The sequence below is a fragment of the Varanus komodoensis genome, unplaced genomic scaffold (genome assembly GCF_004798865.1).
Source record: "Varanus komodoensis strain SLA01 unplaced genomic scaffold, ASM479886v1 scaffold107, whole genome shotgun sequence".
NCBI classification, from domain to species: Eukaryota; Metazoa; Chordata; class Lepidosauria; order Squamata; family Varanidae; genus Varanus; species Varanus komodoensis.
This window is the reverse complement of record NW_025335305.1, coordinates 594,309-732,650: the sequence shown is the minus strand read 5'-3', so window position 1 is coordinate 732,650 and position 138,342 is coordinate 594,309. Positions and strand designations below refer to the sequence as shown.

At 48.3% G+C, this 138,342-nt stretch overlaps 8 protein-coding genes and 1 non-coding gene across 18 annotated transcripts in view; 2 read left to right on the top strand and 7 right to left on the bottom strand.

Annotated features, from left to right (window-relative positions):
• Window positions 1-12,797, bottom strand: part of DDX39B (DExD-box helicase 39B) — a 12,886-nt gene extending 89 nt beyond the window's left edge. The window contains exons 1-12 of one of the 2 annotated variants that reach the window (XM_044419722.1): window positions 12,661-12,782; window positions 9,957-10,089; window positions 7,978-8,209; window positions 7,728-7,855; window positions 7,470-7,562; window positions 6,973-7,156; window positions 5,930-6,048; window positions 3,915-4,046; window positions 3,049-3,158; window positions 2,261-2,405; window positions 1,817-1,964; window positions 1-732 (exon numbers count right to left, since the gene is read on the bottom strand). The exon at window positions 1-732 is cut by the window's left edge and continues 89 nt beyond it. In XM_044419722.1, coding sequence (XP_044275657.1) covers window positions 716-732; window positions 1,817-1,964; window positions 2,261-2,405; window positions 3,049-3,158; window positions 3,915-4,046; window positions 5,930-6,048; window positions 6,973-7,156; window positions 7,470-7,562; window positions 7,728-7,855; window positions 7,978-8,188 — 1,287 coding nt within the window. In that variant the 5' untranslated portion in view covers window positions 8,189-8,209; window positions 9,957-10,089; window positions 12,661-12,782 and the 3' untranslated portion in view covers window positions 1-715. Of the gene's footprint in view, window positions 733-1,816; window positions 1,965-2,260; window positions 2,406-3,048; window positions 3,159-3,914; window positions 4,047-5,929; window positions 6,049-6,972; window positions 7,157-7,469; window positions 7,563-7,727; window positions 7,856-7,977; window positions 8,210-9,956; window positions 10,090-12,660 lie in introns of both variants that reach the window. The other variant, XM_044419721.1, reaches the window with a different exon arrangement.
• On the bottom strand, window positions 2,128-2,193 carry LOC123018025. Its single transcript, XR_006413709.1, has one exon. It is a non-coding gene; the product is annotated as a small nucleolar RNA SNORD52 (small nucleolar RNA).
• Window positions 12,798-18,667: 5,870 nt separating the features above from the next.
• Window positions 18,668-27,038, bottom strand: ATP6V1G2 (ATPase H+ transporting V1 subunit G2). The gene is made up of 4 exons (XM_044419720.1): window positions 26,967-27,038; window positions 22,581-22,667; window positions 21,722-21,822; window positions 18,668-19,586 (listed from the first exon to the last, which is right to left on the bottom strand). The coding sequence occupies exons 2-4, from the start codon at window positions 22,660-22,662 to the stop codon at window positions 19,413-19,415; spliced, it is 357 nt and encodes a 118-aa protein (XP_044275655.1). The 5' UTR covers window positions 22,663-22,667; window positions 26,967-27,038; the 3' UTR covers window positions 18,668-19,412.
• NEU1 (neuraminidase 1) lies at window positions 26,328-49,432 on the bottom strand. 2 transcript variants are annotated; one of them, XM_044419713.1, is made up of 6 exons: window positions 49,309-49,432; window positions 33,593-33,785; window positions 32,625-32,887; window positions 31,296-31,481; window positions 29,296-29,515; window positions 26,328-27,982 (listed from the first exon to the last, which is right to left on the bottom strand). In XM_044419713.1, the coding sequence occupies exons 1-6, from the start codon at window positions 49,414-49,416 to the stop codon at window positions 27,762-27,764; spliced, it is 1,191 nt and encodes a 396-aa protein (XP_044275648.1). In that variant the 5' UTR covers window positions 49,417-49,432; the 3' UTR covers window positions 26,328-27,761. The 2 variants fall into 2 exon arrangements, with proteins under 2 accessions (XP_044275648.1, XP_044275649.1); XM_044419714.1 differs by lacking the exon at window positions 49,309-49,432 and having other exon boundaries at window positions 33,162-33,663.
• A 1,325-nt stretch (window positions 49,433-50,757) lies between these two features.
• Window positions 50,758-59,302, bottom strand: STK19 (serine/threonine kinase 19). 5 transcript variants are annotated; one of them, XM_044419715.1, is made up of 9 exons: window positions 59,191-59,302; window positions 57,283-57,412; window positions 56,613-56,714; window positions 56,052-56,197; window positions 54,439-54,534; window positions 54,204-54,343; window positions 52,682-52,779; window positions 51,725-51,872; window positions 50,758-51,248 (listed from the first exon to the last, which is right to left on the bottom strand). In XM_044419715.1, the coding sequence occupies exons 3-9, from the start codon at window positions 56,695-56,697 to the stop codon at window positions 51,203-51,205; spliced, it is 759 nt and encodes a 252-aa protein (XP_044275650.1). In that variant the 5' UTR covers window positions 56,698-56,714; window positions 57,283-57,412; window positions 59,191-59,302; the 3' UTR covers window positions 50,758-51,202. The 5 variants fall into 5 exon arrangements, with proteins under 5 accessions (XP_044275650.1, XP_044275651.1, XP_044275653.1 ...); XM_044419716.1 differs by having other exon boundaries at window positions 56,613-56,701; XM_044419718.1 differs by having other exon boundaries at window positions 57,283-57,440; window positions 59,191-59,301.
• Window positions 59,303-65,473: 6,171 nt separating this feature from the next.
• Window positions 65,474-75,933, top strand: DXO (decapping exoribonuclease). Its single transcript, XM_044419710.1, has 7 exons — window positions 65,474-65,538; window positions 67,150-67,553; window positions 69,222-69,451; window positions 70,894-71,113; window positions 72,391-72,526; window positions 73,557-73,651; window positions 75,505-75,933. The coding sequence occupies exons 2-7, from the start codon at window positions 67,177-67,179 to the stop codon at window positions 75,644-75,646; spliced, it is 1,200 nt and encodes a 399-aa protein (XP_044275645.1). The 5' UTR covers window positions 65,474-65,538; window positions 67,150-67,176; the 3' UTR covers window positions 75,647-75,933.
• Window positions 75,934-76,525: 592 nt separating this feature from the next.
• SKIV2L (Ski2 like RNA helicase) lies at window positions 76,526-107,754 on the bottom strand. Of its 3 annotated transcripts, none has more exons than XM_044419707.1 (29): window positions 107,460-107,750; window positions 106,622-106,743; window positions 104,341-104,450; window positions 103,229-103,346; window positions 102,485-102,599; window positions 101,960-102,034; window positions 100,072-100,125; window positions 99,623-99,846; window positions 98,427-98,588; window positions 98,184-98,329; window positions 96,489-96,635; window positions 95,736-95,820; window positions 95,083-95,189; window positions 92,793-92,939; window positions 89,680-89,779; window positions 89,370-89,582; window positions 88,335-88,445; window positions 88,130-88,241; window positions 87,435-87,553; window positions 86,393-86,530; window positions 85,377-85,514; window positions 82,784-82,888; window positions 82,376-82,538; window positions 81,757-81,883; window positions 80,038-80,248; window positions 79,254-79,364; window positions 78,161-78,379; window positions 77,822-77,962; window positions 76,526-76,856 (listed from the first exon to the last, which is right to left on the bottom strand). In XM_044419707.1, exons 1-29 carry the CDS (start codon window positions 107,476-107,478, stop codon window positions 76,656-76,658), a joined length of 3,840 nt encoding a protein of 1,279 aa, XP_044275642.1. In that variant the 5' UTR covers window positions 107,479-107,750; the 3' UTR covers window positions 76,526-76,655. The 3 variants fall into 3 exon arrangements, with proteins under 3 accessions (XP_044275642.1, XP_044275643.1, XP_044275641.1); XM_044419708.1 differs by having other exon boundaries at window positions 76,769-77,022; window positions 107,460-107,752; XM_044419706.1 differs by having other exon boundaries at window positions 76,769-77,962; window positions 107,460-107,754.
• A 207-nt stretch (window positions 107,755-107,961) lies between these two features.
• NELFE (negative elongation factor complex member E) lies at window positions 107,962-120,122 on the top strand. Of its 2 annotated transcripts, XM_044419711.1 has the most exons (11): window positions 107,962-108,218; window positions 112,803-112,903; window positions 113,404-113,476; window positions 113,572-113,717; window positions 114,133-114,207; window positions 115,030-115,064; window positions 115,816-116,102; window positions 116,408-116,552; window positions 117,569-117,623; window positions 119,274-119,376; window positions 119,961-120,122. In XM_044419711.1, the coding sequence occupies exons 2-11, from the start codon at window positions 112,829-112,831 to the stop codon at window positions 120,029-120,031; spliced, it is 1,065 nt and encodes a 354-aa protein (XP_044275646.1). In that variant the 5' UTR covers window positions 107,962-108,218; window positions 112,803-112,828; the 3' UTR covers window positions 120,032-120,122. The 2 variants fall into 2 exon arrangements, with proteins under 2 accessions (XP_044275646.1, XP_044275647.1); XM_044419712.1 differs by lacking the exon at window positions 107,962-108,218 and having other exon boundaries at window positions 112,836-112,902; window positions 113,402-113,476.
• A 3,393-nt stretch (window positions 120,123-123,515) lies between these two features.
• LOC123018017 overlaps window positions 123,516-138,342 on the bottom strand; it is a 76,705-nt gene continuing 61,878 nt past the window's right edge. The window contains exons 25-36 of the mRNA XM_044419756.1: window positions 138,335-138,342; window positions 137,790-137,942; window positions 137,104-137,205; window positions 135,921-136,058; window positions 134,303-134,400; window positions 129,632-129,749; window positions 129,271-129,418; window positions 127,802-127,881; window positions 127,111-127,229; window positions 125,986-126,118; window positions 124,895-124,944; window positions 123,516-124,049 (exon numbers count right to left, since the gene is read on the bottom strand). The exon at window positions 138,335-138,342 is cut by the window's right edge and continues 131 nt beyond it. Of these exons, the coding sequence (XP_044275691.1) occupies window positions 123,867-124,049; window positions 124,895-124,944; window positions 125,986-126,118; window positions 127,111-127,229; window positions 127,802-127,881; window positions 129,271-129,418; window positions 129,632-129,749; window positions 134,303-134,400; window positions 135,921-136,058; window positions 137,104-137,205; window positions 137,790-137,942; window positions 138,335-138,342 (1,330 nt within the window). The 3' untranslated portion in view covers window positions 123,516-123,866. The remainder of the gene's footprint in view (window positions 124,050-124,894; window positions 124,945-125,985; window positions 126,119-127,110; window positions 127,230-127,801; window positions 127,882-129,270; window positions 129,419-129,631; window positions 129,750-134,302; window positions 134,401-135,920; window positions 136,059-137,103; window positions 137,206-137,789; window positions 137,943-138,334) is intronic.

Sequence of the window (138,342 nt, the reverse complement as noted above, 5' to 3'; positions counted from 1 at the left end):
GCCACAGCTAAAACATTATCCATCTTTCACTACTACTTTACCTGCCAAGAGATACCAGCTGGGACAAGGGATTAATTTTAACATGCAGACAAAATTAAAAATGGGAGGAACGCACACTAAGAAAAACAAATATCTTAAAAACAGCATGAATGGGCATATAAAAGAATGTTCATGTATTTAGCTTCCTTGCCTCTCCTCCAGAAGTTTTTCCTCCAACAAAATGTAATTTGAAATGCCAGAAATTCCGAGCGTGCCTTAATTCCTTCCCCCCCTTTTGTGCTTCCCTGTGTGGAGGCAGATCAAAGGGTAGTGCTGACACAAGGATGAACTAGAGCAATACAACAGGTGAAGTCCCAAAATGTTGCTGGCTGGCTGGCTGGCAGGCAGTGGAAATCCATCAGCAAGAGGTCTTGTGTACTGGCACCAGCAGTGGGGCCCTCTTAGCACCAGCTAAGCCATGGGACTTTTGCCCTGAGGGCTCTCTCAGGGCTCTGGGAAGCACAGGAAGTCTGCTGAGGTCAGGCACGCACGCTCCACTATGCACAGCCCAGTAGCAGAAGCTCTTCCATCCCTGCCACCGGAATGGGGTGTGTTGGTGTGTTCCAGACTGTCAGTCACCTCATTCTCCATCAGGTGAAATTAAACGTGAAGTTTCAGGGAAGTGAAGGAGGTCAAGAAGTAGAACCAAGGTCAATGTAGAGAGGCAAAGCCCCCTTTATCGGGTTTGTTCAACTGAAAGAGACAAAAAGTGTTAGGCAGAGCTGGCAGCGATGCTCCAGTCCAGATTTGATATTTCTAAACATCCTTAACCAGCACCATTCAGACTTCTGTCACTACGTTCTCTATTAGAAATTAATCCTCGCCTACCCAATTCATGGCAAATAACTCCCACAGGGCCAGCAAGCACTCTGCTTTCCCTGATCTCTTATACTACTTAGGCAAATTAATTACCACTTTGCCAAGAGGGCACAAAGCCAACTTAGTGCAAAATAAAATGTTAAAACAAACACTTTTAATCAGCATTTTTCTTCACTGAACTTTCCCCCACCTCAAACTGCAAAATCTAGGTTTTTCTCAGACTTGGCTAATAAATAATTTTAATGTAAGTTTCTTAACCCTAAGGCGGATCTCTTAACTTAATCACTACCATCTACCAGATACACAAATATCACATTTATACCATACCTGACAGACATAAACGTGTTCTTTTCACATCGTGAAAATAGAATGCTCCATTCTGCTCAATAACTATCGACCGTACTCCCACCCAACGGCTGCAGCCATTTTATTTTTGTCTGCCGATACGCCTTTTTTGCAAGGGAGGGACTGGACTAAGGCAGAAAGGAGCAACACCAGGAAGAAGAGAAGGCAAAATCCCAGTGCACAACTTTCTGTATTTCATACAGTTTCACAAGTTATCATGACTGCTATTCTTAACACAAGCCTTGGATGGAAATGTTTTAAAGATTCTCTCTACAAGTAGAAACAGGGAAATGTGCAAATGTGACCAAAGTGCATGGCTGAATTTTAAGAATGACACCACAGTGTAATCTATACACTTAGATTTGCACCTTTGTTTAGGAAGCATAGATAGTAATAAGAGGAAACCAGGTTTAAATCAGGTTCTTTCTTGCAGAGTTAAGTCAAGATTTCATCTTTTTTGATTTCCATCAATCCCCCCATCTTATGCCTCCTTCAGGTCCCAAGTCCTTGCTTGGCTTCCTAATCCAGCCAAGCACTTCCAATGGACACCAACTTTTCCCACTCCTTTTCTCCTTTCAGCTTTTCCCTGAAAGTGGCTTTCAGCTGTACTCACTGTAGGAAGAGATGTCAATCTCATCAGGAAGCTCACTGATGTTCACCTCGAAACGGTCCTGCACGTCATTCAGGATCTTAGCGTCATTTTCATCTGACACAAAGGTGATGGCTAGACCCTTTGTGCCAAAGCGTCCAGCACGAGCCACCTGCAGAGTTGACAAAGAAGATGAGACCCGGTGCCTATACTGTAGTTCCAACTAGAAGCCTCAGCACATGAAAAGGAGCCTTGCCACCTTCTAACATTTACAGGATGAGCAAAAGCAACAGGTACTGGCACATAATAACCAATCCCACCTGGGCCAAAGATGCTGCTCAGGGCTTGAAGAGACATCAGAACAGGTCAGAGACTCTAGTCTGAGCAAACTCATCAGTGCAACTCTACTCTGGCCTTTGACCCATCCCAGCATGGATCTCAAAGCCCCTTCTGGCTGGCCTCGCTCACCCGGTGCAAATAGGTGTCGGAATCCTCTGGCATGTCATAGTTAAAAGCTATGTTGACCCGTTCGATGTCCATGCCCCGGCCAAAGAGATTGGTGGCCACCAGGATGCGCCGCTGGAAGTCTTTGAATTGCTGGTACCGTGACAACCTGGGAGACGCAAAAATGTATGCTAACACCCATTGTGTCTGAAAAACCCTCCCTATTCAGTGAACACCCAGAGCCCCTGCTTCCACTCATTCCCTCTTCTAACTCAACAAGTATCACTGCCCTTACCATGTTCATATCCACCCATCGTTAAGCAGTTTGTCTGCAACCCACCCCCAAAACCAATGAAGATTTTGCCTCAGAATCCCCCCAGCCTGATACTGACGAAATGTTAATGACTATATGCAAACTAGAGGAAACTCTTGCTAAATCTAGGAGCCAAGATCTCCTACATCATATTCTCCAGCACAAAAATGCTTCTTGCTAGGTCTCAGACTCCATGACCATACCCAAGAGGAGAGCTGCATCACTTGTGCAGAGAGGACTCATATGAATGCTATTCTATTGCATGTGGGCCTTTTCTCAAACACTTTCTCCTACCAACAAACCACACTTGGTAAAAGGAATAACTCCTATTTATGTCTTGACAACAGAGTTTCTGTATGGGCCTTTGCTCAGGGCTACCAGAAGCATCACTGAAGGGGTCAGAGACTCTAGTCTGAGCAAATTCATCACAGCAAACAGGCCCCTCAGACAGCCGCCTGGACCCAGAGCCCACCTCTGCTCAGCCTCGGATGCTCCTCACCTCTCCTCCTGGGGCATGCCCCTGTGGATGGCGATTGCGGGGAAATTCTGCTCCACCAGTAGCTGGGCCAGTGCTATGCAGCGCTGCACGGACTTCACGAAGATGACCACCTGGATGGGGAAGGGCAGGGTCAACCACACCTGTTCACTGCTAGGGCTCTTCTTTCACTGCTACCAGCAATGGAGGCTCATAATCTGAGATGGGCATTAGTGTTGTGCTTTCTTTTTCATGGGGAAAAAATCCACTTCACGAATGGTTGCCAACTGCAGAGACAGCATTATGCAAGTCTGCGTATTTTGATATATTAACTAGTATTTTTTAGGTAATTCAGGATTTCAGTAAAAATATTCTACCTAGCAAAACGCATGAAGTGTATTTCCCTCTCAATTATTACAGGTTGTACACTGACACCCTCCACAGAATACTTAGTTTTGTTTGTTAAATACAAGTTGAACAAACAGGCTAAGCTGCTCTACGATGGGGTGAGCATCTTGTGCCCCTGCAGACATACTGGCCTATAACTCCAATCACCCTCAGCACGGGCTACGCCCTCCTGTCCAACCCATTTTCAAAGCTGCCCAAAGCAAGCACTGAGCCTTTACTGGCAGGAAGTAATACAGGTAGAATGGAACTCTTCCCCTCCTGGCCTAGCTACAGCACCAGCTATTCTGTGCTGTAATTAAGATGATTCTTTAAGCTTCATGTTCAGTCTTTGGCACTTGGATTGATAAAACCAGTGGCAGTAAAATATGGAGCACAGGCTTCAAAGTCAACCCTATCTTTAGCGGTGGCATGGACTAGGCAAGGCTGGACCCCTCCTTCGGGCACTCCCCATCCCTGAGGCAGGATCGGCTTCCAGAAGGCACCTGATTGAACTCCAGCACATCAAGCAGGTCAAAGAGCTTGCGGTTCTTCTCGTTGTCTTTCAGTTTGACATAGTACTGCTGCAGACCATGCAACGTCAGCTTGGTCTCGTCATCCACGAAGATCTCCATGGGCTGAGGAGCAAACCCAGGGCCGGTTAGACCAGGGCAAGGCTGACCTGGGCTTGGAGGAAGGGTTGGGGGCAAGAAGCACAAGAGTGCAGAGTAGCAGCTTTCCCTGTCACAAACACAAACCCCTGGTCCTACAGCCCCTTAAAAAAGCGCAGAACTGCAACAAGGTAATGGCTTGCTCCCACCCCACACCTGATTCCGGAGACCAAAAGCATCTTGGGGAACAACCTTCTCCCTACTCAGTCAAGAACGACCCCTGCAAATCCATCTGTGAAAACACTCTGCTCCATCTAAACTAAGAAAGTGCCCTCCTTTGCAAAGCACAACTATAATAAACCATGTGACAGCTTCATTGAGACATTTTTGGTGGGCACAGACTTAAGAGTCTCAAGTCTTCTTCCAAGGTTAGATTGCTACCCAATATTGTTTTTGCTCAACCTGGAGCAAAAAGAAGCCTCAAATGCACCTGGAAGCAAAGCAAAAGCAAACCTCCCACTGAACGACACAGCCTGGGCTTGTGGACATTCCCGGCAGCTTTCTTCCTACGCTTGGGGGCAGGAGAGCTTGCCCAAGGCCATGGATCACTTCCCTACAATACCCAACATGCAACCTACAGTGACCCCCTGCAGCAAAGCACCTGGGCAACAGCAGAAAATGGGCTGATGCTCCTGAGCTCTCTACAAGTTTAGAAAAAGCTACTGATGAACCCACCCCTTTCCAGGAAGCCATCTTTCCCCTTGACCCAAAAGTTGCACTGTTTGGCTCACAGGAAGCACTGACTTACTCCAATTAATTCCAGGATTTAGTATTCCCAAAGTCTCTGTCTAGAGCAGGGATAGATAACCCAGTTCTTCCTACAATCCCAATGTTGCAGACTACAAATCCCATTGGTCCCAATCAGCAAGTCTGGGATTCTGTGAATTGTAGTGCAAAACAGCAGGAAGGAACCTATCCTTGATCTAGCAGCAACTGACTTCCATGCCCTTTCCTGCCACCTGATTTGGTGCTCCTCCCAGGAAAAGGCAAGTCTGCTTCCCCCTGACAGTGAGGACCCTCAAATCCATCCCTTTTCCACGGAACACAAGGGGAGAGAAAAAGGGTAATCAAAAATAAAATGATGCGCTTTTGCCAGTTCAGAACAAAAAAGGATAAAACTTCTCCTCCAGGTCATCAGGCGTCTGCTCCACTGGCTGCTGCCGATCTCCTGGATCCCTCGGGGAGTCCTTCGCCGCAGGTCTCCTTAGTGCCAGCCAGAGTGAGTGGGCGGGGAGGGGCAGGGCAAGGAGGGCAGGAACGTGGACGTGCGTGCAGCAGTTGTGTGCGTGTGGGTACTCCTGAGCAAAGCATGGTGGTGAGAGAAAGAGCTACACTTGCCTGGGTGTGTGTGGGCCAAGATCTTCTGCACATGGGTGTGTGTGGGCCAGGATCTTCCGAACACGGTGCGGACAGGCAGGTGGATCCCACGCTGAGGGAGTGCAGGGAAACAGGAGAGCAGGGGGGCACGCTAGGAACTGTGCGCCACCCGCCAGATGTGACGGCAAAGAGGATCCTTCTGGGATGGATCCCCCTGGACCAAACTGTGGACGATCTCTAAGCCAAGTGTGCCAGTCGGGTGCGAATGCTCTCTAGCCCTATTGGGAGAGGCCTGTCGTTCGTGTGTGCAAATATGCTGGCTAGCGTGACCCGAATGATCTTCCGGAAGTTATGTGCCCTACAGCTGCCTTACGGGGGCTGGGGTAGGCGATGGGCAGCAGCGGTGCGGCCCAGTGTGCTGTAGACAGTGGCGGTATTCTAAGCTCCGGCCCCCTGCTCCTTCCCTGGGTGGGGAGGGAGGGAGGCTGACCGGCTGGCCAGGTGGATAAAGAAGGTAGAAGGGATGTAATTACGTCTTGCATGAATTTGCGGCACACAGGGCGGATTTCCTTGCTGAGAGTGGCACTGAACATCATGACCTGCTTTTCATGTGGGGTCATGCGGAAGATCTCCTGGACATCCCGGCGCATATCTGAAAGGAAGAAAGGACCACGTGGTTAGAGGGGGTGATCTGTCCCAGCCTGAGAATTCAACAGGTCCTTTCGCCTCCTCCACCTGACCACATCCTCATGCAAGTTTTTCCAATTTCACAAATAGTAAGTCCTGTGCTGGGCTCTTGGAGGAGCAAGATTCAAGGAGGGGACCAAAATATGGACTACTTCTTAAAGAGGAGCCACTGTTTGGGGTGTATTTGTCTTTATAATACTGTTATTTCTGTTTTTAAGATTTTTATTTGACTGTAAACTGCCCCAAGAGGTAAGGGATGGAGTATTTTTTTTTCCAACCCAACAAACTGTCATGGAGATATTACTTCCAGAGAGAGCCTGCTCCATGCCTTCCCAAGCATGTGTACCCAAATAGAAAACTTTACCTTTCCCTCAACTCCCCCTCCCCTAACTATCCTCCCACAAGTCATCCTAGTTACAATGGTTGCACTGCAGTTATTCGGCGAAAGTCACCCAACCTGGCATGATACAAATCCACAAAGCCTCCTGAGAATGCCATCTTTAACAGCGATCTCTATATTTTCTGCCAGTCAAGAGGCCACTATCTGTATTCTGCTCCTTGTTTGAAGCAGAGCAGAAATTACTCCCAAGGAGAAATTAAGCGGTTTCTTTCTTCAGCCCACAAGCAATCCAGAAGACTGCCTCTCCCAAAGGCTAGAAGCAGAAAAGTTCCAAAGGAGGGGCAGGTGGCCTGGCATGCAAGGAAGAGAAGAACCCCAGAATGCTTGCATGTTCTTTGTATTCAGCGGCTACGCTATTCTTTCCGTTCAAGAATCACAGCCTCCAGTAAGACTTTTGGCTTTCCAGACTATTTAGCTCGCTCCCAAGGAACTGACTGTCCGCCCCACTATACTCTCACCCCACCTGAAGCACATGCCACCTCTGCTCACCAAGCTGCTCAAGCATCTTGTCACACTCGTCCAGGATGAAGTGCTTGATGTGTTTCAGGTTGAGGCTCTTGCTGCGGGCCAAAGCCAGGATACGGCCCGGGGTTCCCACCACAATGTGCGGGCAGTTCTTCTTCAGCACCTCCTCGTCCTTCTTGATGGACAGGCCCCCAAAGAACACAGCCACCTATGGGGGGAGGGAGAAAGCAGACTCTCACACAAAGCCCAGCAACCAGGACACAAAAACACCGTGACGGTATGGAAACAGGTAAGCAAAACCCCAGCAGGGCAGAGACTGGATGCAAATTCTGCAGAACCCGTAATTACAACACAGGTTGCTAGTGCTGTCTTTCTAACTAGCTTCAGCCTCAATCCAAGACATCATCCAACCACTTTCCAGACTTCCCTAGCTCTATTTTCTACTTTTTACTCCCATGCTGGTAAGAGGGTTGTGTACATATTTGAAGAGGGAAAACAGGGACAGCCCCCTCAGCTCTCACCTTGACGCTCGGCATGTATTTGGAAAACCGCTCATACTCCTTGCTGATCTGGAAGGCCAGCTCACGGGTGTGACACATCACCAGCACGGACACCTGCCATGGGAGGGAGAAATCATTTTTTATATTCTTCATTGCCTGGAGAAAAGATCCATTTCATTGGATCCAAGTTCATGCAAGAAGCAGGGCTTCATGCTTCCTCTGCAACCAGCCACCAACCAGCCCCTTTGAGGGAAAATGGCCTTTGTGTCACACACGTACCTGTCCTGTGACTGGCTCCAACTGCTGAAGTGTTGCAAGAACAAAAACGGCAGTCTTGCCCATGCCAGATTTAGCCTGGCACAGGACATCCATGCCCAAGATTGCCTGTGGGATACATTCGTGTTGCACTGCGTGGAAAATGAAATTACAATTAACATTTCTCATTGCAGCAAAGAACCTAGAATCCCTGACTTTCAGCGTTTCTTCGCCAATTTCCCAAACTCTCCCCCAGGAAAGTCCCTGAGCTCACCTTCTGAGGGATGCTCAAAGCCACAATCGACAATAGCACGCAGCAGTTCTGGTTTTAACAGGAAATCACGGAAGCCAGAACTGTGGATGGACACATAGGATCCTTTGACATCTTTCTTAGAAGGGACATCCACTCCTTCTCCAGCTGCTTGGTTTTCCACCTCATCGTCCTCATAATCCAGCAGTTCATTGTCAACATCATTCTCAGTCATGGCGGTGCCTCTCTCTAAAATCTGAGAAGACGACTCAAGTGAAACAAGAAGCCAAGCATTCTGGACAAGGAAAACTCTGGTCACAGGAGCAGATAAACTAAGTTGGTGCAAATTTCAAACCGATTACTCTCTAGGCAGAGAGACTTCCGGAGTGGTACTGTGTGACCCAGCTGCAGCAAAACCAAGATGAACCTTCTGACACCTCAAAGACTAATATATGCATATGCATTATCATTAATAATGATTATGGCATAAGCTCTCATGGACTCAAGTCCACTATTTTATCTGCAGTTGGCAAGTAAACAGACTAGCTCAGGTATGGAAAAACAGGAATAATTCCATATACAACTTGCCTTTATATATAATAAGCACAATAAACATTCAGAACAGCAGTTCAAAGGTGGTAACACAACCATCCCAGCTTAGCTAATTAAGTGCACAAACCCCTAAGCTGGAGGTGTATGGGCACCTAACACAGAATGGGAGGAGCAATGGTAGCAGTCTTCATCACCCTACACTTTCTGCTAGATGGGCTTATTTCATTCACCAAGATGGAGGACTTTAGAGGGGGAGGCTACAGCAGCTGCAGGACACCTTATACCCTGCCTCTTTGGTCTTCTCTCCCTGCATAACACCCTATTTTCCCCCCTTCTCTGGGGTCAATGTTTCAGCCTCAGAGATGAACTGGGGCAGTTCTTTCCATGCTGGCTGCGGTGGGGATGGAGCTCCCATTCTGAGTTCCTACTAACCTGTGGGCCCTGAGACACAATCTGGGGACCACAGGACTATTCCATAACCCTTGTACTGGAATAGGAAGCCATCATCAATGTTCAGGCCTAAATGCATAACCAGACTGCTTGGCAGAACCAGTAAGTTCTCCTGAAGTTGGCCTTTCAAGTTATTTTGGTAAAGAACGGCCCTTTTCAGTTAGAGGCAGTGTCCTGGAAAGCTGTCCTCCCACTGCTATGTAGATCCTTCTGCTGTAGTCATAGGAAAAACTCATCAGTCTTTACACAAAGACAATGTAACATTAAAAATAGCATTATTGTTACACTGCATTTATATCTCACTTTTTTCCTCTTGCAAGGAACCCAAGGAGGATTGCATACTTCTCTTCCACTCCATTTTTATCCTTATAGCAACAACCCTGTGAGGTAGGTTAGGCAAAGAGGCAGTGCGTGACTCAAAGTCACCAGTGAACTTCATGATGAGAGGGGACTAGAACCTGGGTCTCCCAAGTCCCAGTCCAGCATTCCAACTACTACACTACACTGGCCTCTGCACATTAAAGCTACACTTGAATACTTGTAATTGTCCTTGTTAGAGCATTCCGGCTGTATTTTGTTGCTTTAGTATGATTTTATTTATTTTTTATTATTTGCTCACCACCCAGAGAACTTTGGTCCCTGGGCAGCCTAAATGCATAATAAATACAAATTATAGGATATAAAGAAAACATTTCCTTTTTAATTATTCTTGCTGTTCAGGAAAAATAAGAGAGTGAGTGAGTGAGTGAGTGAGTGAGTGTGTGTGTGTGTGTGTGTGTGTTTAAATGGCACTGTTCTGAACCCAGCAGAGGAACATTTCAGAGAGCAATCCTATGGTTCCTCAACACCATCATCAAGACAGTGCTTCAACCTTGGAGCTGAGTATCCACACTCTGACCCCCATCCTCTTGCAGCTGGTGCATAAAGAACCATGCCAGGAGAGGGAAGATGAGGAGAGGCCACATACTCAAGGCGTCCCACTCTCCCCACACACAAAGTACCTCATAAAATGGTTGTCTCAGTAAAATGCAGAATCAGAAGAGCGGGGAGATGGAGCTTTCCTTCGCTGTTGCTTCTGCTCTATCCTGGATGCTCATAAGCTTCAAGTTCAGGGACTTATGAGCTTCAAAGCAACTTAAGACAGTAAGAAAGCGTCAGATCCGATGAAGCAGGCTTGTCTCTTATGTTACAATAGATGTCTTAGTTTTTCAGATGCCACAAGACCCTTTGTGATCTAAACTGTCATGTGGAATATCAGAGCAGGACCATGCAAAAATGCTTCTCCCCGTTACACCTAGGATATACTGCCTTCTAAAGAAGTCAAACTCAGTGTTGAACACAGACACGCACATAATCTCTCGACACAGTCCTCCTTACCAGGAACATACTGCCTATTAGGAATGCAAGAGAATAAGTGCGGCTTCACTAGGTTCCCGTGAGGGTTAAGTGTGCAGAGCCTGGATGGGACTGTCCCACAGTGAGCTGACATTGTTAGAAGTTACTAACAAAACTTTCACAGCATAAACGTTCATAGACTGAACTGCATTATGCCAAAATCATGTGTTTAGTTTCTAAGAGCACAGTACTATGTATGCTTAGATAGAAAATATTCCTACAGTTCTCAGCATCCCTCCAGCCAGCAACTTTCCCTCATATAACAGGGCCCCAGCAATAATGTGGACTGGCATGCTGGAGAGGTTTGGGTGTTTTACTTAGACCAAGGAAACTCAGGTTCAAGTCCCTTTAGTCATAAAATGAATATAACACATTCTCAACTGTTTTCCAATACCAGTAACAGTGTTTCTTACAAGATGTACAGTTCTAGATCTGCATCTGAAAGCCACCTACACAAAGCAGCTCATTAATGAGAGAATGGGCCTGGGGAAGCAGAGATGACCCAATATTTATCAATTTTCCAAATCAATGTAGGAGTAAGACTGCTTTTCAAGCCACTGAGATACTGACATGTACATATCACCATGCCAGCAATAAGGAAAGGAATAAATTAACAGCATTATAAAATTCAATTTCACACTCATTATGATGAGCTTCTCATTCTCCTTCCCTGCTTGTAGCATATTTGGACATTGCTGGGGAAGAGGAGAAATTAAGAAACTGTTGTTAGTTGCAAAGTCGTGTTAGACCCATCGCAACTCCATGGACAACATTTCATTGCAGCCAGGGCGGATCTGGATTTTATTTGTATTATGTTTTATTTTATTCTTCTTATTTATGTAAACCATCCCGAGGCTATGCGAAAGGACCGCATACAAATACTCTAAATAAATAAATAAAATTCCTCCAGGCCTTCCTCTCCTCCACCATCTCCCTGGAGTTCACTTAAGCTCAGGCCGACTGCTTCAGTGACTCCATCTAGCTACCTCATCTTCTGCCGTCCTTCTTTTGCCTTCAATTGTTCCCAGCATTAGGGTCTTCTCTAGTAAGTCCTTCCTTCTCACTAGGCGGCCAAAGTATTTGAGTTTCATCTTCAGTATCTGGCCTTCTAAAGTGCAGTCAGGGTTGAATTAAGAAATAGTGATCCCAATTTCCTCCCATAAAGACTTCATCAGAAGACTAAAATTCCTTCTTAACACTTCATGTTTCACCCATGTAGCCATTTCTTCCTTCTCAGCAAGCAAGTTTCAGTGTCCTGAACTTAGCAGCGGGTTGGATCCTATGGCCTTCTTCCCCCTTCCAACTCTACTATGATTCTGTGACTTGGTGACTGAACATGGACTTCCTTAGTTCCATCTTATAAATGAGCCTATTTCGATACCAGAAATTTCTTAAGCAACATTCCCCAGTATAGTCATTTACACTTGCACGTCCACCTAACACTGGAGAATGTATTCCCTGTAGACATCACTGATAAAGATGTTACACCCCCTGGTCCTGGTCCTTACCATAAGAAAAGCAATAAACAGATGGTAATGAATACTACAATAGATACAAGAAATTAATCCCAAAACACAGCGTCCAAGCTAAGCGCTAACCTTGTAACACTGAGTTTTTAAAAAAGCCAGATACGTTTCATATTTCAGCCAACCATTCATTGTCCCATCAACTCAATTACCAAGCTCTCCAAAGCACGTAAATCATATTCCAAATTATGCCAAGTTACAGTATGCATTCGCCCAGGTAGGACAGGCACTCCTCTAAGATCTAAATCGCAAATCCAAACGGGGCGTGGGGCGAACAGTTCGAACTAACCTCCAATGACAACGCACTAATTGGCATCATGCGAAGCTGCACTCCTAAACCGCGTCACAGGAGACCCATCCATCCCAACTCGCCAAATTATGTCGCCCGTAGCCTACATTTTTTTTTCTTACGATAGATCAGCTAAGGCGCTGTTGAAAAAGGGGGTGGATGGAGATAGCAGTAATAAAACTTCTCTGATTCCACTTTCTTCTCTCCTTTCTGCTTCAAGAAGAGCACAAACACCTGTTCCATCCAAATGTCCAGGCCCAGAAGGCCCGGTGAAAAGCACACAGCCGATGTTTCCCGATTACGAATTGCTCGAGAAGGGCTAAACGGCGCGCAAATGAGGGCGCCATCTTGAATTCTATGGCTTAATATTACAATGGCAGGACGGAGGCACCCCCCGCCCTCCCTTCCAGCTCAGTTTTCGGCATCTCGGTGGGAATCGATCCCCCCGCAAAACGAACCGTTGGAAAGAGAATCGTCCAGACAAACAATATTTACCTGGATACGGGGTGGATGACCAAAAGGAACACCGGCAGAGGTGCGATGGTCGGGACGCGCCTAGCCTCTGCCACAGGAGAGCAGATGTACGATTACGCTCGGCGACAACCACCGCAAAGAGGAAGCCGCTGCCAACAAACGAGGAGCGCAGCGGAAGTTGCGGAGGGGGCCTGCCCTGAGGACCCCGCGGGATCCTAGAGGTTCGTCTAATGCGATGCCTGACTGCCGGGATGGAGAGAGCGATGCGAGGCAGTACGACAGCAAAGCAGCCAGACGTCTTACGTTAAATACGTAAGAAAGACAGATTTCACCATGTGTTTAGGACTCAGCGACTGATGAGGGCAGAAGCTGAAAGGTTTCGTTCCGGCTGCATTATTAAATTCTTCTGTTGTTAGCTTTATCTTTCTGCACTGGAGAGATTTATCACGGAATTCAGTTCTTACGAAATTATGTGCGACCACAGCTCGTACTCGTGGCGTTCGCGCCAAATAATCAGCTGCTGCAGATTTCTGGTCAGGCCTTTGCAGCGGACACCCGTCGAGGTATTCTGCGCAGGCGCGCGATGGGGCGCGAAGAAGCGCCAGCGCCCCTAGCACTGCCCGCCAGGGGGAAAGGGGTTGGGTTCTTTTGAATTCTGGCTGAACGTGAGCGAATAGCGCAAGCTATACTGCCACTCGTTTGGTTTCACCGAAGGGCTGTTTATTTATTAGATTTATACCCCGCTTTTTCCTTGCAACAAGCTCAAAGCGGCTTACATCATTCTCCTCCTCCTGCTCTCAGTCTTATCCTCACAACAACAGCCTTGTGAGGTAGGTCTGTTACTGGCCCAAAGTCATCCAGTGGGGTCCATGACTGAACAGGGACTTGAACCCATACCCCCTGAGTCTCAGTCCTGTATTCTTAACTAATGCACTACACTCGCTCTCTATGTGAAAGGCATAGATTTTGCACACTTGCATGTGAGGAATTCAGCAGAAGCACAAAGTGTATATTATGTTGGAGGACTTTCACTGGTCAAATTAAGTTGTTAAAAAGCCCGAGAAATTTGCCAGAAAAAAAGTGTCATTTAAGATCTTTTCTTCCTAAGAATTTTCCGCATAAATTCTTTCTTGCTTGCCATCTGATCAGCCTTTTACCCAGTAATATGGTGGCTCAGATTGCGATGTCTTCATTTGCATTATATAATGCTTTTATATCTCTAGCAGTCACCTAAACCTTAAGCTTTTCCTTGCAATGAAATAAAGAGAAGACAGTCTTAAGCCACTAAATATCTACAATGGACTGATTCTGAATGCATAAAAACATGACCTCTCAAAAATAATTCTCACAATTACTTTCTTCTTTTCATTCACATAGTGACTGATTCACACAACACAGTAAGCCCAAGCAAAGTGGTTTGTACATGGTTAAAAAAACCATGCCACTAGGTTCAGATAGCACAATAAGCTACCTAAGTTTCTAAGTCACCATGGCTTATTCTTTCGTGAAAACCTTTCGTTTTTGCATGCAGTAAGTTTCAGTATAATGCAAGACATGTGCCCACACCACTGATCTCAGGGGATCCATCTCTATTATTTCAGTGACTTCTGATACCAGAATAATGATATATGTACAGGATTGTTCCCAGAGGGACCTATGTAGTGTATGAGCATTGAACTGCAGTACTTTGAATGTCTGCTATGTGATTGTTTCCACCAACATGTGCCTGCCTCTAATCAGTTTCTCTCAATGGCTGCTTTGGATTTCTAGCCAAAAATACCTCCACCCTTGTTAAACAAGGCAATGGTTGACCTAGTAAAGTTCTACGGATAGTAGGTGTTGTTCTAATAGAAGTACTAGTAGTGAAAAGCCAGGGAGGGGAGGGCATCTGCACCTTGAATCGTTTGCAGAGGGACTTTCAAGCAGGTTCTATGTCAAACATTTTTGTCATGTACAGTCATCTCTGACTTACAGTGGCCCTGTGAATGAATGCCTGTCACAATCTGTGTTTCTCCCTCCAAGTAAATGAGCCTCACCAGTGTTTCTTTCCTTAATGATCTTTATTGCTACACAAGAGTCTCTGAGCATATACAAAGTGGAGTGTTGAACCCTTTCTACCATTCATTTCCCGAAGCATTCTTTACAAGCCCTTCTGTGCCTCAATTCCCAGGAAGGTGTACTAGGAGAACAGGGACACGTTTGCTCCTCTGGCATGCCCCTAATAGGGCTTCCCTCTGGTGCTCATGATGGGTCACCAGATCTACCTCCCAAAGGGGCAGGAGTTCTCCATTAGAGAGACTTCCCATGTCCCGCCTCCTCCTTCAGGTTGTAGCTCCTCAACTTTCCCACAGCCAGGTTGACTAATCTCGCTGCCTGCGCTTGGACTGATCTCTCCTCCGTTGAGTCTCAGGACCCTGAACCGCAGCTGGAGCCTGAGCCGTTTCAAAAACAGGCTCCTCCTCAACATCACAGTCTGAATCATCAGCATAACCTGTGCTGGGAGTCTCCCGCGAGTGCACCTGGAGCGTGACAGGATGCGCATGCACAGAAATGCCCTTCAGAGAGTCCTGTCTTTGGCAGCTTTGCTTAGTTATACCTGGTGAAATTCTTTCTGACAAAGGCACAGGATCTGCTCTTCTTTATCACCTGTTTACCTCACTGAGAATATATCAGCAGCTGATATTGCATATGCCTGCAAAACTATTTCCCAGTTTGTTTTTACTCACCGAAGGGCAGAGTAAAACTCGCATGAACAAGCACCAAGAATAGTTCTATTCAGTATGAGTTCACCAGCAATGATACAAAAGAGCATAGGGAAGCCTTGCAAGAGCTATTCATGCTCTGATAATCTCCCATTTAGATTATTGCAAGCCAATATGAGAACATAAGAAAAGCCCTGCCGGGTCAGATCCAAGGTCCATCCAGTCCAGCACTCCGCACATCTGCCCACAGGATCCCTCAAGCAGGATTATGCAGTATGTGAGCCTGCCTTTGGAAACAGTACCAAAACTATAGTCCAAGAGAAAAGGCAGATAAATGGAAGTCCTTCTTCACACAGCATGTAATATGGCACTGACTATGGAATTAGCTACCAGGGCCGGTGACATATGCATGATCTTGCAAAGGGCTGGTACTCTGGCAGGGAACCACTGGCAAGACCGCCCCACCCCGTCGCTCCTCTTTTTCACCACTGCAACCTGCTTGTTCACTTAGCTCTTGCTTCACCCCAGACAACAGTGGTGGCGAGAAAGAGCAGAAACAGCTCTTAATGCTTTCTTACTCACTGGCGCTTTGGTGGCCACATAAGCGAGTGGCAGCAACATGGAGGAGGAGGAGGAGCTGGTAAACTAACTGAGGGACGGGGCCCATGGAGTGTACGTTGTTTACTAGCCCAAGATGTAGTGATGGCCAACAACTTGGGTTGTTCTAAAAGCAGTTTGACAGATTCCGCTGGAATACTAGTTATCAGCCCTGGCCAACTCCATCGTTGAAGGCAGTTAGGGGGCACAACCAGGGATATGCAGTTACACTCATGTCTTACTTGGGGGTTTCCCACAGGCAGCTGGATAGCCAGTGTGTGAACAAAATGCTGGATGAAATGGACCCTTGGTGGGGCTCTTCTTATGATCGAATAAAAAGACTTCTTTTTCAAAAAAATCAGCTCAATCATAGGCTGAATATAGTTGCATTCATTTAAAAGAAACACACAAAAGGGCTGTTCTTCTGGTTAAAGATAAACTAGAGCAAATGTAATTGGCCTATAAAATATCATTGAATGTAACGATCCAAAATGAACTGTGTGTACTTTACAATGGAGAACACATCTGCCAGCTTTAGGGCAGAGCCCTCTACTCAGGATCTGCTGGTTAAGGACTTTGGGAAGTGGTGGAAGCTCCATGATAGCAGCTGATTTTCAGACATGCCGACAGCAGGACCCCCATGCTGGTAGAACTCCCCCAGTACGCTGGCAGAAAAGTCTCTCTGTGGAGTGGGAGGGAGAGCCATGGCCCATGGGGGAAAGAAACACCGGTTTTGAGTTTAGCACACAAAGGGAGGACAGAGCATGTAGCAGAGAGAATGCCCAGTCCTCCTGGGCCAAGAGTTCAAGATCTGTGCAGAGGAGAAAAGGTTCTTTTGCTGAGCAGCCAGAAGAAGGGCCAGACTCATGGACAGCAGATGGCTTGCTACATCAGGCAGTGATACAGAATGCAGGTTGCTGCTGGGTGCTTTCTATCCTGTGTGTCCAGGCGAGGTTCCCATAAAGGTCTTACCAAATAAGTGTTAACTACATGCTTACATTCCCATGGGTGTTCTGTGTAAAATGCCCTTTCCACCCTGCTTCTCCTTATCAGAATTCTTCCTTCTTTGCTCTGAGTGCAGCTTGTGTTGTCCTAAGGTTTTTATAAATGATTCGGACAATGAGAGCTTAGAGGGGATGCCTCCTTGATTTACTGGTGACCCAAAGCTGGGAGGAATAGCTAACAGCCAAGAAGACAGGATTAAGATTTAAAATGATCTTGCTAAGTTAGAATGGTGGGCTAAAACCTAGATGAAATTCAATGGAGATCAAGGCAAAGTCCTAAATTTAGCTACGTACTCTGGTTTCCCCTCAGGTCATGTAAACCTTTCATTAATCACCATCATTATCATCACAAGCTCATTTGGCAACTCTCCATGTGAAAATCATTTCCAGGCACAATCCTGTGCATTTTAGACAAGACTATGCTACAACTCCCAACATCCTTCCAGGCAGCTGTGGGACATTTTTCTGTGTCTCAGTGTCTCGGCACGCAGTGTCTCAGCTGATCACAAGCAAACCGTGAGCCAGCCATTCAGTGGGGTTGCTGGAACGGCTGCAAAAAGCCTTGATGGGCAGCATTAGAAACCATCTGCCTGGCAACACCCGAAGATGGTTAAACAGACACCAGGTGCACTTTTCAAACTGCTGAACCTCACCCCTTTCAAGAGAAATCTGTATAGCTGAACAAGGACCAACTTTTTTCTGCACTGTAACCACACATCACATTTTATTAACCATATTCAAAATCAATTGTCGAAATATCAAGTTGTAAATAAATATATTTGGGGATGGGGAGGCAGGAAGGCTGAGGCAGAGTATTGGGGTACAATGGCAGTGCAGCAAAGAGAACAAGCCACCATTTCAGCAAACACAGACACACCAGCAGGAAGCCAGGGGGCTCTCTTGGAACTCCCGGTTTCCTAGACAGGCCCCTTCATGCCATGGGGCAGAGCAGCACAGACAGGCAAATCCAGAATTGTGATGGAACAGGCCCATTTTGGAGGGATCAGTTCTGGTGACCTGACTGTTCACTCCTTTAAAAATGGGGCAGCTAAGGTTAGGGAGCAGAGGAAAAAAAATTAGAAAGGGTCCAGAGGAGGGCAACAAAAATGATCCAGGGTTTGGAAACATTGTCCTGTGAGGAGAGACTGAGGGAACTGGGGATGTTCAGCCTTGAGAAGACTGAGGGGGGACATGATCCCTCTAGAACAGGGGTCTCAAACTCACAGCCCGCGGGCCAATTGCCGGGACAGGCACGGCACAGGGGAGGGGCCCTGCGGCCTTCAAAGCGCCGCTCAGGCCAGCCTCCGGGAGCGACGCGGGATGAGCGGCCCACCGCCAGCGCAGGGGTGGAATACTTGATGCGGCCCAGCCTCACCCAGACTCTACTTCCAGCTGACCCCAGGTAAGTTGAGTTTGAGACCCCTGCTCTAGAAGTACCTCAAAGCCTGTCAGAGAGGAAGGTCAAGATCTCTTCTCACTGATGCCAGAGTGTAGGACATGGAAGAATCAATTCAATCTGCGACAACCCAGATTCCGGCTAGATATCAGGAAAAGATTCCTGGCTGTCAGAGCAGTACAATAGTGGAATGAGTTGCCTAGAGAAGTGGTGGGCTCTCCCACACTAAGACATTCAAGAAGAAACTGGACAGCCATCTGAGTGGGAGGGTGTGAATTTGTGACCCGCAACAGCAGAGGGTTGGACCCATGGGTCTTCATGGCCCCTTCCAACTTTACTATTCTTTGATTCTATGAAATGGGGCTGGATGAGAACTAGCCCACTGATGCAGATTTACAGGTGGGGCATCTCTTTCTAGGGAGGGTGCTCAGGGCATCTTTAATACCCTGTTTCCCCAATAATAAGACCTAACTGGAAAATAAGCCCTAGCATGATTTTTCAGGATGCTTGTAATATAAGCTCTTCCCCAGTTAAAATCGTCAGCTAGATGGATGCACTTAGTACGTTAGTTGCAACACAATTCGGGGTTTGGAGAGGTATGACAATGTTCCAGAAGTAGATGGCATGACTGTATTTGAATAAATGTAGATTTTTGTACATGAATAAATGTACATTTTTCTACATGAATAAATGTAGATGGTTGTTCATGAAAAAGAAGGCATCACCTGAAAATAAGCCCTAGTGTGTCTTTTGGAGCAAAAATTAATATAAGACCTGGTCATATTTTCAGAGAAAAATGGTAGCTGTGAAGACAATTTCCCCCTTGCTTGTAAGTTTTTGGGAGCAGAAGAAGTTGTTGTTATTATTATCAATTTATATACAACTTCCTATATGTAAAATATAACTTTAAGTGGTTCAGCTCTGTAGTAGATCTGTAGGATTCAGGGGATATTTAGGGAGAGATTGGGGGCATGTACAGGTAAATCTGTAGGGCTCAGGGATTCATGGAGGATATGAGTTGGTAAGGCCCGCTAGGTAATCAGGTAGCAAGTACAGCCTGGTTCTATGGATCCCCTAGACGGCCAGGCGGTAATTGGGGTGCATTTGGGGCCGGACATCCCAAACAAGGGTGAGAAGTTGACGCAGGACCCGATCCTTGCCCCGGCTCTGTCCTCCTTGCATAGCCTGCAGCTTCTTGCGGGTCTGGGCCTCCACTTCAGCAGACAAGTTCCCCTGTGAGCCCAGTGCCTGGGGAGGGAAAGAGCATGGTTATTCCAAAACTAAGATAGCCAAGGGATTCATACACGTAGCACCAGGTAGAAGATGCAAGCAGGAAAGGAAGACTCTCTTGAAATTACAGTAGGGTGTGAAATAATTTTCTGCTTTCTCACAATTTCCTTTTTGGAATAAAGGAAAGTTTACAATTTAAGAGATCTGTGTCACCCACAAATTAATATATTAACAACTTCGGCAAAAACACTTTTAGTTGTGGTGGCTGTTACAGAATTCATGTTTACAGCAACATGGCATTAGAAAGAAGTCACCAGGGGAAGAGACCCACTGCAGAAAAAGGACGCTGCCTTCTCTTGTTTGTGGATTTCCCAAAAGTATCCCATTGGCTATGTGGGGACGAGGATGCCGGACAACATGGACCATTGGTCTGCTTAAGGAGGGCTCAAGGGATACGCTGCATGAGACATGGGGACTTTTTTTCCCCTCTCAAGTACCCATTCTGGGGCTTTGATAACCATAGTCCAGTTGTGAATATTCCTTTTTTAGCTAAGGATCTTAGCAGTTGTAAATCCTCAGCTAATGTCTTCGGCAAGCCTTGAGTCCTTCCCATACCTCAAAGAACCATGCCAAAATTCCCCAAATTGACAATACTGGCTGGTGGTGCAGCAATACATTTTGGAGCAATGGCCCCTCTCATGGTAGCCCTCATAGGCAAATGTCCAAGAATAGTCCAAAAAATGCAGGCAGCTTAGCTGACCATCATGGAAAGAACTGGGCATGTTTTGCCCTGAGAAGACTGAGGGGAGATATGAGAGCCCTGTGCAAGTACTTGAAAGGCTGTCACTCTGAGGAAGGCCAGGATCTCTCCTCAATCATCTCAAAGTGCAGGACATGGAACAAGGGGCTTATGGTACAGGAAGCCAGGTTCCGGCTGGACATCAGTTAGGCAGCTAAGCCGCCCCGAGGCCTAGGCGAATGGGGCAGCATATAAGTCTACTAAATAAATAAATAAATAAATAACTTGGAGTCCTGCGTTGAGCAGGGGACTGGACTGATAGGCTCATGGGCCCCTTCCCCCTGTGATTCTATGAAATAGTTCTGATGGTTTTCTTCTGCACCAGGAGTAATTCTTTATAATAGCAATTGTCTTAAATGCCCTTTCATGACTAAGCTGCCACAAATAAACTGGGGAACAACATATAGCTGCTGTGAACATTAATTCATCTTCCACACTGTTCATAATCTGAGGCCCTCCTCCAAGTTCTTCCTCTGAGGGAGGCTTAAAAGATCACAATAAGAGACAGGGCCTTCTTGGTGGTGGACTCCAGTTCTGGAAGGCACTTTACAGCAAGGCCTACCTGGCACGACACTGTTATCTCTTTGACACCAGTTTAAGCCCTTGCTCTGTTCTCCTGCATTCTGATATAGAGAGTCCTGCTGGACTTTGGATTAAGCAGAGTATAAATTCACTTATAAATAAATAAATATGAGGATGTATTATTTTTTCTTTATTGTTCCTTGTTTAAAATGTTTAGATATTTATGTATCTGAGTGCTGGCATATGTGTAGATGATTTTTATACTGTGCATAATGTATTTTTAAAGGTTTTTTTAATCTTTGTAAATCGACCGACTGAAGAGCTTCTGTGATTGTGCGGAATGAAAATATAATCAACCAAATGAAATCTCTCACCCTGAAGCTACTGTAAGGATTGCCCCTAACCCCAGAGGGAGCAGAGAAGGGTGGGGGTGGGGTGGGGTGAGGGTGGGGGGCAGATGTCCCCCGCGTCCCCGCTAAGAAGCAAGTGTTGGTGCCACGTCGCTGAGGCACTTTTTTGCGCGGCTGACTCTCGCTGGAAATGACATTTGCAGTCCTGCACCACTGGAGGGCGCTAAGTCAGGGAAGACTATAGGGAAATTTCTAATGAAGAGTCACCCTATATCTCGTCTGCCTCTTGACTGCCCCTTTGACCACCGATATTACTGCTCCCTTCCAAATTCCTATCACTACCCCCCCCCCTTAAACACATCTTGAGAAAGCCTCCAAATCCCCGCCTCTTATGCTGCCGATCCTGAGGCTCGTCTTCCATTTGCCACACGCGCGCGGGCCATAATAGTCCCCCAAAACACAGCAGCCCACCGCCATCTCACCGCTTGCTGCTTCTGCTGGAACTCTCTCTCGCGCTCCAAGCGGTATTGCTCAATTTCGGCCTGGGCTTCTTCCTTGGCCTGCTTCAGCCGCCGGGCCTTCCCTGGCAGGGGGGAGGAGGAAGACTCTCAGAAGGACAAGATGGAGGGACCCCCTTTCCAGACCCCATGCAATGGGTGCGCGTGCTCCTGTGTGCGTGTGCATGGGAGGCGCATTCCAGGCTTCGGACAGTGTGCAGGATTACGTCAACACTGCAGAATCAAACACCGTGAGGAGAACTGAGGCCTCAAAAACACATTCAGAGCCTGGTCTCTCCAAGTCATGAAAAATCCTGCCTTTCCAATGTTTGCCCACCCATAGCCCCCAAGAATCCTACCGTATTTCCCCGAAAGTAAGACCGGGTCTTATATTAATTTTTGCTCCAAAAGAGTCACTGGGGCTTATTCTCAGGTGATGTATTATTTTTTCATGTACAACAGTCTACATTCATTCATGTAGAAAAATCTACATTTATTCAAATACAATCATGCCATCTTTCTCTGAAACATCGTCATAACACTTTAAACCCTGTATTGTGTTGCAACAGTCGTACTAAATGCGTCCATCAGGCTGACTACCTTAACTGGAGCTTATTTTGGGGGTAGGGCATATATTACAAGCATCCTGAAAAATCATGCTAGAGCTTATTTTCCGGTTAAGTCTTATTTTTGGGGAAACAGGGTAGTTCTAAGCCGTTCCCCTTTGCAATAACCGACGCCACCCCAGTGTTCCTCCAGAGAACTCAAGTATTTGTGTTTTCACCTTCCACCCTTCTCGGCTGTTTTCCACCACCTCCCCTGAGAAAAAGGAAGCCCAGCTCACGTTTTCGAGCCTCTGCCACCTTCTCGGCAGCCCTTTTCTCTGCCTGCAGCAGCTGCTGAATTCCCTGCGTCTGGCTGGCCATGGTTCCTAGAAATGATGCTCAAGTCAGCTAATCCTCCTGCATCCACTCAGCTGGGTACCACATCCTAGCAAGGCAGCCCGAGGTCCTAGTGCCCTCCGGCTTTCCGACGGTTCTGTCAATGCCCCACAGTGCTTAACTGCAGTGGGTGATCAAATGTAGTAGAGTTAGAACATAAGAACACAAGAAAAGCCCTGCTGGATCAGAGCAAGGGTCCGTCTAGTCCAGCAGTCTGTGCACACGGTGGCAAACCAGCTGCCCACAGGATCCCACAAGCAGGAGGGGTGCAAGACCTCTGTCTGCCCAAGCTCCTCAGCAACAGGTGTGTGCAGGTGTGTGCTGCCTCTGGTGTAGGAGGTAGCCCATAGCCAGCAAAACTGGTAAAAGGATGTGGAGCCTTTTTAATAGCTATATAGGAATATATTTTGACAGATATGGGAGGCACAGCCTGTCATGTCAGAGTTTCAGGCCTGCAAGAATGAGAAAATATCATCCTTGGCAAGGTTTGACTGCTTAGGACTGAGGAGAACCATTAGGTTATCGACATGCTGATAATGTATTCATTTCTATCCCGTTCCCTTCCTCTAGGGAGTTCAGGCTGATGTGCACCATTCCTCTTGATGTCTTTTGCCCTCCCAACAACCCTGTAGGGAAGGCCTGGCTTAAATATCATACGCTCCCTCAGTGAGTTTGACTGCAAATTGGACCTTTGGTCTCACAGGTCGTCATCCGCACACTGATTATGGCATGACAGCACCTTCTTTCAGCTGACCTTTCCAATTCCTTCCGTTAACAAATGGATTTTTCTTTTCAATCCTGGTCAGAATCTCTGACCAATTCTGTTCTTTATACATTGTTCTTCTATAGGTTGCTGTTCTAACAGCAACTCCCGTTGGTTAACCCTCAGACCAATCCAAATTGTAAACCTGATTTTAAATTGTACACTGTTCTGAGAGCTCTGTGCTAATGAATGGTATAGAAAAGCTTAAATAAATAAAGGCAACTTCCTATCCTAGTCATTTTTAAAGTGCTAGCTTGAAACCTCTGTACTATAGCAACTGTCATGCCCAATACCTAGCAAGAAAGCCAGGCTTTAGGCTTTTTTACTTATATGGTGACCTGACAGGGAGGTCACTTACAAAATATAGGAGCAATAAGACCTAAAGCAGTGTGTTTCTTCACAAGCCCCGTCCCCTCTTCATCACTCCTGACCAAAGCAGCACACACTAAAAAAACGGTTACATAAGATCTTTTGAAAGTATGCCCAATATGACTGCCAGTTGATTAAGTGTATAATTTGCAAATTTAAATAAGAAAAAAAAAAGCCTACAACTCCCATCATGCCCCAGCCAGCCAGGGCATGCTGGGAGTCATAGGCCCTTTTTTGTCTAAACTTGCATAGCATTGTGCATTTAGTTGATTAATCAATCCAGTTGCATATTAGTGGAACTACAAGATAGATTCCTTTTTGAGATACTGACAGAGTTGCTTTGTTTTAATACTGGGATTTAATGGCATATGATGGGTCATGCATGTTTGTTGCCGTTTGAACATGTCTGGTATTTTTAATGACATTGTTTTTAGTAGTATACAGCAACCCTCCGTGGTATTCTGCCATCTCTATTTACAGTGTTTATGTACTGTGAAGCACCCCGAGAGCTCTGGCTATTGAGCAGTATAGATATGCAAATAATAATCTTTCATACCTGATAAACGCAAAGGCCATTTTAATAGTTCTCCTTCCCTATAGAGCACACCAGAATCAAAATAGACTTTCCCATCCTGGATGCTTCATTACAGCTCCAAATCCCCAAGTTTCTCCTTCTCCATTAAATCCCACCTTTGTTTCTTTCAAGGAACTTAAGGTGGCTTACATAATTCTCCCCCTCCTCCTATTTTATCCTCAGAACAACCACCCTGTGAGTTGGCTGCGCTGAGTGTTTCTGACCAACCCAGTCACCCAGCGAGCTCCATGGCAGAGTGGGGACGAGAACCTAGACCTCTTGACTTTCAGTCCCACACTGCTAACCACTATGTACACCACAACTTGTTGTCTTCCAGATGTGTCAGGCCACAGTTCCTATTATCCCCAAACACAGTCATGCTGGGCAGGGGATGAGGGCTGGGGTGAAGCTTGAAGGCAAACACGGCTGGAGAGCACCAGCTTGGGGAAAACTGAACCAAAACCTTATTAAACCATGGATATGGTGTGAAATACTGTGTACACTGTGGAGCAAAGGTCGTTTTTGTTCCAGGAACTGGCCTCAATCAAGTTAGAAATGTGCCAAGCCTAACCCCGGTCTGCTCAGAGTGTGACCTGATCCGATGTTGCCTTGTTTGTATTCAAGGGCTACAAAGTCATGTTTTCCAGGGGCAATTCAGAGGAGAGTCCAGCTGCTGAGTTCTGACCAACCTCAAACGAGGCCCCTTAATGCTGCCACCATCAGTGAAACAAAGCAATGGGAGCCAGGGTGGTGCAGTGGTTAAGAGTGCGGGACGGGGACTCAGGTGATCTGGGTGCCAGTCCCCGCTCAGCCATGCCGCCAACTGGGTGCCTTTGGGTCAGTCACAGACTCTCTGCCCAACCCACCTCACAGGGTTGTTGTGGGGATAAGACTATGAGCAGGAGGGGGGAATGATGTGAGCCACTTTGAGTTCTTGAAAAGAAAAAAGGCGGGATATCAATTAAATAAGTAATAAAACTAAAGACAGTAAGCTCGGTAATTAAGCTTTAAAGGGGATTATAGGAATGTAATTTTAGGCCTTCTGATGACTATTAGCCATGGTTTTCCTTGTCCAGGGGCAGAATCACTCCTTTTCTTACGTTCGGGCACTGTGTGTGTCACTGCTTTTGTGGCACTGCCCTGGCACACAAAGAAGGCATCAACAGGCCCGAAGACTCCTGTGGTTTGTGTAAGTAAAACCATCGGGGTGGAGAGAGCAAAGGAGACAAAGCTGGATGATGGAACTGAGTGGCCGCGCGAAAAGGACTGTTGGGGATGGAATGGAAAACGAGGGTGAGGATAATGGGAGTGCCCATGGCAAAGGAGGGTTGCTTGTGAGTAAAGGACTTCTGGTGCACAGACCTTCTCCTCATGAGAATGTCTTTCAGAAGATTTTGAGGTCTGGCAGGGACTCTGGAAGGCCCCCGCTTGTAAGCCTCCAGCTTTGTACCACCTCTAGTCACCCATTGCTTTTGCTCCGATTTCCTAGTTTCTTGGGCTTTTTGTGAGATGACCCCTGGATTGCGTTGGGGCTTGTCTGGTTTCTCCTTCGCCTGATTCCAGTTTTAGTTTTATATTGTAAACCATCCAGAGTCTATGAGCATGGGCCACTATATTAAATAAATAAATATTATTCTTCTGAAACTGGTGAGAGATTCAGGATAAATAAAAGAACTACAAGATGTAGCAATAGCCAGCAATTTGGATGCTTTTAGAAAGACTGGACTAATGATGGAGCAAAAAGTTCTTGATGGCTCCTGGTAATTATAGTTGTATCTACTATTAGAGGCAACCTAATTGTCAATTGTGAGTTGCTAGCCATGCTTGGCTTGGGGACTTCCACTGCGATCTGGTAGGCCACCATGGCAGTAAAACCGTGTACTAGGTAGGCCTGATCCAACAGGACTCTTTCAATGCTCCTACTTTCTTACAGAAAAAAGAAAGTATGATGAATCATTTATTGAGGTGTGGCTGTTGATAAAAGTCCATGAAAATGAAAACATTGCACATCTACAGAGTCAAGTAAGAAAGAACACCCACAGCATTTCCTCTCTACTTTGGCCCCAGATCAGGACTCATTTTCAGTGACATGACCGTAAAAAACTACCACAAATGTTATGATGACCATTAGGTTAAAAAGACATGCAGAAGGCTTGGCCCCAACACCCGCAAGTAGCCACAGGAGTTAAACAGAAACCTTGTGTTGCCTGGGGACTGCAGAGCGGATGGTCAGCCCATTCTGGGCTGCCAAGGGCCACTGCAGACTGCTCCTCCCCTTACTAGGAAGACTATCCCAGCAAGGAGAAGCAGAGGAATATCACCAGCCCAAGAAGCAGCTGTTACAGGAAGACTGCTTTCCCTGCCAGAAAGTAAATTCACACAAACTTTGGCTCCAAGTGGAGCCTGAACGTGTTTGCTTTCCTCCTCCCTCCCAATCTTTTCTCCTTTCGTGCTGTGTCTATTCAAGTGTAAGTCTGAAGGCAGGGCTGATTAATTTTCGTAAGCTGCTTCATGAGCTTTTTCAGAAGAGGAGCTGAATAAAAATCTTTCATTAAATATTGTACATACATTAAATATACAAACCAATGTCTGAAATCTTGGGATGCTGGGTAGAAATGAACAAGAGGTGACCTTCTTTCCTTTTACATCCTGTTTGTGAGTGTTGCGAAGCATCGGGCTAGCTGGACAGTCCCCTGGTCTTGCCTGGCAAGGTGACTCTTACTTGTCCCGCTTCTTTAGAAACAAAAATGAAGTGTCTGATCCTGCCTAATCTTGGAAGCTAAGCAAAGTCAGTCTTGGCTGAATTCTGGATGGGTGACTTAATGTTGATTAATTGCCCAGACAGCTTTGGCTATAGGCAGTACAGAAATGTAATGTGGTGGTGATGGTGGAGGATTGAACTATTTATTACAAATCTTTTCCGCTGTTGTTGTTTTATTTGATTGCGCTGATAGGAAATGATCCTTTCTGGATTACCATTTGTTCCCTGTCAGTCTTTCTTCTGAGCTTATTTCTTCCTCCTCTCACATATTCTCCCTCACCACAAATCTTCACCCACCCAAAAATTCAGTAGCAGCATCTAACATCAGAATTGTTGCTGAGGTAGAATGGCAACCCCGATACAGTTGTGGCAGAAACGGCAAAGGAAGCCACGTGCTGGGAGCACCAGGGCGGCAGGCAGGAGATCCAGGATGTGCTCCTGCCGCTGCTGGGCCTTCCCAGTGCCCTTCCAGCACAAGGGCTGCCCCCTGTACCAGGGTTGCTGATTTCTCCCCACGCCCATAGAAAATTCCCTTCTGTCCCAGCCCAGTGGTCCCAGGACTCAAGGCGGAGTAAGGCACTTGGGAATGGCAGAGCAGTTCAGGGGCCCACACTGGGTCAGAGCTCCCCGTTGATGCTGATCTTCGCTATCGAGATGCTCTCGGTTACCGAGTGCCGCCCTTTCTCATAAATGATGAAAAGGCTGCGGGCGTCCTCGGGGGCCGTTCCATCCAGGGCCGTCATGGAGGAGTAGCCGCTGGCCCCACTCCAGATCTGCAGTGTCTCGTTCCACCACGAAGAGCCATTGGTGAAACTCCAGCGGAGCGTCAGGTTGACCCCTGCGCAAGGAGCGAAGACAACACATGGCCATCACCACGTCTGTGAAAGTGAATTGTGCAGACCTGCCTTATGGTTATGATGTTTCTCTCCTTATCGCACCTCATTTGTTTTACAATGGTTTTTAAACTGAGGATCAGTGTGGTGCAGCTAGAGATCGGTTGAGAAACTGTTCCAGCCTGCAGCCCGCATGGTCCTTCAGGCACTGACTGGGCTGCCACGCCTGTTGCGAGCCGCAGGACAGTTCCTCAGGGGGCCTGGTTTATCTTTTTGATTGCCCACGGCTTGCTCTGAGACCACGTCTGATCCAGCCAAAGCAGAATAGATGCTTTCCCAGCTTTTGCATGCCTTTTCCCCATTCTAAAACACTGAGTGCCTCCTAAGGCTTAGGAATTGACAACGAAAGCTTTAATCTAAAAGGCTGGGATTTTTGATATTTGGATCCTGCCCTTTTGCCTCTGACCATGTCTATCCCTGCCTCGAGTGCTTGTCTGAAATTTAGCCCCTGGGCCAAAAGAGGTTTAACACTCCTAGTACAGAGAATACTGGGTTAAGTGGGGGGAAAGACCAACCTGTTGTTATAAAGCAGCCTCCTCATATTCCCATGTTTTCATGGCTTCTGAGTCACTTGCTCCACCCCTCTGGAAAAGGCCCAGCTCTGCAAAGAGCCAGTGGCTCCTTCCCTGTGACAGTCCCTGACACCATGTGGCATGGGGACACCTCCAAAACTGGAGAGGTCTGTGGCTCAGCGGAAGATCACTGGGCGTGCTTTGCATGCAAAAGGTCCCCAGCCTCTCCAGGTGGACCGAGGAGACGTTGCCTGAAGCCCTGGAGAGCCCTGCCAGTCGGTGCCGACGGGTGAGCTGAGCGGACCAAGGGCCAGGCCTGGTATGGTGTGGATACCTGCGCTCTTCCCACGCTGTGGCAAGGCTGCAACCACAGCACTTATCGAATCAACGTTTACTCCACTTCCCAAAGCAGCAATGCATGTTCCCCAAAACCTGCCCCGGAGGCTTGGGGGACCCACTCTGTGGTCTGTATAGATCGGAAGGGTACCTTGGGGTGAGGTCTCCCATGCCTCTGCCAGATCTTTGTCCTGACTGCAAACCAGAGGAGCCTTACTAGTCCCAGAAGCCTACCTAGGATCCAGGCCATCCCTTAGAGTGGAGCCATCAGGAATCGCCTTCCCGGGTGCACCAACCTCCCCTTCTGCTAGCACCTTGGAAACGGTTCCTAAAATCTCTGAACTGCCACAGGGGCTTCAGCTGCGGTCAGGCTAGTTGGGGGCATGCGCACGCTTCACTTGCTCACTCACGCTGGCTCTCATGAGCAGGATTGCTGAAGAAGACGAGGCCAGATTTGACGAGGGCCCCAGCAGCCACGGCGGGGTCCACCAAGGTCTTGTCGAAGTCCACAAATTCCAGCGGGAGGGTCTCACAGGCGTCGTAGCTGCGAATCAGAATGCGGCATCTGCAGTGGTAGAAATTCTGGTTCCTGGCATTGATCACCACAGAGCCATCGGACAGCTCGTAGGGCTAGAAAAAGGCAGGTGGGAGGAACAGCAGATTAGGACACGGGAGGGAGGCGAGGAGCTGGGTGTTCCTCTCGCCTCTGCCTCCTCTTCCCCTTCTGCGACTATTTGCATGATCCGTGCAAAAACAGCTGCTTGCAGTACTGCTAAACATGAGGCTGACCACATTGCTGAAGCAGTTTTTAAAGGGGCGAATCCTCCGCCTTGAACAAGAGGGGTCAGGCTTGTTCTGAACTGAGAACAGAAGGGGCCTAAAACGAAAATCATCTGGGTAAGATGGTCTCACCCCAACCCATCAAAAATGCTTGAGAGAAAAAGTACCAGAAGCAGAGAGGTGCCAAAAGAGGATGTGTGCTGCTTCAGCAATGAGATATATTCTTGATATAAAGGTTTATGACATATAAAGTCCTAAATGGCTTGGGACCACACTATCTTAGGGAGTTGCCTTATTCCATATATTCCTGCCTTTTGCTTAAGATCTTCAATGGAAACCCCCCTATAGGCTCCTCGCCACAAGGAGGTTAAGGGAGAGGTTGCAAGGAGGGCCTTTTCTGTGGTGGCACCCCAATTACGGAATGCCTTGCCTTTGGAGATCCATCAGGAGCCTACTTGGTTGAGTTTTAGGTCCCTGACAAAAACCTTTCTCTTCTGACACCCTTATGACACTACTTAAACTATTTATCGAAAGCGCTGGTTTTATTTTTATTTATTAATTTTATTAATTTACATTTTGTTGATTCAATAGATTGTATCTTATTCTGTTTATTTATTATAACTATAATTTATTTTTAACTGTACTATTTTATTAATATTATTGATTTTTTTCATAATAGTCATCTAGAGAGCATAATGCTAATGGGACAGCTTTTATATACATTTAATAAATAATAGAGCACTGCCATAATAACTCTGAAAAAATGTAATAAATGTGAACTTGATCTATTCCAAATTAGCCCTACACATATGGGTACTGCAAGAAGCTTGCTTTTTTATTAAGGTATTCCCTTTGTCAGCCCTAACGGAAATCTACACCATTAGACTTCTTCACTGCAGCAAATGATGAAGATTACATAGATTTAAGTAACACCTTGTTATTTGGGTGCGGCAAAATCACCGGTGAAGACAGAACCAACCTCAGCAGAGAGACAGAAGCATGCCTGGTGAATTATCCAAGAACCTCCATCTTAATCAGTTGGATTTGATCCTGGGAGACTGTCTCATCAGCCAGAGTATCAATCCTAGCGTTTTCATAGAATCAGTGCTCGAGTTTAGTGAGGGTTCTTTAGCAACAAGGGAAGCATGTATCTATGGATCCGGAGGGGATTAATCAAGGTTTTCTAGAAGAGCAACTCTGGCAACTGCAAATCAGGCCTGCTGTGGAATGTCCAAGCTGCCTTGTTCTTCCAAAGAGGCTGTTAATTGAGGTAGATGTGAAAAATTCATCTCATACCTACCGCATGTGGTGTACAGTATAGACAGAGGACTGGAGGGTGGTGTCAATGGTCCCAATTTTCAAAAAGGGTAGTAGAGGGGTCATGGGGAATTATGGACTGGTTAGCTTTATGTCCACTGTAGAACATTTTTACATCCACTGGAGAATGTTTTTATCCCAGTGAGTACCCCCGTAACCAGCCCCTCTTTCCCAAAACCATCATTTCTAAGAAAGAAATGCCAGCAAGAATGTATTTTAATCCAGGCAAGTGCAAGCCCTTGGGAAACTTTGCGATTCCTTCCTGCTCCCTGCAGCAGTGTGGCGACATGCCAGCACCGGCAGCCACACCCACCTGGCACTCATCAGGATTGAAGTCGTTGGGGCCTTTCGGGTGACCGTATGGGATTCCGTGCAAAGGTTGCCGCCCATACCGCCAATTCTGGCCATGGTCGTCGCTGAAGAGGCAAGAGACCCCATCATTCCATTCCATCCCATGGCCGCAGACAATCAAACGCCCCTTCTTGGGCTCATAGCGCTTCTGGAGACCAGAGAACATTGAATAGAAATCAGGCCTGTTTGCCCTTGCATAACCCTCCCCTTCCACTCACCGGAACCTTGGCTTCCATGCAAGCCCCTCTTCTCCATTAAGAATGGGACAGGAGCTCCTGGGTAGCGTCCAGCACTGCCCATGTGCCAGTGGGACCCACTGTAGTACACTGGGAAGTAAGCGCACCCTGAAGCAAGTGGAATGACCCAGAATTCAGAGCTCCTATAAGGAAGTCCTGCTAACCAATTTTGTCCTGAAACAAATGCTTCAGCTCGCTTCCCAGATTGCTCCAGGGATTGTTAGCTGATTCCAATGACCGGTGGGTCCCACTGGCACGACACAATCAGTAAAGGCATGGAGACCGGTTTGGATAATTAGCCCTTCTTCTAATCCCTTTGTTACAACAGGGATCACCTGATGAAACTAGGAATGTGGCTTTTTGAGTAGCACCCTCCATTTTATGACAGCTGTGCCCTGGGAGGGCTAAGTCAGGTATCTCCTTTGTTTGCTTTTGGCTTTTCTCATCATTGTCAGAGAAAGATGAAGAAAAGCTTGCTGGTACTAAAAGAAGGGGCTCCTCCTTCCTGCCCCAGCTGAGTCTCTGGCTTCACTCTCATCCCCCCCCCCACCCCCCTGCTGTTATCTCCAAACCTTGACTGGAGATAACAGAGGAGATTCTGACCAGGACAGTGATGGTGTGATTCCCATAAACTGCTTGCTTTCCCAAGTGGAAAGCATGTAACATATAAACTGAACAAAATTGCACAGTTTGTCTTTTTGAACAATACATTCTGCAGGGTTTACTATGTTGTATAATCTATTTGGTGTTGCTAGTCAAGGATGGGGATGGAGGGGAGAAAGGAGCTACGCCGAGTACCGAAGTCTGTACTGACTCCTCAAGCTTCTGAGATTTTAGTGGCTCTTGCCCATGCACTTTCAAGGACTTCACACAGTCATGAGGGCTAGGAACTTGCTCTTATACTAAGTGAAAGTTTAAACTGTCAAGAAACTGTGCCAGTGAACACTCAATGTTCTCTTCTTACACTCCTGTGGAATTGTGGCAGACATTCAACCTGTGTTTTAGGAAAATGGCAAAGCAATCCGTAACCCTACACCCGGCATACACGTGCTCACCTGAATGCCATAACCTGGCCCAGGGGCAAATGCGGTGGTGCCGACCTCCTCAGAGAGGTTCCGGGGAACACTCCACGTGACCCCGTCATTGCAGCTGCGAATGATCATGGTGCTGGGGGTGCAGTATCGGGAACAGTGGGCACAGAAAGAATATATGAGGAACACACAGTCTTTTTCTGAATCTACCACCACGGCCCCAAGGTTCAGGCCATCTCTTGCAAAATGATCATCAACGATGAATGACGTTGGACTCCAGGTAGCACCTGGAAAATGCAGGCAGAAAGCAAGTTGAACTTATTATAGACATCCATGCCTCACCTTTCCTTTGCACACACTGCACCCAAGGTGGCTTCCAATCAAAGTAGTAAACAAACAAAGATAAAATGCAGTCCAATACAGCCTCCCATAACCTGGGGTTCTTCAGACATCTTGGACCACAACTCCTATCATCTGCAGCCAGTGGAAGAGCAGAAACAAAAGCATTGGGAGAAACCAGTCTCCCTTAGTGGCAACATTCAGGTCCTCAAGCCAACCTACCAGTGTCCTCCTCATGTGCCGGACTGCAACTCTCATCTTTGTACAAACCCCCAAGAATGATGGGAGCTGTGGTCCTGCACATCTGGAAGACACTGCATGGGGGAGAGCAGATATACCTGAACATTAGTGGATATACCTGTCTTGTGTTTCCTGCAGTGCATCAGTTATAGAAGGAATGTATGTAAGCTTAAGGATTCTAGGTGGCTTATGAATCCCAGAAGCCTCATTCCTTGCAGTATCAGTCAAATCGCATCCCTGCTGGTAGCTTTCTAAAACCAGTAGCCAAAAGAGCCAGCCCAAAAGGCAGGACTGCCAGCTGCATCGCCATTTGGATCGCCTTCTCCTCTCAGCTGCCCGCTATCACACCTTCCTTGCTATGCACACCCGCGCCTCCTTCCCTTCTGCTCCTCCCCACCTTTAGCCTCTCAAACCTTTGTCCAGCGACCTGCGAAAGGCTATGAATTTAGCTCCAGTGTCAGAGGGGGAATTCTTCCGGGCTTCTGAGAAGGCCAACAGGATGCCACGAGTCGTTGCTGCAATGAGGGGGATCCGGAAGGTGTTCACTTCCCCGATCACGCGGCCACTCACCCACAGCAACTGTTCCATGGTGATGAGGGGCTTCACCTGCCAAGAGAAACCCAGAAAAGGAAGGATGGCCCAGCTGCTGGTAATGCAAGGAAGGTGCTGTATGCAGGCAAAGGGCATCATCCCCAAGTCACAGCCCTGCCTTGGGTGGTTTCTTGGTCACAGTCAGAGTGGCCACGTGTAGAAAACCGGGCTCTTAACAATAGGTCTGTGTTGATGTGTGTGTACATGCCAGTTATCCAATTTCAGCAGCACCTCTACAGTATAATAGGAATAAAATATGTGTATATATCTATATAAAAACATTAGAACCAAGCACTCAAGGTGCCATAATAGCAAACTGGGCAGCCCAGCTGTTCAGGGAAGGCCTGGATAAAGAGGTGGGCATTTGATAGGAACCTAAAAGAGTCACGGTTAGCCCTTCTGAAACACAAGGTGGGGAGAGGCTTTCCATAAAGCTGGTGCTGCCACAGAGGAGGCCAACTCCCAGGCTGCTGCTACAGAGCAATCCGCAAGGCCTCCTTCTGCCTTGATCTCAGCAATAACACAGGTCTCTGTTGGGGAAAGGTAACACTGCAGACATCTCTTTTTCTAGCCTGTCTTTCCTTTAAGGCACTTTGTTTATTAGATCTATATCCCACTTTTTCCTTACAACAAACTCTTAGTGGTTTACATTGCTTTCCTCCTGCCGCTCTCAAGCTTATCTCCACAACAACCCTGTGAGGTAGGTTGGGCTGAGTCAGTGACCAGCCCAAAGTTTCCCTGTGAGCTCCATGGCTGAACTGGGACTAGAGCCCAGATTAAGTGCTCTTAACCACTGCACTACCCTGGCTCTCTTCTCCTAATTCTATCTCTGCAACAACCATGTGAGGGAGGATAGACTGAGGGAGAGCAACTGACTAAAGGATACCCACTAGGCTTCATGGCTGCCTGTGGCTGGGTCTTGCGCCAGTGTGCTTAGCCACTAGGCCCCACACCCATGAATGAGAAGCTACGCTAGTGCAGGCCCCCAGATGTTTTGGACTTCAGCTCTCACAATCCTTGGTCAATGGCCAAGATGCTGGGGCATGGGAGTTGTGGTACAAAATGCTAGGGGGGTGCTAGGTTAGCAGCCCCTGAGCTAAATCAAATGTGAAGGACACAGCTGCAGGCCTTGCTCCAACCAGATGCACCTGGTGCTCCTCTCCCGCTCCCCATCGGTCGCTGGGGCTGCTGCTCTAGGCAAGCTAGGGCAATGCCACATTCCTGCCAGGCGATCTAGCACCATCTTGGGAGCATCACCCTACCAGAGCCATTTCAGTTCTCCAAGTGCCGCTACAACAGCACCGCCCAGGCACAAGAGGGAGATGTCCTCAGGCTTGGGAAAACCAAGAAGTTCAACCCTGGAGCATGGAGGAGTACAAAGAAACTAAACGACAAGCCCTAAAGTAGAGGTAGGGAACTATAATGTGCAGGGAGATGGCCCTTCACCCAGACCTCTGGGGGCCTGTTGATGACAGGCGCCTCTTCTCTGTGCAAGTTTACCCTGATTGTTACAGGACGGTTGAATGCAGAATGTGCTCAGCTGCAAAGGCAACATGGAATGGCACAGCGGGGACCCTGAATCTGGACTGGGAGCAGGCTATTTCAGGGGCTGCAGCCTGCCTGGGCTTCACACCCCTTGGCCCAGGTCACCATCAGAGGCACGCTTGGTGGAAACAAGAGCAAGGGTGGCCTTCTTCATAGCTGCTCCTGAGCTCTGGCAGTCTCCAAGGGAGTCTGGATTGCTTTCTCTGCTACCCTTCCTCCAGCATGCAGAGGCACTTTGATTCAGACAGGCAGGCCTGTGGCATCTAAACTGATTTGCTGCTATATTGGATTTTTAATCCAATGAGTGCTATTTCTTCTTTCTTTCTGATGTGCTTTTATTTTTATGGGTTTTTAATTAGGTGCGTTTTAACTATAACTGTTGTGGTTCCTGTATTTTACTGTTAACCACTCTAAGTACTGTCTTAGTGGAAATGCAGGATATAAACTTCGTCAAAATAACACAGGAGCATTCATCTTCAGAGGTGAAGATGCAAAGCAACATTTTATTGCAGGTCCAACTAGTACAGTATATATCAAACTTTCCCAACTTAATGCCCTCTAGCTATGTTGGACTACAATCCCATCATCCCTAGCCTTTGCTGGAGGCCACTGGGTTGAGCAAACTATAGAGCATGGGTCCTCAAACTATGGCGGGGGGGGGGCAGATCCAGCCCTCCATGCCCATTTATCTGGCCCACTATGCCCACATGGACACGCCATACACGTGCCCGCCGCCGCCCACCTCGCCCTGCGTGCAGGGAGGCAGCGGTTTGCTTGCTCGGAGGAAACAATCTCCAAACGAGCGAGCTGCTGCCTCGTGCACCCGCCTTGTGGCACACGCCCGCCCACGCCTCGCTTCGCAGTGCGCGTCCGCCGCCCCTCACCTTGCGCCCGCCCCCTCACCGGCCCACGTGCACTGCCAGCACCACCTTTCCGGCCTGCGCCCAGCACTGGCACCTTTCCACTGGCCCCCTGGCGAAAAAGTTTGAGGACCTCTGCTATAGAGAGACTTGCAAGATGTCCATATGCCTAACAAGTGATGTCTGTGCCCCCTTAAGCTTTGGAGAAAGAGAATAGGATATAAATAATAAAAACACAGGGCACAATCCAGCCCAAATTGCGTGCATCTAAAATGTAGGGGCAGACTCTAGATCAGCACTGGTGTACTGAAATAACAACCTAAATTTATTTATTTATTTAGGAGACTTCTATGCCGCCCCATTCGCCGAAGCCTCGGGGCGGCTCACATCCATAAATAAACTTCCATAGAATAATATAAATTAACAGTATAAATTAAGTCGCCCTGGCCAAAGAATAAAATGAATAAATACTATTAACAATTAACATGACATTTGAATAAAAAGGTCTTCGCCTGGTGCTGAAAAACAAATAACGACGGTGCCAGGCGGACCTCTCTGGGGAGCGCATTCCATAGATTGGGCACCACCGCAGAGAAAGCCCTCCTCCGAGTAGCCACCCTCCTAATTTCCTTCACGGAGGGTTCCTGGAGAAGGGCCTCTCCCGCAGATCTCAAGGGGCGGGAGGGCATATATGGACGTAAGCGCTCCTTCAGGTAACCAGGACCCAAGCCGTTTAGGGCCTTATAGGTCATCACCAACACCTTGAATTGGGCCCGGACTTCAATGGAAAGCCAGTGAAGCTGACAGAGGACTGGAGTCATGTGAACATAACGACCAGTCATGTCAGCAGCCTGGCAGCTCTATTTTGAACCAATTGAAGTATCCGGACCGTCTTCAAGGGTAGCCTCACGTAGAGCGCGTTACAGAAGTCAAGTCGGGAAGTCACCAACACGTGTGTCACTGTCGCCAGGCAGTCGTACTCCAGGTAGGGGCGCAGCTGATGGATCAGCCAAAGCTGAAAGAAAGCGCTCCTCGCTACCGCTGTCACCTGAGCTTCCAGTGAAAGCTCTGGGTTGAGGAGCACTCCCAAGCTGCGGACCTTGTCCCTAAGAGGGAGTGCAACCCCATTCAGGACTAGGTTCAATTCACCCTCCCCGAAGCCCGATCTGCCAACCAACAGGACCTCCGTCTTGTCTGGATTGAGCTTCAGTTTATTGGCCCTCATCCAGCCCATTACCTCAGCCAAGCACCAGTTCAGCACAGCCACTGTCTCACCTGGATTGGTGGAAAACGAGAGGTAGAGCTGGGTATCATCAGCATACTGATGATTCCGCAGCCCACACCTCTGATGACCTCTCCCAGCGGTTTCATGTAGATGTTAAACAGCAAAGGGGACAAAATGGACCCCTGCGGTACTCCATGGCATAGCTGCCATGGTGCAGAGCCATAGTCCCCCAGCACCACCTTCTGGAATCGGCCATTGAGATAGGAGCAGAACCACTGCAAAGCAGTGCCTCCGACCCCCAATCCCGCTAGCCTATCCAGAAGGATACCATGGTCGATGGTATCGAAAACCGCTGAGAGGTCCAGAAGAACCAACAGGGACACACTCCCCCTGTCCTTCTCCCTGCACAGGTCATCGTACAGGGCGACCAAGGCAGATTCAGTACCGTACCCGGGTCTGAAGCCGGACTGAAATGGGTCCAGATAATCAGTTTCATCCAAGAGTGCTTGGAGTTGTCCCGCCACCACCCGCTCCAACACCTTGCCCAGAAATGGGATGTTGGCCACTGGTCTATAGTTAGTGGCCATCTCTGGATCCAGTGACGCTTTCTTCAGGACCGGTCGGACTACCGCCTCCTTTAAAGGGGCAGGTATCTGACCCTCCCTCAGAGAAGCGTTAACCACTTCCAAGATCCAGATCCCAATCCCGTGCTTGGCGTTGTTTATTAACCAAGATGGGCAAGGGTCCAATAGGCAAGTGGTGGGACGTACTCGTCCAAGCACCTTGTCCACATCATCAGGCCGCAATAACTGAAATTCATCCATTAATTTTGGACCAGACGGCAACATTGGTATCTCCCCAGAAGCCCCTGAATCACTAGTAGAGTCTAGCTCGTGACGAATCTGAGCAATTTTCTCCCTGAAATGCTTGGCAAAGTCGTCACAGCGGGCCTTCAAGGGTGGAACCAGATCTTTCTTAAGGCCAGGGCGGACCAGGCCTTGTACCACTCGAAAAAGCTCCGCCGGACAGCATTTTGGGGCGGCAATGGAAACGGAAAAGAATTTCTTTTTCACCGCCCTCACCGCCACAGCATAGGCCCAATAATGGGCTCTTAAGTGTGTCCGGTCAGATTCATCCCGTGATCTCCTCCACCTACGCTCTAGCCGTCTCCCAGCCTGCTTCATCGCCTGCAATTCAGGTGTATACCAAGGGGAAGAGTGGGCTCTGCCTGGCGGGAGAGGACGCTTAGGAGCGATCGTGTCAACTGCCCTAGTCATCTCCCTGTTCCATAGTTCGACCAGAGCCTCAACAGGAGCACCAGTCTTGTCAGCCGGAAACTCCCCCAGGGCCTTCAGGAATCTGTCCGGATCCATCCAGCTCTGGGGGCGGACCCACACAATCGGGTCCGCAACCTTACAGAGGGAGAGGCCGCTCTCAAGCACAAACCTCACGAGGAAGTGATCTGACCATGATAGGGGTGTCAGACATAAATTCCTCACCCTCAAACCACCCTCTTCCTGCCCCGTCGAGAAAACCAGGTCCAGAGCGTGTCCATGTTCATGGGTCGGGCCTGTGACATGTTGAGACAGCCCCACGGCCATCATGGAGGCCATGAAGTCCTGAGCCGCCCTGGTCAGACCAGTCTCGGCATGGAGATTGAAGTACCCCAGGACCAACATCCTGGGGGTCCTCAACACCAGGTCTGAGACGATCTCTGTCAGCTCAGGCAGGGAGACTGTTGGGCAGAAGGGTGCACGGTACACCAACAGAATCCCCAATCTGTCTCGGTCGCCCAACACCAAGTGGAGGCACTCCAGCCCTGGTCTCAAGGGGACTGGAAGTCCCATGAGGGAGATGGAGGCTTGGTAAACCAAAGCAACCCCCCCTCCCCTCCAGGCATGGACGGTGCTGAACCAGATACCCGGGCGGGTACAATTGAGAGAGGGCGACATCCCCCCCCCACTCCCACCCAGGTCTCTGTTATGCAAGCCAGGTCGGCCCCCTCATCCACAATCAAGTCATGGATGAGGGAAGATTTATTGTGGACTGACCTAGCATTAAGCAGCAGCACCGTCAGGCCCGAGGGGCGGTTGACAAGACTACCTGGAACCCTCTGGCTGGGGGCAGAACCAGGAGGAGGGACGGGTGTCAGCCATCTGTCCCTCCTTCTTCTACGCGGACACGTTAAGCCCCCACTGCTGTAACGTCCATTGCCCGTGACCACCCCAATGGCGGCACCCACACGCTCCCCAGGAAACTCAACCGTCAACATGGCCAAGGACGACTCCATAAAAACAAATTAAAATACAATAAAACTTTAAAACAGTAAAAAACTCCCCATCTACCCCCCACGATACAAAATTCCACCCACCGACCTAGCCCCCTGCCAGCCCAGCCCTGCACGGCCACAAACGGCGGCACCGCCCTTTGGCCGCCGGCCAGAGGCTGCTGGCCCCAGGCCGTGTCTGGCGGGTTAAGCCGGCGCCTGCCCACGCGCCCCGCCCCAATCCAGCGTTGCTCTCACCGTGGAAATGTGAAACTTTCCACAGTTTGTCATATGGAACCTTCTTCCTGCCTTTCTTCTTTTCGTTTTCCCCTCTCAGAGTTGCCAAGCATGTGACTGAAGGTACTGGTGAATCATTCGGCAAGCAAGTCAGAAGACAAAGCATTAAAATATGCCTGGAAACAGGATATAAAAAAGTAACCACGGGGCCTAGTTTGCCTTGCGGTGGCAAAGTTGTGTTTAGGTGCCATCCTTTCACTGCCTGTGCATGTGTGTGAGTGGCAGGGTCCTGCTCTAACACGGGGTGGGCACAATGCAGGCCAGCGGGATCTCATTAGGAGTCGGGCCACAAAAGACACGCATGTCAAATGAAAGACTTGTGAGCCCCGGAATTTGTTTTCTGTATCGAACCCAAACCCAGTCTTTCCACACTGAAAAAAAAGAAGCCACTCCTGGTTACTCCAAGCCGTCTTCATTTCAGAAATATAATTTAGGGTGGTGGAATCAATTTGTGGCTGTTTTTCTTAAACAATCAATAACCCAATAAACAAAGAAACGTGTGGATCTTAAAGACTTATTCTGGCCCAAGCATTTGTGGACTATAGCCTACTTCATTAAATGTACTGAGTGCGACTGTGAGCTTCAGTAACAGCCGCCCCTGCAAGGTACACACAGAGCGCTGTGAGTATGGAGAACTGAAACCAGTGAGGTGAGGAAGGGGTTGAAACGTGAACATACCAGCAGTGATACTTGGAAATTCTTGGCAATCTGTTCTAAACCACCCAGAGATCTGCCAGCAGATTCAGTTCTGCCTTCTGCACACAACTGAACTGACACGTATTATTAGTATTTATATTTCTATACTGCCTGTAGCCGAAGCTCTCTGGGCAGTTTACAACAATGTGGTAGAACTATTTACTTCACTCTGTCTTAAGACTCTGGACATATGGAGTTCATGACTTCAATGTCAAGTCAACCTGTCCACCCCCTCCTCTCCCTCAACCATTTTTGGCACTCTGCCTCATCAGAAGTTCTTGAAAGCATGTCCTCAATTTTGTGCATTATATATTACTCTGGTGAGTCCAAATAAACTTATTGTTGGTGGATTCTTATATTATCACATTAAGAGCAGCCTTTCTCAACATCTGTCTCTTAGAAAAAGACTTGAAATAATGTTCATGTCTCAAGGAACCTCTGCATAAAAATTTATGTCTCAGGGAAACCCTACATAAAATGGTAACAATGGACCCTTTATTCCAATTTTGGCACACTTGTTTCCAATCAATTTAAACATTTATCACTATTATGCTAGTAAGACCATAGAATCATAGAACAGTCGAACTGGAAGGGGCCAAAGGGCCATCGGGTCCAACCCCCTGCTCAGTGCAGGACTCGAGGTTAAAGGCATCCCTCTCAGGATGACTGAAATGAGGAAATAATTTGTGTGCGTGTTTATGTTCTATTATAAACACAAATACACACCTGAATGTGAAAACACAATGTTTATTTTTACAATTTTTCGCAGAACCCCCAGTAACTATGCGGAACCGTAGGGCTCCAGGGAACCCTGGCTGAGAAAGGCTGCATCATGGGTAGCACCAGCCTTTCATTACCCTCCAGATCTGCTGAACTACGACACCTATTATCCCTGGTCAAGTGTAGCCAATGAATAATGGGAGTTGTGGCCCACAACATCTGAAGGACACAAGGTTGGGGAAGGCTATTCTAGCAAATGCCTAATCCAGTGTTCCAGGGTCTGGAAACTTAACTTGGGTTGGGTCAGATGAGCCCTGCTGCCCAGCTCTGTGCAGGCTGGGTGATAAAGGGGCAGGTCAAGCGGTCTGCTGCTTGCTCCCCCATGGAAGATGGTGAGATAACAGAAGAGACCTCCCCCTCCTCTGTTGGTGCTATAATCGCCTTCTCAGTCGGAAAGGAAAACGAAGGGAAATCCCCACCATTATCTCCAGTCTGATCTCTCAAGCTTAGCGCAAAGCCACAGGCCTGCTTGAAAGGCTTACCCAAGTTAGCTTACAACATGCCATATATTTCTATGCAAGTTTACTTAAAATTTAAACTAAAGCTTTTCAGCAAGGGTCTTTGGTCAGCTAGGGACGGTGCAGCAATGGGGCTGCCTTTGAAAATGGTTCAGAGACTTCAGCTGTTCCAGAACAGGGCAGCAAGATGGTTAACAGGAACTGGCTTACAGGAACACATTACTCAAGTCCTCTTCCAGCTGCGCTAGCGGCCAGCTGAAGTCTGGACCCAATTCAGAGTGCTGGTATTAACATTCAAGGTCCTAAGCAGCTTGGGGCCAGTTTGTCTGAAGGAATGTCTCATCCTACATGTATCTACCTGGTCCCTAAGGTCATCTTTGGAGGTCCTTCTCTGGGAGCCTCCTCTAAAGGAAGAAAGGAGGGTGACTACCAGGAGAAAGGTCTTTTTGGTTGTGGTACCCCAGCTGTAGAATGAGCTCCCTAGAGGTGTGCCCGGCATCTACTGTGTATTATTTTCGGTGCCAGGTGAAAACCTTTTTATTTTCCCAGTATTTTATTAGTTAACTTTTAAACCTTAGTTTTAATATTGCATATTATTTTGTTATTGTTTATTTATCACATTGTAAGCTGTCCAGAGACCATTGGTATAGGATGGGATAAAAATAGCCTAAATAAATAATCAAATAAAATATTATCCTGTATACCTCTATGCTGATTTGGTTGCAACTGCTGTGGTTTTATTGTCTTACATTAGCTTTTTCCTCCCCTCTTTCTCTTGTGTGTATTTTTAACTTGCATTAACTGCCCAGAGAGCCCCGGCTATTAGGCAGTATAAAAATGAAATAAATAAATAAATCGGGAGAGACCATTCTAGTTCCTGCAAATTCTACTAAACTGATTATGGGGTTCATTAGAGTTATAGGGAAAGGGTTTTATTTTAAATGAATAATTAAGCATAAAGACAATGTGTTTGACATGGGATATTTATAGTTATTGCTTTATAAAGTGTTTTTGAAACGTCCCTCTTAAAAGAATTATTTAAAAAGGAGTCACCTCCCCACCACTATTCCCATGCTTCTTCCTTTATGACAGCATGCACAAATTGCAGTTTTCAAGCTATGTTTATTCTAGTGGTAATAATCAAATTACTCATCACTGTGCCATGGCTGAATAGCTTCTTTTATATAATCCCAGTACTTCACTTGGAACAGGAAATACAGATTTCACAGTCCAGAATCTTGTGAACTGCAAACACAGTCTCTCCGGACTGCTACACACGCTATCCTGGTTTGCCAGTAATGCCAATTCATGTGGGAACACATGTATGGCTTCCTACTCACTCTTCATTTTTGCTTTTTCTGTGTTGGGTCTGCTATGTTAAGCAACCCAGGAGTGCCCTGTTCATGCTTTGTTAGTTATGATTTCTGAAATCAACACACTGGGTTGTTCAGGATTAAGCAACCCAGAGATGGAATCCATGGTTTCTTTGTTTGAACTTACTGTTCTGCCTATAGAAATCAGTGCAGAAATCCTGCCTCCCCTGCAAAAACAAACAAACTAATACAGAATATTGCCTGGCTGCTGCTAAGAACAAAGAAATATTGGTGTTAAAGAGAATCTGGAATTGCACCTCATAGTACAATTATTTCTTTTAAGTTCTCTTTGTTACGTTCTAATTCTGAAAAAGCATAGACATATCAGGGTGTTGAAAAGAAAAGGAATTAGAGGGCCGGTACTGTGTGCGTTTGTTGCAATGACTTAAAAACTCTGAGTGCTGCCCATCACAGTGCTGATATTAAACCACGACTTGCTTAAAACTCGCAGCAGTGAAAGTGTGACAATGCATCGTTATGAAATCTACTGGGCAACCTTTGAAAGGTTCTGCTAAGCCCAGGGCCAGCTTGACATTGTTATCTCAGGTATAATACATGCTGGACAGACAGATGGAACAGTGAATCAGTGGGTGAATCACAATGAGGGAAAGCAGAAGGCCCCTTGGCAGGCCAAAGCAGCCAGGCAAAAATCTCAGGATGCCGCGTAGGCTTCTGAGAACTCTGCTAGGGACTCTTCAGCAAACATCCCCATACAGACTCAACATGCACCCTGGAATTCCCTGCACCATTAAGCAGGTTTCACTCTCAGATGGGCAGGGAGTCATCCATGCTAGAAGCTGAAGAAACCAGACTAAATTGCTGCTTTCATCAGGGTGGTGGCCTTATGTTTATGGCAGTTGATCGCACCAGAGAGAAAAGCCTGCATAGGAGTGGCTTTCCAACTGCAGCTAGTGCCAGGATTGACTTTTAGCTGCTCGGGAAGTCCTTCTCTATCCTTCTGCACTTGACCACGTAGCTTGGTTTAAGTCCAACACATCTGGAGGGCACCAGGTTGCAGAAGGCAGCATTAAGCAAACGGATATTTTTTTCAGAGGTGAACCCTGCACAGCTGGGCTCCCTTCCCAATGTCCCCAGAAATGCCTTGGTTCCCACTCACTGTCAGGGGAGCAATTCTTAAATTTAGAGTCAGCAGCAACATGACCTGATGAACTATGACACCTCAAGCAGAATTCTGCTGTTGTGGTCAAGCAGTTCCTGCCCTGCTGTCTCCAGCAGCCGAGTTTCCTCCTTTGAGCAAACACAAGCCACAGACTGTTCTTTTTGAACATTTTCTTTATTGCTCAAGTACAAATCACCCAGAATTGATCTCTGAGCATGCAGAGAGAAGTTCACTGCACCCAATCTAGTGTGCACTTCCGGGAACTCTCTTTATGTGCCTGGGCCCCATACCGTTCCACGGGGTTTCTGGAAGGCGAGCATGCATCCTCTCCATGTGCCGCTCCTTCAGTTGAGCCTCCTGCTTCTGCTGACACATCATCATGGGGTCAGGAGAGGGGGGCAGTGGCTGGTCTGTATCTGAGAATTCCTCATCCTCAGAGATCCCTCCATTGGCTGTACGTCTCACACGTCGTTCCCAGAAACTGCAGAGCTCGGCAAAGTGCCTGGCCTTGAGATAAACACCCCTGCCTCTGTGATCTCAGAACCCTGACCTAGCCCATCCTCCCCAATCTCACTGTAATTTGTTTCACATTCTGATTCTGAATCGCCTGGGATGCAGCCAGCAGTCTGCGAGAATGACTGCCCAAGACCGCCACCCTTCTCACTCCCAACATTTGCCTTGTGCAAATGCATCAGCAACAGGGACTAGAAGGCCAGAGTGCACAGCACCTATTCTGGCCTGCCTGTGTGGGCTGCCTGTATGCTTCCAAGTCCAACTCAAGGTGCTGCTTTTAACTTATGCAGCCCTGCATGGCTTGGAACCAGAACACCTTACAGAATGTCTCTCCCAATCACTGACTGTCTGTACACCACAATCAAGAACTGCGGCCTGCCTCTAACTGCCACCTCTGTGAGACGCTCAGTTGGAGACAACAAGGGCCTTATCAGTGGTGGCCCTCCAGTAATAGAACACCCCCCACACTGGGGCCTACCTGGAACTAACCCTGATGTCCTTTTGGCACCAGGTTAAGACTATGCTCTACAACAGGGCATTTAATCAGCTTACTGGGGCATTGGCAACTGTTTAACAGGTCTTATAACTTAAATGGGTAAGTCATTGTAGTTTTTTAAAATCTGGATTTAAATTTGTTTTTTAGATTTTGTATCATGTTTGGTTATGTTTTACTGTACTGTGTTTTTACTGTATTCTTACAGGATTTTATCTGTTGTTGTGAACTACTAGAGTTTTGGCTATTAGGCAGTACAGAAATATAAACAGTAATAATAATAATACTGTTAAATTATATTGTTGTTTTATGCCCTAAGTAAATAAATAAATAATGGTTATGATAATAGTGCCTTCCCCAAAAGTTCCAGGTGAAGTGTTAAGATTTCAAGAGTCCATGCACCGCTGTGAACCATCAACTCAGTTCTGAGGGTATAGACAATCTGACAGGCCTGTTTGCACAGATCTCCAAACACAGCTAATTCCTCTATCTAAAGGCATTAGGAAGTAGTTGTGACTGCAGGGCAGACAGAAAACCAGCTTATAAAATAAAAATAGCAGGCACATGGTTGGGACAGGAGTCAGAGGCATGAGAACAAGAAATAAAGGAAACCAAGCTGCAAGAAACTCCCCTCCAGAGGCATCACAGAAGGCTGTTCCTCCAGAGGAAACTATTCATGCTTCTAGGCCTGCTTAATTCCAAAGGGATGTGCTCCATGGCAACACACAGAGACGCCTAGATTCCATCTCTTGCCCTTCTCTAATCAGGTATCCTCCAGATGTTTTTTTCTATGACTTCCATCTTCTACAGTCAGCAGGACCAATAGTTAAGGACCAGAATGCCCTATGTCCACAACACAGTGTAAGGCAGCCCTCTCTAGCCTCATGCCCTCTGGTTATTTTGGCTTTGAACTCCAATGATCCTGGACTGGTCATACTGGCTGGGCCTGATGGATGCTGGAGTCCTAAATATCTGAAGAATACCACATTGGGAACAGCCATTCTAGAGTAATTAACAGTGCTATACAACAGCTGTACTCAACCTGGTATCCTCCAGATGTGTTCAGTTAAAAGTCCTACAGTACATGACCCGCAGAAGGCAGATTTCCAGATGCTTTGTACTAGTTCCCCTATACTCAGCACTAGTCAGACCTCACCTGGAGTACCGTGTCCACTTCTGGGCACCTAAGTTTTAAAAAGATACAGAAAAGCTAGAAAGGGTAGAAAGGAAGGCAACAAGGATGATTCAGAGACTGGAGGCAAAGCCCTGTGAGGAATGATTGAGAGAACTGGGCATGTTCAGCCTCAAGGAAAGAAGCCTGAGGGGAGCTGTGAAAGCACTCCACAAGCACCTCAAAGGTGTCACAAACAGGGCGGAAAAGATCTTTTCTCATTCATTCCAGAGTGCAGGAAAGGGAATAATGGACTTACATTAAAATAAACCAGATTTAGACTAGACACCAAGAAGAATTTCCTCACTGTCAGAACAGTATGACAATGGAACCTGTTGCACGGAGAAGTTGTGGGATCTCTCTTGCTGGAGACAAAAAGCATCTGGACACTCATCTGAGTGGGATGATGTAACTTATTTATTAAAAGTCCTCCACTGAAAGTCTCAGTGACACAGTGTCCTGCAGCAGCAGGGGGCTGGACCCAGTGGCTTTCTGGCCCCTTCCAACTCTTTCTATTCTATGACAGATATTCTTGATGGTTTTGTAAACTCTTGACAGACCACCTAAATGGAGCTCTTGAACAAGACATGGTATGTAGACCATAGCTTAAAAAACACTGCCTGAGAATCTTTCAGTTGATGTAGTTGTAGCTACAGTTTTGACCATGTCCTGCCGCCTTGACACCATTTTGGAAAGGTCTTCTTGGTTGCTTGTTTTGTCTTTCTTGTGCTTACTCTTTCAGATATATTTCAGGCTATTCTAGCCTCTCTCAGACAAGAGCTCTCCAGTTGTGTAGCTAGCTAGGGAATTCTGGGAATTGTAAGCAATTCCAATAGTCAGGAATGCTGGAACTTCATTGGTCATAGCTAGCCAGAAGATTCTGAAAACTGTAGGTCAGTCCCAAGATGCATTTTAACTCCTCTAAAAACCGAACCAGACCAAAACCAGGAGCAAAATGCATGAAACTGAAAACATTTTTGGACATACTGAACCAGGCAAGTGGGGTTCTAGTTTAGGACTCCCAGAATCGTCACAATACACATAAGAAAGACACTCCCCTCTATGTTGATCAAAATGTTGCCTATATTTTGCAGCCACAATGAAAAATGTTCCTTAAAGTAGTACATAAGATAAAAAGGACTGCATTATCATTAGTAAGAATGATGTGGGTTGTAGCTCAACATATCCGGAGGGTGTAAGGCTGAGATGGTTACAGTGGGTCATCAAATAATTTATTCTTAGTCTATTTTCATGCCACCTTTTCTCCAAGGGACTCAGCAAAGACTCTTACTTTGGCTTTCCTCATTCCCTCTTCCACATTCATATAAACATTTCTGTTCAGTACCAAATGGATCTATCTTTTTACCAACACCACACAAACACACATTTTACAGTATAGTAAATACAATGCACTTTGCATTCAAATTAACAGTGGGCTCATAAGCTCGTAAGAACAAACATAAATTAAAATAATCCATATTTCACTCATAGGCTTATCTTTAAACAGATTGGAGAAAGTAACAGGAAAGCAAAGAACAGCTCTTTTACCATCTGGCACTGCAACAGTAATGCACTTTCAGTGATCTTTCATAAGCACCCTTACATTAAAAAAATCCTCTTTATTTTTTCTACATCAATCCTCAGATGCTACTAGCTCCTCTACAGCAGCTTAAACACATACACATAAAATATCAATGGAATCCTTTCAAAAGGCAAGCCAGCTTCAAATGGAATGACAACACCTTGTTTCTTTCTTGTGTCTGGGTACACACACACACACACCTCAGGGTGGGGAACGTTCAGCCTGAGGGCCAGGTGAATTTAATTCCCCAGGAGCTCTCCACTCTGCCAGGGCCTGCCAGCCAGTAGAGATCTCAGTTGTCAACTACTGATGAGATGTGTTCTGAGAGCATTTTAGCAAGCAACATCGAATATGCACAAAGACACCACACCAGCATTTCCTAAGGGAAAAGTCACTGAAGAGAGTGACCAGTTCACTACCACTCCTATAAGGTATTCCAAGCAACCTTAGTAGCCAGAAGTTTGGGGGAACGCAGCACTTCAGCGTTGCCTTGAAGGCATCACAATAGTTTGATATATTCATGGTGTTTATAATGCAAAAGCAAAACACAATTACCCAGTCCATAATCAATAAATCAATCGTTAGCATTTCACCGCATTTTTTTTTCCTTTTGGGTCTATGGATGTTCATAGAAAAGGCCTTCCACCTGGATGACAATCCCCATCACCCATGGCCTAGCTGGCTGGGGCTGCAGTCCAAAACAACTGGAGGGTACTAGGTTGGGGCAGGCTGGTTGTAGAGTGCTAATCTAGCGACAGGAAGACCCAAATTCAAACGCCCACTCTGTCTTCAAGCTCAGTGGGGGAGCCTGATCCAGTAACGCTTTCCTGGGCTCGCTCACTTCACAGCAATAAAGGATGAAGTGGGGGAGACCCCGCACACTGCCTCGGACTCTTTGAAAGAGAGACAGGAGACACAAACAAACAAGGCAGTTTATGCCAGCAAACGAGGCAGCTCGTGCGCGCCTCGATCGAATGCCTCGATGCCACCAGACCGGCTGTTTTCACCCGCTTTGTTACGGCTCCGCTTGGGCGGGGGAAACCCAGCCAGACCGGTTGCCTCAGCCCATCTTGGAAGCGTCAGTTTCGTTCTGCGCCTCAGAGGTGGGAAGGACGGAGGCACGGACGACATCCGGCTCCGAGTCCATTCGCCCGCGTACCTGGTTCGGGGAGGCCGCTCCACACGCTTGCCAGCAGCAGCCGAGGCCCAGAAAGAGGAGGGCGAGAGGCCAGAGCTCCCTCCGAGCGGGCTCCTGCCTGGCGCTCATCGCGGCGAGCGCTACCGCTCAGCCGCTTCCGGCTCCCCGCCGGCGCTCGCGCTTGTTTAAGGTCCAGCCGCCCATTGGGGGAGGGCAATGGCCGGGCCCACAGCGCAGCTCTGATTGGCTGGTTCAAGAGGGACTCTCCCACGATGGGCGGGAAAGAGCTGACAGCACTTCCGGCCAGAAAGGGAAACGGTTTCCCATGCGACGTCCAATGGCAGTTGGAAGCGCGAGAGTTCTGCCATAAAGACTTCAACGCCTAGAGCTACGCACCCGGTTCGTCTTCGAGCGCCTCGGCTCTCCGGCCTCGTCCAGGCGGCAAGGCTGGGCCGCCCGGGACTGATGGGGGTAGCGGACAAAAGGCCTGGGGCTCGCAGCGTGCTCTCCCCCACGAGGCATTACGAGGACTCCAGGAAACAACTTCTAGGTCCGCCTTCCTTAGCCAGTTGTGTTGGGAGTGTGAGTTCCTTAGTTTCCAGGCAACTGGCTGGGAATTAAGAGAGTTGTGGAGGGCGCCAGGTTAGGGACTACGACTCCCTGGGTTCGTTCGTTCGTTCGTTTTAAAGATTCAGGCAGATAGGCCTACGAGCAAATAATTACTTTGTCCCAGAACAGTTCTGAATACCAGATGCCGGGGAGCAAGCTAAACCGGTCTGCCTTCACGTCTGGCCTGCAAGCCTTTCCAAACCCAGATACTGGATTAAGGCTCCTGCCTTACGCAGTTGCATAAATGTGGTGCAACTGCATCAGCTTGTATAGGGATGGGCTATAAATCCTTCAGTTCCTTCTTCAAATGCCCCTACTCCTAAGAGAACACACCAGGAACCTCTCTTCATGCTCTGCAAGCCCTATAGGGGGCCTCATCTTTCTCATACAATGGACAAAGAATTGATTACCCTTACTCTGTTTCAGCTATTTTATACTTTGTTCCAGAACAGTGATTCCCAACCTGGGTATGAGCCAGGACATTTAGAGGTATTTGAAAAAATGGAATGATTACAGAAAACTCCTTTGAGTTTTGAATGTAAATATGTATTCACTGCCTTTTAATCCCATTATTGGGCTATTTACAGTTACACCATAGATTTGAAATAACAGCAAATATATTAATTACAAACATTTTGCCATTATGAAGGATACAATTTATAGAAGTGGGCTGCCAAGGGGTATGCAAGTGAAAACCTCTGCTAGAAATGCAAGTAGGAATCCACTGTTCTAGAAGCAGTATTTTTAAAAGCTTTTGTATACCTGCTTAGGGCAGAAACACCTGCTTAAAAACAAATATGATATGAAGATCACCACCAGGCTACATTTTCAGAATACCTCAGAGAATGAACAAGCCAGAAAGAATGGAAAGGAACAGCTTTTATTTAAAGTTCAAGGTATTTCCTTAGTCATTTGACAGCACGTGAACAGGAATGAATTGCCTGTTGGGCATATTAGATCTTCGCTCTTCTGTTTCTAATTGGGTAGGCATCTCATGGTATTTCTGCATTTGCAGGTCACACTGCAAGCTCCTTGCTCTCATCATTCTCATGTCCAGTCGCAGTCATTACATGGCAGTCAAAGGTCCTGCTAAGATGCTCTTCTCACACAAGGACCCATATTAAGTGCAAAATATATTTTTGTTCATAAATAAATAGTGATTTTGCTGGAAATAAGTTTATTTGTTCCCACTAATGGTGGGGGCTCAGGAAGAAGTCCCTGTGCCCGAGTAAACTCTGCAAGCCTAAGGGATATTTTCAGTCCACTTCAGGCACAACTTGGCATTTGATGGTGATGCTGCACAAGCTTAGTCATCAGCCAGTCGGAGAAAGGTCCCAGAAGAGGTTGGCACACTAAAGAACATAAGAAATGTTCATGTCAGTTTGAAACACAGAAACTGAGCAAGTCAGAAGGGCCTCCCGGGCCAACTAATCTGACCCCCGGCTCCAGCCGTCTCTGCTCATGACATGAATGAGTGGAGGAAGACATGAAAGCCAGAATGGGATCACAATTAGGGCTACTTTTACTTTTAGACAGGGGACTGTATCCAGCATTAGCCTAACATCTGAACCGGTCAACTCTAAGCAAAACCCACCCTTAGATACAAGCCATATTCTACCTCCAGGAATCTGAAGTGTTTTCCCCCCGCCTAAACAGGCATGCCATTATAACAGATTCTTATACAAGAAATTAAGTCCCTTTAAGGTCTGTGGGACACACTCCCAGGTAAGTGGGTTACTGCAGAGGGGCAAGATTAAAACCCAAGGAGCAAACAAGCTAGGATCTGAGGAAAGGCGTAATGGGTGAAGAAAGGACAAGAATCAAGTACCACTCCACTAGCTGGGCTCCAATGATGTCATGTATGTGGTAGGGAAGGCCCAGTTTCACAGCACTTGGCGCTCGACGGTTCTGCAGATCAGACAGCAAAACCTCTTTGTATTTGGCTTTCTGGATCATACTCAGCACAGCTTTCCTTCCTGGGAAGAGATACACAGATCAGAAAGCTGCTCCCTTGCTATGTATTTACAATGGGTTGTATCCAAATTTAGATATAGGCAGTCTAGTTAGGGAAAACACAATTTCCCCTCCAGCCCCACAAAAATGCTACAGTGAAGTGTGTAGAGCCCCACAGAATGGGGTACATTGTGGTGAAGGTAGGAAGGGGGATCAATAAAAGTCAAGTGGAGACACTGTGTGTAATGCTTCTATTTGCCTGTTTGCAGGCACCAAAATTTGGACTGAACCCAGTATTTATATACAATTAATGTCTTCTGGGCTGCTTACAGTAAGAGTTAAACACAATTACAGAAGGCAGTCTAGAAACATGGATGCAACATAAAATTAACAACAAATAACAACACATAACAGGGCCCTCCCCAATTTCAAAGATCTTAAAACTGCAAAAAACAAAAGAGCACCGTATTTTTCCGACTATAAGATGCCCCCATGTATAGGACACCCCCCACTTTTCTTACTGATCTCCGAGCGAGCGAGCAAGCTGCTGCTGCGGCATGTGCACACACGCCGCCTCCCCGCATGTGTGCACCCGTGCCCACCTCCCCTGCAAGCATGCCCACGGTTCTCCTCTCGGCCCCCAGTGTATAAGACGCCCCTCCATTTTTAGGTAAATATTTTAAAGAAAAAGTATAATCTTATACACAGAAAAATATGGTAGTTCTTTAAAAGATTTTAAGACTGAATAACCTGAGAAAAGGACATCCTGGGCACTGGAAAGCCCACAATGTCAGCATCAGGCGAGCCCTTTAGTGGAAGGAGGCAAACAAACCTTTGATGAAGCATTTGACAAAGCGGCCTGCTCCCGGCACTGCCAGCCACCAGCTACCCGCATCACGCAAAGTCAGGACTCCGGCATTCACCAACTGCCTGGACACAACACAAGGGACAGGAGTAAGTGTCCCTCACCAACAGCTCTTCCCTTAGTGCTGAGAGGCAGCTGTTTCCAGGGCTGAACTCAGTGAGGCAGACGCCAAGGAAAGTGTGGCTGGGGGCCTTTCACAAACATGGCTCTGTCTTCCTCAGAAGGCAGTAGAGCTCGACAGTGGACAATGCAGATTCGCACAACCTGAAACCCATGGAGCTGAATGTCACCCTGCAGTCAGGTATGGCAGCCTCTTAACAGACCAAAAAGGCTGCCAAACACCCGACAGGCAAGCATACTTGATGGACGGGCTGTATGAGGCTTTGTGAGCTGCACATTCCACCGCGCCAGGGCTGCAGTCCGATGAGCACTCGCCTGTAAATTAAGCCCCATCTGAACACGAGGACTTGCTTCTGAGTAAACATGCAAGGACTGCACTGCAGATCATTCTGACCAATCAGTTCTACCCCTTCATTTCCTTAAGAGGTGTCCTCAGTCATGCTGTAGATTTTTATTTTAATCGTGGCTATTCTTAAAACAAGTTCTTAAAAAATGAAGGGGTAGGCACCATCTTAGGAGAAATACTGTTTGGTTTACGTTGGCAGAAAATGTCCTTGCTACGGTTCAGGGTGTAGCTTAAATTGCAGAACTCACTTCTACAAGATACTTATTTATACACATATTTAAATTGCAGAACTCACTTCCACAAGATACTTATTTATACACGTATTTATAGGCCACCTATAACTGCTGAGGCTGTATGTATGTATGTATATATGTATGTGACATAGTGATGGTCACCAATGTGGATGGCTTTAAATGGAGACTGGACATTGATGGGGAAGCTTTTCATTGGCTCCTTGTCCCGGGGGCTCTGTGCTACCTCAATATGAGAGGCAAGGAAGGAGCTGTGCTAGGAAGCTTCAGTGGAAGGAGCTGTTCCATTCAGGTACCCACTGAAGTATCTTGTTGGCTGCCGAGGGAACTCAACACTGAACTAAAGAGGTCTTTGGTCTCATCTGCCAGGGATCTGTCCATGTTCTTATGATGGACATCTACTGTTAACATGGGCATAACCTAGAAAGAAAGGAAGAATGCTTGAGAATGGTCTTTTAAGTTCTTTTTTATAACTTGTGTTGTGTGTTCCATCACTGGTTTTATTGCCACCCCAGCAGCTTTGGCTACAGGGCTACTCAAAAATTGATTTTTTTAAATGATCATGTTTAATCCTTATCCTCCGTGAAGTTGTCTATTTGCAAAACTAAGCAGACAGACCTCCCTCAGTTGGGCAGCAGAGTAGCAGTAAATGCTCAGAAAACCCCAGCTTTTAATACAGGGACCAAATTCACATCTGCTTCACATCCTTTCCCTGCCATTTGCAGGGGAAGGATGGCAACTCATTCACCCCACTGGGGAAACACTTGCTTACGTGATTTCCATGTCACTGAAGCCAAACTCCCTCAGCATCCTGTTTTTGTCAAAACTGATGTCAGGGCAGGAAGTGAAGACAGAATCCAGGAACTTCTGCACTGTCCTGGCAAATTCCTTCCCAGACACAAACTCCAGCACCTGAGGAGGAGGAAGAGTTGTCACAGAGTTGTCACCTTCCCTAGATGCTTCAACACCTCTACTCAGCCTGGGAGCCCCTTGGGCAGATGTATGACCTTTTCTTTATAACTGTCCGTGAATGCAACAACCAAAGTGTCGGAATCAAAGCCATGCTGGAACATCCGAATGCATCCCTCATCCTTCAGTTGGCTCTGCAGAGATAAAAAGGTTTCTGTGGTTTGCTTTAATTTATTCCCAAAGACAGTTCACACACAAACTGAAAGAGTGGAAAACATTAAAAGGTGCAGAGAGAGAAGTGAAGGAGCGGTTGCCCATCTACGCTCGAAGCCACCCAAGGCTGCAGAAAATAGCCGGGCGCATCAGCACAATCCCCTTGTGCCTCCAAACTAACATGTTGGAACATATCCCGAGCATGCCTCCTCATGCCCTCAAGGAAAATAACCTTGCATTATAGAAAGGATCAATGGCAGTAGAATAGGTACCCTCAAAGTTTAGTTCCCCCACATACCCTGTTTCAATGGGACTGGAAAAGAGGCAGGGGGAGGGGCAGAATACCCTCTGAAAGTTCATACATTTCCTATTTTAATTATTATTTATTTATTTAAAACATTTGTATGCCGTCCTTTATGACAATTGTCTCAGGATGGCTTACAGCAAGTACCAAAAATAAAACAGTACAGTAAAATAATATATAACCAGAAAAATAAATCAAAGTGACTGTTATTAAAATTACTAAATTTTAAAACAGCATTTAAATAAAAAAGGTTTTAACCTGGTGCTGAAAAGAATATAATGAATTCAAATAATTTTACGTATTACTCGTGAATGGTCCAGGCTTTGTATGTGGGCAAACAGCTCAAAAGACACAGCAAAGACTTCAAGCAAGTTTACAGGGCTGTCAAACACTGTGCTTGTTACATCTGGGTGAAGCCGTGTCTCCTGGCATGGCCCCTGAAAAGGTGCACCCCAGACCCTGCAAGAGAGGGATCTGTCTGCCCTGTTACTCTGCAGGGAGAAGGGTTGGCATTCTTGGCCTACGAATCCCCCCAGCTTCAAAATGTACCAGCCACCAAGCAAAGTGCCACTTTGAGGAGCCTGAGCCCAGGGACTGAACATCTCAGAGAGTTCTGTCCGTTCCTGGGAGAAGAGCTGGCTGCCCTGTAGTGGTGGGGAGGGAGCAGGCCCAGGACTCTGTCCCTCGGCCTATTCATGCCCCACAGCTTCAAATGCATTGGATGAAAGTGTATTCCCCTTATGGCTGAGGAGGATGCTGCAGGCTACTGCTTGAACTAGACGAAGAAATGAAAATTGATATTTTTGAAACAAAATAATCATGAGGTACATAACCCCTAAGCCCCTGTTGTATGCATGTGCTTAGGTTTCATGGTCTTTGTACTGTGGCACTGACAGACACTCCTCTTCTTAAAGAGCGTCTTCTCCAACATTCCATGGTTAGTTACTGTATTTATATCCCACCCTTTTCCTTCCACGGAAGTCAAGGTAGCTTAAATAATTCTCCTCCTCACAACATTAGAAGAGAGAATATTATTCCTCTCCAGGCACTAAAATGAGAGCACATCTCTTGAGTTCGCCATTGGAAAAAGATGCCAGAACACCTCTAGGGGGCTCAAGCCATGCTGAACTAGATGGTTTGGCTTGACAATAGGTTGGGATGGAGGACATCAGAAATGCGGAAGGTGTTGCCTACCAGGTGTCTGTCCACCGTCGTGCGGTCTTTGATGAGACTGTAGATCTGGTGTCTCAGAATCAAAGGCGGCAGGGAATCCTCAAATAATTTGCGAGGGAAGAGAGACACCAAGTACTGGAGAGCAGCATCAACTGCCCCAGGGCCCTCTAGGAAAAGAAATATCGAAGGGGTTGCTTAAGAACGCAGGAGCCACAACGCTCAGCATGCCCTAGAACATGTATGGTATCGGTTCCCAACTCAGACACCCTCTTCCCTGGCCCTATCCCTTCTGCCCCCATCACTTGTTTCTGGGTTTTTCCAGCTTCACACATCCCATCCCTTATTCTAAAAGGTTTGCAATGCCTCTTCTAAGTCTTAGTTGCAGGCAGAGAGAGCTTTAAGCCAAAAAGATGCCTGGGGTATTTTGGCTCCAGCCACCACTGAAATGCAGCTGCCAAGAGCATCTCTAGGGTTCCCTGTACCTGCCCTAGAAGACTTCCCCCATACCATTCACACATTCTTGCTCTCTCTTTCACCACCCTCTTCAGAAGATGCATGTCAAAACATTCCCCCCATTCTCACCTTGCTCCGAGGGCTCTGGTGCAGGGGCCAGTCGTTGTTTCTTGGCCTTGAGAGAATCAGAGACGAGCTGATGCTTCCGTTTCATGTGGCTGAAATAGAGGGCTAAAGAGCAACAATTGCCTATTTATGCATTTTATTGGGTGTTTACTCCATAGCTCATGACTGTGGCCCTCCAAGTGTTGGGTCTACAACCCTCATCAATCCTAACTTGCATAGCCAATGGTGAGGGATCAGGCCAAAAGAAGGAATAGGGAAAGCTACAAATTGCCCACCCCTGCTGTAGACCATCGCTTGCCTGGCCGTGCTTTTCCCAAAGGCCGTGCTCCCTTTACCAGTCTCCCAACCTCCCTACCTCATTTCCATACTGTGTGCCCCTTCCAAAAGCATCCCCCTTCAGGCTCAGCAATATTTTCTCTAGCTCCTCCCCAGTAAAACTGCAAGGCCTTCTTTTCTTCAAAAAGCTTTTTGTGTGAAGCCTGTAATCCATATCCCTTTCTATAGACCTCCCATAGGTTCAGTCCTCACTCAACAATTATTCTAGCAAACACCTCACAATCTTCTTGCATTCAGAAAGTTCTCAGGTAGTCCTTGGTGCTATAACAAGCTTTCATCACTTCCCTGGTGCCACTGCTTTGGGTTGTTCTCTTATATATTAGCACAGTTTCTGTACCTTTAATAAACACAGTTGGTGTAGAAATTCAGCAGCCCCGCCTTTTTCCAAGTCACTTCAGTGCCTCAAAACGAAGGACCAACTACTTAATTTTCTGTGCCAAGATTCAGCAAAAGCATACAAGGAGGACCTGTAAAACAAGTGGGAACGGGTCACACCTATGCCAATTAGCAATTTTAGTCATCAAAATGGACTCTGCACTCTTTCTGAGATTGAATCACACACTTGCTGCTTTCTCTTGCATTGCATAATCTTTGAACATCACATCATTCTGAATTTTAAAAAAGTCCTGCCTCTCTGCCTGCCACTCCCCAGAAAGTAAAGCAAAAACCACCACACAATGTAAAACAGTAAGTGTGTGAATGTGTCCTACAAAGATAGATTCCATGCACACACAAAGGAGCTCCAACCAACCCCAATACTTCAATATCTCTATGATAAAGTAGAAAAGATGCTGAAAGTGCCACGCGTTCTGTTGAGCGAAACTGAGCATCACTTGGTAGGCACACCTGCTTACTCACGTATCTCATCCATTCACATCTAAAGCAAAGTGGGGCTTTTTTTTCTTTCACAGTAAAAGCTACGCATGGGGAAGCTGAAGAAACAGGAACATGCTTCCCCCACTACTTTACCTCCCTACATGCCTCCCCTCCCTGCAGACATTTTATTCCCCACTTCTGTTGTGAGAAAAATATTCAAAACGAAAAAATGCAGAGAAGGTGAGGTGGTGAGTATGTGGAGGATTCACACCCACACTCTATTGATTTAAAAAGCTGTTCCCACTTTGTATGGCGCCCCAACTGTGGAATGCACTCCCCAGAGAGGTTTGCCTGGCACAACTTTATATTCTTTTTAGTGCCAGGTAAAAACCTTTTTATTTACCCATTATTTTAAGGATCGAGGAATTTTAACTTGGTTTTAATATATTTACAGTCACATTTTGGTTTTTGTTTGATATTATATATGTTGTTTATTTATTGTTCTTAGAACTGCAAGCAACCCTGGGACTTTTTCTATGTAGGATGGAGTAAAAATATTTTAAATAAATAAATACTGTTTAAACAGGCTAGTTATACGAACATTCTTGCTCTCTTCACACCAACATCAATTCTTTGTGTAAGAAAGGCAAGCTCTGTATCAGTTTCACACCCTTGCCAAATTCACCATGACAGGAATAAGCTGCCATGGTGCCCTCCAGATGTTTTGGGCTACAACTACCAAAACCCCAATAGTGAAGCATATGTAATTCCAACTGATGGAATTGCATACCAAATTATCTGGAAACCACCCAGCAGTCTATCCCCGTCCCAGTACTTTGCTCAGCATCTCCCACAGTCTATAACCAAAAATAAACAGGGCTATTACAGAACCTTCAGAAGCAAAATGTAAGCTTGGATTATGTAAGCTTCATTGTCATTCACTGCCTTAGGAACTCTCCTGCCCTCAATAGAACCCAAGAAATATTAAATCAATACATCACAGAAAAAGTGTTCATAGCGTAGAGTTTTCTTCTAAAGCTTCTTGTTAAAGCTCCTTCACATTCCTTTTCCCATTCCACACTTTCCCAAGGGTCTACTGCACTGCAATCCCCATCATCCCCAATCAATCTAGCCATCAGAGAGGATGATGTTTAAATGCTGGGGGAGGAGTGTGGAAAGGCGAGCTTGGATATCAACAGATGCATTGGCCATACCACAGGACATCCCATTTGGAAACGTCTAATTTGGAAAAGTCTGCCCTATTCACGTCCTTCCCTCCTCCTCATTTGAACATCTTCCTGCCCGATTTACAACTTGTCAGTTTCCTGGGGTCCTTTACTCCTTTTTTGTTCTCCACTCCCATAAACCCCCCAAATGACGTTAACAGCCTGCACCTCGCAAATATAATGACACCCATCCCCAGCCTTACCTGCATTAACGTGGCTCTTACCTCGTCCCCAAAAGATAACGTCATTCCCCCTTCAACACTGCCGGACACCTCTATCCTTAGCGTGGCCGGGAAGAAGAGACTCGATTGATTGCGCAAGGAACCAATGATTTAGTTTCTTTCCGGCTAGAGCCGCCATTTTTATTAGGGGAGGAAGCCAAAAGGGAAGCGCCTCGCGCCATTTTGGTTGTGGGAAAACAAGGCTTCTGTTCTTTCATGGTAAGTGGGTGGGGGAAGTTAAATAGGTAGGGCTTTATTGAGAAATCCTTTAGTGATTTACAGTAGATCAGTGTTTCTGAGTTTCACTTGCCCAACAACTGCAAGAACAAGTCCACTTCTCTAAATTTTACTGCTAAAATGAAGAAATTCCATGGCCTGCTTTATTTTATTTATTCATGGTAAGGACTCCTATGCCTAAGAACCATTTCTGCCGGTACTTCATGAATATCACTCCCCTCTGACAGCACAGTTTACATCTCTTCGTCCCCGCATGGGTGGATCTGCAAGTTTCAGCTTGACATAGCACACAAGCAGTGAAGTGTCCGATGCCCATGACAGATCATGCCCACATAAACCCATTTGTCTTTAAGGTGCCACAAGAGTTTTTGTGGCTATCTCTGCTCATGTGGGCTACCCACTGGAACATTCTGTTTATCTTGTCTTTTTAAGACCTAGTTTCTGGCAATTTTCCTGACCTTTAATTCAGTTGCAGTGCCAGCCTTCTGTGGACTGGCAAAACACATTTGAGATGGCTGAAGTGGAAGAAATGGGTGACAGTGTGATTGCTGGAGCTCCACCTGGATAACTCTCCTGTTACATGCCCCACAACAAAAATCCTTTCCCTCTACTACATTTAAACTAAAAGCTGATACTGGTGTAGTTTATCCATGTGTTTTTTTTTAACTTTTCATTTCTTTTTCACACTGAAGCCTGTGTGCTAATCAAAGAGAAGAACAAACAAATGGTTGGACTTCCCTGTTTTGGAATGCTAGGACTGACACAGCGTTTGTCATTGCCCTGAGGCTGGGCGTTGCGGGATTGTAACAGGGCATCTAGGGCTGCACTGATGGACCTGCTTCCAACCGATTACAGGGGAGTGGGGCCTTGGCAGCACTAAAAGGCCCTTGTCTGGAAAAGAATCAGTGTCCTGCAGCAGCAGGGAGTTGGTGGCCCCTTCCAAATCTACTAGTCTATGATTCTATGAACGTATGTCTGCAAGCAAGGATGAGTAATCAGAACACATAATAACTCTAATGCTCCAAACAAGAAGAACACATTGCATTCTAATGTTCTAGACAAGTAGCCATATGAGTTTATTGCACCAAAATGCACAAAGAGCCTTGAGACTTTTCAAAGACTAACACATTTATTAATGGACATTGTTAAGACCTCATCCAATATTATTCTGAATTACAGTTATTATATACTGTATATATGGTGATTGTGCAGATGACACCATCTTACTAGCAGAAAGCAACTGTGAATGGAAACAATTGCTGAATGAAAGTGAAAGGTCCGCAGCTTGGGAGTGCTCCTCGACCCAGAGCTTTCACTGGAAGCTCAGGTGACAGCGGTGACTAGGAGCGCCTTCCTTCAGCTTCGGCTGGTCCATCAGCTGCATCCCTACCTGGAGAACGACTGCCTGCCGACAGTGACACACGTGTTGGTGACTTCCCGACTTGACTTCTGTAATGCGCTTTACGTGGGGCTGCCCTTGAAGACGGTCCAGATACTTCAATTGGTTCAAAATAGAGCTGCCAGGCTGCTGACAGGGACTGGGTGTTATGTTCACATGACTCCAGTTCTCTGTCAGCTTCACTGGCTCCCCATTGAAGTCCGGGCCCAATTCAAGGTGTTGGTTATTACCTATAAAGCCCTTAACAGCTTGGGTCCTGGTTACCTAAAGGAGCGCTTACATCCGTATGTGCCCACCCGCCTCTTGAGATCAGCGGGAGAGGCCCTTCTCCGGGAACCCTCCATGAAGGATATTAGGAGGGTAAGTACTCGGAGGAGGGCCTTCTCTGTGGTGGCGCCCAATCTATGGAATGCGCTCCCTAGAGAGGTCCGCTTGGCGCCATCGTTATTTGTTTTTCGGCGCCAGGTGAAGACCTTTTTATTTAAATGTCATTTCAATTGCTAATATTACTTATTTATTTAACATCTTTGGCCAGGACGTCTCCAATTATATTGTTTTTATATTGTTATTATTTATTTATTGTTGTGAGCCGCCCCGAGGCTTCAGCGAATGGGGTGGCATAGAAGCTTTCTAAATAAATTAAATAATAAAGAAGAAACTGCAAAAGAAGGACTGCAGCTGAATACACACACACACACACACACACACACAGAGAGAGAGAGAGAGAGAGAGAGAGAGAGAGAGAGAGAGAGAGAGAGAGCGCGCGCGCGCGCAAGAGGGAGGGAGGGAGAGAGAGAGGGGAATTGTGCAACTTTGCTATTAATAATGAATAAAATGAAATTGTGAAATAATTTGCATACTTTGAAACCATTATTGAATTGCTCTGGCTGGGGGCAAGAGGTTTTTGGGATTCCAAGGAAAGAATATGCCAGCTCCAGGTTTACTTACAAGGAGAATTTATTTGTCAATAAAATACAAGTAAGCTAGCTAGTCCTCCCAAACCTACAAGGTCAGCCCCAGTCGGCTGGAACAGACGGTCAGTGTAGCCCCCTCAGTGTCAGTCTGAACAAGAGCACGTGGGAAATGTGTTGTACCTGACTCCCCAGGATCCTGACATAATAGAGATACCTATCAGCTTTCTCAGGGCATTCAGGATAGGCATGACTCCTCTAGGCTCCAGATAGGCATGACACGGCCAAACACTAGAATAATCAGCTGTCTCAGGGTATGCATGATAGGCTTAGCTCTCCTAAGCTCTAGCCCATTCAAATGTCTAGTAACTGCCTCAGAGAATTCCCTCAGAAAATGGAAAAAGCTTACCAAAGACGTAATGGGCAAAGATTGCTTAGAAGGTGTAAATTAAAAGATAAAACTTACTGCTAACCAAATCTGCTTCTGTATATCGCTTGCTCAACTGCTTATGTGATTCTCTAACTCCCCATTGTCGCCATTGTTCTCATTCTTGTCAAAAACTGATTGTATTGTTCCCCATTTGCCGAAAGCAGATTGTGAAGGTATAAAGATCTCCTTCCAACTCTGTTCAAGCACCGCATTCCTCCATGAATGTGGTCCCTGCTGCAGGAATAAATCTCCTCTTTACTTTACCATCCGGTCTCTGACCTCGTCTGTAACACCGCGGGTACAACAAAATGGCCAGCTTATATAGGTTACGTACGTACAGCAGAGCATGGCATTCAGCAAGCAGACAGCAATGTATATGGAATGGGCATCCACGGGAGGTTGCTGAGGCCCCATCATGAGCGTGTTCAAAGATAGGTTGGACATGCACATGGTGTGCATGTCGTGAGTGGAGCCGGCTGAAGCTGGGGGTCAGACTAGATGGCCCAGGAGGCCCCTTCTGACTCGCTCTGTTTCTATGTTTCTGTACTGGGGAGACCTGATTACATTGAGAGAAGGGGCAGCATGGATACTGATTGTTTGCACAGGTGCCAAGAAACAATGAGGGCCAAGGAGCCAGAAAGAAGGCACCGTAGATGAGGGGGTCCCATGTCCTCTGAAGGGGCCACGCCAATGGGGTGTAGCCAGAGTTGGCCAGCCAACCAAGTATAAGCTCATCAACTATGGCCTACGTGAGGGCAGAAGAGGATTAGCAGGGCCGAGGATTAGCAGGGCCGATAAGAGGTTGGTTCAAAGAGGCGAACACAATGGCATGGTCATCCTTTGACTCAGCTATCAGGCCAAGAGGGTGTCTCCCTATTGTGAAGGTGCTCAGGTGGGGTCAGGAAAGATAACTAAGGTGCTACATTTTAATGCAAACAGATCAGGTAACTAGAATTCATCCAGCCGAAGCAAAGCCTGCATTTTTCGGAGCCAGTGACTGTCAGAATCCTGGAATCTCAATTTGAGAAGAGGAAATAAAACTCGGGTTCGTGGGAAAGACCAAGCGTCCAGACCATCCGAGGCTTTATTGTTTTACCCAGGTTCCCCGCGGGTCCATACTCACGATAATGCATTACCGGGCAGGCAGAGTGAACTCTGCTGCAAAAGTCAACACAACTAGAGAGTTTTTATACACTCCCAGTCACATACAGGTACAGGGCAATTGATGACAGAATGTAGACATTACAATAAGATTCTGAGGTCATCACATACAGAACAGATAAAGAAATGTCAGTCAATCACACACTAACAATGAGATTACAATATTTCTAATTGCCTGTATTGACACTTTAGTTCAGTAGCTTGAACCCATCTCCAGGTCTGCTTAAGACATGTAAATTCAAGCTACTGAAACTATGCATGAACTCAAGACTCTTATCTACTCTAGACATTCTGAATTGGCCAGGGCACATGGAGCCTCTGGGCTAGGAAGAGACTTCCTTGAATTCCAACAATGACTATTTACAATGTATATTTGGACTGAATGGCCTGTCTGCTGTAGCCTACAGCTAAAGGTGAGAGAAAGGAGTGGGGGAATGCCATTTTAAACAGTGACAGTTTGGTTTTTGAGAAGGAAGACAGGATTTGATCCCACAATGCAAAAAGGCACACAGAAGTAATGCTTTTCAGACAGGATTCATCCAAATTTTCCCAACATGACCCAGGCCTGAATTTAGGGCACAGGCCTGCAACAGCCATCAATTCAAATGGAGAGTGCAGCCAAGAAATCTCAAGAAGACTGAGACTTTGAAGAACAGCAATGAAGGTCCTAGAAAAAAAATCAAGAGCGATAGATAAATCCACCCTAATTATAATCCTCAAGAGGCTGTTCAATTAGTCACGTATACAATGATGGCTGACCTCCATGTAAGCTCAGGAATCAACCCCTCCCAAATACCAAGAGAGGCAAGGATGGGGCAGCTGAAACTAGTTGGACCCAGACTCGAGTGGGGCAAGTACACACCACTATAACAACTGGTAGAGCAGAAGGAAAGGACAGAGAATGGTTAGGCAACAGTATAAAAATTAGGAAGTTAGAAAACTGCATTGTTTGGATGGGTGCTGCATGCAACCTTGCTTTGTGCGTGTGCGTGTAGTCGTCAGTATGAAGAAGCTGTCTCATCTGGTTTGTTATTGGTCAGAAACACCAAGCAAACTTACTGCCTTATGAGGTTTCCCAGATTTGGGTAAGCTTAACAGTGAAGCCAGATACTGAAGATGAAACTCAAATACTTTGGCCACCTAATGAGAAGGAAAGACTCATTAGAAGAGCCTAATGCTGGGAACGATTGACTGCAAAACGAGAAGGGGATGGGAAAGGATGAGGTGGCTAGATGGAGTGAGCTTAAGTCGCCTCCGGGGGATGGTGGAGGACAGGAAGGCCTGGAGGAATGTTGTCCATGGGGTCACAATGGGTCGGAGACGACTTTGCAAGTAGTAACAAACAGTGAAAAAAGCTGACAGAAAGAAAATCTGTTCCTTTGAAACATGGTGTTGAAGGAGAACTTTCTGAATATGCTGAATTAATAGAAAGACAAACAAGTGCACCTCATATCAAATCAAGTCAGAACTTGCTTTAGAAGCAAAAATGAGAAAACTGAAGTTGCTATACTTTGAGTGCACAGTGATTAGGTGAAACTCACTGTGAAGAAGAGGATCATGCTAGGGAAAATTGAAGGCAGAAGCAAAAAGGAAGACAAAAGATGAGATGGACTGACGGCATAAATGAAGCCACAGTCTTGAATTTACAAGAGCTGAGCAGGGCTGCCATGGGCAGGCCATTCTGGAGGGCTTTTATTTTGTTTTTACGACTCGACCACATGTACCATATGGTGATTGGGGTAGCTGGGGAGAAAATTGCAAACAGAAGGAAATTAAATGAAGAAAGTGACGACAGTAACTATCAAATCCTTAACAGTGCCACTCACAAATTTGCACACACTTCAAGCCTCCAAATGATTGGCCATATCAACAACCTTGTAAGACGGGTCGACAGAATTATGATTATTTCCCACACATGCAAGCACTGTTTTGAAAAGCGAGCTCTGCCTGGAAAGCCACTCCCGGAAGGCAGGAGGCGGGCAGCGATCGCCATCTCCCGACCATATGCTGTTGACCTGCATGACTCCTCTGGGGAAAACTGGCAAAGGGCAGGGCGGTGGCTTCCCTCCTAGCGGGCCTCCTGTGATGACGTCACCGGCGCGCTGCCCGAGCACCTCGGCGCTGTTCAAAGGGACTCGCATCTCCCGCCGCCGTTACGTGGGCTCTCGGAGGTCGTGGCGGCGGCGCAGCAGGCAAGTACGGGAGCCCGGAGGGGCCAAAACGGAGGGGCATTCCGCGTCCTCTGTTGGTTCTGGGAGTGGGAAGGGGAGAGCTCAGAGAGGAAGGAAGGAAGGGGTGGCCTCTTTCCCCTGCCAACTGGACTCCTGGGTTCGCCCAAAGAAGGAAGTGGGGAGGGGGAGTGAGCTTCACATTGAGAGATGGGGATGGAGGAGTGCGGAGCACAGTTGGTAGGAGAGAGGAGGGTCGAGAGCTCCAGGGTCATAACGGAATACGAAGGGAGCCTGAGGAAGGGTCGCTCTGAGGCCTGGAACGGGTGGAGGCTGAAAGAGCCCTTGTGGGGGAAAAGGCTCTGGGGGCATCTCCAGGCAGAGGTGGGAAGGACTCGTGCACACACCACGCGCAGTCTGACCCCCCCCCCGCCATTGCCGCTGCCAGTCAGTGTAGGATTGCGCCCCCCCCACCCCCGGTCCAGTGTGCGAGTTGAGCTACAAGTCCCATCGGCTGCAGCCAGTGTGGTGTAGTGATTAGAGTCTTGGGCTTCAGGTGCTACTCAGTTATGAAACTTGCTGGCTGACTCTGGCCCAGTCCTTGACTCGGCCTACCTTACCTCACAGGGTTGTTGTGAGGAGAGAATGGAGAGGAGGACCACCCTTTAAGTCACCTTGGTTTCTTTGCAAGAGGGGAGAAAATGCAAGATATAAATATAATAATTCCTTAAAGGACCATCTTTCGAGTACCCTCTTTTCTTGTAGTTTAACCTGTATGGAGGGCAGCTTATTCAGGTAAGGGTGTGAGGCTTATGTAGCTCATGTGCATCCTGTCAAGCTTCAGGTGTGCTTATGGGAAACTCCTGCTACTGCTTGTACTGACAATTCAGATTCTAATTTCAAGGAAGAGACTGCTTTTGTAATGGCTCAGACTCCAGCTGCAGTTCAAGGTACCCAAGGGGAGGTAGCAGTGGGAGAGATTAGCCTAAGGGCAGTGGAGAGACCTGTCAACAAGGCTGCTGCGGATTGTTGAGGAATTACAACCTGAGGGAGGAGACATCGACATGGGAAGACTCTCTAATGAAGAACCTCCACCCCTTGAGGATGTAGACCTGGTGTCCCTTCGTCAGCAGTGGATGGAAGTCCAAGTAGGGGCACAATGGGAGGAGCAGAGGAGCTCTGTTCTCACAGAGCACTTTCTCTGGAGTTGAGACACGGAAGGGCTCATAAAGAGCATTCTGGGAAATGAATTCTAGAAAGGGTTCAACACTTCACTTTGTGTCTCTCAGAGACACTTGTGTAGCAATGAAGATCATTAAGGAAAGAAAGAAACACTGTTGAGGCTGATACTGCTTGGAGGGAGAAACATGGTTCACAACAGATACAGACACACTAGAAACTTATTCTGGGAGTACAAGTTTGCCTAAAAGATGCTGACAGAGAACCACAGGAGGTGCTCTTCACTATGTATTCTGACTGGGAGAAAAGCCATTGGGAAGTAAAGAAAAATGGAACAAGGGGAAATGCTCCTATAAGTGCTTGCCACTGTTACAGCAATGTGTGTATCCCATCAGATAAGGACAATGTGCCAGATGTACATGGAAGCCCAAGTCACAATTACTTTCCTCTTGTCAGTCACAGGCCCCAGTGAAGCTCACAGTCATGTCCAAGACCCGCAGCCATGAGGACGACAAGGATGTCTCGGCCGTCCGTAGGGCCAAGGGCCCGAGGATGGAGATGAAGCCTCCCCTTACATTGCCCGTCACTCCCTCTCAGTATGATGCCTCTTTCCCCTTTTATCGGCGGCCTGCTGAGATTGGACAGTTTTCCCTGGATGCCCAGCGCTGTTACCATGGGGATGCTAGGCAGCTGCGCTACTATGTCCCTCCCCCTGCTGAGGGCCCTTCCCCAGGATTTGACCTGCGTGACGGGTACTGTGACCGGTACGTGCGGCGGGATGAGAGCATCCGTGAAGGACTGGAGCACTTGCTCAGATGGATTGCTCAGAACCGGAAGCAGTTACGGACGGAGGACAAAGGGTGAGTTGGTGTGTGCCGTTCTTCATTGCAAGGAGGTAGAGCTGAACAATGCTTGGGAAGCTGCACCCAAAAATTGGGTTTGGGTTGTTATTCAACCAGTTGGGTCCTTATGTTGTCTGAACCCTGCCCTCCCTGCCTCAAAAGAATATATGAAGAGCCCTTCTGGATCAGAACATCTAGTCCAACATTTTGTTCACAAAGAAGCCAAACAGGCGCCTACAGGAAACTCACAAGCAGGATGTGACTGCAACAGTGCCTTCCTGCCCATGTTCCCCAGCAACTGATGTACATAAGCATACCTGCTCTGCTACTGGGAGTAGCGTAATATGGGAGATGACATAAATAAAACCAGAATTAGTAGCCATTGATGACCTTCTCAGCCTTCTTTCAAAGCCCTCTAAATTCCAGTTTTAACTATACGCTGGTTGGGGAAATTATTTTCTCTCTCCTGACTCTCCCACTAAGCAACTTCATGGGATGACAGCTTTGAATTCTAGTATTATCAGAGAGGGACAAACTCCATATCTGCTGTGCTTGTGCAGTGCCTAATTTTGTACACCTCTGTTTTGTGTCCCAAAACTCGACGTTTTTCCCTAAGGTGAAGAGTCCTAATTTGGTACCCTTTCCTTTTAGGGGAGTAGCTCCACTGCTGTGGTCATTTTGGTAGCCTCTACAGGATTTGATTTGATATTTGATTTGATTTGAGGAAGGGCAATGAGAACTATGCTCAGGACCCTGGTTGCACCACAGAGTGGTCTAAAGAAGTTACTCTGTTGGCAGTTCTGTTTTTTAAAAAAATATTTACAAGCAATCCCCAAGCTGGAATGTGCCTTTTAGATTTAGGATTTTTTTAGATAGGAATTTGCTTTATCAGGTCAGATTGCTAATGTGGGATTGCCCACCCTGACTGGCAACTTCCTCCCAGAATCTCAGGCAGAAGAATTGGTTCTTTTTACCTGGAAATTACAGAGGCTGAACCTGGGACCTTCCGCGGGCAAAGCAAGTGCGAATGCTTTTCACTGGTGCCCTGATCAGCGTCTGCTTTATGGCACTGCGAGTTCTGTGCCTTCACATCCGTTAAATCAGGACTGGCTTTCGAGATGCTGTTGACTGTAACTCCCACTGTACTTTGCCATTGGCTGTATTGGTTAAGGCGTTGAGAGTCGCATCCAGCAACATCTGTAAGGTGGCAGCAAGCAGGGTAGCCTTCTCCGTGGTGGCACCTGCTTACAGAGCAGTCTTCACTGAGGCCCACCTAGCGCCACACGGACCTCTTTTCAGTGCTAGGCTAAGACTGCTCTCCTCTCCCAGCCATTTAATGGCATATGAGGGTGCATCTGGATCAGTATCTTTTCCAGGTGTACTATCTTAATGATTTTTTGAGTTGCTTAAATGGTTTTAGGTTTTGTATGCTAAAATGTTTACACTATGTTTTACTTTCTTGTATTTGTGGTTTGCAATGTTTGTGAACTGTGTAGAAAGCTTCCACTACTAGAAGACATAGAAATGGGAAAAAATGTATTATCTAGTAGACCACATGTTTAACTGGAGATAGACGCTGATATTCCCATGTACAAAGTTTAGCTGTCTCTCCCTGCATGTCTCTTTCTGCTTTTTAACGATCCTATTCCCCCGCCCCCCGATCCCCATTTCCCTGCAACTGTGCAGGCGGGCACTGAATGCAGACTTTGTGACCTGGCGGGGGCATCTCACCAAAGTGCTCACCACCCCCTATGAAACTCAGGATGGGTGGCTGCTGGCTGTCAGCCTCTTCCGTGGGACCCTCTACATCAGTGAAGTTGAGACTGAAACTGCCCGGAGGCAGCGGGAGCAACGCTCAGATCTGCTGAAGGAACTCATGTATATGGGCTACAAGTTTGAGCAGTACATGTGCGCTGGTAAGGTTACACTGGAGACCTTCTTTTCTCCGGTGGGCTTCTTTTATTTCATTTATTTATTGTTTCCATGTATGTGCCACCACATTAGTCCACACTTGGGCTCTCTGGGTGGCGTACAGACAATTAAAGCAACATAACATTTTAAAATCTGTAGAGCATCAGCAATAACAACCAAAATATATAAGAAACAAAATCCAGCAAATTAAAATAATTACATAAAAACTGTTGTGCTTATTGAGCAAACAATATAAAATTAACATAGCATGATAAGCCAAGAGTAGGGTCGGGTTAAAATCAAGATTACTACTAAAATCAATTATTAAACTAGTTTGGTTTACTATTAAAATAGTTTAATAGTAACCTATTAAAATAGTTTGCTGTCTTCACCTGGCACCAAAATGATTAAACTGCTCTTCCATATCCTTAAATCCAAACTTCTAGCTCCCCTACCCCATCTTAGCTATCACATTCCCTTCCCTGTCAATGAACTTCTAAGTCATTTTTCTAATTACGAGTTTAACATGATTAAACCTTACAGAGCAACTCTGTGTACGCCTGGTTAAAAGTCAGTCCCTCTGAGCTCAGTGGAGCTTTTGTACGCTGAATTCAGTGGGGCTTCCTTGTGGTAACTGGATAGGACTGAAGTCTTAGGTGATTGTCTGGAGTTTAAATGACAGACTAAATATCAATTAAATTTGCATGTGAATAATGGCAAATGATGAAGGAAAGAGCATACTTTCTCCATTCTTAGGTGATGAACGTGTGTCCTTAGAGAATGTGTGTTCTCCATTCTTAGGTGAAGGACGTGTGTCCTTATAATCTCAGAAGAGGCATTTCCATTCTGCATGGAAGGAAAGGTAAATGTCCCTTCCAAGATGGTAGCTGCAGTTTTATTCAGTTAGTTACAAGGGCTGGTGTCTCCCATCTTTATAACAGAATAAATAATCCATAAAAATACTGCATCAAAACAAGCGGTTTAAAAGTCTGCTGCCAGTTCTAGCACTCTTTGTCACAAGTGCGAGTTTCTTAAAGCAGCAACAGCCTGCTAACCCAGCTTTCCCCAACCTGGTGTCTTCCAGGTGTCTTGGAATGCAACACCAACCTTTTCACTGGCTGAGAATTATGGGATCACAGTCCAGAGGTTATGGAAGGTGCCTGATTGGGAAGGCTAGGTTAGTCCAGCAAAAGCTGCAATCTTGTGTGTGTTCAGGTAGGGAAAAATGTCCTACAGTATAGTGGACTGGGGAATGCTGGGAGTTGTAGTACTTGAGCTTGTCTGCACAAGCACAGGATTGCGTCCCGATTGATTTAAATGGAGCAGCCCTATTTCTAACCAATTTGCTTGACTTGTCTCTTTAAAAAACCGGGAGGTTTGTCCCACTGCTCCTGTCCTCCAATATGAGCCACTCATGGGTCTGGCTAAGCCCCTTTTTCTGCTCCAGATACACCAGACGGGGTTTCTGATCCAACCGGGGTCGTGAATACCAATGAGGCATTCTGCACAGTGATCCGCACCCGCCTGGGTACCCACTCGCTCCTCTTCTCAGGGGAGGTGGATTGCACTGACCCCCGGAGCCCCTGGCCAGGGCCGCCCAGCTGCTATGTGGAGCTGAAGACCAGTAAGCCCATGCACAGCCCTGCCCAGAGGAGGAATTTTTACAGGTGAGGGAAAGGGTTGCAAAGGTGATGTTGGGCGGTGCCCACAGGACCCGTGACAGCAGAGCCATGGTTGCTCCCACAGCCTTCTCCAACCAAAGATCATGCAGCAGAGACTTTTAGTACTGGACAGCATATAAACACTTTAAATAAATAAATAAGCACGCTTCCATCAGCCCCATCTAGCATAGCCAATGGTCAGGAATCTGGGAGCTGTAATCCAGCAGGCTGGCTACAGGGGTCACAGCCATCCTATCTGATGGTATGAAAAAGGTTAATTGAAAAAAAATGGGAGGAGGGAGCATTTCTATTAATGGTTTGGATAAAGAGGTACAGGGAACACGTATCAAATTTGCGGATGGCACAAAATTGGGTGAGATAGCTAATACTCTGGAAGACAGAAATAAGATTAAAGGTGAGCTTGGATAGGTTGGAGTGCTGGGCTGAATACAGCAGAATGAAATTCGGTAGGGACAAGCTGAATATGAGTCAACAATGTCATGTGGCTGCAAAAAGGGCAAATGCTATTTTAGGCTGCATTAATAGAAGTATCACTTCCAAATCATATTAAGTACTAGCTTCCATTTACTCAGGCCTCATCTGGAGTACTGTGTCCAGTTCTGGGCTCCACAGCTTAAGAAAAATCCAGACAAGCTGGAAAGGGTTCAGAAGAAGGCAGCCGGGATGATCCAGGGACTAGAAACAAAGCCCTGTGAGAAGAGATTGAAAAAATCTGGCATGTTTAACCTCAAAAAGAAGACTGAGGGAAGCTATGATAGCGCTCTACAAGTATTTAAAAGGTTGTCACAAAGAGGAAGGCCAGGATCTCTTCTTGATCATCCCAGAGTGCATGTCACAGAATAATGGGCTTAAGCTACAGGAAGCCAGATTCTGGCTGGACATCAGGAAGAATTTCCTGGCAGAGCAGTATAACAATGGAACCAAGAACCTAGGGAGGTTGGGGGCTCTCCCACACTAGAGGCATTCGAGATGCAGCTAGACAGTCATTGGAGTATCCAGCACTGAGCAGGGGGTTGAATCCAACAGCCCTCTGGCTCCTTCCATCTTGACTATTCTGTGACTATGATTGTATTCATATGGGGAAACCTATAAGAAGGACATAAGGCAAGGATGTTGAAGCTCTTTCAGCTTGCAAACCAAAGCAGTTTAGATGTATACTTAGAGGCAGTGCCAGGGGAGGGAATATTTGAAGCGGGCAGAAAAAGATGTCAACAGAGGGGGAGAGTTGGCCAGATCCTGCCATTTATTTCTCTTATACTCAGGCAGAAGATGGTCAAATGGTGGGCTCAGTCCTTCCTGCCCGGTGTGCCACGGATTGTGGTAGGATACCGGAGCCCGGATGGCTCTGTTGTGGGACTAGAGACCTTTGAGACCATGAAGATCTTCCAGTTCATTAGGGTGAGTCTGATTCTGGTAAAATCATCTGCCTGGGGATCTTGGATCCTTTTGTTCAAAGTCAAGAAGCTCCATTGACCACTAATATTTCTTTTCAGCACCAGGGAAGGTCTTTTTATTCTGCTCTTTCTTTTAAAGCTTAAAAAAAGGTGCAAAAACGGCAACCAAAATTATCAAGGGGCAGGAACCTTAGCATATTGGGGGCTTTTTCAGCTTAGAAACGGCCTAGTTGGCGGAGGAAACTGAAAGAGGTGTAAATGAATCAGGCATGGTATTGAGTCAGCGGATAGCAAGACGTGTTTGGCCCTCTTCCGTTATTCTGGAACCCAGCATGGACATCTGATGAGGCAGGTTGGTGGAAGGGCTGGTGGACTTCTTCATGCAGCGCATAGTTAAGCTGTGAGGTTGACTTCCACAGCATGTGCAGGTGCCCACCAGTTTAGATGGCTTTCAGAGGTCAGATGAATCAATGGAGGAGAAGGCCGTCGATGGCCACTAGTCCTGATGGCTGTATGCCACCCCCCGTGTCGGAGGCAGCATGCCTATCTCCCTTGCCGGAGAACTCCAGTGGGAGAGTGCTGCTGCAGGCATGTCGCGCCGGCCACTGGTTGGGCACCATGGGAGCAGCGCTGTCATTTGCCATATTTTTTACAAACCTAGTGTCATCCCGTGTTTCTTTAAAGATCTGAAGAGTCCTGGCTTCCGCCTGCCCTTTTGTTATTTTCTTTGTTTCTTCCAATGCTTGCTTTCTGGGCCGAGTCCTCCATGCTTTCTTCCAAGACTGCCCTCAGAACATCTCGTTTTGTAGTCGGACACTTCCCAGTTCCTCGGTCATTAAGCTGCAGCAGTTGCTGCCATATCAGTCCAAGGGCATAAAAAGACACCCCCCGCCCAGCTCCTTTCAGAGCATTATTTCCTTATACATGGAGGGGATGCATCAGGCCACTGTACACCTGGCTGCAGGAATGCAGGCAACTAACACTCTTGGTTGTTCTCCTAAGTAACAACCTCTCCTCTTCCTCCTTCCTGACAGGAAGATCCCCACTGCTGGAAGCCAGCCGTGTGCATGAACTTCTGTGCAGCATTTCTAGCTTTTGTGAAGCAAGTGGTGACAGAAGACAATCCAAAGTGAGTAGTCCTCATGATCACACCTCTGTGCTATGCCTATAGATCCACTAACTAGACTCAGAGGCCTTCCACTTCTTGCAAGCAAGGATAGGCAAACTTTGGTTCCCCTCAGACGCAGCTAGTATGGTAAGTGGTCAAGGAACTTGGAGTTTGTAGTCCAGCAAAACATCTGCAGTGCACCAGGTTAGGGAAGACAGATCCTGGGTATAGGCAACATAGGAGGAAAGAAATTTGAATTGAGGGGCTGAGAGGAGGAGAAAGTAAGTATGGTTAGCAAAAAGATCCAGAGCTGAGGCTCACAGCAAAAAACCATAATCGTGAATATGCTGGTTTATATGTGCTCTTACGTTTGTGTTACTCTTTAAAGGGCCTGTCTCCTAAAGGCATCCATATTTGTGCAGTGGGAAGTATGGATGGGAGAGGAGGGCGTTTCATTTCAGAGCACTTCAGACAGAAAGATTCAAGGGAGGGGAAGCAGATGTAGGCAAGAGCCAGGGGTACCCATGTGCAGCAGAAATAATCAAGGGCCTTGTAGTAGTATTTCAACAGGAGCCTGTGGACCGTGGGGAGGGGTGGGGGACAGATGGCCTCCCAGAGATTCAGGGCTCCAAATGGGGGGGAGTTGGGGCTCTGGCCTTACTTGACCAGCTCCTAACACTGCCTCTGGATAGCGGGGAAGCAGGAACCTAAACATGAGGAAGCGATGTAGCTGAGGTTCCCGGTGCATGGTTCGCATCTAGAAATTTGCAGGCTCAAGCCCTGCGATCTATAGGCAGAAAACAACTGGGGGTAAGTGATGTGGCAGGTGATCCGTCTGAGTATTTCTGTCTGTCAGTAGCCATGCTGGCTAGGAATGATGGGAGTTGTAGTGCAGCACTTTCGGAGGGCATGTGGTTGGGGTGGCTGACGACGACAGTAGACTGTAGATGTTGCCCAGTGCCTTGAGAGCAAAAGGGCACCTAAAAGAGGTTGAGGGGGGAGGAGTCCAAAAGGAGACGAAGCAGAAGTTGCCCATATTGGCCTCCCTGCCTTTTAACAACAGTGACAGTGGACATTCTGCCTTGTCCATCGTTGGGGGGCAGCCAGGTGGGCAAGGGCTTGAGAGAGGGCCTCTTTCAGCATAGCCCACACCTCTGGAATGGGCTGCCATTGAGAGCAGAAGCGAACTGTACGGCTCCATCGGCACGAACGACCTGTTGCATGCGCTCTGAGCTGTGTATGGGAGGTGAGTTCAGTGGGACTTGGGTGCACAGCTGGGCTCGAATCGCGCGTGTGCAAGCATAACGGGCAATTGCTTGCACCACGGAGCGATTAGCAGAGCTCCGTTGGCGCCATCTGAGTTGGCAGAAGGTCGTTCTTGGACTGAAGCCTGCCAGGCCCAGGCATCGCTGTCGCTTAGGAAGACCCTGCCAGCCTCCTCGTGTCCGTGGCCTTCCGCTAAGGGGGTGCGCATGTTTGCTATTGTTTCCTTCAAGTTCTGTCTGTCCGTGTTGTTGTTAGCTACCTTGGGAGGACTCGTGTCCTGAAAAAAGGCCTAGAAATATTTTAAATAAAACGTTAGATTGGTGGTGGAAGAGCAGTGAGGGAAGGCAGTGGGCCCTGGGGTTCCAGAGCATTAGGACTTGTTGGAGGAAAGGGAAGTAGTGAAGACAGTGAAACGGGGGAGGCAAGGCACTGAAGTCCGCAAGGGACCAGTGCTGCCTGGAGCACCTTTTGTGGGCGGGGGGTTGCTTCTCCTGGGGGTTGCGTTGTGAGGGCATCGCCCCAAGAGGCACATATAAATACTTCGAGCAGATAAAGACATGAGCACGGGGCTCCTTCCCCCACATCTAACATGGCTCTCCTTCCCCCAGGTTGGTCCACCTCTTTGCCTGGGAGCCGGGCCGCCCGGTCTCCTTCACGGTGCACCGGGACTCTGAGCACACCTTCCTGCCTGACTGGTATGTGGAGACACTGAGCACCGAGAAGCCCCCCACCCCGGGGACTCCTGACTGAAGAGCTGGAGCGGGGGGCACTTGAAACAGCCCCCTGGATGGCCCAGAATTGCCTAGCCTGGCAAAAAGGGTGTCTTGCTATTTGGGTTTAAACGAAACCCTTTGCTACTGCCTCATTTTGTTTGCAAGCTTCTTTTTTTGATTTTTAAAGAGGCTATTTTTTTCCCGTTCTGAATTTCAGCAGTGCAGGAGCGTGAGCTCCATGGTGCCCTCCCCCCCACACACTCACTCACACTGTGGAAGGAGGACAGCTCTGGCAATAGGTAATAAACAAACATGGACTTTCTACCACCGAAGGAAGTTTGGCATGATGAGGGAAGAGAGAGAAAGCACATGCCCCTCCAATTCCCGTTGTGAAGTCAAATCTGGCCCTTCGGAGTTGCTCAGGAGTGGGAAGTCACAGGCCCTGGGGCCAATGCTCCCCGGCAAAGCTCCTCGGAGGCTCATCCTCCCATTCCCCTAATCATGTGTTGCTGGGTCGCATTTTAAAAGATTGGACTTTGTTTCCAAAGGCTTAGGAGTTCAGAGCCTTGAGCTAAAAGAGGCTGGTATTTCTTGGAATTCAAACCTTGGTTCTGTTATTTTAGCTCAAAGGGGCATTAAGGTTTTTTGCTACCACCGCCTTGGCGTTCCACTTGCGGCTGAACAACAGAGCCTGAGAGCCTTCGATGGGGGTCTGCCCCCAAGTCAGGCTGAATTCGTGTGCCTGCTGGCGCTGGGTAGAAGTGGGGTGCCGGCTCCCTGCTTTTAAACGCCGCAGGACCTGGCAAGGGAGGAAAGACGCAGCTGCAGGAGGGGGCAGAATCTACCATCTTTCCAGTAAAGGGTGCCTGGCGCCATCCTTTGCTTTGTGCTGTAAGAAATGCATCCAACTCCTTCCTGTGGCCAAGAAGGCTTCTTTAATTGTTTATCTGCAAGACAGACAGCAACCTCTCAGAGGTCAAGAATCCAAGATGAGCAGACATGTTTCTGGGGAAAAGAGCAGAGCTGAAGGCCGTGCCCCTCTCTCTTTATTGGGTATAGAGGCTGGCGGCAAAGACAATGTCTCTCTTGATCATGTTGGAGGCAGCCTCCATCTTGGCGTGGAGGGTGGGTTCCCCGGTAACCCGGGCCGCATTGCGCATCTCACGACAGGTCTCGTCCAGCCGCTGGATGCACCGGACGATGATCCCTTCCTGAACGTCTGTGAGGCGGGCGATCTCAGCAAACGGCTTGTGGGGAGAAGAATAAAGTCACCAGGAACACACGAGCTGGATGGAACCTGCCTCCAATGCGGGCAGCTTGTCCATCCCCAGCCAGTCAGGGGTCCCGGTCCCTTTTGGACTGATGGGCACATTTGGAGTGTTGTGTGTTGTGGGTGAACAAGGTGAACAAGGCCTGTCAAAACACCCATTCCCCAGAAAGCCACCTGGTGAAATGAGGTGAAAAGTAACTGGCTTTACAAGCTTAAAATCAGGAGAGGCCAGGAGACTGGCAGGCACCCAAGCAAGTTGCTGCGGACAAACTGTTTGGGCACGATGTTGGGGACCCCAGGAATAGATTAAGGGCCCCAAGTTTTAGTTTGGTGGAAGGGCTCAGTGAAAAGCCCATCTGAACCCAGGCACTGCCGCCACCTGCTTGTATTCTGAAATGTCCTCTACTTCTTCTGCGCCTGCCACAAGACCCAGGCAGCTTATGAAGGGAAGCGGGGACTCAGCTTCAGCCATCAGCAGCAGAAGCACTGCTGAGAGTAGCCGTCCTGGACCTGGCACTCTCCCGTGGGCTACCATTCCCAACAGCCTGGGGGCTGATGGGAGTTGTAGTCTAAGACAGGATGGCTGCAGGCCGGGTCGGGGGGTCTGGCTGGGCGTTCAAACCTTCGTCTGCATAACATGATGCCAGCAGCAGGTCAGAATGAGACACGTGTTGCACTGGAGAGAGAAGCTAGGAGGCGACCTTCGTGCCATAGACCAGGGAAGGCTCTTGGGTTTGGTTGTGGCGGCGTGTTCTGTGGGTCTGCCTCTGCTCCCCACACCTGCCCCAGCAGGAAGCCAAGCTCGGGGACCATTTCGTCCCCATCCCTTTCACTCGGAGCCCAGCCACAGCAGCCTTTGCGGGGACGCTTCGGTCCGGAGAAGGGCCAGGCAGATCTGTGAGCGGGGGAAGTCGGAGACTGTGGGGGAGCGGCAGTTCTTACCATGCCCCGGGCCCATTCGTAAACCACTTCCACCAGCCCGAACTTGTACTGTTCCACAAAGTCCTCCACGGACTCCCGCAGGCCACACTTGCGCTGCAGCAGGGCGATCTCCTCGGCCACGGACCGGATGTGCTCAATGCCCTAAAAGAGAGAAGCAGGACACGGACGGTGCATCTCACACGGGCTGGGCCATGGGGTCACCCACCCAAGTGCACCTGAATGGCTGTCTGGCTGGAACTCCCTGCTGTGGGGCTGGATTTCTGCTCTGCCTTTCTCCCGCAAGAGAACGTGGAGCTGGGCCTCTCTCCAGGCCGGGGCCCTGCCCGGCTGCTCGCTCACCTTCTGAAGGACGGAGGGCAGCTGAGGCTCCACCTGGGTGCGGACCTGGCAGACCGTGCAGCTCAGCAGCGCCACAATCTCCTCCGGCCGCAGGTCCGTCAGGGCGTTGTCCAGCAGCAGCTGGGTCAGGAGCAGCTCGTGGTTGCTGATCTGGCGGGCCACGCTGCCCTTGAGTTCCACGGCCCCGCTCTCGTTGATGTAGCCCAGGGAACGCAGGACCTGAGGGGGACAAGATGGGCAGCGGGGTGGCCGTGGAGGGAAGCCGGCAGTCCTTGCCCACCCACCAGTTCGCCAGAGCTCTACCTACCAGGGTTTATTTTGGGGGATAAAATGGACTCTGTGCCACAGGTCAGCCTTCCCCATCTGGGACCCTCCAGATGTATTAGATTATCCTTCCTCACCCCCCAACTGGCTACACCATTGAGCTCAATGGATTGACTACAATTTCAAAGCTCTTCCAGCTCAACAGCCCAATTCGATGTTGGAGAAGCATTCAGAGGCCATGCAGGACCAAAAATACCAGCCTAATTGATCTCAAAACTCTTACTACCAGTGACTCACTCTTAGAAATGGCATTTTAAGAATTGGGGGGTATGCGGGGAGGACCTGAAAAAAGCCAGAAAAACTATCAGGGGGTCTGGGAAAGAAGCACCATCTGGGGCCCAAACTTCTTGTTTCTTCCAAGCATGAATAAAACTGGATCCAGTCTGAGGAGAGCCGACTCTTTTATTTCAAAACTACTTTTCAGCTGTATGCAAAATCTAAGGAACACTTTCAAGAGACCATTGAGGAAGTGGCGACCCAGATCTGGCACTGCAACCGCTGTCCTAAACGAGGATCGTTTACCTCAATAAAGGAACAGCCCAGACATGCCCAGGGAATCGATTTGCACTGAGCTGGTGTGGGCAGGGTGTGCGCCTCGATTCTTGGGCAGGGGCTGCTTGGGGCAGAAAGGAAGCACTGTGCAGCTCACGCCTACCAAGGGGACTCGGGCAAGGCTTGCCGGGATTGCCCACAGCTCTGCACACCCCAGGCGCCAACGCTCCGTTTCCCCAGGCCTGCCCTCCGCTGCTCGTGCAGGTGAGCTGCTTACCTCAACGCGCTGGTGATACTCAGGAAGCAGCAGGAGGGACTGGTCTGACAGCAGAAAGCGGAGCTGCTCCAGCTCCTCCAGAACCCGCTGGCGTTCTTGGAAGCGCCCGAACTGGAGAGGAGAGAGTGCTGCAGCCTAAGCCCAGGCTCCCCCCGACCTGGCACCCTACCAAACCCCGTGGATTACATCTCCCATCATCCTAGCAAGTCTGGAGGGCCACTGAGTCTAGGAAAGTCGCTCCCAGGCCTTTCCTTGAGCACCCTCTGGACAAGGACAGATGAAAGAAAGCGGCATGAGAGCCATGTTTAAGGGGCTGTATGCCTAGGCAATTCAGCCCTCAGAAAGATCTCAGGCTCTGCGATGTGCATTAAATTTTATACAGAGAGCAAGCAAGGAAATCTGAGATCATTCTGGCTTTCTGGGAGCTTCTGTACTTTAAGTGCTCCTTGAACAAAAACAGGGAAGGAGATGGGGAATATCTGGATCTCCAGGAGTTGTACTGGAGTCCCCATCACCTCACACCACTGGCTATGCAGTGTAGGGTTGACGGAAGGTACGGTCCAGCAACAGAGTGCGCTGCACTTTCCTGTAAGGAGGACAGCAGCTCTTTTTTTAAAAATTAGACGCACATGAAATCGGAGAGCATCTGAGAGCTGAAATGTGCCCTAGAGCACATGGAATTATACACATGCTGCAACGAAGCCCGGTTTTGGCCTAGGAGTGCCCGGGCAGCCCAAGCCCCCGAACTCAGCTGTGCTCAGTCCCACGCCAACTCTGGACTGACCTCTGTGTGGAAGCGAGGGCTGTGTACGCACTGGAACTGTGGCAGTGCCTCCTCCAGCTGACGCGCCCTCACCACTCCCTCCACAACTTCCAGGTTCTTCAGCTGGAGGTCGTTCACGGGGTCCAGGAGAGGAAGGCCCTCGGGGGAGCCCTCAGCCAGACGCAGCAGCTCCTGGGTTGCCGTGGCTGCAGATGGCCCAGGAGGATCATTTCTGCAGGGGACAAGCCACAGGAATTGGACCCAGGACTCCCTTTGCGCCCAGATTCGAAAAGCATTTGTTCGCTTAACCTTTGGGAACGTAAGGCCAGGCAACCACATCCCCAACAGGAAGCCCTTAAGCAGGAGGTGAGTGCAGCAGCACCTCCCCACTCATGTTCCCCAGCAGTGGTGCACCTGAGCACACTGCCTCTGATACAGGGGACAGCACACAGCCCTCAGGACTGGCAGCTGCTGAGAGCCTTTTCCTCTATGAATTTGCCCAGTCCGCATTTAAAGCCATCCAAAGGGGGCCAGAACCACACCCTGTGACTGTGAAGAGCCATTGGGCAGAAGAATTTCTATTTCCTGCTATGAGGCTGGCCATATCCAGAAATTTAGAGATGGGAGAAAAGTGGAGGCCATTCTGGGGGCACCAGCTTCCCTCTCTGCCCCCTAGTTTCTTTAGACAGCTCTGCTGTGGGTGGAATCCATGCTGGACTGATGCAGGATAAGGCCACAAATGCCCAATCATGGTGGCGATAAATTATCTCTGGTACCAAAGGTGGCTAATGCCTCCCAGTAAATACCAAGTGCAGTGGAAAATAACTGGGATGCTGTGTGTCCTGTTTGGGGGTCATGTGGCTGGTCATGCTGGGACAAAACGGGGGCTGGGGCTGGGCTGTGGGTCCAGTGTAGCGCCCCCCTCCAGTGTTCCCAGCAGGTGAGGTTCATCACAAGGAGCACAAAGTTAGGATTGGACTCCCTGGTGGGTCTGGAGTAAAATTGAGAAGGGTTTCCTGTGCCCAGTGACTGAACAACAGCAGACCACCAAACGGCGTCTCCCAGCGCCCATGTCCGGCTGGGCTGAGGACACCAGAGGTGGATGCTTGAGGCTGGGATGGAGGGGAGCGAGTTGCGCTCTAGTGGCACCAAAAGTACGCCCTTGTGCAACGTGCTGTTCCTTAATTCCAGCCTTTCATAGTCCGGTGCTGTCCAGATGTGTTGGACGCAGCAGCCCCCAGAAGGGCACCAGATCTAAGACCTCTTAAATCTATACTACCTCCTTCCTTCCTTCCTTCCTCCCTTCAAAATTGCTTATACACCGTCTGTCATTAAAAACAACCTCAAGACAGCTTACATTAATTCGTTTTAAACAATGTCATCACCATGATCTCTGGACAGAGAGTTCCGTAATCGGGGCGCTAAGGCAGAGAAGGCCCTCCCCCCCTCTTTCAAGGAGGGCTCCTGGAGGAGGACCTTGCAGATGATCCGAAGGGCTGGGAGGCTCCTCTGGAAGGAGGCGTTCCTTCGCTGTGCACCCCATTCCTGGCCATGCTTTGCACAGGACTCCAGTGGGTGGGTGGCCTTCGAGGCTCTACTTTTGTTTGAGGTCCTGCAGCCCTGAGGGCTGCCCACTTGACTGAGTGGGACCGCCTGGGTGGGGCAAATGTAAGGAATGGTGCCCTTCCTGTCAGCCATGCAGGAGCGGTGTTTGCAAGCCCACGCCGCCTCTCAGCTGACCTGAACCTGGGCATCTGTCGCTTCTTGAAGTCCTCCAGGATGCGCTCAGCATTGACACGCAGGGTCTTGGTGGTGATGCCTGAAACATCGGACGGGCCCAGCTTCTTGATGGTGTGTCCGCAGGGGCCTAGGCAGAATAGGGAAGAAAACGCTAGCAAACCCCATTAGTAGCTGCAACTCAGCATACAAGGACATGCAGCACTGGCTGACGATTTGCAGAATTCGGAGTCTGGGCAGCATCACCTCTCTTCTGGCCACACCCTAGTTTTAAAAAATCCCCTTTTAAAGCAAGTTGCTAGTTCTCTTGAAGTAGATTCTTGCTAGCAATACTTGGAAAAGGCAGCTAAGGGAAAGACGTATGTTTGGTATGTTTCCTCACATTGTGTTGTCTTCCTGCCACTGCCCCATTCCAAACACCTAACAGGCAAAACAGTCTTTTCCACGTTATCTTGTGAAGGGGCTGTTTTGTGTCTCCTTGGCATAAATATAGTAAGTGGACCTGCTCAGGGTCTTCAAACCAGAGTCCTGGCTCTTGGCTGGCACTCGGTTCCGCTAAGCTGCAGAGCCACGTCCCCAGGCACAGCCCTTCTCCACCCGCCAGTGAGGCCCATCATCTCACCCTCTGGAAGGAAGAGCCTGCTGCGCAGAAAGTCTTCCGGGAGAGGCACGTCCGGACGGGAGGGGAGGTTGGTCTCCTTGCCTGTGCTGGAATCCCGCTCCACGGCACCCTTCTCGCACATCACCAGGGTGCTGAAGGCTCGGTTGGCCGTGTCAGAGGAAACCTGCAGTCAAAAGCCAAGCACTTTCATTTGAAAAGCAGACCCACAGCTCAGGAATGCTGGGAAGTGCAATCCAAAATATCTGGAGGTCACACGGTTGGAAAAGGCTGCCTTAGCTCAAAACCACCCCACAAAGAAATTCATACAATGTTAACCAGGAGCAGGCACCCTCGACAGGTGTCCATGAGCACTGCATTTGGGGGTTCCTGAGCATTGGAGGGTGATGGTTCCCAGCGTTCCCCACTTACCTGCAAGATCACACCCAGGGCATTCCTGTGCTCTTGGTTTTTCACGACAATCACTCGCCCCACAGAAAGGGTCTTCAGCCCATTCACTGACTCGGTGACTCGCCTCTGGAAAGAAAGAAAGAAAGAAAGAAAGAAAGAAAGAAAGAAAGAAAGAAGCAGCTAGGAAAGAATGAACCCCAAGGGCACTCAGCTAGCTAGACCTGGAGCGCTGAAGGGGGGAAGAGCCCTCGGATTCCAGCTTTGCCCAAGTGGGAGCCACCCAAATGTGCTGGCCTGCAACTCCCATCACCCCCAGCAAGCTGTAGTCCAGCACATGCGAAGGGCCTCACGCCGAGGAAGCCTGTCTACTTTAATACCCAAGGCCTCCTCATGAGGCAGCCAGTCTTGCATTCCCGGCTTCAGGGAGCACAACAAGTCCAGGATCGCCTCCTCCTAAGTCAGTCTGGTACCTCTCCAACTGCGCAACTTTAGCAAAGGCTGCAGCATGTTCAATATGTGGTGGACATTTTTGCACCACAAGCAGAATTCACATGAGCTCGCTTAAGACAGGCGGATCGGGAGAATGGGGGATTCTCCCCATAGCTTATTTATTTATTTATTATTTATTTATTAAAATATTTCTATGCCGCCCCATTCGCCGAAGCCTCAGGGCGGCTCACAACATGAAGTAAAATACAAAAATAACAATATAAAATAAATAACAATATAAAGTAAGTCGCCCTGAGCTTGTGGCTATGTGCTCTCAAGTCGTTCCGCACTTGGGAGAACCCACGAAGGGGATCCCTCCAGACAGCCCTGCTCAGCTCTTGCAAAGGCCAGGCTGAGGCTTCCCTTAGGGAGCCCACCCATCTCATGTCTGGTCTCCCTCTTCCGCTTCTGCCTTCGACGGGCCCTAGCAGGACTGTCTTCTCCAGGGAGTCTCACTTTCTCATGATGTCCGATGGCTTCAGTTGGGTCATGTTTGCTTCCAGAGAAAATTCTGGCTCGACTTGATCTAGCTCACTGGCACCATCCTCTGAGTGCATCCGTTTCACCCTGTCAGCTTTCTTCACCCTCCAGCTTTCACACCCCCACACGGTGATCAGGAACAAAAATTCTGGATGCTCTTGGCCTTTCTCTCCTGTGGCCTATAAGCTGGTCTCTTTTTAAAGGGGTTTTAAATTGTTGGCTATGACTTTTATTGTGAGATTATTAATCAAATTGTTCTTATGTTTTATTTTAATCCCAATCTTGTTTTTCAACTGGATTTTATAGTTGGCCACCTAGAGCACCATTTTGGGAAGGAAAGCCAGGACAGACATCAAATCAATCAATATATATGCCTTCTTTAAACCAAGTCAGATGTGAGTTGTGGCTGGTCTGCCTGGGGGTCACAGTTGCTGAAACAAGGATGGGAGAACCCCTTCCCCTTCCCTCTCTCTCTTTGAAAACGCAGGTTTCCAAAAACTAGATATAAACAGCACCAAGGGCCGACCAATATTCATGTAAGTATCGATTTGCAAGTTGTGTCTACCAAATGATGAAAGGTCTTCAATCGTTAGGTCCTCTGTTCACTGGATTACAGGAGATGAGCACTGATCCTTCCAATGTTATAATATCGGACTTCCAGCTGCCAGAAGGGTGGGGTGGATCCATTTGCACTGACCCTGGTTTAACTTCTGGGAAATAGGTAGCTAATTTTCGAGGACATGTACGTCAGCATGTAGGACAGGGTGTTCAAATACAAGATTTATCCATGGCATGAGCCTCCCCAAATGAGAGGCAATTAAAAGAAGCATCAGCTGTGCTGCACCTCCAGCGATTCGCCAGCTTAGGCAACCCCTTATTCGAGGCTTGCTGCAGTGCCCAACAGACCTGCAACAAGAGTTTTTGCTGAATCAGGCAAAGCCCGCGATGCATTCTGGGTAGTGCACCTAGAGCAGGGGTGGGCAATTAATTTTCCTATGGGGCCACATGAGAAACCTTGACCGTTGTTAAGGGCCGGACCAATACACTGACAGCTCTGCTCAATATATATCTCTATAAAAACAGTAAATGAAACATTACAATGATACAATGAAAATGTGGAGCACAGAACAACACTATTTAATGAACATTCACAAAAACATTAACATTACCTGAAAAGCAATAAATTCAATTCAATTTAGCAGATCCTTCAAAATAAAATAAAAGCAGTGCAGTTGTGTTGCTTACATCTATATTAGGACGATATGCATTTGCACGGACTTTTAATTTGCCAGTGACCTCATGCGGGCCAGTCAGGGTCAGCCATCAGGCCGGATGTGGCCCGCAGGCTGTACAATGCCCAGGTCTGACCTAGAGGCAAGTCTTAGAGGCTCCAAGCAATATGCCTGAAGCATCAGCCAGGCCGCCTAAAATTGGAATTTAACCACAGCAAAGCAGGTGAGGGGAGGAAGGTCTCCACAGCTGCAGAGCCTTCCAAACAGTGTTGTGTGTTGGAGTGCGCTGTGTGTTGTTGTTGTTGTGGTCTCTTTGTTCTTGGTTTTTTGTCCTTCGTAAGCCATCCAGAGACTTTTAGTAATGGGACGGCATAGGAAAAACTTTAGGTAAATAAAAAAATAAAAACAAGTACCTGTATGAGTTCCCGGGTCTCCTGCAGCTCTCGAACCACCTGGTAATACTCCTGCAAGTCGCCAAGCTGCCCGGATGTATCCACTGCTTCCATGCTGGCCAGGATGCAACTGAGCTGGGTGATCCTGTGCTCATAGACCTGGGAGGGGAGCAGGAGAGGCAGAGCTGGAGAAGAGAAGCCATGGAGCACCAGGCCCACTGCTTCCCCTCCCCCACAATTCCTAAAACCCTCTGGCCAGAGAGAAAACCAATACACGAGATACATGGGGCTTCTGTTAGGGAGGCTGGGAATTCAGCACTCATCAGATTCTTGACTTCTGCTCAGTGGAAAAGCACAGTATTGTAAGCAGAAGGCTTCTGATTAAACCCCTGGCAAGAGGTGATGTAAAAAAGCTTCCTTGGAGGGTTGGAGGGTTGCTGCCAGTCAGAGTGGACAACATTGGTCTGGATCAGGGATATGGAAGCACAGGCACACAGCCCCCCCTTGCCCCCCCTCCCCCAGAACTCTCCAGAAGGCCACGTCGATTTATTCCAGACATCTCTCCCAGTGATCTGTAGTTTTCCTCCTCCTTCCCAGTCTCAGGCTCCCAGGTTAAGGGTGAGGAACATTTTTCAGCCGAAGGGCCAAATGCCAAGCTGGGAAAAATCAGGGGACTGCACTCCCTCTGCGGGCCTGTGTGGCCAAAGGCGGACCATGCATGGCCAAAGGATGGGGCCTCAAATGTGTCTTTCACCTGCTGTAACCACACAGAAGCACACAGGGCAAGCTCAGACGCAAGCAGAGCAGAATCACGGGAGAAAGCTCGCCTCCCGGCACGCAGAAGCTCTCCTCTCCCACCAGCGCCTGGTCCGAGATTCGCTTTCCCCAACAGAGAAGGCAGGATATGGGGAAGAGGCTGGCCCATCAGCTGGGCCAGAGGCTCCCCATGCAGTGGGCTGCCAAGCACCCTCAAGTCAGATCTAAACAGGCCGCCTGACTGTGCCCCCAGACCTCCCCCCCCCCCGGCCCCCGGGCACCTTGCTGTCTTTCCGGGTGTGGAACTCGGAGAAGCTCCTCTTCATCATGTCCTCCACGCGCAGCGCTTCCACTCTCAGCAGGTTGAGGATCATGGTGTACGTCAGGCGGAACTGAGACTGCAGCTGAGTTGGTTTACCCTGGGAAGAAGTGGAGGATTAGGAGCGGCGGGGCAAATCCGGCTCCCCAGGAGGACGCTGGCGGGGGACAAATCAGGCCGGGAAGCACCTGCACCGAGATGCCGAGAGGGCAGCAAAGAAGCCTCACGTACTGCGTCCGGCTTCTCGGTTGCTCTTTAAATGCAGCACCCAGACCTCTGGCCCTTCTGGCTGAGAAGACAGGCCTGGCAGCTCACAGCAGAAATCCCCAGAGCCAGAGGGAGCCACTGAGTGACACTGCCAGGGCACGAGGGGCAGGTCTCTGCTGCCGCACAGAGCTCCTTGCTCCCCGACATAATTGGCAAGCACAACACACATTAGGCCTCGATCAGGACGGCTACCCTGCAGAGTCGGCCTAATCCCATGCAGCCCTCAGCAAAAGATCAGTTCAGATCTCTGCTAAGCGTGGTCTGTTCCTTACCTGGCAGCCTGTTATGTAGGAAGGAGAGGCGGAGGAAGAGGGGGAAAAGAAAAGGGAAGGCAGAAAGAAGAGGGAGAGAAAGAGGGCGGCAGAGGAAAGGACAAGCAGAGACGGAGGGGTGGGACGGGACGGGAAGGAGATGAGCAAGCAAAGAGAGAGAGAGGAGTGACCTATTCACTTTTGGCTCCACTCTCTCCCACCACCAGTTTTGGCCCTGCTCATTGCCAACAGACAGCCTTCAACAGATTATCCCTGAGGCAATGAGGCCCTCAACAACAACGGGCGCTCACCACTGCCTCAGTTTTTTAAAAGAATCAGCTACAGATTCATGCAAAGTTAAAAAAAAAAAAAACCCCACAGATTTTCTCAGCTTGCATGGACTCATGCAAGTTGAAAATCTAGATGGGTTTAAGGAAGTGCTAGACAAATTTGGAGAGAATATTCCCACGGGTGCATGCGACTCACCAACATCATCCGGTGGAGATCAGCCATCTCCGGCACTTGGTTTTTGCACAAGATAATCACCATCCCGGTGGTGTCCAGACCTCGGCGCCCAGCCCGGCCCGCCATCTGGATGTACTCCGCTGTTTGGGGAGAGGCGTGCATGCTGATGCTACCACTGGGGTCAGCGGTGGCTCAGCGGTCAATATGGTTGTCGGGAAGGAAGCTACGGGGACTCGTCGCCTCGTTCTCGCCTGAGCCCTTGGATGAGTGCGAAATCGCCTCTAGTCGAGCGAGCGAGAGAGACACGGGTCCCCGTTGCGCTAACCTTGCTTCGGGCAAAGCGGGACCTGCAGCCACGGGCAGGTGGGTGCTTTGCCAGTCTTGTGGGAGAGAGAAGCGGCAAGGCGCTTCTGTGGCCACTGCCTCAGCAAAGAGCCCGGCAGCAGCTCTGAGGGGAGCCAGCAAGGCAGAGGGGCTTTCTCCCCAGGGTGTTCCTCCTCCAAAAGCTTTCAAGGCAGGCCACAGGGAAGCCTGCCAGATAAGCAAACAGGTGCTTCGAAAAGCTGGAGGAAGAGGGAAGTGGGGAGAGCTTTGCCTGCCCTTCTGCTTCACCGGTAGGACGGATTTGGCACCCCGATCGTTCTGTACAGCCCCATGCAAATCTCCGGGCAGCAGCAAGGCGCGGCTTGAGCAACGCACTCCTCAGCTCTTCCTACCTGGCACCAAATCCCGGAAGTTAGCCCCGTCATGTTTACGGATCGAATCGAAGACCACGGTTCTTGCTGGCATGTTCACCCCCATGGCGAACGTCTCGGTCGCAAAGAGGATCTGAACAGGGAAAGTGACAGGGAAAGAGGGCAGATTACTGCCTGCGCTGCTCCTTCGACTGGGTCCCTCCTCGCGAGACCGAGCAGCGCTCACCTTGACCAGGCCCTTGCTGAACAGCATCTCCACCACCTCCTTCAGGATGGGCAGGATGCCGCTGTGGTGGACGCCAATGCCGCGCTTCAGCAGGTCCACCATGTGAAGAACCTGCAAGCAGAACCACGCGGCTGTTAAAAACAAGGAAGACGAGGATGGGAGTCCTTTGCCGCTCGCCACTGCCCAGCCTGAAGGAGACTTGCTCAGGCAGGCAGCTCTGAGAGTGGCCAGCTTTGCCACCTGTGAATGGATTTGGGGTGCAATCCTGAAATCCACTTTGAGGCAGGCAGGCACCACCCTTGTCTCTTCTCTCTTCCCTGGTTCCTGCTCCTCCTTCTCGCAGAAGCCACAAGCTTGAAGCCCAGTTCAAGCAGCTTAGAGCATTAAGGTTAAATGCAAGCTGCTCACACTTGTTTAAAAACAATACAGAATATTTCCGTTAAACGTTTAAAACAACTGAGCAATGTGCTTCATTGAGCACAATAGGCTGGTTTTCTCAGCAAAGGAAGCTTCCACCCAAAGGCTTTGCTTTCCAGCTGTGCTGAAAACGACTTCTGGCAAATCAAGCTGCTGAGACTATCACGGTGCCATCTGTTTTATCCCCAAGCAAAGGCAGCTTCAGGTTTTTGGGGTCCAGTGGTAGGATGCCCTCCATGGGCCCACTTTCTCACCACTGCTGCCTCCAGCTGCTCCTCCTCCTCCTCCCCTCTTCTCAGCACGGCTGCCTCTCTCTGGCCGGACGGGCAGAGCCAAGCAGCATGGAAGCCACAGCACTGCTGCCCCCCGCTCACCTCCGCTGCTGTCTGGGCCAGGGCAGGCTGCCATGCTGGAGGAGAGAAGCGACTCCCGGGGCCTTGGCAGCTGCCCCACCATGACTACCCATCCCACCAGCCCCACTCCGGAGCTGTGCTGCTCGGCAGGCCAAAGGGACCCAAGTCTCCCAAAGCCCAAGCTGTCCCCCCACACCGAGAGGCCTGACCCCCACACTGGCCATGCTGCAAGAGGGCCTCCTGGGGCACACGGCTCGACGCTCGCCTGGGGCAGCTGGCGGTCTGTGCCCTTCAGGCGGGAGATGCACTTCTGGAAGAAGACGTGGATCTCGCTCTTCTCCGTGGTCGTGGTGAGGTCGACAGTGGTGAGCATGGTAGCGTTGTCATCGCAGCGATTGCGGGAGAACGTGAAGGCCACCACGGGCAGCTGGTCCTTCTTGCGCAGCATGTCGATGAGCGACAACCAGATGTTCTTGTCCTGGCACGAATTCAGGAGGCCGTTTATTTATTTTCCTGTAGTGCTGGGGAAGTGTCCAGCCCACCCCTGCAGTGCTGGCACACCTGGCTGAGCATACCTGTCCGGGCCCACCTCCCGGGTGCATGGGCTGCTTGGCACCAAAGGTCTGGGAGTGTCTGCTAGCCCGCTCCTTCTTGGCGTCCACAGCATCATAATACCTGGGGGGGCAGCACAGAGGGAGGGAGGCCAGTGAGTGTGTATGGCGAGGGACAAGAGGTGCACTAAATTCCACATGGTGTGAAGCTTGTGAGGCTAGATATGTTTTTTTCTCCTTCCCTCCAAATACCTGGAATATTGTGTTCAATTCTGGGCACCAGGATTTAAGAAAGATGCAGGAAAATTAGAAAGGGTCCAGAGGAGAGCAACGAAAATGATCCAGGCTTTGAAACACTGTGCTCTGAGCAGATCCCGAGAGAACCGGCCATGTTCAGCCTTGAGAGGAGAAGAATGAGGGGGGACATGATATCCCTCTGGAAGTACATCAAAAGGTGTCACGAAGAGGAAGGTCAAACTTCCTTTTTGCTGATACCAGAGTATAGGACACAGAAGAATCAGCCCAAGTTATGACAACTCTGATTGAGGCAGGACACCAGGAAAAGTTTCCTGACAGTCAGAGCAATACAACCATGGAACCCGCTGCCTAGAGAGGTGGGAGCTCTCCCACATTGGAGACATTCAAAAAGAAGCTGGGCAGCCACCTGAGTGGGATGGTGTAACTTGGTGTCCTGCAAAAGCAGAGGGTTGGACTCCATGGCCTTCATGGCCCCTTCCAACTCTGCTATTCTATGCGTCTATGATACCAGAATCTGGGGTCATTTAATGAAGCCGAATGGTGGGAGATTCAGGGCAGATGGAAGGAAGGCTTTCTTTGTGTACTGGGTGGCATTCACGGCCACAAAGAAGTAGTGGCAGATGGCCACCAATCTGAATGGCTTTCAAAGGGGATGAGACAAATCCACGGAAGGCAGCTGCTAGCCACAATGGCTGTGTGGACCACCCCGGCTTCAGGTGCAGCGTGCCCGTGCACACCAGCTGCTAGGGAATACCCGCAGGGGGTGCCACTACACTCAGGGTGTGGCCCTGGTTCCGGCCTCTCACTGGTGCATCGGGTCGAACACTGTGTGGAAAACAGCAAACGGGACTAGCGAGGCCTTTGGTTAGCTGCTTGCATGGAACTTCTTCTGATCTCGCAGCTGGAAAAGGGCCTTTTATGGCATCTCAGGTTTTGGAAAAATAGTAGAAACACTGTAAGTAGCCACAGGCTGTGCATGGAGTTGCTGCAGAAGAACAGTGCTGACCTCAAAGTGGAAATAAAACAGACCAGTCCCAGACTTGGCTTAGAAAAGCTTCCTGCAGAAGGATGAGGGGAGGCAAGAAGGAAAACAGAAATCTTTTTCCTCTGTTCCTTGAATTGTACCTGCCTAGCAATGAGTGTTCTTACCTACTTTGAGAACGGTGCCTGCCCAAAGCATGAGGAGGTGGAAACTGCTTTCTTTTGTGTTATTCCCCTGCCTGAGAATCATGAATGCACTGTTTTTGTGCTACCTGATATTCTATAAATATCATGTGATTCCTCTACCAAGGTGGAGTTTTCCTGACTGCCTGGTTTGTTAGCACAGCAGCTGGTTCCTCCCAGAACAGATGTTGGAACTTGACCAGTAAGGCTGGTACTTTTAGCAGATCTACCTGGAGACATCATGCAAAGACCTCCAACCAAAGAAAGGCTGGGGACAACATTGCACTATTATTTCTAGGGTGGGTTGTATCCTAGCAAACTGAAGATTCAGATGCAGGAGGAGCTTGGGGGAGGCGGGCTTCACAGACCCCCCCCCCCGCCCCCATGGAGCACAGGGGCACTAGTAGGGTGCTTCAGGGAAGAGCCCTGTTGCATCCCCACCCTTTGCAATTTCACTGTTTAGACACCTCGTTGAGCCAGCCATTAGCCAGCGGTCACCAGCGACCTCCATGCCTCCCTGGCTAAGGAAGTGCTAGGAACAGGAGAGCCACCCAAATCTCTGGAGTGCCTAGCACAGACTCCCCCTTGGTGCCCTCCTGACAGCTTGCATCACAACTCCCATCACCCCAGCAGTGGGCTGTTAATCCCTAATGATCAGGGACAGGGGGATCCATATAGATTCCATACAGCCTAAGCGCTTGATCCTGCCTTATCTTGGAAGCGAAGCAGGGTCAGGCCTAGATTTGGTTTTGACGGGCGACTTAATGTTGTAAACTGCCCACAGAGCTGCGGATACAGGTGGTACAGAAATGTAATGGGTGGTGGTGGTGGTGGTGGAGTTGCAGTCCCCAACCAGCTGCCTGGAGAGGTGGGGGGCTCTCCCACACTAGAGCCATTCAAGAAGACATTGGGCAGTTCTCTGAGTGGGACGGTGCAGCTTGTTGTCCTGCACCAGCAGGGGGCTGGACTTGATGGCCTTCATGGCCCCTTCCAGCTCTGCTGTTCCAGGATCCTGGGACGCCAACCCGGAGAGGTCCCCTCCCTTCCTTCCGACCGCCTGATCTGCACAGCCCTGCTGAGAGAGCCAATGGGGAGGGGGAGGGAATGCCCTTCGCCGCCAGAGGAGGAGCGGGAGGCCAGAAGGGTCTGCGTGGCCCCACGGGGTCGGCCTGCCGTCTGGCCGGGCGAGGGAGGCGGCCGCCTGAGGCACTCGCCTGCCCGCCTTGCGAGAGGGGAGCTCGCTGTTCCTTTGTGTCGTTGCACTTCACCGGACTGCGGGTTTTTCTTTCCCAAAACAACGCGGCCTGCTTCGGGTATCTTGTGCCTGGACAGCAACCGTCTGCTGCACCGCCTCAGGCAGGAAGAGCTCTCAGGCTGGGCCCACCCGGAAGCTTCAGCTACAAAGGGGGCCATTTGCCCTTGCGCGATTACAAGGCTGCTCCTGACCTTGGGCAAGGAAGACTGGCTCGAGAGACACACATCAGGCGCCACAAAGGGGCCAAGTATGTGTCAGTTTCTTGCTGTAGCACACTTGGTATCGCCACTGCAGGGCTTTGCACCAGGCCCGGCAGGCACCAGGCCCGTTTCCATGGCTGCTACTGAAAAGGCTGGGAAGGAAGCCCTGTCAAGCCCTGGGCAGCTGCCCACAGTCACCACAGAATCCACTTGGGTTTCCCACCAGCTGTCAAAGTATCTTTTGCCTTTCCTGCCCTTACCCTTTGGTAAGAAACGTCCCCCGGGCATCAACCAAGAGGAAGAGCTCGTTCTGGGTCTTCTGGCTATTGCCGGTATACAGGTAATGCTCCAGCGGGACAGGGCGCTTCAGGGTGCTGATCACGTAGATTTTCTTCCTCTTGATCCTCCTGCAAAGGGGCGAAAACAGCAACGTTGGCATTTCACGGGATGGTGAGGGAAACCGACTCATTCCCCTACCCCCATGGGCAGGGAACCATTCGGTGCCCTGCTCAGTACAACTGCCATCATCCTTGACGGATTATTGGGGCACGAGGTTCAACACCTGGAGCTCTCCTACAGCAGCTGTTCCACCAGCCATCACTGCTGATCCCACACAAATGGCTTTGAAGGAGCGCAGAAGCAGCCACAGGAAATAAAGCTATGCATGGCTACTAGCCATGTTGGCTCTATGTGACCGCTAATGTCAGAGTGGGTATGCCCACGTACACCCGTTTCTGGGGTCATGTAAGTGGGAAAGCGATGTCACATTTGTGTGTCTGGTTGACCCCTGTGGGGAGGGCACTGCATGAGAGAGGCCTTCGGTCTGGTCCAGTCGTCAGTCGCTAGAGCAGAGAAGAGTCTGGTGAACTTTTTGGCTCGTGATTTTAACACTGTTTTCACCAGTTCTGTGCATTATCCTTAGCCAGCACAGGTAGGCAGAGAGAGTAGGAACTGTAGTCCGATAGAGAGGCAGTGTGGCACAGTGATCACAGCATTGGACTGGGGATCTGGGAACTTCAGGCTCTAGTTCCTGCTCATCCATGGGACTCACTGAGTGACTTTGGGCCGCTCATGTGCTCTTCACCTAGCCTACCTCACAGGGTGGCTGTTGTGAGAACAAAATGGAGGATTATATAAGCAGCATTGAGTTCCTTGAAAGGAAAAAGGTGGGATAACCTATATTTCTTAGTTATAAGAAATAACTAAACAAACATCTGGAGACCAAAGGGTGGAGAAAGCTGCGCCAGTGCACAAAGGTTGGAGCCAGAGGATAATTTCTCCAGAGAACTACAGCTCCCATGGTGCATTATGCACCACCTTACTCAAAGTTTCTTCCAGGGACGAGCTGCAACTCTCCGCCATCTTCCCTTCATCCCCTCCCCTGTCTCCTGCCTCTGGGTTCCCAGCCCCTGCAAGTGCCACGGCAGGAACTCGTTTCCCCATGACATGTGGGGGGCCCCCAAATGAAATGGCTGTGAAAGGAGGGTTCAGCAACTTCACAGAGAAGGCTGTCAGCGGCAGCTTGTCCCAATGGTTACATGCGACCACACGGTTCACGGGGGCCTCTGCATACAGGTCGCTGTGGAGCCCCACAAGAAGGGTGCTTCTCAGCGCTGGTCCCTTCCTCACCAGCCCGCCTGGTCGCTGACACCGCCCCATGGAGGTCCCTTGGGCTTGGTCCTGCAGCCGGAGCCAGTGCAGAGCGCAGCAGCTGCTGTCAAGCACGGCCCCCCGCGGCAGGCAACGCGCAAGCCGCCCAGAGCGCCCTTCTGGTGCATGGGCGGGACTGAAATCTAATACAGAGAAACACCCGCGCAAGGGGGCTGGCCTGGCAGCCTGCTTGTTTGCATGGCCAGGTCTATGGTTTTGCGGTCAGCATATAAACAGCAAGCGACTTGGGAGCGGGAGACCTGAGAGGGTCTCTTCTTCCTCATCAGCCTGCCTGCTCACTGAAGCCACCCGATGGACCGTGGTTTGCCTGGAGTCTTTCCCAGGAAAGGCCTTCGGCCAGGTGGCCCCTTTCTGTGCAGCCCCGACTTTGGCAGGCAGGCAGGCACCGCCATCTTTATCTCAGGAAGCCTTCCTTGAATTGATGAGTGGCTTTTTTATGGCTCGGTAGCGTTCTTATTGCTCCTCGCTCCAGAATCTGTTCAATGTCATGTTGCAAATAAAGGCACACCTGCAGCGAGCCTGCCTGCTCGCCACTGTCCCAGGTTGCTTTTGCTCCTCCTCCTCCTCCTCCTCCTCCTCCTCCTCCTCCTCCACATCCCTGCCGCCGCTTGCTCTCAGGACAAGCAATGTTCCAACAAGTGAAGAGCTCGTGGCCTCCCCTGCTCCCTGCTTCTGCTGCAGAGGAGCAGCTACTTCTGTGCATGGGCCTCTCCTGAGGTGCGAGCCCTTGGCAGCTGCCTGCCACACCTGCCCTCGACACCGGGAGTCCTGCTTTTGGGCTTCCCATAAGCTGCTGGCCGCCCACGGCCAGAACAGCCTGCTGGGTTAGGGAGGCCTCGGGCCCAATCCAGCGTGGTTCTTCCCGTGACCTCTGCTCACCCGATCCAGTCGGCGAACTCCAGGGTGTTGGGAACTGTGGCACTCAGCAAGATGATGTTCACATGGTCCGGCAGCATGATGAGGACCTCTTCCCAGACCACACCACGCTGCAAAGAGGGCAAGAGCGACAGAAGAGGCTGAGAAGCAGGAGAGAAGGACCACCTGTGGTCCCACAAAGGGCGACTTCCGGAAGAAGGCAAACGCAAGGGTCTGCGTTCAGGACATGCAGAGCCTTCCTCCAACTGGCTTCTCCATTTCCATGGCTTGAGAACTGCCGAAAGAACGCTAGGCAACCTTACTGCCCCCAAAAAGGAGCCACATGGAAAATGGTCACAGAGAAGAGTTGGAAGAAACGGAGTGTGTGGGGTGGGAAACCAAAAGCAGAGAGGGGCGACGCTCCAGCACCCTGGATCCAGTTCAGTCCTGGAAATTTCTGCTTAGAAAATGCAAGGCTGGAAAAGGGCTCTTCCTGAACATGGCAGACCCTGCTTGGCCTCCACCTGAGAGACCGGATGGCTCCCTCTCCCCCGCTGCCGCTCTCGCCAGCCCATCGCTCACGTGCCCCAGCAACCTCCTCCCCTCCCACTCCTCACTGGAGAGAGTCCGTGCCGATGCTGAAGTGGGGGGGACCACACCGTCAGCTTTCTGCTTACCTCGGAGTCGTTAATGTAGTGCACCTCATCGAAGATCACCCATTCCAGGTCTCTGAGAACGTCCGAGCCATTATAGAGCATAGACCTGCCATTTTAAAAAGCGCACATGGCTCTTTCTGACTCTGACCAACAGCAGAGCAAGACCACCTGATTTTGTCCCCTGCCCTCAAATCTACGCAGGAAATACCCTAAAGAGGAGGAATGCTGGGGGACTGCAAAGGAGAAATACATGGAAAAGTGGAGTTGATGGGGGAAAGTGGAATGGGGTGCAAGAGCAGGAATCCCACAGAGCTGGCACTCTCCATAGCCGGTGCAGCAAAAAAATGTAGGGCAGGAGGAGGGGGGGCAAGGCCACCTCTGCTGCTCCCCCTGCTTTGCCTAAGCAGCTCGCAAGTCTCCAAATTAAGCAAGAGTTGGCAAATCACAGGACTACACCTTTATTCCGCTTCTACCTGTCAGCAGGAGTAGAATTTCTTAGAAAGGGCACTGATTACGTATTGACAGTTGGAAGCAAGAATGCAAAAGCTCCAGCTTCTTAAAATTTTGCCACTGTGGCACTCTCAAGCCGAGTTGTATAACCCTAAGAACTAGAAACTGAATCCTTTAAAAGCCCTAGCTGCTAAACCTGAGGAAAGCAGGAAGCAATTTGAATATAAAATGGTTAGAGCAAGCAGAAATGGCGAAGCGCTTGGGAGCCAAGCCCCTCCTGCACCTTCCAAAGCCCAGCTGCTCTGCCGTTATCCCAGTGCTTACCGAAGAATCTCTGTGGTCATGATGAGGCAAGAGGCATCTGGATGCAGCTGCACGTCCCCCGTCAGCAGGCCCACATCTCCAAAGGTGTTCTTGAAATCCCGAAATTTCTGGTTGGAAAGAGCCTTGATCGGGGAAGTGTATATGGTGCTGCAAAAGGGAGGCCGGGTTGGGGGAGCGAGAGTTAGATGCCCGTAGGGAGATGCTGGAATGCAGGGGACCCAAGGCCACTCAGGGCGCCCTCTGCTGGCCAAGGACCTGCACAGCAGGCCCGGTCGTTGCAGGACTGCTACCCCAGTCAAGCGCAGCTGCCAGGGCTCTCATGTGCTCCACCCGGGAGCCCTGGGGTACGAGCTAAAGAACTGGCTCCTCCCCACAGAAGCTGCTTGGGCAATGAAGCTTCTCCGAGTCGCTGAAGTGCTCCTGGTTTGCTGGCCGCTTGGACTTGCTCCTGGAACTCTGCCCATGACCCTGTGCCTGCTCTCGGACCCTACCTGGCTTCCTGGCCTTGCCTGCCCCTTCTCCTGCTCCAGCCCTCCAGGTACCTGCTCCCCTTAGCTTGTCTCGACTCCCAGCTTGTCTGACCACGATGACCTCTGGATCGGACTCTTCCCCTTCAACTTGCAGCTCAGACCTTGAACCGTTTGACTGTGCTCTCAGACTGACCCTTGTGCCCCAACCCAGTTGCCTGGGTCCTGGAGCCTCCCACGCCCGGGATGCTGACACTGAAGGACCACCTCTCCCTGGTACAAGGTAATAAACAGATGGTCAGCAGCACTGTGAGGAGCCTCAGGGGTCTGGGCCAGGTGAAAGGTGAGGGCAGGTGCGGGCCAGCAAGGCGGAGGCGGTTGTGCAGGGAATGTGGGCGCGATCGTGGCCATCTCCCCCCCATGAGCACAACCGCGATCGAGCCCGTCTTCCCTGCACAAGCACAGCCGCGATCGCAGCCATCTCCCCACTGAGCATCCCAGCACTGGCTTAATGCTTTTGGACTCGCTCAGAGATCGTTTTCTCCAAGCGACTCCAAAAGCTCAAAGGCGGGCCGGATAAATCAGCACGGCGGGCCAGATCTGGCCCGTGGGCCACAGTTTGAGGACCCAGGCACTAGGGTCAGGCCCGGGGCCTTCGGCATACAAAGCAGGGCCTCTAAGTCCCACAAGGCTTGGGAGAGCAAAGGATCACCCCCCGCCCTGCAGCAGGGAATGCCAAGGAGCAGCTTTTCTTGCTATTAATTATATCCATGCGTCGCTGTCTGTTGCAAAAAGTTGAGCTGGAGCAACTCACATGTCCAAATACTGCCATCTATAATTAACACAACTGGGAAAACCAAAATTAAGATAACGCACAGTCATCTGCATAATTCAGATATAAACAACACAGAAGATGTTCTGAAATAACTGCACAAAAATGCTCATCCATGACACATGAAGTTTCTTGGCCCAGAAAAAGAGCCTGCAGCAGAACTGACGTCCACATGGCTGGGAAAGTGACTGCAGCTCCATCCGGCCCTGGGCGAGCTTCCCTGAAGGAGTGCTGGGCAGGAGGGCATTTCCTTTCCCAACCCATTCAAAGGGCAGACCTCACCGTGCTTCTTCGCAGGCCGCAGAGCAGGGCCTGGCAGGCTCCACGCCGAACCCACCAGCCTTTCTGCACTGCCTCGTGACTGCTTGCAGCAAAACCCACCAAGGCCGTTCTCACCGCGTCATGTGCTTCTGGGACAGAGCGATGGCATATTCCGCCACTACGGTCTTTCCAGCAGATGTGTGGGCAGCGACAAATACGGAATCATGCTTCTCCAGGTGAAGAATTGCCTGTTTCTGGAAAACGTCTGGCTCAAAAGGCCACTGGGGAAAGGGAAGGGAACCAAGAACATCACGTGAAGACAGAGTTCTTGGTCCTCCCCTGCTTCTCCCAGCAGCTCCGTCAGAACTGGCAGCCTACCTTGAAAGCCGGGTCAGGGATCCGCTTGTAGAAGTCATCCACAGGGGAACTGATGTCTACTGGAACGGCCCATTGCTCCTTGGGGGCGTCAGCAGCTTGCGCAGGGGTGGGGGCAGCGGTGGGAGCAGCCTCTGTTGCTGCCTTGGGGGTGGGGGTGACCTCCTGGGAACCAGGCAAAAGTGGAGAGACAGACAAAACAACAAACCCCAAAAGCACGTGTGAATGAAGCTGGGGACGAAAAGGGGAAATCACACTATGCTGTTATCCTGATCAATACAAGGAAACTTCCAGACACACACACACACACACACACACACTAGCATTCAGAACACAGAACTGCTTCTCTTGTTCCATGATATGAGCTATTTAAGTCGGATTACAGTCAGGAAGAAAAAAACTGGCTTGTTTCGTTATTAGATGAAATATCCATGTCACATTAGGCCTCTTAAAGGAAGCTTTATTTCATACGAGAAGAAAGAAGATCTCTTCTAAGATGGTTCTTGCCATATGTGGTTTTTAGAAGCACTTTTTTCTAAAAGGCAAAGATGTGTTGGACTGCACCTCAGTGAATCCCCAGCCAGCCAGCTTGGGAAAGGCTGGATTCATCTAGTCAGTCAGATTCTGCAGCCCCTTTTGGGGGCTGCATTCATGATTAATCAGGACAGGAATGAACCTTAGCCTCCCCTGGGTGGATCTGCTCCCATCTCCTCTAGTTTGAAAGCTGTTGCTTCCTTGATATTCACCATGGCTTTGTGTCTCAAACTTTGTGCATCTTAATGATCTTTCTCTGAAACAAGCCAGTTTCAAATCATGGTTTAGAAACCTGTCTTAATTCAAACAAACCATAGTAAGAGCAATCATTGTTTAAGTTTTGAAGAACCCACTATCCTGCAGCTAAGATAAAATGTAAGAAGATCCTCCTGGTCTTCTCACAACCATGTCATAACAAGTCACAGTACATCAGGGCATCCAATGCAGCCGTGGTCACATCTTGCCAAACCAACAACAGGTGGCTAGAGCGGCTTCCATTTCTCGGTGGCCCCACGTGGCACAATTCTTGCCCAAAGGGTATCAGGTCCGAGTTCCTGCCACATCCTGCTCCAGCCTTCTTGCATCTCTATATAGCTAGAGTTTTGCTGATCCGTACCTTGGTCCCTTAAATTTTCTGATACTGGCTCAAGATGCTTTCTCCCTACCTTAAGCACCAGTTCTTCCAGGCTGTTTGCCCTCTGCAACGGCACTGGTTCTGCAGGGGGCATTTGTTCTTCCTTTACCCCCTTTTCCTTCCCTTTCTTCTTCCTCTTCTCCATCTCCTCAGCCTTCTCCTTGACTTCTTCATCGCTGGAGGCTTCCAATTCAAAGGTATCCAATGCCCCCAACAAATTAGTCAAATTCAGCAGCCCTGGAGAGGCCTTGAGCTCTGCAGAGGTGAAGACACAGAAGGATACAAGGTGGATTCCTAAATAGAGGAATCCACCTTGTGCCTTCCTCAGAGAATTACTTGTCAGTACCATGAAAGATACGCAGCTGGCTTAATGCCAAGGCAGGCCTACACCAAACTCTTCTGATTTCCTTGTGTTTGCGAAAGAGATGCAGACTGAATTCCACCCAGCCTCAGCCTCCTCCACACCTCAAAAGTGGCTACCTTGCTTGGTGAACTCCACTCCCTTCTTCCATCCAGGCGGCACAGTCAGCAAATCTAAGGGAGAGAAGGAAAAGCATGGAGCAGTGGTCCCCAGCCCTTCTGAGTTGGGCGCATTTGGAAATCCAAGGGTGCTGTGGGCACTCTCACAAAATGGCTGCCATGGTGGGCACCACAGGTCAGAAAATACTCACTTCCCAGAAGACAAAGCAACAAGACTAAAAGAAGGTTACCTGCCCAAGAACCTTAAAAAAAAAGGAGGTGTGGAGCTACAAAACTTTGAATCCAAATAAAGATTGTGTTAAAGGAAAAGACATTTGCAGGATGTCAACTTTGATTAACTTTTTTTAATCTTAAGAAATAAAATCTGAAGGATGAAAGAGCCTGGAGGCACCAGGAGAAGAGTCTGTGGATGCATTATGACTGCAGTTACCACTTGGAAGATCTCAGCCACGAAAGGGTAGCGCTGTGGCTAATGAAAGGAGGAGCAGTTTCTATGGCCTTTGCAGAAACCACAAGCTCCCTCACTCCTGAACAGCATCCTTACACCAAAGCAACTTCTGCATCACTATTGCCAGAAACACGGAAGCACGCGGTCCTTGTGGTAGGTGCCTCGACCCGACTGTGCAAATCAGGCCCTGCATGCCAGATTGCCGAAAAGCACGTTCCTCGGTCCAGCAAGTGGTCCCTCAGGCTGCTCCTGGACTGGCACGCTGGTGGCCCCATTGAGTGCACTGCAGGAGATAAGAGGGGGGAGCAGCTCTACTAAGACCCCCCCCCAGATGCCCCCCCCCTCCTGCAACTGTCACCAAAAGGAGTCATTCCAGCAGGTCCTCCCAAGGGAGAAGAGAGTGGGAAACAGGCCAATTTCACTGATACTCCCGAACATCTTGTGTATCACATCTCTTTCAACTAGCAGGGGCCGTCTGCTTTTACCGATTATGTAAAAGTCACTGCAGGAGCCTCTTTTGGTTGAGAAGCAAAAATTAAAAAGTTAAATAAATAATAAATTATGCTCAGAGATACTGAGATTAGGTTAACTCCATGGAGAGGACAATTCCAACAGGCTCTTAACTACCTAAGATATCACCTCTCGTCAGACAAGACAGAGATGAGAGACACTGCCTCGGCTAAGAAACTGGTTTCATCCAGCTCTTTCTCTCCCCACACTATTTCTACTCCAGCTGGTTATTATATCAACTACTATGTAAATGTAATAACTGGTGTTCAAGTTTGCTTGTTTTCCTCTCCCCTCCCCTCCTCTTCACTTTTTCCTTTTGAGTGACAACTTTGAGACTGAAAGCCTGCAAGCAGGGGTTGTCTTCTCTGCTGTTGATTTACCACTTGGGGAGCCATTTCAGCTGAAAAGAAGGGAATAAAATGCATTGAATAGGCTGGACAGGCACATGGCAGGCATGTTGTGAGCGGAATCGGCTGGAGCCGGGGGTCAGACTAGATGGCCCGGGAGGCCCCTTCTGACTCGCTCTGTTTCTCTATCTCCAAGTAAGGATCATAATTTGCACTCCTGGTCTCTTCCTGCAATCCATGCTAGATTTACCAAGATGATCTTAAGTGCTTGACAAAGACAATTCAGGTTGGTTTCCTTCCAGCTACTGTCCTACCCACTCCTCCACCAGTGTTATTACTGGCTGTGCGTATGCACATGTGTAGGTAAGATCCTATCCCACTGCATGGATCCTGCCACCCGAGACCCTCCTCTCCAGTCCCTCCCACTTCCCATCCATCCGCCCATCCATCCTTCTCATGCTGGTACACAGTGAACAGGTTTGTGTGCTCCACAGGCAACACAAGGCATTTAAAACAAACATAATGGCCAGGATTTTGACAAGAGGGGGACCAGCATGGTCATTCCTGAAACAGATGAAAGTACCTTTCTCAAAATCAATGTCCTCTTCCAGGTCTTCTTGAGCCGTGATTTGCTCCAGGCTGGGTTCATCCATCCCACCTAGAAAGGTTGCATTAAAATGGCTGGCTGTGAAATACTAAGAATGAGACAGAGTGCATGGGAAGAATTCTGCAACCAGAAGATTCAAAATTCTGAAAATGAATTAAATAGACCAGCAGGGATTTCCCACACTAGTACTCACTGGGTGCAAAGCATATACTCAGAAGTTACACACAGCCTGAAATATATTCCTCAGTAGAACCATACAGTTGGAAGAGGCCTAGCAGGCCTTCGGGTCCAGCCCCCTGCTCGGTGGAGGAATCAAGTCTCCCATCCAGATTCTAACCAGGCCTGACCCTGCTTAGCTTCCAAGATCAGGCAGATTCAGGCACTTCAGACTATACGGAAGCACTCAGTAATGAATGGGGCGTCTTGTTCTCCAGTTCAGCTTGCATTCCATGGCTCAGAATGGGAAGAAACAGTACTAAACCCCACAGAGGGCATGAATACCTGGCCAGAAAGGATAATTGGTGGCACTGCCCCGCAGAGCCTCAGCCGGAGGACCAGGCGCTCTCTGGAAGGAAAGGGAATTCTTGGCTGATAAGCCCATGTTGTCCACAAGTGCCTGGAATTGAAGACATAGGAGGCAGCAAGTGTTATCATCCCAACAACTATTGACAATTCTTTCACAATGCAAAACAACAAGTTGGAAGAGGAGTGGAAAGCTCAATTGCTATATATTACTTTAATTACAACTGTGCAATCCCTCCTCCAACCAGCAGGAGGCAGCAAAGTATCTGTACTGGAGCCTGGCTACCACAGAGGTGTCCAGAGAGCCAGGAAGCCTCCGGTCAAGGCTTGTCTGAGTGTCATCACCATGCCTTGGACAGACAACTGACGCGTCATCCTCTTCCCTGCCTGGATTCTCATGCCAATTCTTCCATGTTATTTCTTCCCACAACACTATCCAATAAGGACAGAAGAGCTGCATGGTGCATTTTGGCTGATAAGCTTAGGAGAGGTCGATCAGGAAGCACTCCTGGCAGAAGGCAGAACCTGACCCAGCAAAGGCTCTGTCCATTTCCATTACAACCCTTCCTTTCTCGGGAAGGAAACAACAGAAACGGGGTGGCTGCCTGGCTGCCTTATTCCCTCCCACCTGGACTAAACAAAGGACACTTAATCCTTATAAAGTGCCACTCAGACTGCCACTGCAAGGTCGGATGGAAGACCGTGGAAAGGACAGCTTCTCACCTCTCGGAAACCCAGCAACTCTCCTGTGGTGGGGTTGCGCTCAGCCTGAAGTGTGGAGTGCACAGGTGTGGCATCTACCTTGAAGAGCGACTGGATGTCCTTCTCGCGGGGCCAAAATCTTCCTCGAGAAAGTAGGCAGAGTCAAAAGCGATTCCCACGCCCCCGCTGCTCCCACCCCACCCGAGTGCTTGACGGCAGTTCAGAAACTGCAGCAACTAACACACAGCCCTTACGCCTGTTCTGCACTGATTAAACGTGTCATTACATAGCTACCTACTTGTTGCCAGACCCATTCAGGGCGCTGGTTTTGGCCTTCACCACCCTAAATAGCTTGGGACCACATCATCGGAATGAGCTTACGGAAGTGTTAAGATCAGTGTTGGAGGCCCAGCTCTCTGAGCTGCCCATAGTGGGCCACACCTTTGCAACTTCCCACCCTGGTGGGTAAGGAAGTAATCACCATTGCTGGGGACACGTTTATCCAGGTGGGCGTTTGGCACTTAAAACCCTTGTACTCTGTTTCTGTCTCTCTGTTTGAACTGCAGTTGTATTTTCATGCATTTTATAAACTTGTAGGCTGCTTTTTCAGGGCAATGCTCCTTGTAAGGCAGGTTTGAAAGATATCTGAAATAAATTAGGAAGAATGCCCTGCTCGGCTGATTTGAGAAGTGGAGAATCTGACTCCACCACTCGGAAGGCCATTCTGATAGACATTTATTCATTCATTCATTTAAAACTTTTGTATACCATCCCATCGCTGACGTCCTGGGACAGTTCAGTTACAGCAATAAAATAAAGGAATAAAAGTAGCACCGCATCCAATAATAAAGATAAAAACCACAATTTAAGACAATTAGCAATTAAAATAGTGGGAAAATAAAAAGGTTTTCACCTGGCGCCAAAAGGAAAGAAGTGTTGGCGCCAGGCGAACATCTCTGGGGAGTGCTCCACACTCGGGGGGCCACTGCGGAGAAGGCCCTCCTCTGGGTAGCCACCCTTCTCATCTCAAGGGGTGGGAGGGCACATAGGGGAGGCGGTGCTCCTTCAGGTATCCAAGGAGAGGATGCACACTGTGCATCTTGCAAAGAGCCTGCAGCCACCTGACACCTCACCTGTGAGACCTTTCAAAATGGTGGATGGGAAGCCACTCAGGGCTGTTGAGAAAGTTCTGCTCCAACTCGGAGACCAGGTCCTCCGCATAAGGGGGCAACCCATGGGGAAGCTGCAGAGGTGTACAGAAAAGGAAGAGATGTTGTTGTTTGCCTCTCAAACTAACAAAAAGGCATTTTCCTAGGTTCTGGGAACACGTTTTTCTCCTTGCTTTATAAGCCAACTTGGAAAATGTTTGGGTGCTGTTCTTGTGAAGGGCAGAACAGAGTATTTTGGATTTGTGTGTGTTTAGGCTGCCTCGCCTCCCTCTGGAGTTAAACAAGGAAACTGCTTATGTAATAAAACAATTTCTATTACACAAAACAGCAAACATGTGAAGCTGGCTTTAATTAAAGATTAAAGCCTTTTGCAGAAATTAGTAAATAAAGAAACAAGATAGAAACATAGAAACAGAGCAAGTCAGAAGGGGTCTCCCAGGCCATCTAGTCTGACCCCCGACTCCAGCCAGCTCCGCCCATGACATGCCTGCCATGTGCATGTCCAGCCTATCCTTGAACACCCTCAGCAACAGGGCTTCAACCATGGAAGCCCATTCCATACCTGTGATGATTCACATGACCAGGTGGAAAGCTGACTGGGCTAATTAGAACTGACAAGTGCCATCCCCTTCCCAGTAAAGCATCTCTCAAAACCAAGTGGTGGACTTGTGATAAGGCAAAAAAATATTGGGCTAAAATACATAAATGGCTTGAGGAAATGTTACAAAAATCTTTAATATTTAAATCTGAAGTCTTCTTACTAGGCATTGTGCCTGATGATGTTGACAAACAAGCAATGTATTTGATTCTACATGTAATCACTGCAGCAAGAATTGTATTTGTTCAACATTGGAGGAGTGAAGAACCACCCACTGATGAACTGATTTTAAAAAAGATTCTGGACTGTGCTGAAATGGACAGGCTGACTTTGTCTCCAAAGGAGAAAGAGGATACATACGTCTATCAAACTTGGAACTCTTTTTATTATTGGCTAGAGAAACGGGACTATGCGTAGATCTGCATATGTCTACGGATTGCTTTAAAAAAAAATGGGGGGCTGACCCAGTAGGTCTGATGTCTTTGATGATTGATGTTTTTCAGTCTCTTTTTTTAGTCTGTAGAACATGATAATAAAACTTAACCCCCACCCCAAGTCCTCAAGGTGGTTCCTTCACACAGCAAAGCCAGCCACGTAAAATTCTTATCGCTCTTCACTGTCCTTCTGTCCTTAACCCACTTCTCACCCTTGGATCTTCACACCCATTCTCCCTGCTACGCTTCTTCACAGAGACGTGGCTTCCCCCAGGTTTCAGGAGTACCTTGACTTTCTACTGCCTGCTGCCGCATCTCTATCTACTGTGTTCTTCATGCCTCCCCCAACTCACAGAATGAGCATCAATTCCTCTGTGGCTCTGATGCTCCTCTGCTCACACTATGTATCACTGTCAATTTTGTACCTTCTGAACGTAAGGTGGCCACTGTGGAAGGAGGTCTTTCTAGGGAGGAGAGCCTCTCTTTCACAAAAGGCACCTGAGACCGGACAGCCATCCGCCAGGGATGCCGGAGCAGAAACTGCACAGAGCAGGTTGGCGCATCTCTGGGTGATTTGCAGTCGATCAGCCAGGATCCCGAGTCCCACTCGCTTAACAACAACAACAACACAACCAAAAGGCCAGGAAAGCTGGGGGGTGGGGAATCAAGTGCTGGGGAAGGCAATTCGCGGTCCTCTAGCTGTACTGGCCTACAACTCCCATCAGCCCTGGCCAGCATGACCAGTGGCAAAGAAAAATGGGAGCTGTCAGCAAAACATCTGGAAGGCCACAAGTGGCCCACCATATATATATTAATGGACTGAGAGCTCAACTCTGATGCAAATTATTACATGCTCAGAGACACCTTTGTTCCTTCATCCAAGGCATATGGGGGTCCACCCACCTGAGCCACAATTTTGCACAATTTTGTGGTGTTTTGTAAGCAAGAAAGGAGATTCTTCATGCCCAATGTTTCCCCACCCTTGCAGCGCTACAATATGTATGTGGAAAAAAAGGAAAGCAATGTGTCAGCATTTGCTTAATTTAGTGGCTGCTTTCCTTTTGAAGCTGTTGCCTCTGTAAACCATGCAGGAGATTTTGCAATTCATTCAAAGGATAAGCTGTGCCTCAGCTGGAGCAGGGCCCTGCCTACTGCTGTTGGGAGATACCACTCTCTTGTTCCATGGTCAGAAGGGGCTGCTTGCAGCTCTTACCGTAGTCAGTGGAAATCCATCTCTGTCGGGGCCCTCCTCTTGAGTGATGAGCTCAAAACGGCCAGCGCACCCAACTTCCAAAACAGAGAGGGGCAGCTCCAGAGGCCCCCTGGGGGGCAGGGCTTGAACACAATGAGACAAGGGCAGCTTGAAATCCACCACCATTTTTCACCACCATTTCCCCCCTTGCTCCCGTCAGTGCCACTTTGCCTATTCTATAGGAAAGAATCTTTTGTTTGAGAGCGGGAGGCATGAAACTGGGACTCAATCCCAGTATTATTTGCTTCTCTGCCAGGTTATATTTTATTAGACCCTTTTATTCAATCAAAGCATCATGGTAACTAGTATGGATTTTGACCCTTAGCTAACTTTAAAATAAACAATAAATATTGCCATTTATTACAATTGTAATAATAATAATAATTACATTCTAAGATTTAATTGAGAGCCACTGTGATGTAGTGGCTGAAGTGCAAGAGAGGGGCTCAGGAGATCCAGGTTCAAGTCATATTCAGCCATGAAACTCACTGAATATTTTAGGGGCAATCAGTGACTCAGTCTAACCTACCACACAGGGTGGGTGTTGTGCAGATACAATGCAGAGAAGGAAGAAGATTATGTATGCTGTCTTGCAGGAAAAAGGTGGGATATACAGTAATAAATAAAATTGCTGGGAGTGGAACTAGATGCTGCTTAGCTACTTGAACATATAAGAGGAAGCAATAACAGTTGAAAGGAAATAAAAGGCAAACCCTGCCCTCCCCTGTGCCCCACCTCGGGGGGCGGCTAGGAGGGGGCCTGCTATTAAAAAAAAAAATAGCCTCTGCCTGATTCTCACCCATCCTCTCCAGCTCCATCTCAGCTGCCACGGCTCGCGCAGGGGCGGGGCGCCGCTTAACCCGGAAGCGCTCCCTCCTGGCCCACGCACTGAGGGCGGAAGTTTCCGCTCTCGGAGGGGGAAGCAAAAAAGGGCTGAAGGTGGGGACAAGAGCTCGCGCCCGGGCGGAAGTAACGTATACAACTCTGCCTTGAAAAGCGGAAATGAAAAACAGAATCGGTATGAGGATTGGTCAACGGTAGTAAGGGCGGAAGTCCCCTGAAAGAAAGCGGAAGGTGTCTTTGGAAGGGGAAACTAACTTTTTAATGCGATTTTAACATACCCCCTTTTTTTAAAGACAAGAAGTAAGTTAGCTAAGGAGCCAGCTATTGTCCGACGGCAGTGCAATATGCAAAATAAAGAGTTCCATCACCCATAAGCTGCAGCAGATGGACCTCTTGCTATTCGAAAAGCAGAAACTGCCTGGTCTCGGGACCACTCGCGCTTTGAGCGTTCTTCTTATCTGAGGCAGTTCAGCCAATGAGAGGCTGTTGCGTAGCTCAAGCACCCTCTGCATATAAACACAGTTTTGCTACTTTACATCGTGCCTAAAACTTCGGTCTCCGATCTCACCAGCCAATCCGTTTCGCGTTGCTAGGCAGCTTATGCAAATCCCAGTGGCCTCCTCCTCGTACGTGTTGCGCTGGGGCGGGGCCAGGCTGTGGGAACGAAGCGTGAGCAAGAAGCAAAAGAAGGAGGACGAACCAGAGACGTAATCCGGTGAGCTTAGTTTAAGTTAAAGAACTGGAGGCGCGATATATATCGGGCATGAGCCGTGGTGCCTCCTGGGACGGGCTGGCGAACGCACGGGACTGGGAAATTGGCATGGTTTTCAGTGCATTGTGGGAAAGGATGGTTGGCCTGGTAGTTTGTGGGATGGGCCTGAGAACCTGCTTGTGCTGATGCGAGTCGTTAGGCAGCCTAGGAAAGCGTGGCAGCAAGACTCGAGGGGTGCAGAAGTGCGTGGACTTCCGGCTTGCGACATCTGCTTACTTTTTACTAGCTTCCTGACATCTACGCGGGAGGACTAGGTGCAAAATAAAGCTCAGGCAGGTAGATTTGCATTACGCACCAAGGAACAAGGTGGCCTCTGAGCATATACTTAGCCAGAAGTTTTTGATCAGTAATAGAGCTAAGTGCATGAGTCCTTTGTCGCAAAGCCCCGCTACTGGTTTTGTGCTAACCACTCTTTTTCAGCAACTTAATTGGGGGGGGGGATACCTTTTGTAGGCTGCTGTTATTAGGATGTTTGGGGTCAAAGGGCTTTGTTGGTGTACTGAAACTCATCCAAGCCTACCCCTGAATGATATGAAGAAGGCAGCTCCCTCACCACTTTAGGGTGTGCATCCAAGAAGTTGCCCAAATGTAGTAACAAAAAAGGTGTATACATGCCCAAAAGACAGTCAGTGCAGGACAGCGAGGGTGCCAGATCATCACGTTCTGGCCTAATCTTATTAATTGATTATAAACCAGCCCAGGAACTCTTTTTCCTTTTTGTGCTGAGTAGTAAAACAAAAAGAGTTTATGTTTAAGCTGCAATCTTATGAACACAACTTGAGGAGTGTATTCTAAGTAAGCATGCTGGGTTAACTGGAATGACTTCTCCCTGAAGGAGGACCTACAAATATTTTAAATAACTAAATAGAACTGGAAGACTGAGGAAGATGTTTCTTCTTGCAACTTCTTCTTAAGGAGAAGGACTCTCTACATGCTTTCCTTGTATTTATACAAATGCAGCAACTCTGGAGATTTCGTCTCTTTTTGTAATCGATGCACAAGTCAATAGGTAGAACTTTCATTGCTTAAATTATGCAATCATTGACACATAACCGGGCCTAGAAATCATCCTTGAAATGTAGCTGACACTGACCAGGTACCAGCCCAGAGAAAGCTAGTTGGCACTTGATAGATAACTGCAGCTCAGACAAAGGGCAATTCACACCAGCCCATCCCACCCTCCTCCTCTTCCCTGCAATAGCACCCATTCTTCCTCCCTCCTTCAGAGCATCTTCTTTGGTATGCAAGTGAGAAAGATTACGCCATTCCAACTTTTTACTTCTGTAACCTACCGGAAAGTGTTAACTGTATTACATGTAACGGTCCAACGATCAATCCATAAAAGGGCCAACTGAGGACTGCTCAGGGGTGCCATTTGGAAGAATTTGTTGGTAGTCGGTTATTCTCAAGAATAATCCTATAAAAGAAAACCTTCCCCTGTTGTGTATTTTGGGCATATGCACACCAGGACATGGACCTTTTGGTCAACCCAATCAAAGCTAAATATGGGTTCTGGAATTTACCTTGGGCCCGTGTGCCTCTTTGTGTCTCCAGCCTTGATGTGTTGAACTGAAACTGGAGGCAAAACTACTTTAACTGAGCAGTACTGCTCTTGAGTTGCAGGGCCTCCCTCTAGAGTGCTAGCATTGGGTTGGGTGCAGGGAATTATTATTATTTGATGAAGGATGGTATATATGATTATCTCCTCTCTCCACATGGGCCATTTTATCAGCTCTGTGAGATAGCTGAGGTCACTGACCAAATTCTTTTTTGACAGTGGAAATTGCTGATGATCCAGTTTGGGGCCACAACAGAAAGCAAAGCATTAAAGTCCCCTAATGCCCCCACAAGCTAGTGCCCCAAGCTAGGGACCGTGACTGGTTGTGAGTACCATTCTGAAGAAGTCCAGAATCCGCAGCAAAGTAATACATTTATTAGTATCAACTAATGTCACAAAATAGGTAGGGGGTAAACTTTCAACTTACCTTGTGCTCTTTCTCAGGAAGAATAAAGAAAATGTTAAAGTAAGTGGAATGGAGGAAGAGAGGAAAAGCCAGGAGTATGTAGTTGCTTCCCAAGACGTTAGTATATAAATAAAATAAAATAAAATAAAAAATCATAAACCTGGAACTACAGTGAGAGAGTTTTGCAACCATCAAAACATAATAATAGTTTTGATTATTGTTTATTATTTATTAATAATAGTTTTTATTATTTGGTGCATTTTATGAGATGCCTTCAGGACTGTAAGGACAAAAAAAATTGCCAGCATGTGTGTACCCCCTCTCGTGAGATGATGGGTAGTCACTTGACTTGGTTCTGCCTCAAACCCATCAGAAGGTTCTAGTCCCCGCTCAGCTATGGAGCCAACTGGGTGACTTTGGGCCAGTCACAGACTCTCAGCCCAACCTACCTCACAGGGTTGTTGTTGTGAGGATAAGATGAAGGAGGAGATGTAAGCTGCCTTGAGCCCTTTGTAGGAAAAAGGCAGGATATAAATCGAAAATCGAAACCCATCAGAAGACAGGTTTGTTGGGAGGCAGAGGACAAAAATAAAGAGCAATGTAATCAAAGAAGATTATTGACCATTTGAAAAAAGAGTCAGGGAAAGGCTGTTACGAAGGTACCTGGGTCTCCAAAGGATTAGCTTTAGCACTGCTTCTGAAAGCACATGAGGTGTGAAAAGTGCTTTGCTGTAAAGGAGACCATGGTTCAGCTGTTAGAGCATTCCAGGTTCAATCCCCGTTATCTCCAGGTAGATCTGGGAAAGATGCTATTCTGAAACCCCGGAGAGCTGGTAATGGTCAAAATAAGTATTACTGAATGCATAGACCAAATATCTGTTCAAAGCTATTTCACAGTTTTAAGTACTCTTTCCATTTAACTTTATGATCAGTGTCCTCGCCTATGTGTATGCAAATATGATAAATGTCCTACCTCTAAAGCAGTGGTGGCCCTTCCTTGCAAAAAGGACTTTGGGAAAGTTATGTGGATTCTTCCACTGCACTGCTTATCACAACAGAGAGGCAGCGCCCTTCCCCTTGCTTTTTTGGCTTCTGCCTTGAGTGTCTGGTGCGCTTTGTTTTTGTGACCTGCAGGCCACTTTTCAGTAAAGTATAATAAAAGAACAAAGCAGCATTTAAGAAAGAAAACCCAAAACAATGATAGCAGTAAGAACAGGATGAAAAGTGCAACATGTTCCACTGTGCGAGGTTGTGTCCTATACAGTGGTGCCTCGGCTCACGAACGCCTCAGTTCATGACCAAATCAGGTCGCAAACAAAAATTTTATAAAAATTTTGACTCGGGTTGCGAACTCCACATTGGGTGGCGATTGTGCTGGGGGCGGAGGAGAGATGGCCAAGATTGCGCCCGTTTTTCCTGCACGAGCGCAACCGCAATCTCAGCCATCTCCACCCCCCAGCACGACTGCGCCCGTCTCCCCTCCTGAGTGCGCCCACGATCGCACCCATCTCTCATCGCCCCCAGCGGCCGGGATGACGGGCGCATGCAGGGATGACGGGCGTGATCACGGGCGTGCTGGGGGGGGCGGGAAGAAGGCCACAATCGTGCTCGGGGCCGGGGGGGGGGGAGATGGCTGTGATCTTTCTTGTTCTTTGTCACTTTGCTTCACATTTTTCTGATTTAAAAAATAGTTACAGAACAGATTAACTTTATTTACACTGAACCTTACAGGGAAATTTAACCTGGCTCACGACCAGAGTCCTGGAATGGATTAAGTGAGCCAAGGACCACTGTATATGGTTGTTCCCTGCTAGCCACATTTTTGAAAGACAACATGCAGTCTGGTAGCTCAATCTAAGACCACCATGCACTGTGTTGGTCTATTTATCTGTTTACAGAAAGATTTCAATCCTAGCCTATCTGCACTATTTTGAGGACAGCATGTAACAATTTAAAATCTTAATATCCTCAAGCGCACCAATTCCACAAGTTAAAAGTTAATTGAATTAGAATGAGGGCAGAGACTACAGGGGAAAAAACACCTTTACGTGAAACAGGGAAGATTTCCATTGCCAAAGCCTACTTATGAACCGACCTGTATTCTACAGTTCTTCATCTGAGGCCTTTCTCCAAGACGGAGGTTCAGAGATTGGTAACAAGGGAGAAGGCCTTGTTAGTGGTGGCTCCCTGAATATGGAATGTTCTCCCAGTGCAATCTGCCTAGCAGCCACATTGCCATTGCCTTAGCACCAGGTTAAGAGCCACAGGCATTTGACAACGTATGCCAGGATATGATTGTTTTTGCAAAACTGCTCTATATTTTTGTATGCAGATTGCTGTACTTAATGTTATTATGTTGTGTTTTAGGATTTTAAGCATTGCAAACTGTCCAGAGAACTTTGGCTGTTGGGTGCTATAGAAAGAGAAGGAATGAATGATCGAAAAGCCTGTTGGAATAACAGTGTTTTTATGGAGGAGTGAAAAACAGTCCAAGGGGTTTCAGGCCTTGGCCCTGCAGCATCTATGGTTCCCCTGCCTCACCCTCATTTTTTTTCTCTTCCAGTCAGTAACCTAGCCAGCCAGCCAGCCATGATTGTCTTGCCCCCAGGACTGACAGAGGAAGAGGAAGCTCTGCAGAAGAAATTTGCCAAGCTCAAAAAAAAGGTCAGGCTGTGTCCACACTGAGGGCAGGAATTACCTGGGCCGGACAGGAGGATGCCTTTCTGTCAAGTGGTGCCATTGCCCAGTCTCCACCTTCACCAGCATCACAGGGAAGGCAAACGATGAACAAATTCCACCCCTCCCGCAAGCAGCAGAGGGTGTGTGGCCAGCACTTCCCTGGGGAAAACACTCGGTGATGGGAGATAACAAGACTCTTTGGCTTGGCACCACTTGTCCTCCTGTTGCTGGTTCTTCTCCCCGCCTCCTTCCAAGATCCAGAGCAAGTACAGGGCTGCACAAGGAGAGCCCCAACTCTGTGGACTGAATTAGGCCCCTGGACTACAAGTTGCCCATTCGTGTTGTGGCAGATAGTGACTGGGCAGAGTTGGAAATGGTCTCAGTAAAGGGATTTCAGAACATAAGGGAAATTGGACTGCAAATGCATGCTTTTAACTCCCTCCCTCCCTCCCTCCCTCCCTCCCTCTGTATATATTTCACCCTAGAAAAAAGCCCTCATGGCCTTGAAGAAGCAACAGAGCTCAACCAGCCAAGCTAGCCAGGGCGGAATTAAACGCTGTAAGCAAGCCGACCTCCGCGAAAAGGGGGGTGGCAGGGCGTGCCGGTGCTGAGCCATCAATTCCTGGACATTTCTCTCTCTCTTCCCCTCCCAGCCATCTCCGATCAGCCTGTAGTGGACACTGCCACAGCCACTGAGCAAGCCAAGATGCTGGTGAAAACGGGGGCCATCAGTGCCATTAAAGCCGAGAACAAGAACTCGGGGTTCAAGCGTTCCCGCACTTTGGAGGGGAAGCTGAAAGTAAGCTGAGCAAACGGATGGAGGTGCTGTGGGGAACTGCTCAGTGCAAGGGTGCAGAACCTCTTTTTGGCCAAGGGCCAAATTCCATCTTGGAGGAGCTCCTGGGAGCCATGTTCTTGTGGTGGACAGGGAGGCAAGATGGGATAGAACCAAAAATGACAGAACTATTAGCATATTTTAGCTTAAAGCTCAAGTCTTTTAGAATTGGGGTGCAAGGGAAACTACGCAAAAGCTCGGAAAAGGAAACCAGGAAATGGCCAGTGGTTGAGGAAAGGGGATGGGGCCATGTAGAGAAGGGGAGAGGCCTTCGGGGGAATCCCAGAGAGCCAGCTTGTCCCCTGGGCCTGCGATTCAGCGACCCTGGTCCCACCAGCCGGGGATGTGTGCAGAATGCTCTTAATCTGTGTCTCTACAGGATCCTGAAAAAGGCCCAGCCCCAACTTTCCAGCCGTTCCAGCGCAGCATCTCAGCAGATGATGATTTCCAAGAGGTACCGGGAATTTATGTTCCCTGATTGGGGAGGGAACTGTAACGCGTTCAAAGTATTGTTTGGTAGATCTGGCTTGCTCCTTCCACTTTGCTGGTTCAGGGGTGGCTTATGGGGTCCTCCCCTTTTCTGGAGCTCTGCCCCCTTCCCTTGGACCACTGACGTCCTGGTTACATGCAGGAATGGGTCTTTGAAAGCTGTTGGGCTTTTGGGCATCCGGAGAGGGGCTGGCAAAAGTCCCCAGGGGAGCAGTCGCCAACCCACCTCCCAGGGCCCGGCCGTGGAGGGGAAGGGTGCTGAGGAAGACGTGTCCTCCTTTTGAGTTGCCACAAATCCTTTGAATGCCTTTCGACCTACAGTTCAGCTAGTCAGGCTTGCACAAACCCCATGCCGATTTGAAAAAGACCACGAAAGAAACACGTCGCGGTGGCCAGTCGACGAAGTGGCCCTACTGCAGGCCATTTTAGCTTACAGGACTTCTCTTGGTTAATCCTGAGTAGCAGCTCACTGAGCCAAACAGAGGCTGCCCTTTGGGGTGGGAAGTAAGCCAGTGAAGGCACGCCCATGCCGAAGGGCTGTAGCACCCATGGTTTTGTTCAGCAGTGCTGCCAGGTTAAAAAGCGAGCCAGGGCTAGCTGGGCTGGCGGGGCAGCAGAGAGAGGCTGGCCCAGGTGAGGGGCCTGTCTTCAGAGAATACCTTGCCCAGAGTGCCGTCAAACCTGGCTGCACATCTGGAGCTCCTGATTTCAACCCAGGTGTGGTGAGCTAATAGTTACTGTGAAGCTGCTGTGTTTTCCTTTCCATTTATTTCATGTTTTGTTTTAGGTACGACGCCCCCAGAGGAAGTCCCTCTATGAAAGGTTGGTTTTGGCCATGTGCTGATGTGCGCATCTTAAAATCTGGATAATTGGTTCTCGCAATATGAAATCTGGCCAGTTTTCAAAAAAATCCTTTGAATTTTGGCAGTAGCAACTCAATCATTTGAGCTGAGGTGTGATGATTGCATTTTTGCATGTTTTTAAATCATACTGACATTTTTTCCCTTGGTAGTGTAGCTACTGGCAACATTCAAGTACGCAGTAGATGAATGGCTTGCTGAAAAGTTATGCTATTTTAAAAACGGCGGAGAGTCTTTGAAGCACCTTAAAGACTAAACAAATGTATTATGGCATACTTTTTCATGGACTACAGCAGGTTCCCACATCCTGGAGATGTTTTGGACTTCAACTCCCATCAGCCCACTTGGCATGGTCAACAGTCAGGAGTACTGGGAGTTGTATATCCAAACATACCTGGGGTGGACTGCAGCATAAGGTGTTATTGTGAGCTGCAGGTCCTGGAGTGCAAGTGGACAGAAACACACTGTCGGAGGGTAACGCAATGCAGGAAGTACAAGGGCACCAGAGTTGCTGGGGCCTGCACAGACACCCTGGCACTGTTACAGGAACCCCCTTTACGGGTCTCAACATAAATCAGCAGGGGTGAAGCAAGGGGGAGGTTCGGCAGTGCCATAACTTGCTGGCTTAAGCTGGTCGTGGGCGGTGACCATGGGCACGGGCACTTCCGTTCCTTCCTGTCCCACTCCTCCAATTCTTGCCTGCTCTTCCTCAGCTTTGTGAGCTCCAGCGAGTGTTTGCAGGATCCAGACAAGGATTCGGAAGTGAGCAGGGACCAAGAGAAGGATTCTGAGCGGAGTGAAAACACACACAATTACGAGTGGGACTATGATCGGGATCGGAGCCGTGACAGGAGCAGGGACCGTGATCGGGACCGCGAATGGGACCGCGATCGGGACCGAGAATTTGAGCGCGACCGAGAACGGGACCGGGACCGTGATCGGGACCAGGACCGGGAACGGGACCGGGAATGGGATCAGGACCGAGAGGGCAGCTTCCGCCGTAAGAAATCCATGGGTCTTCTAGAGAGGGCAGCACAAATGTAGTAGCTGGTTGGCCAAAGCCAAACCCGGCTTTTCAGTGAAGGGTGGTGGCTGGCAGAAAGGGGCGTTGCAGTTTTGCCAGAGAGATTGGCTTCCGGTTTGGGGGATCCTGTGAGTAAGTATACTTAGTGGCAGGGAGAGGGCAGTTGGGAGCCAGTTTCCCTGGGAGGCTTTCGCATCCAGTGAGGTCTGAAGGGGCCCTCCTGGGACGAGAACAGCCGCCGCCTGGTTTTGAGCTGCTTCTCTCCTGTTCTTTCAACCCAGGGTCAGACTCTTTCCCAGACCGACGTGCCCCACGCAAGGGCAACACAGTGTATGTGTACGGGGCAGACATGAACCAGACCATGCTGCAAAATGCCTTCTCGCCCTTTGGGAATATCATTGACCTCTCCATGGACAACCCTCGCAAGTGAGTGCCCGGAACAAGGCAGGGCTGCCCAAGATGCCGTTGTGCCTGGGGCAAAACATCCAGGCGATACCTGACCCCAAAACTAACATGGGGCACAACTCACCAGGATGTTGGAAGCTGAGGATCTTCCTTTGCACCTTCCAAAGCCACTGACCTCTTTCTTGCAAAGCATTCTGTACTGACCAAAAGCATAAAGCACCCGGAATGAACCTCTGAGTGGTTTGTTGAACCCAGTTGGGAGGGGCCTTCTGAAAATGAGCACACCTCCTCTCTGCGCACTGATCCTCTAATTGGGCCACCCTCCTCTGCTGATGCTGCAACATGGCGGTAAGGGCTGTGCTCACTGCTCCCGAGTCTGAGAAAAGCCCCTGCCCTGCATCCCCTTCCGCTCACTGTACATCTCGGCTACTCGCAGGGACTGCCTGCCCCCCCCACCCCACGGGGAGGAGTTTGGCTTCGGGATAGGCATCTTTTCTTCTCTCATCTCAGTATCCTGGGAGGGCCCACATTTCTGCCCCCAGCCCGTTCTCATTCTGATTCCTCTGAAGCCCAGCCAGCAGCCCTCGAGAAAGTGCTCACTCTCCACACAGGATGTCCTCCTGTGCAGGCCACAGTACAGAATCTCAGAATAGCACAATTGCAAGGGGCCAATACGTCCAGTGGGTCCAACTCCCTGCCCAGTGCAGGTCTCTGTGTTAAAGCTTCCCTGACACAGGGCTGTGCAGTTGCATTTTGACTGTCTTCATGTGAGAGAGCCACAACGTCCTTGATTACTGGTTCCATTGTTGTATTGCTCATGACAGTCAGAATTTTTTCCTAATGTTCAGCCAGAATGAAAGCTGTGGAAGAAGCATAGAGCTTCCCGAATCCATCCATGCGAGGAGTCGGTTGCCCTGGGCTTTGTAGAAGTGACACCCTGCTGACAGCCATTTATCAAAAAACTTGCCAGAAAGGTGTTGGGCACCGTCTGGACCTTCCAGAAGTTCATCTTAACCTTTCTCTTTTTCCACCATCAGCTGCGCTTTCGTCACTTATGAGAAGATGGAGTCTGCAGATCAAGCCATCGCAGAGGTACTTGCCTCTGACTCTTCTGCTTTTCCTGCATTGGGCGTGTGAAGCAGGAAGGGAAGAGCTGAAGCTCAGTGGGTGGCCGCCTGCCATCCCCGGCATCTCCAGGGAGGGCTAGAAAAACCCACTTGAAACCCAGAGAGCTGCTGCCAGTCTGTGTTGGTAGCACTGGGCTAGATGGGCCGAGGGCCAGATTCTGTATTAGGCAGCTTCCTAATGGAACAGATTGATTACTTGTAAAAGTATGTTGCACTCTTGAATGTTGGGATTCTGGTAGCTGGGTTCTGGCCAGGAAACCAGCCAAGCTGACATCAGGTTCATGAGTGCTTGGGAATGCTAAAGGATTCTTTGTGCAAAGTTTGTAATTCTTTGATGCACAAGATACACAAGTTCCATAATTCTTAGCACAAAGCATGCAAGGCATTTGTGCAGAAGCAGAGCTATGCTTGAACTTGCTCCCTGCTGGATTCCCACACAAATGCTCACCGTGGATGCAGGGCAGTGAGGGAGTAGGCCAGAGTCTGGGGAGCCAAGCTGTGGAAGTCCGACAGATTCCCACCCCAAGCTGGTTTCCTCGCACATCCCTTGTGGAGCACTCCTTTGCTGTGTTCAGACACCCAGCCAGCCATGTTTAATCTGGTGGTCTTGCCCAATTCTGAATCTGCACCTTTGTTGTCCTGTGGGTCAGGGGGTAAAGTCTGCCCAGATTCAAAGTCCACAGGCTGGAGATTTTAAATGAAATGTAGTTAGTCCCCTATTTTTTTAAGCCAGATTTCTGTGCATTTTGACATAACACAAGAAGAGCGCTGCCAGATCAGACCCCGATTCCACTGCATTTCATATTCTGTTCACATAATGGCTGCCTGTGAGAAACCACAAGCAGGGCATGAGTGCCACACCCTCCCACCCGTGTTCCCCAGCAATTGGTATACATAAGCATACTGTCTCTGATACTGGAGGGAACATACAGTCAATCAGGCCGAGTAGCCACTGATAGCCTTCTTCATGAATTTGTCCAGTCCCCAGCATGACCTCTCGTGGAAGTGAATTCCATAGTTTAGCTGTATGTCATGTTGAGTCCTTTTGTCTGCCCTGAATCTCCAATCTGCTTCCTGGGATGACTCTGAGAAAGGGAACAGCATGTCTTGCTAGGCATTTTCTCCACACCGTGCATGCCCTTTGTACACCTCTGTCATGTTTGCTCTTGCTGTTTTCTAAGTTAGATGATCCTGGATGTGGTAACCTTTCCTCACAGGGAAGCTGCTCCAACTCCTTGATCATTTTAGTTGCCCTTCTCTGCACATTTTCAACATAATTTTTAGATGATCCAAGAATGTGCCCCATTCTCTGTAAGCCCGTTAGCATCTTTTTGGATATCGTGCCTTTTCATTATCAGACCCTGAGGATCAACTGAGATCCCCTCATTTCATGGTGGCTGTCAGTTGAGTTTGGCTTGCACCAAACTGACCCTTTTTCTGTGGCTGTTGCCCATCTTACTCCATCGTGGTTGCTTTAGAGGAGTCATGAGGAACCAGCGGTCCTCTAGATATTGCTGGACTACAATTCCCACCAGCCCTGGCCCCACAGGTCTCTCTCACAGGTCATTAGGTGATTTCTGAATGCACTGCCTAGGATCTCTTGGTCTCCTTACAGCTCAACGGTACGGTTGTGGAAGATGTCCAGCTGAAGGTTAGCATGGCCCGCAAGCAGCCCATGTTGGATGCAGCTACCAACAAGTCTCTGTGGGGATATTTGGGTAAGAACTCTGATGCTGGAAGGGAGAGGGAGGCTGTGAGCACCTTGGTGGGGTGGCCCGGAGCCCGGACTTTCCATATTCTGTTTGTTGAGTCAAGAATCAAATTCTGAGAAGACATTGGATTGGTGGGTGGGAGCTGAGAGCAGGATAGAGGAACTTGTTGCCTGATGGATTTATTTAAATCGTTTCTCAGTGTTGAGCACGATAGTAGAAAGCTGTTGCAAAGCACAGTGCTAAGCCTAAGCTGTAGACCAGCCTTCTCCTACCTGGTGGCCTTCAGAGGCATTTGGACTGCCACTCCCATAATCCAGCAGGCCATTCACTGGGAATTCTGGATGTTGCAGTCCAAACATGTCTGGAAGGCACAAGACTGGGGAAGGCTGCTGTAGATTTCTTCTTTTCTGTACCTTACAAAGTGGATTAAGGTGAATTTATGTTCCCAAAACATTCCTAAGCATGAAATAAGTTTTGGGATTAGGTAACTGCCTGGTAGGAACTGACAACCTGTGGAAGTAAAGGTAGAGGTGAAAAAAATGAGCATCTTGCCCTTGCAGGGTTCTCTGACATGCTGCTCCCTTTTCCAGCTGTGAAGAATAGCAACAAGGGCTCTCACCAAGACAAGCGGTCGCTGATGGTCTACGAAGATATTTTCTGATGCCAGTGTGGCAGTCCTCCTTTGAGTGGTGCAGCGTTTTCCCTTGTGTTTTGTTCAATTGAGGTATTAAAATAAATGTTAGTGATTTTTATCTTTTGGGGCTGTCCTCATTCCAGTTCAGGATTGCCTCTTCAACAAAATGCTGTATCCTCCTCCTTGAATGCCTCCTAATTCAAGGTAGGACTTCAAAATTTGCCTGAGCTGGGATAAAGTTTGGCTCTACGATGCCAAGGTAGGCAGAAGGTAGAGCAGGATCTGCTAGCTGGGTTGCAGTAAAGCTTCAGCAACAAGCTGATTTGTTTCTCATCCTGGTTAGCATGTTGAAAGGAGAAATATTTTGGAGGGAAACCAGCAGAATGCGCCAAGGGTGTTCCCCACACTGCTGTGGGGGGCTGGATCACTCCTAGTGCAGCAGAACCAGCCTGAAAGGCCATTAGGGATGCTCCTCTGCTTTCTGGTGCTGACTCCAATAGGGAAAACCAGCCAATGAGGCATCCTCTGTTGTGCATGCTTCCTCCCCGAGAGCACAGCACACACCCATCCTGAGGCAGGACCTGGTGGTGAGCTACACAGCTGCAGCCTCTCCGTGAAGGGGCTTCTCTGGTGGGGAGAGCCACAGCAGTGTGGCTGGCTGCCGCTTCACAACATTTTATTTTTATTTATTTATTAAAACATTTTTATGCCGCCCCATTCGCCGAAGCCTCGGGGCGGCTTACAACATGGGCTGGATCCCTCTGGGCAGCAGGCCTGTCAAGGGCTTCCTGTCATTTCTTGAGCAATGCTTACATGCAAGGCCAGCCTGAGCGCTGGCATGTTTCTTGCCTTGCTCTTTGGGCCTGGGGTCTTTGGCCCGAAGTGCTGTTCCAGTGCTGCCTCCCAGGTCCCGGGTCCCGCCCCCTCCAGACTGCTGCCCAAGCCCAACTGGTGCTGGCTCCAGACTTCTGAAGCGGGTTGGGCAAGGCCGCCTAAGTGGGTCCCCTTTCCGGTAGCTGCTGTTGCTCCTCCACCTTTTTCTCATTCTTGCTGTCACAGTGGCAGGGAGCAGATCAGCAGAGGCATCCGGTGCTCCTGCTCCTCATTGCCCCATTGTCTGGCAAAGAGCAAGGGGCAGGTGAGCAAGCCAGTTGCAAAGGTGACGAGGAGGGGCAAGTCCAGGGAGCTACGGGTGGGGGGGGGGCAGCTCTTAGCAGGCACCCAGCCACGCCTGACCCTCAATGTCCTGGGTCCAGCTTTAGTACACCTTTTTGCCATTTCCTGTTCCACATTACCAACACCCGGTTCTTTGTGTGCTGTGGCCGATTGGGTGAATTCGCTTTTGATTTTTTTACCTATGGCCAAGCAATCTGTACTTCCCGTTCATTACTGTGCAACAATTCTGTCACTGTGTGCTCTGCGCAGGCACTCCAGGCTTTTGCAGTGTGGCACCAGGACCTGCAATAAAATTTGAAATCCATCTGCAGGTTGGATTGGCTGGTGACATTGCTGCCTGATCTGGGAGCGAGAAAGAGACGGCTTATTTAATATTGTATAGACGGCTGCTTGGCTCAGTTCACTTTTCAGTGGAGGGCTGAGCATGAGAGGAAATCCACAAACACTAGAGAGAGGGATTCTGTGTTGCTTTAGTATATCCCTAGGTGGGAGGTTCATCCCTCCCATTTCTGTTACAATGGAAGGAAATGAATGCAGAGCCTTTGTCTCCTATCCCAAGGCAAATAATCAGAAGTTTTAACATGAAATTGATACATATGCAGCGTAATGGTAGATGAGTCTTAGGACAATGGGTGGGGCTATCTTAAAAGTTTTCCTTTCTTTTGCCAAGCTTCCTTTAGCTAACTATTGTCCTTTTTATCTTTTTCTTCCCCCTCCTGCAACCCTGCCACCTTCATTTTCTTCCTGTTTCTCTTCAAAACTCCAGACACCCGGCAGAAATGCCTGCTGCATGCAGGCATCTGAGGCAGTCTTGGTGGGTGTGTTGGCTGAGATTTACAGTTTGCTCTCAGCCTCCTGAGCAGGGTTTTGGAGGTCACATTGGTCCCCATTGCAATGGCTAGTGCATTTCTCATGCCACTGTGAAGTGTGGTGCACTAAATGTTTCATATGTGCTAGAGGAATGTTCAGTACTTTCTAGGTAGGGTCTGCTATTTCTCAGTTCCTGCTACTGTGTCTGTTTGATCCAACTTCCCCAGCAATTATCTTTGTCTCTCCTAGCACATGGTAGGCATGTCATGAGCTGAGTTGGCTAGAGCCAAGGGTAAGACTGGATGGCCTGGGAGGCCCCTTCTGACTCGTGCTGTTTCTGTGTTTCTAATTTCAATGCACAAAGCACCTGGGAAGTTTCTCCATTCTACTCGTCTCCCTCCTTTGCATTACCCTCTGGGTGCAGCAGCTGCAAACAGCACTGAGAGACTTGAGGAAGGAGGTCTTTGATGGGCAAATTCCACTACACATCCAGCTGTGCTTGGGATTAAGATGCCTGCCATTTCAAAGGGCCATTCCAGTGCTGAAGAGCCAACTATGTGGAGAAGACGGATTTTTAGATCAGAATCTCTGAATCCAATGCCAGCTCTCCAAGCTGCATGTCGGAGGACGGGAGCACAGCATCTTCACAGAGATCCTTCCCATGATGGGGAACTTCCCTTTCTCCATCCAACAAGGGATGACCAAGTCTGCCAGTATGGCCAGAGAGAGAAATGACTCACTGTTTCATTGGTGGCCAAGCAGCTAACTGCAGGCAAATCCTTGGTCCAGCTCAGGACCCTTCCCAATAAAGAAGTTCAGGAATAAGGGAGAAAAACCTACTGGGTTAGGAAAGTGATGGGCTCTCCGGCTTGCTGCTCCCCCCTCACTGACAGGTTCACGGTACTGCAGCCATGCTGCCTCTCTCATGGAATTCTCTCCATGTGGCTTACTGACGCCCTGATGTAAATGCAGGGATGGGAACTAGCAATGCTAGTATGGGCCCCAAAGGCTCTTGGGACAGCTTGGGAAGATGGTATGGTGGAAGCAGGCCATTGCGTTGCAGTGGAGGGGCCTGTTTGTTCAAAGCCATTGTGGAATGTAACTGGAAATCAACAGGTCTCAGGAAGAGCTCAGATTAAACTCCTGGTGTGTAGCCAAAGAAATTGATGATGGGAAAAGAATGGCTATTTGAAATGTTCATGAACTGCACTCATCTGCTTTGTGAGCCAGTGTTTGACTTGCCAGCCTTGCTTAGAAAGTCCTTGAAATTCTGCAGACAGACAAAAAGGCGAAACCTGGAATCCACAAGGTCGTTACCAGCAGCAATTCCAGCAAGGGGATGGCAGGGAAAGAAGGGCAGTTCTGCCAGCCCTGCTCACAAATGGTTTCATTTTTTTCTTTCCCCTACATATTTCTTTGTGTGTTGTGTCTTTTTTTAAGCCTGTGGGCAGAAACTTGTCATCTTTAACTTATTGTTTGCTAGCCACTCAGGGAGCCTTTGGGCTAAGAAGTAGGGGGAAAACACTTCAAATAAATAATGTTTTATTTTTTTCCAGACTTATTTATGCAATCAGATAATGTAGAAACTTCTAAGAAAGAGAGGGAGCGATGAGATCCTGAGGATACTAAGTTCTGTGCCAGATGACAAGTCATAACTGTATGCAATATGCGTGGCTCTTTATAGGATATAAAATCTCCTATCACAGAGTTGAAGATAAGCTGATGAGAGTATGTATTACAGCTGTTTTGTTTGCTTTTTGGACAATGAAACTGAATACACAACATTTGCTAACCATTGCATTCATATTACAGGATTTCAAGATACTAGTTCTATTTACATTATACACCCCACTTGTGGTGGGAAGAGCAAATCTACTCAGATGAAGTCCAGATTCTCCAGAGACAGCTTTTCTTTGAGCCAGGGCAAGACCTTGAAAAGGTTGATATGAAAATCCCTGGCATAGGAAGGAGTCAGTGCCCCAGGATTATCTTTATTGTTGCATGAAGGCAGCCTCCTACCTTTGCAGACATCAACTACACCCCAGCTGATCACACCCACCTGCAGAGAGAGCGGGGGGGGGGGGAGTGAAAACAGAGTCCTGAGGCTTCACAGAAACCTAAAGGAGATAGAGCCGCCTCATCTAAGTAGAACGGCCAGACATGGAGCTAACTGGTTTACCAAGCTGTACATGAAAGGGTTTTTTTTAAAGAAAAACTGAGGTGGTGGCTGTGGGCTATTTTGTTCTTCTTTTAGAAAATAAGAACTTAACAGAATTTGCATTTTTTTTTGTAAGCAGGATGGAAAGAATTTGAAATTTGGAAGACCCTAAATGTAGGAGAAAATGAAACTGCCAAATTCTTCTATCCAGGCAGAGTTCTTGGAGTGATTAGGCCTTAAGGGACTGGCCTTCAATTCCTAGCCAACCATTTCTCTGATTTGTCCATTTATTTAGTTCATCACCATGACATTGCAGGTAAATCCTGCCTTTTTTTCCTCTTGTGAAAAAAGAGGCAGCTCACATAGCTCCCTTTAATCCTTACAATAACCCCATGAGTGGGTTATACTGAAAGTTGGTGACTACTTCAAAGTCACCCCCCCATTGGGCTTCATAGCTGAGGGTGGGCTTGAACCCAGGTCTTTTGTGTTCCACACCAACACTACAGCCCCGATGCCGTCATGACTGTTGAGGTTGCATTCTCTCTTTCTGACAGGCCCCTTGACCTGGTTCAGGTGACATGAAAAGCCACCATGGTTTATCACAGGTGGGCTGTTGTGTAATATTAAACAGGGACCGCTTCACAAAGCGGGGGCTTTTTCAAGCTGTCAGTTATCATTAGGGCATTGAACATGGGCTTTCTGTGGTCTAGCAGAGGGACCTGTGGCCAGCTCCAGTAACCACTCACCTGGATGAAACGATTCCTGTACTCAATGATGAGGGGGCCACCAGAATCGCCTGCAAGCAGAAGGAAATAGGGGATTAAATGAGAGATGAACAGCTGAAATGCAGGGTGGGAGTCAGCACATGGAAAGATTCCAGTGTGCATGTGCACATAGCAGTCCTACCACAACTTAATTCAGATTCTATGGTCAGAATAAATTCATGCCCATGTTATAATAGCCAATCACATGGAGCAAGATAAAAATCCGTATGGAGCCATTGAAACCAGACTCGCCCCAAACCCATGAAAATACAGTCTAGATCTCCAGTTATGGCTTCTGAGATTTCACCAGAAAAAGCACAACATTCTCATTTTTCTACAGGCAGGAGGACTAGAATGTTGTTCTGTTAAAAATTTATACTTGAGCTTCTGAGTATCTCACCTATACCATACCAACACCATGTGTTGCTCTTGGGAATCATTCTGTAGACACTCCAAAATTGCATCTAGTCATCTCTCTACATATTATGGCCTGGATTCCCCTGGATAAATTTTCCTAATTCCTGAAGTCCAGTTTGTTTGCTGCAAGCCCTCTTCTGATACCTTGCAGTAGAGATTTGAGAAAGGGCATTTTATTTTTTATTTAGCAGGCTTGGGTTTGCATTTACTGGAAAAGCTGCTCCACAAAAGCTGCTACTTCAAAGCCTGACCTCCTAGATTGAGGCCACATGAATGAAGTATATTGTTCATGCTAAGAAGAATTTGGGTTTGTTTTTAAGAAAAAAAAATCTAATAACTCATGCCATGTGATGATTACAAGTGTGGGATCCAGTCTTTCCTCCACATGTCACCCATATTCAAAACTACATTGGGAAGCACAACTGAGAACATCAGAAAAGGAAATCCTATCCTCACAGGACCTTACAGTGTAGAATTCTCTTTGGGAAATAAACCAGCATTTTATAATCCTGAATAGCCCTACAAAAGTTTCCCCTAAAATGTAGCCCTAATGAGAAGCACAAGGACAGTCTACATGCAGTTCTGCCTGTGAAAGTGGCAATTTGGTACCCTAAAGAGGAGGGAATGGGACTAGAAGGAAAGTTTCTGTTCCTCACCTTTGCAGGTGTTGGGGTCCACCTGGGGATCAGTACCCCCTGTGCAGAGGAAACGGTCAGTCACCACCTGGGAGACATCTGTAACATTTTTGTAGTGCTCAGCTTTCTTGGCATCTTCCTCACAGGCCATTTTCTAAGGGGAGAGATAGAAAGGTAAATTAATTTGTTTATTTAAAGCTTTTATATACCGTCCTTCACTAAGTCCCAGGGCAGTTAATTAGTTAATCCCATGTACACTGACACCAAATATTTATCAGGACTAGTTCTCACTATATTTCTTTTCTCCAACCTACATTCTGATGCTGCGCCAAACAAACAAAAAAGTCCATAGGCAACTAGCATGTTGGAGAAGGCTATTAAAACTCTCCTTCCCGAGAACTCATTTTCTGCATGGAAGATTTGGGGGCAGGATGGTGAAACATTTAAGAATCTAAGCCACTGTTTGCATTAGTACAGTCCAGGCACACATTCACCTCCTTACTGAGAACCAGGTCAAACATTTATAAAGAATGTGTGCGTCCACGATTAGCTGGCTGTAAATTTTTTATTTTCATTTTATGTTTTGCTTTATCTAGAGATGCTGGATAATAGCATCAACTTCGTCCCTGGCTTTATCAGGCAAAGGAATCACCAATGTTTGGGCTGACATTGGCTGAGCTGCACTGATAAGAAACTCCAATTCAGTAGGCAGCAGGTGGTTCTTTTCTGAAGCCAACTGTTTTCAAACTAGGACCTCCTAGGTGCTTGGTACCATTAGGACAGAGGCATGTCCACACAAGAGAATATAGCTCACAACAGTAACAACAACACTTTATATAATCTCCCCACCCCCACGACCCCATGGACAAGGCTAAAACAATAATCCAAGTGAAACCAGCAGCAATAAATCTTAGAAGTGTCAAGTGGAGGAACCCCACTGAAACAAACAGGCAAACAACAGTGGGTCAGAGATGCCACTTTAGGAAGGGAATTCCAGTTTCCAGGTGTCACCACATAAAGGCCCCACCACTTCTGCCCACCTCTTGTACATCCAAGGCTGGGAAATTCTGAAAAAGGCCTCAGAAAGAGTCATTTGCACACTTGCTCTTGTCATTAGGATATTGGGTCTCCAGAAGCTGTTCTCACCTTTTCTCCATTTTTGATCCTCACAGTTAAGTGATGTAGGCCATTCTCTCGTCCATCATTGAAGCTACAATCAGATACGAAACGGGAAGGGATATCCCCAACAGGTAGAAGAGCTTCCTCTGGGGAAAGCAAAGAACAACATGTTTAATGGAAGAGAATTGGCACAAATAGGTGGCTAGAACAGGGAAAGATGCCTGGGAGGGCCGGGACTCCAGTGGACCAACGGTGGCAAACAAGTAAGGCAAGTGTGCCACAAGCCCAGTCCAAACGGTTATGGACTGCAGCCAGTGCAGTGCGTGTGCTAATATTCCCTGTAACCCTAAGGGGTGCAGAGTGGTTGGTTTTGGTTCTAGTTGGTGAGATGGTTTTGGTTCTGGTCTGCCAAACGAGAGGGCAGACAGCAATAAAGGGAGCTGAGGGAAAGACAGAAAGGTAGGTGTGAGTTTCCATCACAGCCCAGTTCAACAGTCTTCAAAAAGCCTTCCAGTATTAGCAGACAAAACATCTTATGCAGCTGTTCCAACTTTTCCTCCTCAAAGATTTTTAGTGCGTGTTGCTTGTATGAGTTCATAAACGGAGGTTGACATTGTCTGCACCCCTCTAACATTCTGTGAATGAGGAAGGGCAGCTGCATAATAAAAGACCTGCTGTCTCCACCACCCATGGGACCTCTACTATCAGAGATACTTACCATGTTCCTTACAGGAGGTGAATCCAGTGGTCTTCCTCAGAGCACGGGTGGCCCCTGCTGTACATGGAAGGCAAATTGTCCTGTGGAGAAGGCACACCAGAGACATATTAGCATGGCATCACAATCTTCTCTGGAGTAGAAACCACAACTTGCCTTATTACAGTTTTCAGTTCATGTGGGCAGTACACTCTAGGAGGCATATCTCCCAAACAAGCCACCATGTAGGAATTGCTGCAGGTCCACATGATGCAAGAACCCACTGTGGGTAACAACCCACAGTGGGTTGCTGTGTCATATGAATTCAGTGAGTTATGTTTTCTGAACCCAGCCATTATTAAAAATGGGTCAAAAGGACTGGGAAAATTCAGCCTGGCAGATTTTTTGCTGTTACAGAGGATAGCTGAAGGGCAGCAGTTCTCAGAGATGGCTGTAGGTAGATTGTTCTGGAAGGGACTTTATATTTCTATCCTTCCCTCAGAAAGGAATATGTTAATTCAGAGGCCTGTGAGCCCAACAGAAGCAAGTTAAGTGTGCATGTGTGACATTTTGTGCTGAAACGGGGACTGAAAAGGGGGTGGAAAGATGGCTTTGATCTCTGCAGGCAATCCTATGGGCCTAGGGACTCCTGTAGACATCAGATGGGCAGCAGGAGGAGAACGCTAATTTTATGTATACGTCTCATATCACAAAATGTCTCCAATAATCTTGTTCCAAAAAAACTAAGCCATGAGCATGCTGAAGCCCCTAAAACTTTTTACTGCTTGGATGTGGAATGCACACACACAACTATTTGGGGTTCTTTTGCATCAGGTCAGACCACTGTTTTATCTTGTTCATCATGTTCAGAACATGCAACAACAGGTGTCAAGGGCCATTGCTCTTCCCAGAAAGAGAAGATTTCCTAGCCCTGCTGCCTGAGATTCTTTTAGCTGGCAATGGTGGCAATGGGACAAGGCAGTGTAAACATGCAAAACGTGTGCTTTATCACTGAACTGTGTCCTTTTCTTGGGACCACTTTGTCCTTTTCCTGGGATATTGCAAAAGGCTAGAAGGGAATGGTCATAATGGAGGTTGGAAATACAACAGTACTCTGCACAGAAAGATCTGCTCTTTAAATTCAGAGGCCTTTTCAAACTCTACCAAAATACATGTATTTACATCATCATTGAGGACTACCAGCTTTCTGTTAAAGATTAAAAAGCAGAGATTTTCAAGATTCTGTGCCAGATCCCAAATTCCAAACATGCAGAATTCTAGAACTAGCACCTCGCCTATGGCTGCTCCGAGCATCATTTGGATCCTCAACAGTGACTTGGTTTGCCTGACACGATAAGCTGCAGTGGTTTGTTCATCACTAACAATCCAGGCTGCCAGGCTTGGACAACATGACAAGCCATTCTGAAACAAACCACCCACCAAATCTTATCCAATTATGCAAACCCCAACATTTTCTTCTCCTTTCATCTCACCTCGCTTTAGAAGAGAACACAACTTTTTTGGCAAGTTTCAGCAAGGCAACATCATAATCATAGAATTCAGAGATTCCAAGATGTTTTAGCTTCCCAATGGTGTACTGCGGGTGGGAATCGAGTGCAGCAACATCAAAGTGAGTTTTACCTAGGGGAGAAAATAAATGTGAGTTTCTTGGTGATGTCTGTGGCCACAGTGGCCATCTCCACAGGATCGGAAACATAACCAGGTGATTTCTTCTTAGCCAGCTGTTGTCCAAAGCACCAGCCCTGGCCATATCAGAGCTTTTCTCCTGGGCACATAACAACCCACCCTTTCTTTTCCGTCTGTCCCTGCCCATCCTGAGATAATCTGACTTACCAATTACAACAGTGATCTGCTCCGCCGTGTCATCAATGGTGAAGCAGTGGGCTGCCGTCAAGATGTAGTACTCGGAAACAATGGCTCCTTTACAGAGCTCAAATCCAGTCCCGGGACGCTTTGATTTGGAAGAGAAAACACCATGGACATATCAGAGGGACATCCAAGGAATTCATCCCATAATTGTGTGCATTTTATTTGGAAATAAGTTCACACTATTCAATAGAGTTTACTACCAGGTATGTGAATATAGGACTGCAGCTTCAGAAACCTAACATTGGCAGCTTTCTGTATTTCTGCCTGGGCTTCTGTGACTTTAATAGTGAACTCTGTAGGCAGAAATCGCCAGATGAACCTTTTGCTAAAATGGAGAACCATACTTTATTCATTTCCGGCAGTTGTTAAGACACAAAATATATGCCAAGCCTGGCTTGTTGAATGTTATTGCTATAGCTTTCTCACAAATTTCTATACTAAGGATTGTCCTGTGGGTTGCACTGAGGCAATACTAGCCAGGACTTGAAGTTCACAAAGGATTTTTTGATAGCAGGTTACTCTGCTGATTCAATCCAGAGCTTTCCCTAGAAGCAAAAGTGATAAAACTGGGGCTGTCATACTTTGGGCATATCATGAGAAGGGAAGATTATTTGGAGAAGACAACCATGCTAGGGAAAGTGGAAAGCTGAAGAGGAGGAGGAAGACCAAATAGTAAATGGATTGACTCCATAAAGGAAGCCACAACTTTGAATTTACAAGTGCTGAGTAGGGCTGTTATGAATAGGCCATTTTGGAGGGTGTTCATTCATAGGGTTGCCATAAGTCAGAGAATATTTGATGGCACACAACAACAACAAGGCTGGTGATACATGGAAGATGTTAGACATCTTCTTTAAGTCTTTTGAATAGAGAAAAGGAAACCCTGACCAACTAGCTAAGGATTTGATTAAGGCGTCTATTGATGAAACAAAATGGGACAGAGGAAAGTAAGGTGGACTAACAAAAACACATAGGCAGTTGAGTTTGGATCCTGTAAGATTAACAGCCTTTTGGAGTGCTGGCTGCTTTATTTTGCAGGATATTAAATAGAATGTGGGATAATAGATTGAGCTGTTGGAAGGTTTAAGTGGTGCTTTTATTTAAGTCCAACCCATACATTTATGCATAAACTCAAATGTTACACCATGTTTCCAGTAAACTCTTTCCAAAGAAACTAAAACTGGTTTGGTCACGGCCCTTAGAACTCCTCACCATTCAGAAAAGTGGAATTGAGTGTAACAGTATGCTCACAGTCTCCTCTCTACTTCTGCTTGGAACGAAAGTTAATTCTGCTGTCTGAACCCTATTTGTGTTTGTGCAGGGATAGGAAGTAATGTATTGCAGATATTCACCACTGCTGTATAAGTCAGTGGATTCAATGGAAGGGTTTGTGCTTTGGGGAAATTGTGTGAGGGGAACCTCTCCATCTCCAGACCAAGTTGCCCCATACTTGTGTCTCCCACTCTTGCCTCTTCTGCTGCTTTTAATTCAGATGCTCCCGGCAGCCACTTAGGATGCCTACTGGACCAGCCCTTATAGCAAATGTTTCAGCCCTGTGACACTTTGAAGGAAAACACAGGCTTCAAGGTCAGATATCGAAATCTTAGTCCTTAGCCAGTGTGTCAAAATGCTTAAGTGAGTGGAGGATGTGACTACTTAATGCTTAAGTGAGTGGCAATGAATGACTACTACTCATGATGGCTCTATGCTATCAACAGGATCGGGGCCAGTATGCCAGTTGTGGAAAACACAAGCCAGAAGGGGCTACGGCCCTTATGTCCTGTTGAAAAACTTTTCACCAAAGCATCTAGAATGCTGAGGGAGATAGATTTGTTGATCTAATCCAGGATGGTTCTTCTCAAGTTTTCATGAGTACAGAGTCAGTAGGATGTAATGTGGAAAGAGTTTTTATGTACTTATTGCAGAGTTTAGCACCTGATGTGCAAACACATCTCCCCTTTATGGAAGTCACTTGATCCCCTTAGTAGCCAGCCCTCTTGCACGCCTTGCTCTGCTTCCCACATTGAAAAATGTCAGGGGTGGGAGAGAAACGAATGAGATCATGTGTTTGTCCCAATCACTAAAAGATTGGAGGCTTCCTCCTTTTCTTACTTGCAACCTCACAAGCTCCCTCTGAAAGGCTACGTTTGTTGAAACAGTACTGCTACCATTTTTTTTTTTTAGCCAACAGCCTCTCCTGTCTTTCACAGCAATTTGATCTGCGGATAATGGCTAGTGATCATACTTAGCTCCACCCCATAAAAAGCTTTATTGGGTGACTTTTCCACACCAAAGTGCTATTAAAGGTATAGAAGTAAGTTATGTTATCAGGTGGATTGAGTACTATGGAAATGAAATGAGACATACCACTTCAGTTTGCAAGAGGCAGAATCACAATTTTAAACTCCTTGCAAAAAGAAACAGCATGGCAAATTGCAGGCTAAGCTAAAACATTTTTCCTTGATGTTGCATTCTGTGGAATATGTGCATCTGGTCTAAAGGGCCCAGACTGGAAATGTGGACCATTCAGGGGCTAAAGAACATAGAAACAGAACAAGTCAGAAGGGGTCTCCCGGGCCATCTAGTCTGACCCCTGTCTCCAGCCGGTTCTGCTCACAACATGCCCACCACATGCATATCCAGCCTATCTTTGAACACCCGCACCGATGGGGCCTCAACGACCTCTTGTGGAAGCCCATTCCCTACCCTTGGGTCCTAACTGTCAGGAAGTGCTTCCTGGCATCTAAATGGAACCTTGGTTCCAAGCTTTGCTCCGTTGGAGTGCGCTCTGCCTTCCTCTGCAGGGGTGAACAGGTCTCTACCCACCTCCGTGTGACATCTCCTCACATACCTGTATGTCACCAACATATCCCCTCTGAGTCTCCTCTTCTCCAGGCTGAAGAGACCCAGTTCCCTCAGTCTCGCCTCATACAGCATCCCCTGCAAACTGGCCACCAACCTTGTGGCCCTACGCTGCACTGACTCCAACCTGGCTATATCCTTCCTGTAATGAGGGGCCCAAAACTGAGCACAATACTCCAGTTGCGGGCGCACCAGAGTTGTATAGAGTGGGAGTAATACCTCTCTCGATCTAGAAGCCACGCTTCTGGCTATGCAACCAAGGGTGGCATTCGCCCTCTTGACCACCGCATCACACTGCTGACTCATGTTTAGCCTGCAGTCAACCAGCAACCCAAGATCCCTTTCACAAGTGCTGCTCTCCAGCCACTTGTCCCCTAACCTGTACTTATGACACCTATTCCTATGCCCCAAGTGCAAGACCTTGCACTTATCCACATTGAATGCCATCCTGTTGACTCCTGCCCACTTCCATAGTCTGTCCAGATCCTTTTGGATCTGGAGTACCTGCTCCTCAGTTGTGGCCACTGCTCCAGTTTTAGTGTCGTCTGCAAATTTGATCAGCAGACTGTTCACCCCTTCTTCCATGTCATTTATGAAAAGATTAAACAGGATCGGCCCCAGGACAGAGCCCTGGTGGACCCCGCTTGTCACTGGCCACCATCCCAATGATTCCTCACTAATGGTTACCTTCTGCTTTTGGTCAGTCAACCATGCCCTAATCCACTGGACAGTGCTTTGGTGTATCCCAAAACTCCTCAGTTTCTCCACCAGGATATCATGGGGCACTTTGTCAAAGGCCTTGCTGAAATCCAGGTATACCACATCCACTGCATCCCCTCCATGCAGCCATCTCCAAACCTTCTCATAGAATTCCACAAGGTTTGTCTGGCAGGACCCGTTTTTGCGGAAGCCGTGTTGTGTCGCTGTCAGCCTCCCTTCCCTATCTAGCATCACTAGATCTCTCTCTATTATGAGCCTTTCCATTGTTTTTCCAACAATGGATGTAAGGCTAACAGGTCTATAATTCCCCATGTCCCTTCTACTACCCTTTTTGAAAGTTGGGACCACTGATGCCACCCTCCAGTCCTCTGGAACTTCACCCGTTCTCCACGATGTCTCAAAAATGGAGGCCAGCAGGTGTGAGAGAACCCCTGCCAACTCTCTAAGTACTCTTGGGTGTAACCCATCAGGGTCTGGTGCCTTTGTAATGTCCAATGCCCTGAGAAGCCCCTCGACTTCAAGGGGGGGGGTGACTGTAATCTGTGCCCCTAAGTCCCCAGCCTCATCTAATCTCCTATGCGGATATCCCCCATCCTGCTTTGGGGAGAACACAGAGGCAAAATAGTCATTTAGCATCTGTGCCTGTTCCCTCATATCAGTCACTGGATCTCCTTCCTCCTTATTTAGTGGTCCCACCACTTGTCTCCCCTTCCTCTTCCTATTTACATGCTGAAAGAAGCCCTTTTTGTTGCTCTTGATATTCTTGGCAAGTCTCAGCTCGTAATCAGGCTTAGCCTTGCGAAGAATCCTTCTGCAATGGGCCTCCTCCCCCGGTATACCCTTTTGTCTATTATACCCTTTTGTCTATTAAGAACCACAACATATTTCCTGAAATATAGTTTCACTACTAGGGATGGACGGCAATGCCCCAATATCTGAGGAAAACAGTCCCTGAATATTCAAAGAATCTGGAAGCTGTGAGTCCATCCCAAATCTCCTCCAGACCAACTCAAAAAGCATTCTTCTTTGACCCTGTGTCTACTCAGGACTTACCAAGATTCTGATAGTGGCATGCCAAGGATACTTCTCTTGGGGCTCTGCTGAGTCGTGCTCCTTAGTCAAACCACACATGGACAAAGCCTGACTTTCATCTGGAAGTACACACACACATTTTTCAGAGCTTCTGGTTATTGGAAAAGGAGGGGGACTAGGTGGGTTGGAAAGGGGGCAAAGGGGCAAAACTCCTGGGTTTGTGGGAAAGAAAGGAGGTAATGAGTCCTCACTCAGCCATGAAGCTCAGTGGGCAACTTTGGGCCAGTCACTCACTTTCAGTCTAACCTCCCTCACAGGGTTGCTGTGAAAGTGGAGCTTTGTAGGCTACCTTGGATTGCTCACAAGTGAAAAAAGGCAGCATGTAAATGAAATATAACAGTAGCAGTCACAGCACCTTGGTTTTCTGTGAGAATAATTGGGCCAGAGTTTTACAGAGGGTTGAATGGGACAAAGCAAAGGACTCTCCAGTCCAATATCCTGCTTCATACAGAGTCGTGCATGTGCACTCTGATGAGATTCCCAGGTGTACATAAGCTGAGTTTTGGTGGGAGTGATAGCTCCGAGTCTGAGGACGATGGGGAGTTGTCTGACCCAGTCGGGGCTCAAACTGTGATAACAGAATTGTTGTTGTAAGGGACAGGCCTGCACCTGCAGCACCAGTTTCTCAGTACCAGTCTGTGCCTGCTCTGGATGCAAGTAGTTCAAGGACAGCCATGGGACCCAGCCCACTCATCTGTGGGAATGAAGAAGGACAACACGTCCTGAGGGTGGGTAGTCTCTCGGAAGGAGAACTCCGGCCTCATGAGGAGATGGACCCAAGGGCCCATCGTCACAGCCACAGGTTGGCCCAACTGGGGGCTCAGAGTGCAGCACACAGATGCACCTGGTTCCACAGCATCCGTCCTTCCTCAGACAGGCCCAGAAAGGGTCATAAGCAAAGCTTTGAGTAATGGGTGACAGAGAGGGTTCAACATCTCACTTTGTGTATTCTCAGGGACTTGTGTATGCTTAGAAACATAGAAACAGAAAGAGTCAGAAGGGTTCTCCTGGGCCATCTAGTCTGACCCCTGGCTCCAGCTGGCTCCGCTCATGACACACCTACCCTAGAGACTAAGCAGAGTGCAGGTGCTTACAAGAAGTTCTGGAGAGTCTGTCTTGCTGGGGAGAGAACACGTAGCTCATGAGATACGGTGGCCCACCATATACCTCTTGAGATGCCCACAGACAGGCTGTGGAAGCAACAGCCCTTTCTTACTGATATTTCTCAGCACCTGGGAAATCCACCTGGTTGAACTCCCTCTGCATCTGGAATTCCCACATAGCCACTCTAGTGAATAGCATATTCTCCATTTATTTCCCCCTTTTCATGTAACTGAAGCTATTGGCTCTTTTCAAAGTATTAGCACTTTCCAAATAACAAGGCAACACCAAGGTCCAATGGGTCTCCCCAATAATGTTTCTCAGAATGTTGTGCTATGTCTTTGCACAGAGAAAGGGATGTAAGAAAGGCACCCTGAGAACCTCCTCTTGAGGGTCACAAAAAAGGAGGGGGCCAATATCCAGAGTTGAGGGCCCAGTAGGTTAGGGATGGAATTGACAAAATGCAGGTACAAATTACCGATCATGGCTTCAAAGGCCTCCCGTACATCATTGTAGTCTTTGAGTTTGAAGATGTGTGTCTCACCAGGCTTCCGAGATGCCAAGTCATTCATGTTGGCCATGTTGACCAGCTTCCCAACACCAAAGACATAAACATCTAAATGCAAGTACAGGGAGAAGCATGAGTGAGTAGAGAAATACTAAGGCTCCTGGGTGAAGAAAGGGGCAGCATTAATACTACAGTGCTGTAAGATGACTTCACATGGAAAAGGAACTCACTCCACTGATCAGTGGTTGATGAAATAATTTGAAATAAAGCAATGGCCAGGGCTCTCTTTAATCAGCATGTAAGTCAGTTCCTTCCATCCTGTGCTGTATCTAGCAGGAACTTTAGCACAACTTCTGTCATCTTCTGAACCAAACTGGAGAGCTGGCTGGCCACTTATAAAACATCTGGATATCTGATATCTGGATAAATATTTGAACTTGCTGAATATCAGAGCATTATAACATAAGAAGAGGCCAGCTGGATTAGACCAAAGACCCATCTAGAACAAGCAGCTGGTGTTCTATGCCCATAACAGTTCCATGGAGCCATGATGAAAATATCCTTGAAGTTTTCATTTGCTTAATCTCCTTTGCGTAATTCATTACTACTGCCATGTACATGGTTTTGTACTTGCTAAACTGAATTACAGCGAGGTTAATCTTTCCTGTTTTTAAACTAGCTTGCATTGCATATTTCTGTATAACATATTCACATTTATTGGCATTGCACACTTTTATAATAGGCTAACACATGACCCATCAAGCCAAACATAGTCCACAATCCATGCAGCCTTTTTGTCATGGTGAACACACGGCTGTTATGCAGCGTTCAGCTGAACGGGTCATTAGGTGTTCAGGGATTGCTTAACCGTGTCTTATCTGCCTATGGTTCTCCCTCCCTAGTTCCTTCCAGTAGATTAAACCCTCACCAATTACAAAAACAAAACCAGAGCGACATCAGGAACTGAGAAGAGTAGAAAGTCTGGCTTGAAACTCCAGATCCCTGGGAAAAAGGGAAGACCGAAGTGAAGTATGGTCATGATGGAATGAACCAATCTTTCCTGAATGGCGGCTGGCACTTGGGATGGTTTCACTTTAGCCCTATTATTTTTCTTCCCATTCCTCCACATTGTTCACACATCATCACATCCTACCCAAGTAGTCCTCACGAGGGTTGTGTCTGTCTCGACCAATTCTAAGGAAGTCCTTTATTTTTCCAATAACAGGAACTGGGGTACCACCCATGTTGTAGTCACCTGGAGGGAGGGGAAGTGAGGGGGAGAGAGAATTAGCATCTGTGGAGAAATGCTTGTAGGTGGAATGACTTGATGTTTTGGGCAGGGCCGGGGAGGAACCAAAAGGGCCTTAAGGAGAGCTCTGCCAAGGCTGCTCAGTCTAGAATTCTGTTCCATTACAGGCCTCGAGGAGGTCATAGGCCTGGGCCAGAAGCCAAAAACCTTCTGCTGTTGCTGGCCCCCCAACTTCTGGGGCTCCGCAGACCTAGGCTGTCCCTGTTACATGGAGTTCCAATTTCATCATCAGGGTAGATGGCCTTTCTTTGGGTTCATTTTGCAGGAAGTTTGGGTGGTCTCCCATGCAACAGGCCCTACACCTGCACATAATCAGTGCCATGTTCCCCTTATACTCTTTAACTATGGGTGCTGCTCCTTGGAGAAGGGGAAGGAGACATTGCATGCAAGCCCTTTATAATGTACACCCCTTCACTTGCAAAGGGGGAAATAGGTGCCTTTAATAATACATGTTAAAAAGCGATCTTCTGAGGGCAACGACATTTCTTTCAAGTGGACTACAGGATGCCTCTTTCTCCCCAAGATCTTACCATCACTTAGGAGCAGGATAACGTGACGTGTCTTATTGGCAACAGGAGGAGGCATAAATTTCCGTCTGATCTCATCTTCTTGTTGATCGATCATCATTGTGTATACAGAAAGTAGGCCTTTATAGATGTTGGTTCCAGGCTTCTTCTTGTGTTCTGGGGAAGAGAGAAGAATGAACAGTGAACTTGTTGGGCAGCTTCTGCAGGTCTTAGAAGGCCTGGGAGCCACTGGTGTGAAAATAAGACTTTCTCCTTTTCGCCTCAAGGTCAAATGATGCATTATCTTATTCCTGCTTTTCATTAAACATGCTCAAGCTGGCTACTGCATTTGGAAGGACAAGCATGCTTCCTGTCTGGCTTGCTGCTCTGTGCCAGCTGCTTCCCAAATACTGCTCTCAGCTGCACTTCTGGACCTGCACCGCAAAGAAGCTGTTGGCAGAAAACATGATGATCTTACAGCGCACACATTCTCCCGGTCCCTTCTCCTCTCCTCCTCCTCCCCAGCCCCCCACAACAGTCTCCAGGGTCGTCTCCAGGCATCTGCTCACCCCCTTGT

Coding starts and splice junctions, on each gene's coding strand:
- NELFE (XM_044419711.1), top strand. CDS start 112,829: ATGATTGTCTTGCCCCCAGGACTGACAGAGGAAGAGGAAGCTCTGCAG. Junction 112,904..113,403: donor TTGCCAAGCTCAAAAAAAAG/GTCAGGCTGTGT, acceptor ATTTCACCCTAG/AAAAAAGCCCTCATGGCCTT. Junction 113,477..113,571: donor CCAGGGCGGAATTAAACGCT/GTAAGCAAGCCG, acceptor TTCCCCTCCCAG/CCATCTCCGATCAGCCTGTA.
- ATP6V1G2 (XM_044419720.1), bottom strand. CDS start 22,662: ATGGCCAGCCAGACGCAGGGAATTCAGCAGCTGCTGCAGGCAGAGAAA. Junction 21,823..22,580: donor GGTGGCAGAGGCTCGAAAAC/GTGAGCTGGGCT, acceptor CCCCCCTGCCAG/GGAAGGCCCGGCGGCTGAAG. Junction 19,587..21,721: donor TCCAGCAGAAGCAGCAAGCG/GTGAGATGGCGG, acceptor TTCCCTCCCCAG/GCACTGGGCTCACAGGGGAA.
- DXO (XM_044419710.1), top strand. CDS start 67,177: ATGTCCAAGACCCGCAGCCATGAGGACGACAAGGATGTCTCGGCCGTC. Junction 67,554..69,221: donor TTACGGACGGAGGACAAAGG/GTGAGTTGGTGT, acceptor GCAACTGTGCAG/GCGGGCACTGAATGCAGACT. Junction 71,114..72,390: donor CAGAGGAGGAATTTTTACAG/GTGAGGGAAAGG, acceptor TCTTATACTCAG/GCAGAAGATGGTCAAATGGT.
- SKIV2L (XM_044419706.1), bottom strand. Junction 88,242..88,334: donor TCAGCAAGGGCCTGGTCAAG/GTGAGCGCTGCT, acceptor TTCCCTGTTCAG/ATCCTCTTTGCGACCGAGAC. Junction 82,889..85,376: donor AGACCCGGGAACTCATACAG/GTACTTGTTTTT, acceptor CTTTCTTTCCAG/AGGCGAGTCACCGAGTCAGT.
- NEU1 (XM_044419713.1), bottom strand. CDS start 49,416: ATGAGCGCCAGGCAGGAGCCCGCTCGGAGGGAGCTCTGGCCTCTCGCC. Junction 33,786..49,308: donor GAGCGGCCTCCCCGAACCAG/GTACGCGGGCGA, acceptor TTCTCTTGGCAG/GTGAAGCCCCTCATCACCAT. Junction 29,516..31,295: donor TCAATCCTGATGAGTGCCAG/GTGGGTGTGGCT, acceptor GCCTTTTTCTAG/CCCTACGAGCTGTCCGATGG.
- STK19 (XM_044419715.1), bottom strand. CDS start 56,697: ATGAAACGGAAGCATCAGCTCGTCTCTGATTCTCTCAAGGCCAAGAAA. Junction 56,198..56,612: donor ACCAGAGCCCTCGGAGCAAG/GTGAGAATGGGG, acceptor TTCTTTTCCTAG/AGGGCCCTGGGGCAGTTGAT. Junction 51,249..51,724: donor GGAGCCCAGCTAGTGGAGTG/GTACTTGATTCT, acceptor TATGTTCTTTAG/TGTGCCAACCTCTTCTGGGA.